We start from the raw sequence: 143,302 nt of genomic DNA on the forward strand, positions 1-143,302 counted from the left end.
ATCCCTTTGTCATGTTCTTTCTAAGCTTAATTTAACTTTGTTTAATTTACTCTGTTTTTATGTGTATTTTCATACCTTTGTTAGCTCTTCTTACTGTTTTACCTAGCAAGGCCTATTTTGAATATGCTCAGTTTAGTTTTGCCATCTGTCGTGTGGTGCTGGTGTGAATGTGTCCTTGGTAAGACCTTCCAGCAGTCCAGCACCTCATTCTGTCCAGTCCCAATTGCCAATTGAGGTTTGTCTATCCTAACTAGAGTTTGAATTATATTTTGAAATTAAGATGGTCAAATGCAGTCTAGATTTCTTTAAAATGGTGAAATAACCCTTTAACCTCTCAACAAATCAGAAGCTGCTAATTAAATGTCAACCTAGTGTTTTTAGATAGCTGTGGCATATAACAATATGTCCTCATAGCACTTGCACAACAGATGGGCACCAGCTCTTCTGACTGGGCAAGCAAAAAAGCAATGGAAAGTCAGGTAATCAACTAAATGATTCGGTTTTTTGCTTTTTGGCAGTGAGCCATATTGCCCATATTATAAACCACCAGTGTTAGTGATCATCACTTTCATATTTGACATATCGTCTTTGTTTTCCATTTGTATTATCTTGGTGTTAAAGGTGGTTTTGGTCCTGCTACACTAGGTCATTTATGTTTACTTGTTTTTAAATTCCCTGCTAAGCTATTCATTCATTTTCACGTTGCCCCCTGAAGACTACACAGTTTCACTGTTATTTTACATTGTAAACACTTGGGGGGGAGGTGTCACATGTCACTATGATCTCTAATTGTATAGCAGTTGCTTTTTGGGATTTACATCTTTTTACAAGTTTTTTACAACTGCGGATTAAAAGGAGTATTTAATAACCAAGCTCAAGTGAGCAACAAGGCAATGCTGAAACCGTCATGCCGTCATGTATCTGTGTTTGTGTTTATTTCCTGGTCTGGTTTATAAGGATTATGATTATTGATTAATTCATATTTATCAAGAATTATAATTTTAAATTATAATTTGGGAAATATTAATTTCTTAATCAAAAATCATCACTTACAAATAGAAATCAGAGATGTCCTATGGTGTTGTGATTATAGGCTCAAAGCTCTTTAGTAATTACAAATTATTAACCAAACCACAAACTGTCACTGTTTATTCAACCACCTTGTTTTGTCAGATAAATCACTCTTGCACGAAATAAACACAAATGCTTCACCTAATTATATATTTGAAGATTTATTGAAGCCAAATAATCCTGATATATCATTATTCTGGTCCAAGACCTTCACCTAACTAACAAGCACTGTTCTACACAAAGGGAATAAAAATGACTACCTAACAATAATAGAAGAAAAATATACATACATTTAGTGTCTATGAAGATCAAACCAGCAGTTTTATGGACAAAAGGTGTAACTTGGGTTAAATGGGAGAGAAATCCTCCTGGTGTCCTGATGTCAAGCTTGCAGCGACAACCAGCTGATCGCTCCACATCTTGAACAAAGAGTCATAAACTCTGAGGCGGGAACTCAGTGGAAAAACTCCAGCAATAAAACTGGAACAAGGAGGGGTCAGACCACGAGGTACAGACCGCAGTTGCTTTGAATGAAAAACTTTTAAAAGTCAGACTTCTAACTCCTGGCTGATTTGAGATCAGCCGGACAAATCAAAACACAGCTCAGCATAAAATACTTCCATCAGTATTGCATGCAACAAGTTAATACCTTAGATTAACTACTGGTGATTATAAATCACCTTCACTATGCCTCATCCTGCCCAGACCTCTAAATGCACCTATCCGGTTTAACATAAAAAGAACGAAATTACTTTGAGCTTGATTTCTTCTCTCCACCGGTCGAGGAGGGATCAGGTCTGAAGAAAAAGGAGGGGAGGCGGGGATCACATTAAGGAGAAAAAAACCCCCCCGTAACTTCTCATCCGTCCAGGAGGGGAAAAGATGACGAACCCTTTAGTCGACTGAATCAACAAGGAGGGAAACTCATCTCCTTGGACATAGAACCTCTGTGGGTTTCACCTGCGCCGAGTGTGGCGTGGTCTTCAATCTGAGTCATCATCTGAAGGTTCACTCCTGCTGCATCCCTTGGGGGTCAGGGCATCACACTTCACACTTGGGGGAGGACCTGGAGGCTGCTCATGGTACAATGGTGGGCCCTGTGCTCCCTGGACTCTGGTCCTGGGCAGCTGTTGAGGGTGATATGAACCACCTGAACCTCTGTGGGTTTCCACCTGCGCCGGATATCGGCGTGGTCTTCGATCGTTAAATAAATTTCCTGATCTTCTCGTATCAGAAAGATTTCCAGCTTTCAAGCTCTTCCGGGAATGGGCTTGTGGAGCAAAGGTTCGCCTGCGAGCTTTTGTTTCTCCAGATATGCGCCTCCGTTACGCTGTCCTGTGAGACAGGCTGGAAATGGCCCCAAAACTTCATCTCCTATGGGTTTTACACTCTTGGTGACGTCAGAGCTGCGACGTCTGTTGAGTTGTGTGTCAAAATGTGTGACCAAAATGGATGGCCCCAACAGGTTTCTGTTTTCCCTCCGTTTATCACACCTGTTCCTAGTTTTCCCTGATTGTGTGGTCTCGTCACTCATTGGTTCTCCCTGCTGTTCTGTTTTGCATATATGCCTTTTTGTTTTCATTGTTGCCGGCTGGATCCTCGTCATAGATGTCCTCGTCTTACCCTCGTCATTTTCCTCGTTCCTATCTACGTCTTGTGGCTCTCTGTTCTGGTCTGGTTTGGTCTTGTAAGTTCCTGGTTTCCCTGCCTGGCTCTGTGAGTGTGGAATTTTTAAATTCAACATCGTCTCTTGGCATCCTTCACTGCACTTTAGTCCTACCTTCAAAATCTACTTCATGACAGTAAGATCCAGCCCTGAAAAGGGCCATGCAGGGAGGATGGTTCAAGGATTCAAGAAGGGGCAAGAACTGTTTGGGCGACTTTCGTGCCTCCTGACTGCCAGCGGCTCTCCCTGGCAAAGACTGGAGACTGTTAATCAACTGTGGGACTGGCTGGAGGTGTGGGGAAACGTTATCCCTCAGAGTCCCCTGATTCCCGGCTTGTTAAGGAGGGAGCGGCAGAGGGCTGTGGAAGAGATTGGCCCCATGTTCAACCTAATCCTGGGAGGTCCGGACGCTGTGGGTCGTCTGCCGCCACTTCTGCTAACTGCTCCTGCTCCGGCACGGCTCGAGGAGGAGCCGCAATCTGCTCCTGTTTTGGAGCGGCTCGTGGAGGAATATCGGATATCCAGGGCTCCGCCGCAGATCTGCACAGCTTCGCCAAGGGCTCCAGCGGTTTTTGGTACCGCTCTCCTGGGACCCAGCGGTTTCTGCACCGATCGCCCGAACTCCACCGTGGTTTAATGCCTTCTGAGCTCCACCGCCTGCTTCCTCATTTGTTGCCTCTGGACCCTCTGCTCCAAGGGTGCTTCTGGTTTCGACGCCGTCTTCCTGGACTCTGTGCCTGCTCAGAACGACTTCCGGGCCATCCGCCTGAACTCTGGGTCTGCAAGGGACGACCTCCGGGTCGCCCGCCCGAACTTTGTTTTGTTTTGGTTCTTTTTTGGTATTCGTTTTTGTTTTCCTGTCACTCTTTTGGGTACATTTTCTTTTCCTCGTCTTACCCTCGTCATTGTCCTCGTTCCTATCTACGTCTTGTGGCTCTCTGTTCTGGTCTGGTTTGGTGTTGTAAGTTCCTGGTTTCCCTGCCTGGCTCTGTGAGTGTGGAATTATTTAATTCATCTTACCTTAATTCATTGTCTCCTGGCATCCTTCACTGCACTTTGGTTCTACCTTCAAGACCTACTTCATGACAGAAACAGTTTCACACATACAGTTAAAAAAATAGCTGTGTATTATATTTTCCTATTACAACAGCTGTATATGTTACAGTAAAAGGATAAAGGATTGTGTGTTTGACTAATTAGGTTAGACTAATTAGGAAGAAAGGACCCTTTTAAAATTAAAGCTGGCTTTTTGAAATAAAAGCTGACGTTTAAAAAATTACATTGTGAAATAAATAAAAACTGCTGGAATAATATAAAAATAGCCTGAACAATAATTTCAATTATTAGGTAAAAATTCTATATGAACATTCTTTTCTATTATAAAGCAGATTTTTTTTAATAGAAAATGATATATATTTTATTATAATGAGCTGAGATTTTAATATGCATTTGATTATTTCACAATTTAATTTTCACATTATATGTTTATCTATTATTTATTGATGTAGATGCTTATTTCATAATGTTTCATTAATTTATTTAATTTTGAGCACTTTGGCATCCCACCGGAAACCTTACAACAAACATAAATGGAGTAAACAAGGAACATGTGATCAAAGAATAGTTTTCAGGAACACGAGTTCTGAAGAAACACAACAGACTAGGGATTAAACAATTATTGGTTTTAATGGTTACCATGTTAAAATTTCTGATGGTTAGTATTATGATTTTCAAACAAAATTACAATTACAAGTGTATTTGATTAGATGTTGAACCTTAAAAAACGGATAAAATCAGAAGCTGCTTTTTACTCCTTTTACTGGCACATACTGTCGAGAAACATTACTGAGAACACATGCATAAAGTCCGTAACATTACCATGACAACCATTTATTGATATACACAACAGCATATAGCACAGAGTATAAATCTGAGTTAAGTCTGACGTCTTTCCATTTGCGACTTACTCCAGTCTCATTCTCAGACTTGAGTAACCCCTTCTCCTTTATGCTTGACAGTCTAGCTAAAATAATTAGCATTAACTCAAGATAAGTTACCACCTTCTTTGTTAAAATCATCAATACAGCAAATTAACTGAGATGTAACTGCAAACCTTAAGCCATAATATGTTGTGTGACTGTTAATTGTCTATGACATCATTAAATAAAGGACATTTGTTAATCTTTCTTAATCAATGCTTGTAAAGATACTAGAAAAGAGGTCTTAGTGTTGCCTGTATTATTTTGCATGCATCATAAGAAAAGAGTTGAACACAAAAAAAAAAAAAAACCAAAACAGGGCGAGGCAATGGAGTCCAAGAAATAAAACCTGACCCAACAGGGGGAGAACCAGCATCCACAAAATAAAACAAAACTGCCACAGGGGCAGACCATCAGTCCAAGTTACAAAGTTCAGAGAACCGGTAACAAAGGAGCAGGTGTCCAGGCGGCCGGCGACGAAGCCAAGAGAACCCATGAGAACACGTCGGGTGACTGGTGGCGAGAATGCCGGCGGCGAAGAGGCAGGCCGTCGGGAGGCCGGCGGCGAAAGTGCCAGCGACGAAGCAGCAGGTGATCCGTCTGCAACGTGGCCAGAGGAGACCACGAAGCGGCTCGTCAGGAGGTCTGCGGCGTGGCCCGGGAGGACCCGTGAAGCTGGGGGCCCAAAACTTTACTGGAACCCTGGAGACTGTGGTCAAAATTGCCGGACCACTTCCGGTTGAACAGTCGACCTGACTATCACGTGAGGCACAAAGTTAAGCTTTATGGTAAAAATTGGAGTCAACATGCAAGATGAAACCTGAAGAGAGAGATGGAGGATGCCTTCCGCAAGATTCTGACAGAAGCAGTGCGCCAGGCATGCACCCAACCTCCGCCATCATTAGAGGCAGCTGACCATCCGGTGAAACCAGATCCAAAATTCCCGCCAGCACGACTAGGCATGGACCCAGTCTCCACAGCCATCGGAGTCTACGTGCACGGATGGGGAGACAATCCTGGGAAACTCCAAGAACCCCTTGGGACCTCTCCAGGAGAAACGCAACAAACCACTTTTCCACGGTTCTTAAGTAAACTGAACCAAAATGAACATACAGGTTACCAATACTATCTCACCAGTATAGGAAGACATGTCAAACTGAGTTTCCATTTTAAAACAGGATCAGATATCAACCTGACGACTCAGTCTTGTTCGAGGAGGTGAGTAGAACCATGTTCTCCCTCAGTAAACCATTTCAGACTGAAGCTTGTGATGTAAGCATCTCCAGCTGGGTGGAGATGGACATCACACTCAAAGACATGACTCTGGTGCACCCGATCTATATGTGCACATTGAACACAGAGCTTTTCCTTGGTGGCCAGGACCTGCTGGACAGGCTGGAACCACTCATTGACTGCCACTAGGACCAACTCTAGGTCCAGGTGGAGGTGCAAGAACCACTGGGTGCAAGCAGCAAACCATCCTTGGTGACAAACCAGGTTGCCAGCTTAGAGGAGCCCAAAGAACCTCTCAGGCCCTCGTCGGTGCCAGACATGGGCACCTCTGGGACACAGCTGCAACCAGCCACCCAGAAAACTCCTCCCAGATGCAGTCATGCATAATTTCTTCACTCTTTAAAGAACCCAGGTGTGAAACCTCACAACCCCAAAGTGGTGGAAGATGTACACCTGGAAACCATGTTCATACCAGAAGGGCTTCTAGCATTCTGGCTAGGGAAATTATCAACTGGTAGAGAGCTGTATGACTGCGTGTGCCAAGAAGATCCCCTTTTAACTGAGGCACAACACAGCCACACACTCCTCTTAGCAGACGGGCTCCGCCCTCTCCTTAAGACAGCCAGAGTGTGCACGTCCAGTGTGCAGATTGGCATCAAACAGCTCTCCTAAGCTTTCAGCATTGTTCCAACAGACCAAACGGGGGTCACATTATCCTACGCCCATTACTCTCCTGTAGGGGGCCATAGGAGCTGCAAAGCCACAGTCCACACCTTTCAACAGATGGTGTACTGGCCTCCAACATCTCACGATACTCAGGTCTACATCCAAGGATGTTTAACCTGCTGCCAGTTTCAACCATCCCAGCCAATCGGTCAACCTCCACTTCAGCGAAGGGGGGTTACATTACTTTGGTTCCACCTTCAGACCAACTGGGTCGAACCAGCTCCAAAATTAGCAAGAGGTAACAAATTCCTCCTAACTCTGACATGCAGCTTCATTAAGTCAGTACCAAATGACACCGTCATCCCAGCTGCTGCTCTTTTGCTGAACCAGATGAAGTTCTACATCGAACTCTGGTCCCCAAGAACAGAGCTTGTCTCCATGTCCGGGAAAGGAGAGACCAGTGCGTAGGACCAGTTTAAATAGGTGCATGTTTCAAAACTCCCACTAACATGCACTAACCACTAACAATTTTCTCCAACAGGAACTGTTAAAAATATAACTCCCTGTCAGGTATGCACAGTGTTAAACTGCAAGTTGCACTCTATTTTTCCATTAACCCTCTGCATGCACTGCAGACCCTCACAGAAGTGATTAAAAATGATTTAATGGACACAAATGCTGCCAGAGATTTCATGCAAAGTCTTAGTAAGAGAAGTTGGTTCATCTGTAGGTGGTCTCACCGAGGCACGGATACCTACTTGCCTAGTTCTGCTGGATTTAGTAGAGAAAATCCTAAAGTCCACCACAGCAGACACCTTGCAACCGCCACAAACACACCTGGCTGATAGCCTAAGTAGTGCAGTTCCATTATTATATTACTTTTCTTTCCTCTCCTTTTTCCGATCTAAAATGTCTCAGTAACAGGAGTTATGTTAAATCCCATCATCATTTGAAAGAGCTAATTTGTTTAAACCTAAACCCATGTTAAACATTGGATTCTGTTAAGATAACACACTGCATAGTTGGTTACATACCAGGATTAACTCCCTCACATTGATTTTCCCTTGGTTCATAGCGCTACCTTTGCCAATGCCACAGGCTGATTCCTGTGCCTGACTGGAATTGGACGACTAAGCTATGACCCCATTATTTGGTTATCTTGTTTTACCTTCTTTCTTTTTATGGTTGTTTCACTTTGTCTCAGGGTTACCAGAGCTGATGACCAAAAGAATGTGATGATGATGTGGATGTATTGTTTTTGTATTTTTCTCATTGAATGACATAGACAGGTATGAGTTAGTCAAAGTTTAGTCCTGCCTTTGAGAAACAAACTGAACTGTGAACTCCCGTTCCTGCCAAGAGGAACACAGGGACAATATTTATATATTTAGGCCCGAGCAGGAAAACTGCAAGGGCCTATTGTAATCGCTCGAATTCTTATTATTATTATTCCGGGGACTTTTGGCGGGGCAATATGGGGACTTGGCCATATCCCAAAACTCACCAAATTTTACCCAAAATTGTCCCCCGCGTGAAATTTTTGTTCTTTAATGTCGTCGTCAGTGGGCGTGGCCAAACCACTTAGCCACGCACCCAAACGTGAGATAGGCCAAACCGTAAGTCGTACAGATCTGAAATTTGGCACAATGCTAGAACTCCTCAAACCAAGAAAAAAAGTCTCCTGGGGGTATGCCATAAAATGCACAGGAAGTCGGCCATTTTGGGTCAAAGGCCGATTTTTGCCCATTTTTTACTTTTACTCACCTCGAACTTTAACAAACTCCTCTTAGGGATTTTGACCTATCGGCTTCATATTTGGTCAATATGCAGTTAAGGCATGGGGGATTAAAAGTTATCAAAATTTTGAGTTTTCGGCCATGTTTGGGGGGGTGGCCGGGGCACGAACTTGCCGTTCGCGCTCAAAGTGAAAAGATGCAATAACTTTCCCAAAGAAACGACAAATCAAACCAAAGTTGGCATGAAGGAGGACCTTTGGGTTCCCGATGATCCTATGGGGTCATATTCTGACATCATCAAAGCCACGCCCCCACTTTTTTTACTTGGAAAGGTGCCTCTCTGACCCTCTTGACCCAATCAACTTGAAAGTGTGTCAGAAGACAGACAACTAGTGGGTCTAACTTCGTTTGAGGCACAGTGACTTTTCATAAAAGGGCGTGGCCATGGCGGCACGGCGAAGTCAGACGTCACGCCATGGCCATACGTTTGCCTCTAATTTCTACATTGATCGTCTGATCTGCAACAAATTCAATGTGATTGATCCTTGTCCAGTCCCCAACAGAGATCTGATGACATATTCGGTGGGCGTGGCCTAATTCGTCCACAGCGCCCCATACAAAATTAGAAAACATCAGCCCAAAGCCATGCTTTGACCGAGGATTCTGAAATTTTGTACACATATGTAACTTGTCAAGACCTACAAAAAACTCTATTAGAGCATTGGTCCAAACCCAACAGGAAGTCGGCCATTTTGGATTGAAGTTGCCATTTTGACCCAGTTTTGACCGTTTCTAGCACGCATATCTGAGCGAACTCCTCCTACAGCTTTTGACTTAGAGACTTGAAAATCACTCAGTATACTCTTAAGGGATTGGGGATTAAAAGTTATCAAAGACATTTTGATACATGAAAGCGTGTGGGCGTGGCCACGCCTCAAAATATGACTTCTCGCTATAAAACACTAAATTGATATAGCTTCTACAAGGAAAGTCACAGACAAATGAAACCTTCTGGGATTGATCTGCCTCTAGGCCTCAACAATATTCACTTGTCAGATGCTGACATCACTGAAGCCCTGCCCCCTGACAACAGAAAGTGTCCCGTTTTCCTTTACAGAATCAGTGTTTGATGTTCTTCACCTAATCAATGTGAAACTGTCCCAAGTAACAGATAACATGATGGTCTTAGACAGTCACCAGTACTTACTGCTTTAGCTGGAGGGTGTGAATATGATGGCGTGGCGAATTCTGATGTCACGCCACGGCCATACGTTTGCCTCTAAATTACACATGCATGGTCCGATTTACTCCAAAATGAATATTCTTGATCTTTGTCAGCCCCCAAACAGCTCTATTGGATTACATTTAAATTTGGATCAATAGCGCCCCCTAGGACACTTCAAGGGCTATATCTCCCTCATACATCATCGGATCCACTTGAAATGTAGTATACATGATCATGACTTAATGATGGACATGTTGACACAGTCAATTGATGATGTCGTTTTAGCCCCACCCACAAACAAACAAGTGAGTGCAGCTTCCATCTGGAAGGTCAGATTTACTCGAAATTTTGAATGCTTTTTGCCAGACTGAAACTCTGCATGACCGAAGATAATATGACATGTTGCTCAAAGTGCCACCTACTGGCGACGTGTTGAAGTGACGCGGTGTCATCGTATGTAGGAGGCGATGCCAGGCTCCTGCGGTCGCTCAACAGCCCGAGTTGCGCTGAGGGGTGCGAGGGCCTTCAAAGCTGCTTGCAGGTTTCTAGTTATATTTGTTTTTTTCTTTATTTCTTTTGCTTCTTCATGGATCATGGATCATTGAGTCTCAGCTCCTATGATGGATGGACCCAGTAGCTTCAAAGACTGCGATTAATCACACCCTTCGAACCTAGGGGGGGATGTTGGGGCCATCCATCTTGGTCGCATATTTTGACATGCGCAGCTCAACAGACGTCGCAGCTCTGACGTCACTGGGAGTATAAACCAGCTGAGATGCAGAGTTCTGACGTCACTGGGAGTATAAACCAGCTGAGATGCAGAGTTTCGTTGCCATTTCCCACCTGTTTCACAGGACAGCGCATTGGAGGCGAATATTTGGAGAGACAAGAGCTCGCAGGCGAACTTTTGCTCCACAAGGCCATTCCCAGAAGAGCTTGAAAGCTGGAAATCTGTCTGATATGAGAAGATCAGGAGATTTATTTACCGATCGAAGACCACGCCGACACCCGGCACAGGTGGAAACCCACAGAGGTTCTATGTCCAAGGAGATGAGTTTTCCTCCTTGTGTATGCAGTCGACTAACGGTTAATCTTTTCCCCTCCTGGACGAATGAGAAATTACCGTTTATTTCTTTAATTTGATCACGGATGCATGATCCCCCTCCCCTCCTTTTTCTTCAGACCTGATCCCTCCTCAACCGGTGGAGAGCAGAAATCAACTTCAAAGTAATTTTGTTCTTTTCATATTAAACCGGATAGGCAGGTCTGGGCAGGATGAGGCAGTTAAGGTGATGTAGGATCACCAGTAGTTAATCTCAGGTATTAACTTGTTGCATGCAATACCGATTGAATTATGTTATGCTGAGCTGTGTTTTGATTTGGTGCGCAAGCGCTGCTGAATCGTGGTTAATGTTTGTCCGGCTTATCCCAAATCAGCCAGGAGTTAGAAGTCGGACTTTTAAAAGTTTTTCATTCAAAGCAACTGCGGTCTGGGCCTCTCCCAACCACTCTTTGTTCCAGTTTTATTGCTGGAGATTTTCCACTGAGTTCCTGCCTCAGAGTTTTATGACCCTTTGACAAGATTTGGAGTGATCAGCTGGTTGTGGCTAAAGAGGCGTGGCCCCACCGTTTTATCAACTGATTGCTGCAATTGAGACATCAGAACACCAGGAGGAGTTCTCTTTCCATTTAACCCAAATTACACATTTTGTCCATAAAACTACTGGTTTGATCTTCATAGACAGTAAATGCGCATATACATATGTTTTTCTTTTATTATTATTGTTATGTAGTCATTGTTATTCCCTTTGTGTAGAATAGTGCTTGTTAGTTAAGTGAAGATTTTTGGACCAGAATAATGGTATATCAGGATTATTTGGCATCAATAAATCTTCATATATATAATTAAGAGAAGCGATTGTGTTTATTTTGCGCAAGAGTGATTTATCTGTCAAAACAAGGTCAAAGTTCCCACACCTTTGGTGACAGTTCGTGGTTTGGTTAATAATTTGTAATTATTAAAGAGCTTTGAGCCCATAATCACAACACCAGAGGACATCTCTGATTTCTATTTGTAAGTAAGGATTTTTGGTTAAGAAATTAATTTTCTTTCAAATTATGATTTAAAATGATAATTCTTGATGAATATTAATTTATCAATAATCATAATCCTTACACCTGCTTTCATCTGTGAAGAGCACAGGGCGCCAGTGGCGAATTTGCCAAACCTGGTGTTCTCTGGCAAATGCCAAGCGTCCTGCACGGTGTTGGGCTGTGAGCACAACCCTTATTTGTGGACATCGGGCCCTCATACCATCCTCATGGAGTCGGTTTCTAACCGTTTGTGCAGACACATGCACATTTGTGGCCTGCTGAAGGTCATTTTGCAGGGCTCTGCCAGTGCTCCTCCTGTTCCTCCTTGCACAAAGGCGGAGGTAGTGGTCCTGTTGCTGGGTTGTTGCCCTCCTACGGCCTCCTCCACGTCTCCTGGTGTACTGGCCTGTCTCCTGGTAGCGCCTCCAGGCTCTGGACACTACGCTGACAGACACAGCAAACCTTCTTGCCACAGCTCGCATTGATGTGCCATCCTGGATGAGCTGCACTACCTGAACCACTTGTGTGGGTTGTAGAGTCCGTCTCATGCTACCACGAGTGTGAAAGCACCACCAACATTCAAAAGTGACCAAAACATCAGCCAGAAAGCATAGGTACTGAGAAGTGGTCTGTGGTCCCCACCTGCAGAACCACTCCTTAATTGAGTGTGTCTTGCTAATCGCCAAAGATTTCCCCCTGTTGTCTATTCCATTTGCACAACAGCATGAGAAACTGATTGTCAATCAGTGTTGCTTCCTAAGTGGACAATTTGATTTCACAGAAGTTTGATTTACTTTGAGTTATATTGTGTTGTTTAAGTGTTCCTTTATTTTTTTGAGCAGTGTATATATAAAAAAATATATTTGTACGTACTGCTGATGGTCCGAATTATTTAGGAGTTTTTCAAACTGTGGTTTTTGTTTGGATTGATGTGGATATGAAACGTGTGATGAAAACCGAAGTCAAATTTCTTGTTTGTGCACACAAACTTGGCCAATAAAGTTAATTCTGATTTTAAGTTGATTTTAAATCTTTTTAATTTGGGCTGTAGGCCAGACACTATTTAGGGTAATGGATGGGTAACAATAAGGAGGCTGGAGAGAGGTGTGTTAAACTACACCTCTACTTCCTGGTTGGACCCTGGGTTGTCACATTTTTGGAGGAATAATACATTTGGCAATACTCGTAGAAAGAAAAACTGCTCCATCCAACTTCCCAGAGGTCCCAGCTGTGCAAGCTTGGCTGGAGGACTGGTATGTGGAGTAATCCTCGGTGGCACCCCACTGGCTAAGCAGGCTGGGCTGTCTTCTGCTTTTTCAACAATACAGGGCTAAAACTACAAAAAAGACTACATTTATTACATGCACCATTATCCTTAAACAGTTAAAACATTCAAACAACAGGTAACATGCTGGCCATCAACAGACCACCCATGACCAAAATGAAAACTTTACATGTCAGATAGGAAGGAAATGGCATCACCAGATAACAAATCCGCCGGAAGCTCCCAGTTGCACTGGAAAACAAAAACAGTTAGTGGTAAAATATTAATCGGCAATAGTCTATATATAGTCCACTAACAAATTATTACCAAAACACTAGTTTGAAATGAACGAAAACAGAATAAAGCACACCCATGCTCAAAGATAGTTCTTCACTCCAACCACTCCTTTGTGCCTCAACTGGTGCCACCGGCTGAATATATTCAGCTCAGTCTTCCAGTCCATTTACTATAGGTCGGTTCAATGTGAATCAGGTCAAAAAATGCCACAATTAGGAGTCACGCAGAATACAAATAACAGCTAGAAGATGTCCATATAGGCAAAACTGTTGTATGATTCAAAAAAGAAAGTAGTGTAAAGGCAAGACAGAAGCAAATCAAAGCCAAAGCAATAGAATTCCTGCAACAGTTTGAAAGTTGCCGGAGGGCAATAGTCTACTGGTACTGTTGGTTAACAGCAAACCAAGCCCATGTTTCTGGTCAGGGGACACATCTCAAATATCAAAGCAAGATGTAGCGTTTGCCTAGCACACCATCATCTGTTTTAACCATCTCTGATCCAGGTGGAGAAGCTGGAGGAAACGTACAACAGGATGACATGCAGATTCAGCCAAGGGTTTCAGGAGCGCTTGGCATAGTAACAATGCTAGCTGTCATTGGCTGTTAATATTAAGCGGACCAAATGATAATTGGCTAATCTACAGCCCAGCAGTAGAGAATGACAATGACAATTTCCCCGCACACGCATGTACCAGAATAACTGAGATGTATCGCAGTACAGACAAAAGTCTAGACGTTTTTCCTTTTTTTTTAGTTTATATTTGTTTCATTTATATGTACAGGTGTGTTGCTGAGAGTCAATAACCTCAACCTGTAAAACATAAGCAGGAATTTCCATATCTAAAATAATATTTCTCTCTTTTACCTAAACATGGATGGGAAGTAGTTTAATAGAAAGAAACGCTTACACAGCTATTCACGCCTCTGAACTTGAAATGTTCCCTCACCAGAGTTTCTGCATCTTTGGTCTATCCACATGACACAGAGCTGATCACATGTCATGTATTATTTAAAAATGTATCCAGCTCCTACTGCTGTGGCATTTTAATTGGTTATCTTTTATAACAGAGTTTAGTTTACACTTGTGTGTTGATGCAGATAGGCAGGGTTAAGCAAAGGACAATAATATTAATTTAACAGAGAGTAGTGTCATGCTTATGGTCTTGTTTTTTTCTTGGGAGCTCTGTCTTGTCTAGTTTTGCTCTCCTGTCACAAGCAAGGAACCCAGTAAAATTGTATTTTTGGTGAAAAATGAGACATTTTCTACTTAACATTTTGGAAAAATGCCAATGGAGGCCGTCAAATCTCAAAAGATCATAGAGATGGGTTCCATGATCAAGTTTTGCACTGAAATAATTTGTGCAACGGCTGATTTATACGGTTAAGTAGTTGGGATTTGTGGCCTAAATTTCAGATTAAAGAGACATAACCATGTTTTTGCCATTTATAACCTTTTTTTGTCCCATTTCAGGTACTTAATACAAACTGTTAGTATGGTTGAAGGGACTTCAAAGATATCATCTAAGAAATCAAACCTGGATCAACTGCATAGTGAGCAGCAAAGTGGACAATTACAACCAACAACAGCCCGTCTTAAGTGAGTCATAATTACAGGGTGAGATTAATTATTTATTCTAAGCTCTTCTTGTGTTATAATAGGTCACTTCCTTGACACGCTGTTTAGGAATGGAAATAGAAATATGATTATCCTACCTCCACTATCAAAAACCATTTCTACATGAAGAAATAAGAGGAACTTCCCAAAATGTGATTTGTAGATTTGTGTCGTAAAAGAGGTCAAGATGTAGATCAGTTTTCTCTTAAATTAGACTGCTTATCATTTAAAACATGAGTTAGTCTAACTATTTCATTGTTAATTAAACAATCTAGTTGTCATTTTGAAATGAATTATTTACCTTTACCATTGAATGATCAATTATTGTACGTTCAAAAAGACCAATTAATTTCTTAGCACTGTAACCTGTTTCTGTCACAGATAAGAACTTGTCACTCATAAGAGAAAAATCACCCAAAGCTTCTGCTTTACTTAATATATAAGTTTATTATTAATTAGACTAATCTGTATTTACAGGTAGTTATTAACAAGAAACATAAACAACTCAGCTAGAAAAGTCTTTTCTATCCAGAAGTCTATGTCACATTAGCAAGAACAAACCAAATCAGCAATCAACACCTACCGGATATGAGTGGAGTATAACAATAATTAAAAGCTATAACTTTTATTGTGATTCCACATTCGGAATTTATCAGCTAGGGGAAAGAAATAATCTGTCTTTTCATGGTCTTAGTCTTTAGAACAATCTAAGTTAAAGACAATGAATGGTACCCAGGGTGAGATCTGCTTATGTGGATTTTTATAGTGAAAGTTAATAATACAATATTTGCATAAAAAGCTGTTCTCAGTGAAGGATATTTGTGTCCAGGTTTGATGAGTCTATAAAATTTGGTTTTCATGCTTGACTCAAAATAAAAGGGTTTTAATGCCAAAAAGACTCAAAATGCTCTTTGTGTTTTTAAAAATCTTAAACTCAATGTCTGTTTAGTGTAAAAATAATCCAGATGGGGTTTGACCAATCTATTTTTTTTAGATTTTAAAGTAATCAAATGCAGTCCGGGGTCCTTAAAAATAAGTGATATAGCGCTTTCACTGATGGTCCAGTGTGATCTGATGTTTTCACTGCCATGGCTCAATGACATAGAAAGGACCAATGTCATGTGATGTTTTATAGATGACACAAGAATGCCTTGTTTTAAACTCTGTGTCCGGTCAATGATAAATGAATGTGCCAGTTTGGTGTAGTTTAACCAGACTGGGCTGCAGCATAAAAACAATCCAACATTTTAAATGTTACAGCATAAAATTAAAAACAGATAAAAATATAAAATAATAATAGTAATTAAAAAAGAGCCTGTAAGTGTGTGTAGGTGCTTATGCTTATGAGTCCACATAACGGAGAGGATGTGTGCATGACTCTGACAGTTCATCTCACAGCTGGGATACCCTGTCCTCTGGAGTGCACCAATAAAGCCAGGGGGGTGGCAGGTTATTTTTGGAACCCCTGAAGAGGAAATGCCCCCACCCCCTTTCATTTAACACCTTCCACCAATTCCACCCTTATGTCTGTCTTCTATCATCTGACAGCTCCCTCGTTTCATTTGCATAACCTTAATTAGACATCAGTGGGGAGAATAAAAGGAAGTGGTCAGGCTATATTCTTAAAAAGGGTCTATTCTTCACAGATGAGGAGAGCGTGTGGGATGGAAGGGGACGAGAGGGTTGCAGATGGGATAAAAATACATCTGAGGCAGAATGTGTTTGATGTTTAGAGCGCACAGCGAAGAGGCGGTGACTGCTCTTTAAAAGAAGCCCTGTAATGTGAAAAAACCACTTTCATTGAAGAAAAAACACTTGACGGCACATTAATCCTCAAATCAACTTATATCAGAGACCATCTATTGCTTGCAGACAAGAAGGATGCCGTTTTACTGGGAATTACACTTAACAAGTGAATGCAGTTAGACAAACCCATTTTCCTCGCATATTTCACCTATTAAGGAGCTGCAGAATGTTTGAGGTGCAGGAGGCTAAAGTATTTTTTCTATCCCTGCTGAGACATAGAGCGCATTTAAAAAAGTATTCAGACTCTATAACTTCTTTTTATTTTGGTACTTTTTAATAATTTACTGCAATGCATGTCATTATGAATATATATTTAACAGACCATTAGAAAGTAAGGTATAATTTTGAAATGACGAATAATCTAACCTGCTGTTCAAATTAAAAAAAGTGTGGTGGGTGCAGATGTAAATCAGGATCCCATTCTGATTGCATAGATAAAGCACAACCAGGGGTTACTTTCTAACAGTATCCCAAGCTTCAAACCTCTTATGGAACACTGTTCCATCCATCTTCTAAAACTGCAGTTTGTCACAACTGCAAGTCTACCAAGACATGGCTGTCCCCTAAAACTAACAGGCTGGCCAAAGAGAGCATCTGCCATCATCTGCTGGGGTAGCAGCATCAGAGCCAGAGACTTGAAAATGCACAACAAGCTAATAAAGAAGGCTGGCTCTGTTCTGGGGACTCCTCATGAGCCTCTGGAGATCATTGTTCAATTTTTATGAAGGATTCTTCATAAATAGAAGAACATTATGGAGAACCCTGAGCATCCTCTTCATGAGACTGTTGTACAACAACAGTATCAGGTTGGCTGAATATAAACCCTCATCAGGATTTTCTGATAAAAAAAAAAAGCATGTATAATTTCTTTTCCACTTCACAATGATGCATGAGTTTGTGTTGGTCTACCACATAAAATCCAGGAAAAATATATTGAATGCAATGAACGTGTTTATGTCATATGAATACTTTTGCAGAGTGAATTTTTCACGCAGATAAATTCCCTGCTGTTGATCTATTAATCCCCGATCTATTCATCTGACACTACTCACTATATTCGGTTTCTCCTATTTCAGTTTCGTCTTTTACTGTATTTATCTTTTCCAACACTCTTGCCCGATTCCTGTCAGATTCTCTTTCTCTGGGGCTTTCCATTTCTCGACAGCTTCTTATCTTTTGTCTTTCTTTTTCATATTTTGCCCTAAAACCATTTTCATAAAGCTTCTGAGAGGACAAGCATAAAAGCCATCTCACCTCTTTTTTCCTCATTCTTCTGCTGTCACCTGTGTCATGAGAAGTGAAAACAGAATGAGTCATAAAGCAATAAATCCTAATAGAATGAAATGCGGAAGAAAAAAAGTTTAGTTGAGTTTCTGCTTAGTTTGGCTCCTTTTGATTCTGTAATAATCCACTTTATTCTGTTATTTGACATAGTGGTTCCCAGGAGTTCTCACGTGAATAAGTTAAGTATTAGCCTAATGTTATCTGTCTTTAACATTAGTAAAATTAAGGCCTTTACATGGAATCTTTATAGATCCAGTGTGTACAAATATAATGTCCATTCATCTGTTGGCTAAACCCGCTTGGCCTTACAAGGAGGGCAGGGAGTGGGATGTAATCGGCAATCTTTGGAAAAGCCATCAGTCCCTCACAAGACAAGGCACCACAAGACATTTTGCTTACATTCACTGTTATAAACTTCTTGTAAATAACAAGGTTTCTACTGAATTTTAAGACATTATACACAACCTTACAGATCTGGAGTTTCTCAACATAAACATAAAAAAATAATAATTTGCATTATCAATGTTTAAGACCAAAGAGGTACACCAATTAGCTGTAACGCAAGGGCCTGTTTGCACACAAAATGTACAGCCAGTGCACCACTGTCAGGGAATATCATGAAAGGATGAACATGGACTGCAACAATGCTATAGGGTATGTCAAAGTAACAACCATGGATGGTAGAATCCAAGGTTTCCCAGTAGAACGCTGCCCTGACCATCACACTGCTTCCCACAGCCTGCTTTCTTCTGATAGTGGATCATCTAGCTGTTGGGACCCACAGCCATGGAAACAACATGAAAGATGCGGTACAAACGTTTCTGGAACTTTCAAAATAAATTGCATTTAACCTACTTCCAACATTTGGAAAAGGGGGCAGACTTCCCATGATGCCACTGGCTGTATAAAAGCACCCCCTTTCCAAGGAATCTTTTTCTTCTACGCGGGTCACACAGGGACCTGGACAGAGAGACCCAGCGCGCTGATATCTCTTTGCTGGCAAACAGACATAAACTCTTCAAACTGGATCCAAGGGTGTCATACGATCATCGATCATATGCACTGAGTTAAGTACGGATGAATTACTGTTTGTGTACCTGGTAGTCATTCATAAAAAGGGGTAATTAAGGTACACGCCTGGCTTTACTTTCTCTCTGAGGCCTGCAGAAGCAAACTGTCCCAAAGAAGTCCCCAGTAGAGACACTGTCTCTATGAAACCAAGTGGAGCGGTTTTCCCAGTCTGGATGGAGGACAACCGAGACCACACCACCGTGGTAACAGTAACTGTGCAGTTTGTTGGCGGGCAGAATGAGCCGCCTTTCACGCACAGCTACGGAGGTTAGCCGAAGCAAACCATTTGTTCACAGTGGATGTTTCTTCAAACCTCGTTGCCCCGGACAACGTTTCCTCATCACAGTTCATGAGGTTAGGTTTTGGGCAGAGAGATAGAAGTGATTTAGAATGAAATAATCTAAAGGTTTTTCATTTTATGAAGTTTGGTTTTGTTTGTGTTGATCTCAGCTATCTTAGTGCCAGCAGGCTATCTCCTCAGCACGTGCTCAGTTTGTGTTCTGTGTTTGTGTGTTTTTAAAGTTAAGACAAACTTTACTTGAAGGGTAATTTTAAACACAGAAGATTAATCATAACGCAGCGTCCGCACTTATGCATTTTAACCCTTTTTATTAATGGTATTTTAAAAGTGTGTGTTTGATTCTGGTGCTAAGCTATCAGCTTCTTTTGTTAGCTTTAACTGCTAACAGCTAATGAAACACCATTAAGCCCCATTTCTCCAGAAAGATTTGGCTCTTTTCTAAAATATTCCCTTAATAATATTTATTTAAATATTATTTTAATAAATAAATTCAGCTAATGAGACACCGTTGAGAATTAGTCATCCAGAAGGTTGGTTTTATTCAGCAGATCATTCTTTAAAACATTATTTTATTAAAATAATGTTTTATCTGATCTTGCATTGTGAAGGGTTGTCTAAACGTTTGCTGATTATTGCTTAAATTAGTTCCAAGACTAACTTAACTTCATTTCCAGATTCTTCAAGATAATCCTTGGTTCTCAAACATAAACATTGCATGGTAATGTTGCATCACTCTTTTGGTCATAATTTTCAATCATCTTTTTAATCAACTTGTTTATATTGTACATAGCCCATTAGTCATCGTTATTCTTTAATTCTGCTTGGTAGTTAGTTGGATTGTTATAGCATAGTAAAGAGTTTGTTGATTGAAATATGTTTGACTTTGAGTTGACTTATTTTTGTTAATACATTCTTGTATTTTAAGAAATTGTGTGAAGAGTTTTGCTGTTCAATAATGTCGGAGCTTGGCTCACCCTTTTGATTTTGTCCTAATGCCACCGCCTTACTGGGCTAGTATTCACAAGACAACCCTTAACAGACTGAAATATTATTTGAAAAAGTATAAAAATATCAATATTAAATATTAAATAATATTCTCAGATTCATGGTCACAACATAGCTAAGTGGTGTACACAAAACCAGGTCAACATTTTCTTTGGATCAGCAGAGCTGTAAAATAATAATAGTAAAAACACAGCTGATGGGAGGGGGATTTTAAAAATAAAGCTCCCACTTTCTTTACTTACATATTTCACACAACTGAATTCAATATAATTTTTAATAAAGGAAAAACAATTCTCTTATGTTAGTGTTTGTACTGTGACAATATGAGCAATATATAATGAGCTGTATATAATGTTGAAAGGTTTTGGTGAGGAGTACCAGCATCACAATTCCTCCTCACTCCCAGTCTGCCTGTGGGTACAAGGTAACACCATGGTGCACTCATGTGGGTGGTGTGTGTTTTTGTGTGGGTGGGTGTGTGAAACTTTCACTACAGCGCACAGACTCACAGCAGGAGAACTCTAAAACAGTGGCTATCTAAGCAAACTAGATTCATTTACAGAAACAAAAACTCTAAATATTCAAGAATTCAATGCTTATAATCCTTGTAAGTAATTAAAATATCATTACAAACTGGAAAAATTTACTATGTCTTATATTTAGTTTTACAACAAAAACTGTTGTACATATCTTTTAAGATTAAAAACATTCTCAGTTTATTATAATCCATTCATGCTTGCAGATATGGTATAATAAAATTAATAAAAAGTTAAATCAATATTGAAGAAAGCCTTGATTTTCTCCTTGTTAGATGATTTGATTCTCTTGGTAAGATGAGATGGTGAAGATACAGGGACTTGTAAAAATGTTTATACCCCTTTAACATTTCCACATATTGTCACATTACAATGACAAACATAAATATATTTTATTAGACTTTTATGTGAAAGACCAACACAAAGTGGTGTACATCTGTGGCAAGATCTGAAAACTGCTGTTTATTAACGCTCTTCATCTTATCTGACTGAGCTTGAGCTGTTTGCAAAGAAAATAGGCAAAAATTTCAGTCACTGTGCAAAGCTGGTAGAGACATACCCTGAAAGATTTGCAGCTGTAATTGCTGCAATAGGTGGTTCCACAAAGTATTGACTCAGGGAAGCTGAATACTTTTGCACAATGCCCTTTTCAGTTTTTTATGTGCATAAAACAAAGAAATCACGTATAATTTTTGTTCCACTTCACAAATGTAAACCACTTTGTGTTGGTGTTTTACAAAAAATTCCAATAAAATATATTCATGTTTGTGGTTGTAACGTGACAATATGTGGAAAAGTTCAAGGGGTATGAATACAGGTCCTTCTCAAAATATTAGCATATTGTGATAAAGTTCATTATTTTCCATAATGCCATGATGAAAATTTAACATTCATATATTTTAGATTCATTGCACACTAACTGAAATATTTCAGGTCTTTTATTGTCTTAATACGGATGATTTTGGCATACAGCTCATAAAAACCCAAAATTCCTATCTCACAAAATTAGCATATCATTAAAAGGGTCTCTAAACGAGCTATGAACCTAATAATCTGAATCAACGAGTTAACTCTAAACACCTGCAAAAGATTCCTGAGGCCTTTAAAACTCCCAGCCTGGTTCATCACTCAAAACCCCAATCATGGGTAAGACTGCCGACCTGACTGCTGTCCAGAAGGCCACTATTGACACCCTCAAGCAAGAGGGTAAGACACAGAAAGAAATTTCTGAACGAACAGGCTGTTCCCAGAGTGCTGTATCAAGGCACCTCAGTGGGAAGTCTGTGGGAAAGAAAAAGTGTGGCAGAAAACCCTACACAACGAGAAGAGGTGACCGGACCCTGAGGAAGATTGCGGAGAAGGGCCGATTCCAGACCTTGGGGGACCTGCGGAAGCAGTGGACTGAGTCTGGAGTAGAAACATCCAGAGCCACCATGCACAGGCGTGTGCAGGAAATGGGCTACAGGTGCCGCATTCCCCAGGTCAAGCCACTTTTGAACCAGAAACAGCGGCAGAAGCACCTGACCTGGGCTACAGAGAAGCAGCACTGGACTGTTGCTCAGTGGTACAAAGTACTTTTTTCGGATGAAAGCAAATTCTGCATGTCATTCTGAAATCAAGGTGCCAGAGTCTGGAGGAAGACTGGGGAGAAGGAAATGCCAAAATGCCAGAAGTCCAGTGTCAAGTACCCACAGTCAGTGATGGTCTGGGGTGCCGTGTCAGCTGCTGGTGTTGGTCCACTGTGTTTTATCAAGGGCAGGGTCAATGCAGCTAGCTATCAGGAGATTTTGGAGCACTTCATGCTTCCATCTGCTGAAAAGCTTTATGGAGATGAAGATTTCATTTTTCAGCACGACCTGGCACCTGCTCACAGTGCCAAAACCACTGGTAAATGGTTTACTGACCATGGTATCACTGTGCTCAATTGGCATGCCAACTCTCCTGACCTGAACCCCATAGAGAATCTGTGGGATATTGTGAAGAGAACATTGAGAGACTCAAGACCCAACACTCTGGATGAGCTAAAGGCCGCTATTGAAGCATCCTGGGCATCCATAAGACCTTAGCAGTGCCACAGGCTGATTGACTCCATGCCACGCCGCATTGAAGCAGTCATTTCTGCCAAAGGATTCCCGACCAAGTATTGAGTGCATAACTGTACATGATTATTTGAAGGTTGACCTGAATGGTTGGCAGCCTCCTGAATTCTTCACTCCCTGGATACCATTCAAGAACCCTGTCCATCCTCCTCCTTCCACTGCACCTACTTATGAAAAACCCTGGACCATCTTATCATCCTGGCACTCCATTATCCACCATCATCTGCCTCACAGGTAAACAACTATTTGGTCTCTCCGCTCCTCACCCTCTGGCGGATCATTCCTTCAACCCAGTAAGGCTGAATTATTATTCTTTAGTTTTGGCCCTGAGTATTCCCTGATTACCAGTCTGTTTATTTTTACAGTTGGTTTCCTGGTTCCGGTTTCCCTGCCCACGTCACTGCACTGTAAATAAACACTTTACCGTAAAACTCTGTCTCCTGAATTACTTTCTGCATATGGGTCAAATCCATTAAAACGATATGTCAAAAATAAGAAATGGTAAGATGGTACAATAATGCTGTTTAATATTAGAAATGTCAGGGGATTGTGTAATAACTTCAATTTACACTAGATAAAGAGTTTGTTCAATTTAGATAATATCAGTCCTTTACCTTCTAAGTCAGAGACATCCAAAGTGGAGCCTACAGGCTATCATTCAACTCAATTCAATTCAGTTTTATTTATATAGCGCCAATTCACAACACATGTCGTCTCAAGGCACTTCACAACAGTCAGGTACGTACATTCCAATTAATCCTAACCATTGAACAGTGCAGTCAAAGGTGGTTATTTATTCAAATTGGATAAAATGTTTTTCTATCTAAGGAAACCCAGTAGATTGCATCGAGTCAGAGACTTGCAGCATTCCCGCCTCCTGGATGAGCATGTAGAGACAGTGGACAGTCACTGGCGTTGACTTGGCAGCAATCCCTCATACTGAGCATGCATGTAGTGACAGTGGAGAGGAAAAACTCCCTTTTTAACAGGAAGAAACCTCCAGCGGAACCAGGCTCCGTGTGAGCGGCTATCTGCCATGACCGACTGGGGGTTTGAGAGAACAGAGCAGAGACACAAAGAGAACAAAGAAGCACTGAGCCAGGAGTCCTTTCTATGGGAAGGAAAAGTAAATGTTAATGGATGTAGCTCCTTTAGTCGTTTCACCAAGAAAGAAAGTACAGATAAACTCTGAGCCAGTTTTCAAGGTTAGAGTCTGAAAGAGAGCACATATAATCAGTTACAGTAAAAGCTCAGTCAATTTCCATGTCTAGGAGAGAGAAAGGGTTAAACACTAAAAGACAGGGCTATGTGGATCATCTGCAGAGGGTGAGCATTAAGTTGTTGCCAGCAGAAGCTCAGACAATTCCCTTCTCCAGAAAGGTGTCACAGGTAGACACAGAGCCAGGCCAGGTGTAGCTTCTAGGAAGAGAAAAGAGAGAACGAAGTTAAAAGCTGAAATAACAGCAAATAATGCAAAATTGGAGAGTAGTGTGAGAATGTAGCAAAGAGAGTGAAAGTAGTCATTATGTCCTCCAGCAGCCTAAGCCTATAGCAGCATAACTACACATATAGTTTCAGTTCAGATTATTTAGTTAAACTGCGCTTATTTACAACAATGTTGTCACAAGGCACCCCACAAAGGGTCCCACTGATGGTCATTGTTATACTAAAAACCACATGGACCTTGGAATGATTTGTTCCCACAATTACAATTCACAATGGTATAAAACTGGGCCTGTCAGCATAGGCGGTTAGGGTAAAATTTCACTGATGTGAGACCTTTCAAAAAGACAGACAAAAGAAAGGCTTTCTTATAACAGAAAAAGTTGAGTAAAACTACATTCACCATTTTATTAAGCTGTTTTTTTCCTCTTTTAATTTTAAATTGACCAAAGAAGTGTTCATAGTCAATACATACAGGTGGTATTTTAGAGTGTTATCTTGTGTATGAGATTTATGTATCTAATAAGGTTATCTCTGTTTCATTGTAATATTTTTCATTTGGTAATTTTCAGTACAGTTGGATTAAAATATTAAACATATGTCACTATAGACCATGATGATGGTGTGTTGCTGTTTCACGCAGTATTTATGAACAGACATTGAAGTCATGAGGACAGATAACTATGGGAAGCTGTTTGTGCATTATTCAATATCACTGATATTGAACACCCAGACCTGGAGATGTTCACGGATAGTGTTCTGTGTTACATTAAGAACTGTACAGATACTGTCACTTTGGAGAAGCACAACTGGATCTACCCAAACCAAAAGCCCTGGATAAACAAGAAGAACTTTGACTTTAAGTCTAGAGACAGGTCTCTGTACAGCAGGAGGTTTGAAGACCACCTGAACAATCATCACAGCATGCAGGTGTGACAGGCGTGGCCAGCACCTAACCAACTTCAGGACCAACCTTGGGACTGCTAAAGGAGGGGCTGTAAAATTAGAAGTATCCTATTCAGGAGTGAGGCTGAAAAACTAGTCCATGCATTTGTTCCTTCAGGGCTGGACTGTTGTAATTCGTTACTATCAGGATGTTCACAAAATGCAGTTAAAAGCATTCAGCTGATTCAAAATGCTGCAGCAAGAGTTCTGATGAAAGTTAAAAAGAGGGATCATATTTCTCCTATTTTAGCTTCCCTTCATTGGCTCCCTGTTGAATCCAGAATAGAATTTAAAATTCTCCTCCTCGCATATAAAGCCCTTAATGATCTAGCTCCATCATATATCAGAGATCTGATTGTTCCATATGTTCCTAACAGAGCACTTCGTTCTCAGACTGCAGGTTTAATGGTGGTTCCTAGTCTCTAGAAGTAGAATGGGAGGCAGATCTTTTAGTTATCAGGCTCCTCTCCTGTGGAACCAGCTCCCAGTTTTAGTCCGTGAGGCAGACACCCTGTCTACTTTTAAGGCTAGGCTTAAAACTTTCCTTTTTGATAAAGCTTATAGTTAGAGTGGCTTAGGTTATCCTAAGCTATCTCTGTAGTTATGCTGCTATAGGCTTAGGCTGCTGGAGGACATAATGACCACTTTCACCCTCTTCACTACATTCTCACACTACTCTCCAATTTTGCATTATTTGCTGTTATTTCAGCTTTTAACGTTATGTTCTCTCTCTTTTATCTTCCTAGAAGCTACACCTGGCCTTACTCTGTCTACCTGTGACACCTTTCTGGAGAGGGGCATTGTCCAAGCTTCTGCTGGCAACAACTTAATGCTCACCCTCTATCGAAGATCCACTTGGCCATGTCTTTTAGTGTTTAACCCTTTCTCTCTCCTAGACATAGCTACTGGCTGAGCCTCTACAGTGACTAACTGTATGTGCTCTCTTTCAGACTCTAACCCTGAAAACTGGCTCAGAGTTTATTTGTTTTTTCTTCCTAGATGAAACCACTAAAGAGCTACATCCATTAACATTTACTTTTCCTTCCCATAGAAAGTACTCCTGGATCAGTACTTCTGTGTTCTTTTTTTGTCTCTGCTCTGTTCTCTCTAATCTCTAGTCGGTCATGGCAGATGGCCACTCACACTGAGCCTGGTTCTGGTTCTTCTGGAGGTTTCTTCCTGTTAAAAGGGAGTTTTTCCTCTCCACTGTCACGCCATGCATGCTCAGTATGAGGGATTGCTGCAAAGTCAATGCAAGCGACTGTCCGCCATCTCTACATGCTCATCCAGAAGGAGTGAATGCTGCAAGTCACTGACTCGATGTAATCTGCTGGATTTACTTAGATACAAAGACTTTTTAACCAATTTGAATAAATAACTGAATCTGACTGCACTGTTTGATAGTTAGGATTAATTCAAATGTTTCTGCCTGACTTGAAATCTGTATGATTAGATTGAATTGACTTTGTGAAGTGCCTTGAGACGACGTGTGTTGTGAATTAGCACTGTGTAAATAACATTCAATTCAATTCAATTCAGTTTTATTTATATAGCGCCAATTCACAACACATGTCGTCTCAAGGCTCTTCACAACAGTCAGGTTCATACATTCCAATTAATCCTAACAATTGAACAGTGCAGTCAGATTCAGTTATTTACTGAAATTGGATAAAAAGTTTTTCTATCTAAGGAAACCCAGCAAATTGCTTCCAGTCAGTGACTTGCAGCATTCCCTCCTCCTGGATGAGCATGTAGAGACAGTGGACAGTCACTGCCGTTGACTTTGCAGCAATCCCTCATACTGAGCATGCATGTAGCGACAGTGGAGAGGAAAACTCCCTTTTAACAGGAAGAAACCTCCAGCAGAACCAGGCTCAGTATGAGTGGCCATCTGCCATGACCGACTGGGGGTTTGAGAGAACAGAGCAGAGACACAAAGAGAACAAAGAAGCACTGATCCAGGAGTACTTTCTATGGGAAGGAAAAGTAAATGTTAATGGATGTAGCTCCTTTAGTCGTTTCACCAAGAAAGAAAGTACAGATAAACTCTGAGCCAGTTTTCAAGGTTAGAGTCTGAAAGAGAGCACATATAATCAGTTACAGTAAAAGCTCAGTCAATTTCCATGTCTAGGAGAGAGAAAGGGTTAAACACTAAAAGACAGGGCTATGTGGATCATCGGTAGAGGGTGAGCATTAAGTTGTTGCCAGCAGAAGCTCGGACGATTCCCCTCTCCAGAAAGGTGTCACAGGCAGACACAGAGCCAGGCCAGGTGTAGCTTCTAGGAAGAGAAAAGAGAGAACAAGGTTAAAAGCTGAAATAACAGCAAACAATGCAAAATTGGAGAGTAGTGTGAGAATGTAGCAAAGAGGGTGAAAGTGGTCGTTATGTCCTCCAGCAGTCTAAGCAGCATAACTACACATATAGTTTCAGTTCAGATTATTTAGTTAAGCTGTGCTTATTTACAACAATGTCGTCTCAAGGAACCCCACAAAGGGTCCCACTGATGGTCATTGTTATACTAAAAACCACAATGATTGGGATACCTCCCTCTGTCAGACTGATTATAACCATTGGAAAAGAGAAGGGGTCATACAGGTAGCAGAAATGGAGGGTGTGTTTGCACCTCAACCATAACTGAGCCGGTTTAGGCTAAACCTGACTCCCCCTTACTCCAACCAACAGGGAGGGAAGAAGACGGAGGTAAAAAATAAGGAAGATAGCTCAGGATAAACTAAGCCACTCTAACTTGATTGAATTGAATTGAATTAAATTAAAGGGGGGCCTCACTGCCATCTGAACCTCTTTCAAGGTAGAGCCACTAGACTCAGAAACACCCATGGCAGACTCACCCTCAAAATGAAGTAGTATGAGGTCAGGCAATGGTCGTAAACCCAAGAAAGGCTGTTGGACCTACTGGTGTCTTTGGACATATGCTGAAGGACCCCGCAGACCAATTGGCTGGAGTCTTCACTAGGATTTTCAGTCAGTCCATCTTCTAGTCCACTGTTCCACCCCATCCGAAATCCTCCATCATAGTTCCTCGGCATAAGAAACCTTATATTATGAGTATCAATGACTACCAGCCAATTGCACTCACCCCGGTGGTAATGAGTGCCTTTAAAACACTGGGACAGGGTTTCCTGCTTTTGACCTACATCAGTTTGCATACAGGGCGAACAGATCCACAGAAAACACAGTAGCCACACCCCTTCATGCTGCTTTGTCACACCGGGAGCAGCAGGGACCTATGTGTGGCTCCTTTTTGTGGACTTCAGCTCTGCATTTAATACCATCCACCACCATAAACTGATTGGCAAAATTATGGACTTGGGTCTTCCACACTCTTCCTGTACAAGGATCCAAAGCTTTCTGTCTGGTCGCAGTCAGAGGGTGAGAAAGGCCCCACATATATCCATGGCCCTGGCTCTCCACAGGGCTGCGTGCTGAGACCTTTACTCTACACCCTGTACACTCACAACTGCACCTCCACCCAACACACCAACATAATCATCGGATACACCTATGACACCACAGTGGTGGGGCTCATCTCTGCAGGGTGGAGACATTGCTTATTGGGAGGAGACGATGCATCTGTCAGTGTGGGGCAGGAAGAACAATCTGTTCCTCAACACCTCCAAAACAAAGAATGACATTTATTCATGTTCCAGTGGGCAAGCTATTTTACAGCAAATCACAATAAAAATATCTGAAAAACAAAGCAACATTTAACTAGAGGACATAACACTAAATAAAACAGCTGCAACCATTGGGGGTTAAAATACCAAAGGCTGTCTATTAAAAGCATATAAAATGCTGATAGGCCTAAGAAGTGAACAATAAATAAATTGATAAACACGTAATAATGAACATGTTAAATTTATCACTTAAAGATAAAAACACCACAGTGGCTAAAAATACTAGAAACACAGTTGCCATCAGTAATGGAAAACAGGATCCTCAACCATACGTCTTCTGTTGCCTAAATAAAGGAAGGACTAGGCATTAATTAATTAATTAATTAATGTTTATACCTGTTGCTCCGAACAGAAGGGAACTTGAACTAGGATCCAGAGGGTAAAGCTGAAACCCAAGGTGGAAGGGGTGAGTACTGACAGACAGGATGGATTTAGCCTTTTCTCAGAGTGCGGAGGTTGTACAGGTCAGTCAGGCTGCTTTGCTGAGCACCTATGATTTTGTACCTGACATTCACATTTTCAATTTAATTTTTGCAGTTTCGTTTCTTTGGCCAAGGTTTCCACACCAGCAAATCAAAGAAAAAGTCAAAATGAATTCAATACAGGATTTATAAAATATGTACGAGATTTCTTTCTACGTCAAATTTCGCCATTTTCAAATGACAGAAAAGACGTAGCTGACCTTTCCTGCAGAGTATTTCTGTATATGAATCAAACTTCAGTCTGTTGAGTTGTCTGTTGTCACAAGGCCCAGATATTATAAGTAGCAACAGTCTCATCCTCTGGTCCATGATGGTTGATATCTGAGGAGCAGGGGGCTTACATCTAAAATCTATGATCCTGTCCTTAGCCGTACACACATTAAGCTGTAAAAAAGACCAAGATAAAAAAAAAAATAACAGTTAAAACAGGACCCTGACAATTTTCCTTTTCATGCAGGAGGCTGAGAATAGCTGAGTCATCTAGAAGTTTTACAATATACCTGTTGTTGATGGCTATGACAGTCTTTAGTCTAAAGGATGTAAAGCAAAGGAGACTAGACACACCACTTGGGTGACCCAGCAGAAGATGACAGCTCCTCTAACAGTGGTCCATTCACTCTCAGTCTCTGATTTATGTCAAACAATCTAGAATCCTGTCTTTCAAGTTAAAATCCAGATTAAAATGATCCTAATGTTTATCAGCTAAAATGTGTGGTTGGATTGTATTAAAAGCAGAGGAGAAATTAACAATTAAAATCATTGCATGTGTTTTGCTGCCCTTAATACGCTTTAGATATCAGCAGTGGCATCTTCTAACTCTCATTTAGCCCCTGTAAGCAAACTGCATAGGATCTGAGGGGGTTGGGGGTGGGAGAACCAGAAGAGCCTAAAACACTAAGGACTGTTTAATTTGCGGAATCTTATTGACAGGAACAATAATCAGAGTATTGGTCTTATCTGAGTTAGGTTGCAAATAGTGGTCATTTAACCGCTGTTTAATATTAGTCCAGCAGTCAATTAAGGACCTTAATTTATAAAAATCCCTTTTATTGAATGAGCAGTACAGCTGGATGTCATCTGCAGGATGCTGAAAATGCAAGTTCCTGAACTGTTGGATTACCTGTCCAAGGGGGAGAATAAATTGGATAAATAAAATAGTTCCTACAACAGAACCCTGAGGTAGACCTCCACCACAAGTCGAATACAGTCACTTCCGTGTCCAAATCTCTCAAAGTCTGTAATCCCTGAATTCATGCTGAAAATGCACTTTTGCTTGCATGTTGTCCATTTTATTTCAAAGAGACTGAGGATTTGACAGGAAGAAGAAAGGTTTCTCTTGCAACTTTATGCTGGACACTGCTCGAGCATGTATCCTGAAGTGATATATGGTGGAAGTGGTAAACTTCTGCTTCCTGGGAGTTTTTCTTGAGGAGAACCTGACCTGGGGCCTGAACACCTCAGAGCTGCTTAAAAAGGCCCAGCAGAGACTGCACTTTTTGAGGGTTCTAAAGAAAAAACATCTCTCAGAGTCTGAAGGTGTCCTTTTATCTGTGCTCCATTAAGAGCATCCTGACAACTTGTATATGAGTATGGTACAGCAGCTGCGTAGCAGTCCTGTCCTCCTGATGGTCATTAAAGCTGCAGAAGGAACTCAACTGCCCTCTCCCCACAATGGAGGAGCTGCACAGTTCCCAGGTGCCCCAAAAAGGCAAAAAACATTTCTCATCCAGGAGACGTAGTCTTTGCACTTTTCGCATCAGGGAGACAGTACAGAATTATAAAAACAACAGTTTTTATCCCACTGTGTGTATGTGTGTGTGTGTGTGTGTGTGTGTGTGTGTGTGTGTGTGTGTGTGTGTGTGTAATTTTTAGGAATTCTTTTCACCAAAGGTGTGTTTTAGCCCAAGGAAGGAAGAATAAATTCTGGAGGGGATCCGGATCATAATCCAGGTCCAGGATGTTTTTTTTCTGTGGCGTTAGTGACCTCACATTGGGTGTTGGAGGTATGCTGTCTCTGATTGTCTTTTCTTGTTTATGTTGTTTTTTTTATTTATTAAATCATTCTCAAAATAAGTATTTTTAATAAATACATTTTATAATATAGAAATGGTATTACTTTCTAGAAAAAGACAAATAACATTTTTCCCTGACAGAGAATTTACCTTTCAGGTTAATCTTTGATAGATTTGAGATAGCCAAGAAAAACAATATATCTAATATGAAAAGCAATATATCTAATATGAAAAGCAATATATTTAATATGAAAAGGATGATAATTCCCAATACCTAAATTAAGTAGCCTTCTCAACTGCTACATTTCATAGTTAAAGGTTTCTGAGTCTTCATAATTTCCGGCATCCATAACACAACCCTGTCGTATACAATGAGCCCAAGCCAGATCAATCCATACTTTACCATGTTATTTTGTTAGTTAGATAACCCAAACTGTGATGTTTTTTTCCTAGTGGTATTTATAATGTAGGCACTGTTCCAATGACTTTCCAGCACTTTCCTTTTTCTGGCAATAAATAATAAAAAAAAAATAATATGCGAAGTACACAGCAGAAATGAACATTTTAACGACACAACCAGCATAGACGAAGTAATAACATATCAGACCACTCTGGTTCATTTTGGAGCAAACAGGGGGACCTCTGAATGACGTAAAAAATCATCTTTAATGTCTCAGAAATAATAATAATTTTATCGGCCCAAACTATCACAAACGAAGCACTAACTGCTCAGCCTGAATTTTTCATGTTGGCTGGGGGTCAGCTTCATTCAGCTTATAATTACATCATCACACCAGAGGTTGTTCTTTCAAGCCTATGTGATCAAGGAATGAAGATAGGACTAATTCAACTTTATATCTCTAGATATTAAACTTTTTGGGTTTTAACACAAAGCCCTGCAATCACAATTATTTAACCAACTCCAAGTTAGGTTTATTTGCAAACACACAAACTAGCAGCTGTTTGTCATGAACAAATCATACCAGAACAATTTAAACAGCTTAACACTATTTATACTTAGAAGTGGTTTCTCCTAATTAAACACAAATGGCCACCTTTAAAGACTGAAAATCATTTTTCCCTTTCATAACAATCACCTTTAGTACTTAGTAGTGCACCCTTTTACTATAATGTGCTTTCAAAAACCTAATTCATAGCCAAACAGCAGCTTCTAGGAATCTTAATCCACTCCTAATGGTTAAATATCTCCAAATAAATGATATCTTAGGTTTAAATGCTGTAGCCTTTTTTTCATATTTCGCTAGAGACTTTCAAAAGCATTCAAATTAGGAGACTTTGATACCTTCTAGGATGTCTTCTGAAACTAAGCCTTGGTAGGCTTTGAAACATGCTTTAGATTTTTGTCCTGTTTGAACCACTGGCTCTCTGAAAGCTTCATGTTTTCTTCATGACTTTCTTGTTTATGGATTGAATTCATCTTTCCCATTACACTCTGCAGGTTTCTAGTGCCAGACGAAGGAAAGCAGCCACAGAGCATCACTGAGCCACTGCCATGCCTCTCTGTAGGCCATGCGTGTCTAAACTCGCACTGGTGTCCTACATGTTTTAGATGGTTCCCTGCTTCAGCACACAGGGACACATCTAAAACATACAGGACACCAGCCCTCACGGACCAACTTTGGAAAGCCATGCTGTACGCAGAGTGTTCTTTCAGCAGTATTGTTGCATATATTGGAGGTCAGGCATGGGGCCCTTAGTATTTGTCTTACTGTGACAACTGAAATATCAGGGTCTGGTACCAACAAGTCTCACTGCAGAACATTTGCAGTCAGTCAAAGTTTTTTGACCACCTCTGTCCACTTTAAATTTGTGAACTTGTGAAATGAAGACAAAGTAGGTCTTAATTGTGAAATGAACGATTAAAGAAAAATGTTTTTTACCTAAATTGTGAAGAGGTGTATACTTGTGTATATCTTGATTCTAGCATAAATGCTAATGTGAAGGCCTCCAAAGTTGCCCTGGGGCAGCCATAGCTGCAATGTAATAAATCTGGTGAAGCTGTAGAAAACCAAAGCTTATCTGTCAAAAGGACAACTATTTGTTGTGCACTCTACAAATTTGTTCTTTATGTAAGAACAAAGAACTAAGACATTTTTCCAAAAAAGCCATAAGAAGTCCTATGTTTGGCACAAGACATGTAGAGGACATAGCAAACATATGGAAAAAGTTGCTCTTAGATGAGACAAAAATGTAACTATTTAATATACATGCAAAATGCTATAACAACGTCTAGCTGTTAGGCTGCATGTGTTAGAATGGCCCAATCAAAGTCTAGCTATAATATAAACTACAATGTACCGAATCAGAGTACTTGAGTATAAATGCACTCCACACTTTCCAGATTTCTATTTGTAATAACTGTTGAGAAACCTGTTGACATTTTTTTCTTTCTTCTTAACAATTATACACTACTTTGTGTGGGTTAGGGTTAAATACATACCATTCAATAAAACAAGTGTATGGTTGAAATGTGATGAAATGTAAAATAGATTTATGATTACTTTGACAATACAGTTGACCAAATTAACTGTTCAGTCGATGCCTCAGTAATTTAACAAATGTATCATGGTTGATTTCTAAAACACTGATTACCTCAGTTTTCCCATTTTACATGATACCTAAAAGCACTTAAACAGAACTAACCTTCAGTCATAATATGACACACATCATGTATGTGTGAGATAATCAGTTACTCAGCCATAAAAAAGTAGGAAAATCAATGCAAAGCTCATACATAATACATCTGACATGCCTCCACTGGTTTTTTAAATGGCATCCTATGAAATTAAAAGCATCTTGAAAATTAAAATGTGGCTGACAATGAAATTCTCTCTTTTAGCATAATGTTTAACAGTTTTACATTTATAAACAATAATGCTTTATATCACAATTACTATCTATAGGTATGTTTATATATACATTTTCACCATGCTTGAACATGGTCTGTACAGTCTGCCTGTAGATATGTTTAGGGTAATAAAAAGCAAATTCAGTATATATGAACTATAAACTGGTTAAATAAATTAAATCAAATCAGATTAAATATCTTGGGAAAGAGGAAACAAATAGACAGGTTCCTGTTTTACCAACCACCTAAGGCTCTTTTACACAGCGAGTTTTACACTACGAGTCATTCACCCAGTCACAATCGCAAACACACACACACCTATATTCATTGATAGGCAGATTGATATGCTACTTGGGGTTAAGTCCTTGCTCAAGAGCTCACCATCACGCTGTGTTGGAAAGCTGGACTTTAGCTTCTAACAAGAAGATTGCCAGATGACCACTCTTTCCCACTGAGCCACAGCCACCATAAAGGAGGGGATATCGTTGCACTACCAAGTAAAGCATTGCCAAAGATACTATTAGCCCATATTATCTAAACTACACTTTCACAATTTGACAGGCTTTTGTGAAAAAAGTCTTTCCCCACAAACATCTGGGCTAACAGCAAACACACCATTCCCACCAAAGCTCTCCATTAATTATGCTAATACTACCTCTCAAAAGCAGTCATTGTGAGGCAGAGCGGCTGCTGAGTTAAGCAGCAGCTTAACGATTATCAACGCAGAACACAGAACTTAAATCATGTTTAACTTGTTCTCCCATTAAAGCGGACATGGCATATAACTTGTGTAAGGGGAAATAATTAAATTAATTCATGAAAAAAAAAGAGAAATTATTTCTTTTTTGCATGTAAAAGGATTTTTTTAAGACACATGTCTTTGCGAAGATTTTGTTTTGACCTATTAACTAAAAATGAGAAGGAAAAGGATGATACATTTGAGATACAATCATTCAAGTGCTTTAGATGTTATTTTTTTTCGAGGTGGACAAATTTATAGAAATATAAAGGGTGCATCAGTGCAAAGAGGATGATGGATGGACAAAACAAGATGTTTTTCTAAGGGATATAATTCAGGAATGTGGAAGTGAGGCTCTGCTATAAAGTATTAAGCACCTAATATCATACCTGCAGTATAGAACTCTCTTTACGTCTCAGTTTACTGTAAATCCAGATGACTTGGTCCTGGAGACTGTGGCTAACATCTAGGTCAAGAGAGGCCAATCTCATAAATCTTCTAGCTGTTTATGCAAACAATACTTAATAAACCTTAAAACATTCATCATATTTAAATTTGACTGTTTACTTAGAGAGAAGCTAATGATTATTTACTCATGAAATGAAAGTAGGAGTTGGTGCGTCATCATCTTCTTCTGTACCTAATTTCTCTAAATTGTGATGGTTCCGGACCAGCAGTCTGACATATAGAGAATCTGTGTCTCACTGAGCAGAAATGGTTTAAAACATGTGGAATTGTCAATATTTACACTTTTAAATGGGATAATATGTTTAGAGTTAAACCTTCATCCTTCAAAGTTTGAGAGGATGACCTGAAGAAATGAAATGTTGATGAACAAAAGTAAAAATATCATTTAGTTTGATATTGACCGGGTTTCATGCTTTTGAATAGCTGAAAGAATATTGACTGTGTGCTTTGTTATTTTTAAGAGTTCTGATGTTCTGTTGAACAATGGAAATGAGGTCAGGGATGGCAAGATTGGATGTTTTGAACTAATAAATTATTACCATTATGAAAGTGAATGAGACTGATTACAGTAGAGCTAAAGTTATGTCATACTGGTCCAAAGGTTTAAAGTCCTTGTATGGAGCAAAGAGTAATCCATGCCCTTCCTCACTTGTTGCTGCACACTCCTACTCAGCTGGCTGAAAGAAGGCTACTACACTGTTCTCTTGCTCACAAGGAAAACACATCTGGCGGTATGGAAATATTTCCAGTTTAATCCCAACCAGATATAATCCTAAAACAGCCTGTATAAACATTTAATCCTTACCAGTATCTGCTGAATGCAATAAATATGACATAACAATGACTCAATGACATATAACAGTTTACTCAAATAACGTTTTCAGTCAATTATAAACAAATTATTCAGGTAGGGTTTTCCTCTTTACAAAATAATATGCTTGATAGAAAATTAATAATTTAATGGCTAAGATTCTGGAAAAAGCGGAGACAGTCACCGCAACTATACTGATATTTACAAGGCTGGAACAGATGTAGTCTACATCGCCATCTAGTGGTGAGGAAAGATATGCAAGCAGGTTTGACTACAAGCTTGCTGTTTTTACATGTTAACCAGTTATAGTTTTATTCCATGTATGCATGCAACTTATGTATGCAAGGGTTATGAATGTAGTAAGATGAGTTTTAATTACAAACTTAAGCCACAAAGTCAGATACTTATGCGTGATTACATCCATTCATGTATGAGAGTTCCTGTGTGTTCCCATGACTCAATGTCACATTCCTGGGGTAGAAATAAATGTACCTGTGAACTTATTTGTTTTTTAAAAAAGGAAAACGCCCATGTTTTATTTATTTTTGTTTTTTCTGCCAGTCGAGTAGTTTGTGTCTGGCTGTGATCAACACTTCCTCATTGCAGGCTCTGAGTAATGTTTAACTTACAGACCGACTCTCTTAGCTCAGATTACCTCCGAGGAAAGAGGTGAGTGTGTCCTTAATAAGCTGCCTGCCGTCTTTGTTGCAATTTCTTCAGCTTTATGCTGTTTTCACTTGCTTTGACAGCAAGGCACGCATATATATTTTACTCAAAACCAGCCTGACAACTTTCAGAAAGGGAAAGGAGAGACAAATGTTTTTCATAAAATGAAAGCAAAACCTTTGGTTTTACCAGAGCTGTCGTCCAAAGGTAAGGCAAAGCATTGTTATATCTTTGTCCTTCAGACAGATTTAGATTTATGCCTTAAAGTAAGCTCAGATTTCATTCAGAAAGATTTGCATGCTTTTCCTTAATCTTATTTTTGATCAACTTGTGAAGTGAAGTGACCTAATAATCATTAAAATGTATGCTATTATAGCATATTTTAATATATTTGCCATATTCATAAACTATATTTATATGATACATTTGAGAAAAAAGCAAGGACCCTTTTATCAACTAAATTAATACAATTGATCTTTTAATGTTCTACATCTCTAGGACATTTTATTGTGGCAATGAGTTGATAATCTCTGCCATATCAATGGGTTGTTTTGTTTATAAACTAACCCTGGGAACAGCTAGTATGATAAATGGCGAACAGGTAGTGTACAAAAATAATTAGAGGTGCACCAATTGGAACTTTGTCTCCTATTAATGATTTTTAAAAGCTCTGACCTAGCAACAATGATTTTAGCTGATTAAGATTTGTCTTTAAGAAGTGAAAAATAAAGGCAAAGTTATTTTTTTGTCATGATCTGTTGGTGTTTGGGTTTTTCTTTTAGGGTGTTTTTAGCATTTCTTTGTTAATAATTGTTTTTTAGGTCTTGCCTTATCCAGTTCATTTCCCTGTGCTCATTAGTGTTCTCTAGGTGGTACTTTGTTTGTTTATTCCTGTCATCTTGTTCTTGCCACTCAGCCATTTCCTTACCCATTTAAGTCCCTGTTTTCTCATTGTTCTTCGCTGAATTGTTCTGTTTCTATTTGGTTCTCATGCCTGTTTTTTTCCATGCTTCATGTCTTGATCCGCTTCATCATTTTCTATAAGTCTTTGCTTTTTGTTAAAAACCTTCTAATTATCATGCTGCTCCGGAGTTTCAGTCTGCATCTCGGTCTAGTCAAAAATCTGCACATTATGAAATTAATGTTAAAAACAGTCTTTCAGTTGAGGTGTTTATAGAAAAACTGAACTTTATAGAGCTGTCTTCATCTCAGACAATCTACAGATACAATAAAACCCCTCTGTTTATTATTGGATGGATGTATCTGTAAAAATAAACATTAGTCCACCTACCTCAGTTTCCCTATTGAGACCTGGTGGCGCTATTGAATTTTGGATTCACTGATCACTTTTTGTGTCAATCAATCAATTTGACTTGATTTAAAAAGCACTTTTCATACAAGTATATCTATCCAACGTAAACTGCTTTTGCAAAAATAAGCAAAGTAAAGAAACTAAGTAAATTACATTAAATTAATTTGCCCAGTAGAATTAAATGACAAAAAATGTAAAACAGAGAAAACGTAATTGCAAACATAATTTAGGAAACACAACAGACAGATACAAAAATATTGACTAATGAACTAAGAACAATTTATTTTTGTGCTATGCTATCTTAAGCATAGCACAAATAAATAAAGATAGAACATGAAATTAAATTTATGTCACAATTAAATGTAAAATAGAGCTAACAACTAAAACGACTAGATTAGAAAAAAAGATTGTGTCAAAAGCATTTGTATAATCTTAAAAATGTCATGTTTGATGGATTGTTGGCTGTACCAAAGTGCAGACAGGAACTCTGGAGTAGCATGGTGAGTAAATTGATGTAACAGCAACTTGCAGGCACAACACAAGGAGAGATGGGACACAGAGCATGGTCAGAGAACCAGGCAATGAAACAGGACAAAGGGCACGAAGCACAGCAAACAGAAGATGCCAGTAATAAGAAAGGAAAAATAGAGAGCTTGAATACAGAGAAGTTAGGAAAGGGCATGGCAAGCAGGTCAGAATAGTCAGGTGAGAAATGAATAACAGCTGAGACCAGCAAACGGAGAGGAAGCTGAGGGAAGAGTGAAAATGAACAGGAGGAATACAGGGAAGATTTCTAACAGAACAATAATACAAACTGAACATAAGAATGAACTACGAACCTTATTTACAATGAATGGACTAAAATGGCATTACTAAGAAAGCATAAATGAGGAAGAAACAGAAAAGATAAAGAAATTACAACTCAACCACCGAACCTGGAGGTTCATGACAAAATGCAAGAGAAAAATGAAATAAAAAGGTCAGAAATAAGACATTATTATTGAAGATAACTTTCAACCAGTTATGTAGCAAATTAACAAATATTGCAATTCCGTTATAGGTTGAATGATCTGTGATTTGATAGATTATTCATTTGTTGCATAACTGACATCAATAATTTACTCTCTGCTGGTGATCCCAAAAACATAATAAACAAAAACGTTTTACGGTCTTGTTTGTAGAGCTGATTGTTGGCCATATGTTTGCTATCTGGTTATGGCAGTTAGAGAGGCCAATCAAGTTTCAGAAGATATCCATCTGGACGGCAACTACTAACTGTGAAAATTAAGGAGGAGTGGAGTCAGGTGAAAATTCTGAAAAGTCTTTCTCTGCAGCCTTTAATTTCTGTTTTGACATTTTTCTCATATTTCAGCTTGTTATCGGAACTGCAAAGACTGGATCCCGTGTTATCTGTAAACAAAGCATGACTGTGACTGCTAACTACAGTCACAGGGCCTATTAACACAGCGTATCCACTGTTTATTCCACTCCACCTAGCTGAGAAGCAGAATGCGGACTGACTTTTTTCTGTTTTTAACATCTTCTCCTGACAATTGTATTTTATATGGCCTGACAGCTCACCAATAATGGATAAGTCCAGCAAAAACCCAGAAGAGGACAGAGTATCCCTCCAGAGCGACGGAAAGGTCCAAACAAATGGGGTGGTGAAAGAGGCTCTGGGCATGCTCCAATCGTTCAAACAGAGCATGAGGCGGCCTACAGAAAAGAGTCCCTGTTTGCCCAAGAGCAAGGATTCAAAGGTCAGAGAAAAGGCACAAGCCAATGGGTCAGAGTCAGTCTCTTCTCCACCACAACCCTCACCCAGTGAGTAACATTCTGTCTGCCATAAACTGTGTTGTGATGTTGTGATTTTAAACACGGCTTAATTAATAGGGTTTGGTGCATTGGGAGATTGTAACTGAAGGGTCAGCCTTTCACCATAGAACAGCAGGTATGATGACATTGTAATGAAGTTTTAACCCACTGAATAGTTGTTAGAATAAATATTTGCAAACACTAGAGGGATTCCGATACCTTCAGCCATGTGTAGGCTCTCACTTTTCAACCTAAACACCAGGTTTAATGAACTTTAACCTCAACGCTGTAATCTTTTACAAATGAAAAAATTCTCAAACAGTTTTTGGTTCTGATTTTTCTGAAAATGTTAAATAAAGCCCAAACTAAACTGAAATTCCTAAAAGAACCCAGTAAAAAAACGTAAACTTGCCTTCCTGATGTTTGCATTTTAAACATGCTGATATGTGGGTACTGGAAAACTAGCACAAAATCTGGCTGTGGCTGTGGCACATAATTGTCAAGTGGAAGGAAAATAGGATAAGTTATGAAACAATATCTCAAACTTTGGACATCACAAAGACTCTGTTCAATCCATCATTCAACAATGGACAGTGTAGCACAATGGCAAGCCTACCAAGACATGGCTCTCCTCCAAACTGACAGGTCGGGCAAGGAGAGCATTAATTAGAGAGGCCGCAAAGAGGCCAACGGTAACTCTGGAGGAGCTGCAAAGATCCTTAACTCCGTTGAAAGGACAACTATTAGTCCTTCACTCCACTAATCTGGCCGTTAGGACCAACAAGAAAAAAACACTCGGTGATCCTGTTTTAAGTTTGCCAAGCCATGTTGGGGACACAGCAATCAGGTGGAATAAGTTGCTTTGGTTAAAGGAAACCAAATTTTAACTGTTTGCAATTGTTATATATGTTAAAAAACTAATATCAACCTGAACGCATCATTCACCAGGTGAAAAATGGTTGTGGCAGCCTGCAGCTGCATGTTCCAAGCAGCAGAGCTGGTTAGAGTTGATTGGAACATGGATGGAGTTAAATACAGTACAATCCTTGAAAAAAAACATGTAAGGGCTGCAAAAGACTTGAGGTGAGGGTGGAGGTTCCCAGCAAACCTAAACGTAAACTCAGAGCTGCAATAAAATGGTTCAGCTTAAAACATATTTATGTGTTAGAATGGCCTAGTCAAAGTCCAGACTTAAATCCAACTTAAAATATGTGGCATGAATGTGAAATTTATGTTCTCCCTCCAGACTGACTGAGGTTGAGCTACAGTATCTTGCAAAGAGTAATGGACAAAATTTTTATTCTCTGCAGCTGTAAATGCTGTGAAAGTTTGAATCAAGGGGAATAAATACAATTGCACGCAAAACCTTTGTAATTTTATCTGAAACAAATTTTAAAAACCATGAATCATTTTCCTTCCACTTCACAATCCTGGACTATGTATGGTTTATTACCTAAAAACTCTAATATACTGGAGAAATATACTGGAAATATACTGGTGTTTGTGGTTGTAAAATGACAAAATTTGCATTCATTCATCTTCTATACCGCTTCTTACGTGCAGGGTCATGGGGGAGCTGGTGCCTATCTCCAGCAGTCTACGGGCGAGAGGCGGGGTAACCCTGGACAGGTCACCAATCCATCACAGGGCAACTGGTCGGCAGCCGGTGGTTATGAATATTTGTGCAAGTAGCTAGCAAAACTGCAGAATCTAAAAGAACTATTTTGGATCTTGTGAATGAACTTCTTTCTTCAAATCAAGCATTAAGCATTTATACATTCAGTATATGGACTGGATGTGTTTGAGTGTAAACTGGTGAACACAGCTTGGAAGAGGTTTAAATAGTCACGTTTTCTCGGCATGGTGTTGGTCTTGAGTAACTCCAGCAAGGACATAGATAAGTGAAATCTCACTGAAAAGGTCAAGCATTGTTGTGTTTGTGCATAAATAGAACAAAGTTTTAACATCAACAGATACGCCCAGACATTAGGGCTGTCATTATGTATTTGAGCTTTGGGAACTTTGTGGACCTTTTGGTACTTCTTGTGTTTCGTTTTTCCTTTATTCTAGCTTAGTAGAATTATTTTTATCTCCGTGCATCAGTTTCCGGTTCTTTCACGATCATAGTCCCCATTATATGTTCTCCTTGGGTCAGTTACTCCTTGTCAGATCCTCTGTTCTTCTCATCCTGTTCTGGGCGTCCATTCTCTTCATTAAAGCATTTTCTTCACTAGGCTCTTGTCATCTTCTTCTTTGCATTTGGGTCCCCAACAAAACCAATACATGACAGAGGGATCTGACCATTGGGACCCAGTAGAAAGATTCTTCAAGGTGGATTTTCAGAGCCTGCAAGAGATGATGAGGACGTACAGTACTGTGCAAATGTTTTAGGCAGGTGTGAAAAAATGCTGTAAACAAAGAATGCTTTCACAAATATAAATAATGATTGTTTATTTTTATCAATTTACTAAATGCTAAGTGAGCGAACCCAAACATACAACCAAAGTCATTAAGAACTATCTTTAGCGTAAAGAGGAACAAGAATTACTGGAAGTGATGGTATGAGCCCTGATCTCAACATTTTGGGTGTGTGAGATGTGAGAAAGCCTCCATCTACAGAAGATCTGTTGTTAGCTCTCCAAGATGTTTGGAACAACCTACCAGTTGAGTTCCTTCAAAAACTGTGTGCAAGTGGACCTAGAAGAATTGATCCTGTTTTGAAGGCAAAGTGTAGTCACAGCAAATATTAAGTTGATTTAGATTTCTCTTTTGTTCATTCACTTAACATTTCCATTTTTGAAAGCATTCTTTGTTACAGCATTTTTTCACACCTGCCTGAAACGTTTGCACAGTCCTGTGGGTTGACACGGTGAGTCAGCCCTGCACTCCATGGAGGCGACTGAGTGTAGCATCTGACTCTGTCTCCTCTGCTGCCCTGCCTCAGTGCAGTAGTTGCTGGAGGAGGCAGAGATGGACCACCAAGACACTCTTCACGAGATTTTCCACCCGCCTCCTCAACTGCAATTTCACCATGCTCTGGAGCTCCAGCCGTAAACCGCTCCACTGCTCAAGCCCCTGCCTGCTTCCTGTCATCCTGAGCCTCTCTTCTCGCCACCCCAGTTGCCGCTTCGCCTTCATCCCCAGCCAACTTCAGCTCTGGTGGGTCCATCCAACGACATCTCTCCAGTCCCTGAGGGTCCGACCAGTGAAGGATGAAACTCGTCCTGTTCATGTTCCCTGAGCTCTCCAGCAAGGGTGTCCCGGGGGGCTCACCTCCGTCTCCTATTTCAGAGCTCCGTTAAGGGTTCTCCTGGCTTCACTGCTGCTCTCCAAATCTAACGCCACTCTCCAGGGCTTCTCTGTGGGTTCTCCATGCTGGCAAATGATTGGCTGGTTGGATACTGGTTGGCCTCCAGACCTTTTGCACTGTCAATAATGGCCTTCTGGACAGCAGTCAGGTCGGCAGTCTTACCCATGATTGGGGTTTTGAGTGATGAACCAGGCTGGGAGTTTTAAAGGCCTCAGGAATCTTTTGCAGGTGTTTAGAGTTAACTCGTTGATTCAGATGATTAGGTTCATAGCTCGTTTAGAGACCCTTTTAATTATATGCTAATTTTGTGAGATAGGAATTTTGGGTTTTCATGAGCTGTATGCCAAAATCATCCGTATTAAGACAATAAAAGACCTGAAATATTTCAGTTAGTGTCCAATGAATCTAAAATATATGAATGTTCAATTTTCATCATGACATTATGGAAAATAATGAACTTTATCACAATATGCTAATATTTTGAGAAGGACCTGTATACAGGGGTTGGACAATGAAACTGAAACACCTGGTTTTAGACCACAATAATTTATTAGTATGGTGTAGGGCCTCCTTTTGCGGCCAATACAGTGTCAATTCGTCTTGGGAATGACATATACAAGTCCTGCACAGTGGTCAGAGGGAGTTTAAGCCATTCTTCTTGCAGGATAGTGGCCAGGTCCCTACGTGATACTGGTGGAGGAAAACGTTTCCTGACTCGCTCTTCCAAAACACCCCAAAGTGGCTCAATAATATTTAGATCTGGTGACTGTGCAGGCCATGGGAGATGTTCAACACAAGTATTGGGCCAAGGGAATGCCATGATATGGCAGCCCAAACCATCACTGATCCACCCCCATGCTTCACTCTGGGCATGCAACAGTCTGGGTGGTACGCTTCTTTGGGGCTTCTCCACATCGTAACTCTCCCGGATGTGGGGAAAACAGTAAAGGTGGACTCATCAGAGAACAATACATGTTTCACATTGTCTACAGCCCAAGATTTGCGCTCCTTGCACCGCACCGTTGAAACCGACGTTTGGCATTGGCATGAGTGACCAAAGGTTTGGCTATAGCAGCCCGGCCGTGTATATTGACCCTGTGGAGCTCCTGACAGACAGTTCTGGTGGAAACAGGAGAGTTGAGGTGCACATTTAATTCTGCCGTGATTTGGACAGCCGTGGTTTTATGTTTTTTGGCTACAATCCAGGTTAGCAGCCGAACATCCCTTTCAGACAGCTTCCTCTTGCATCCACAGTTAATCCTGTTGGATGTGGTTCGTCCTTCTTGGTGGTATGCTGACATTAACCTGGATACCGTGGCTCTTGATACATCACAAAGACTTGCTGTCTTGGTCACAGATGCGCCAGCAAGACGTACACCAACAATGTCCTCTTTTGATCTCTGGCATATCACCCATAATGTTGTGTGCATTTCAATATTTTGAGCAAAACTGTGCCCTTACCCTGCTAATTGAACCTTCACACTCTGCTCTTACTGGTGCAATGTGCAATCAATGAAGACTGGCTACCAGGCTGGTCCAATTTAGCCATGAAACCTCCCACACTAAAATGGCAGGTGTTTCAGTTTCATTGTCCAACTCCTGTATATATACAGCATCTTAGTATATATACATATATATATATATATATATATATATATATATATATATATATATATATATATATATAGATTGTCAGTTGCTGTGTGGTTGCTCTTTTGGATTTCTGAAATTTTAAAAAACGCAAAGCTTATCCAGGCAAGACTTGCTATTGCACCAGCTTATTGTGGCTCAGAATAAGAGCAACCACAACTTCATACATGCACCAGTTACATTAATTGTCAATCATGTGATTTTTCGTAAATAGTGTTTACTGTCAGCTAACATGTTGAGCAATCTACCCTGAAGTAATCTGCTATTGTCCTTTGCATTCATTGTCTGGTAACTGACTCGGCAGCCCGTTCTGGTTTCATTGTACGCAGGCGAACACACACACACACACACACACACACACACACACACACACACAAATAAATAGCTTCAGTAAGGTGAACCTGTTGAAACATGACTTAACAGTGATATTTACTAAACGTTGTGCTGTTGCCCTCTCTCCGATCTTTCCATCAGGTCTTAGTGCTGGCTCTCCAGCTACATCCCCCTTGAAGAACATTGGGGGCTTCTTTCAGAAAAAGGATGAAGATCACACCGACATCACATTGCACAAACACAAGTCTCTGGCTCGCTCAAAGACAGGTAAATTGGTTATTTAAAATAGAACCGGTTTGCTTTCATCTTCTTCATATCACACTTATATCTCCTTTTTTCCTGTTGTTTTAGTACTATTCCGGGGTCAGTAACTATTGCATGATAAGATTTGTGGTACATTGTAATTAGACATGTTTCTGTTGGGGGTGCGACTCCGTGTAAGCAGACAGAGCCTGGGAACCAGATGAGCCCTGCATGAAAGATCTTTTCACAACATGTTTTGAGATAAGAGAAGTTTAGCCGCCTACCTGAGGCACACAAATGAGGTGGAGCTTAAGCCTAATTTCCTTACCATAAATAAATAATACATTTAACCATCATCTGAAAAACAGATTTAAAGAAAGTAAAGGAATTCTCTAAAGCTCATTGTTAGACACCTGCAGCACACAGTGGCTTTAAGGTCACCAAGGCTCCATAGCAATGAGACACTACCTACATCCCAACCCGTTGTTTGTTGCAACATGCTCAGGTTTATAGTCCAAAACCTTGCAGTTGAAGACTCTAAACTGCCCTTAGTTGTGAATGTGTTTGTATCTCTGGGATGGGACAACGATGCACTCTTCCTCTCATTTGCTAGCTGTTGGGATGAAGAGAACAGGAATGAGCAAGTATAGAAAATATATAGATAGTAGCACATCTCTTTGAAAGGATCAGTGGACAAATAATGTGATTTCTTTACATAAACTGTGTCTCTCCACTGTGATCCTTCAGAAAATTGTCCAAAAGAGCAAAAATGAATTGTTAACTTCAGAAGATATTTTAAGTCATGCTATAAAGTGACTTTGTAAGAGCACTCTAACTGTGGAGAGCCAGACTAGTTTTTATTATAAAACATCTTCTCTTGGATTTGACCCTGCTCCCTTGGCAGACAAAGACGTTTAGTTCAGAACCATGTATTATTAACAGAGATGCTTAGCTCAGAATTTTCTGACTGATTTTCAATCTCCGGTTTTTGTAAAGCTTTGATCTGACAACACTAATATACTAATGCTGAATAATTCAATCAATTTAGGAACTGTATTACAGGAAGATATAAAAACATGTCATGACATGGCATAAGCGGTCAGAAATCATATTAAAAACAGGCAAAGTCACATCTCTATTTGAGAGAGCAGTCATTGTATAACAGGTTTTACCAATATTTCAACACAAAGATAAAAGGATTACAGATCTGACATTTTTAAATATTCTTTACCATCTTAGTGTAGCTAAAACACTGAAAATGCAGTATTCCTAAAGAATCAACAACCTAACTTTGACACTGAAATTTCCAAATGGATACCAACATGTCCAAATCGAGTGTGTTCCCTGATGGTCAGAGAGTGAAAGCTGAAAATTATAGATCAGAACAGGTTTGCTTTAATATGTTCAGCCTTCATGTTATTTGCTCGGCACAAATCTCTCTTGCTCTCTTGCATGCTGAATAAACTACAGAAATGTTTCCGCGTGTAATAAAAAATACAGCTTCCTTTCAAATTGCTCCCTACAGCTTGTGTACTTCCTCTGACCTCAGTTTACACACCTTATTGACACTGAAATAGCTGAGTCTTCTTTTCTTTAGTAACAGTATCCACATATGAATGGTGCATTCACTTACATGCATATGACAGATTTTTGCTGCTTTATTGAAACCGTGTACTTTTCATTCTCAGATCCCAACATGTCCAAGTTGAGTGACTCCCTTATCAAGAAAGGAGCCTCCTTACGTAGAAGCCTGAGATTTAGCTCCAAGAAGGGCAACGATAAAGGAGCCATACAGGAATCAATTTTCTCTGAGGCTTTGCCAGAAATTGAGGACAAAGAACCAGAGAAGGAGCAGGAGTTGGTGGAGATTGACGAGTTGTACACGCTACCTGAAATACCTCACACACCATTGTCAGGTACGCACTCTTGCACATTATTTTATGCCTTCTCAATCCATTCATTTGAGTTTTACTCTGTAAATCTTTTCTTCACACAGTTGTAGCAAACAAAAGAACACATTTTCTGTTTTTAAAGGTTTTATCCAGCCTCCACAATGCTACATCTGAACAGGAAATGTGGACTTTTTCATCCTTCTAGAAAATAAAAAGCCCTTTTCACAGCAGACCACTTTAAATGTCAGAGCACTCTGTTAAGGGGCAGGTCATGAAAAGGTGTAGCTGGGGCACTAAAAGGAACTAAAAGCCATTATTGTTGTCATATAATTGAATTTATGTACAGTGAAAAAAAGTGTTTTATGACTTAAATAAATATACATTTACACTTTCAGTGGCCTAAAAGTAAAATATGTACTGCATTTGCACAATGAAATATAAAAGCTGACATTTCAGATTTTATAAAATGCTCATCCATGGGTGGAATGTATGGTGCTGTACAAAAGTATTCAAACCCCGTGAACGTCTTCACGTTTTGTCACATTCCAACAACAAACTTCAATGTATTTTCATTGGATTTTGCGTGGTGGAGAAGCCACAACCGGAAGGTAAAAGAAAAATTTAAAATTTTTCAAAATCTATCACAATAAAATCATGAAAAGTGTGACGTGCATTTGTATTTAGCCTTTTTAATCTGATACCCCTGAAAACCGTAGAAACCAGTTGCCTTCAGAAGTCACATAATTAGTTAATAGAGTTTACCTATGTTTAATTTCATGTCAGGATGAATACAACTGTTTTCTGAAGATTTTAAAGGTTTTAGAGAGAGAGTTGTAGATTCACAACTAAGGTAGGAGAGTCTGTTAAAAGGGCAGCTATTGGTTATGCACTCCAACAATTTGGCCTTGAAAGAAAGCCATAAGAAGCCCTGTTTGTAGCTTGCAGCAAGCATTGTACACAGAATAAACATGTGAAACAACGTGTCCTGGACAGATGACAGCATAATTAAGCCTTTGTTCTACATGCCAGTGTGGAGAAAAATGAACACTACATAACACTCATGGCCATGGCTGTGAAGGCATCTTACTGTGGGGATGGTTTTCTAAGGAAGCAACAGTGAAGGTAGTCGGAGGAGATTGGAGGATAGAGCTGGGCAATCCTGAAAGAAAACTTGTTAGATGCTGACAAGACAATGGGACCAAGGTTTACCTTCCAGCAGAACAACAACCCTTCAAATGGCCCAGTCCAAGACAAGATCTAAACCTAGTTGAGGATCCATGGCAAGAATTCAAAATTGATAGTTACAGACGCTCTCTATCCAGTCTGACTGAACCTGAGATGTTTTGCTAAAAAGGAATGGGCAAACATTTTGATTTGTAGATGTACAAAGCTGGTAAAGACATATGTATGAACTCAGAAGGGCTGAATACACATACAAACACCCCTTTTAAGATTTTATATATATTTTATATTAAGCCTGTTAGGTTAATTGGTCAATCTAAATTGCCCTTAGGTGTATGAATGAGTGTGTGCATGGTTGTATGTGTGTTGCCCTGCGATGGACTGGCGACCTGTCCAGGGTGTACCTGGACAGGTCACACTACAATGCATTGTTCTAACATGACAAAATCTGAAAAAGGCTAAGTAACATGAATGTTTTTGCAAGGCACTGTATTACTGCATATTTATACTTCTGCAGTATTTGATTGTTAACAAAATTGTATTAGGTAGTCAGGAAAAACCCAATAAAATGTGCTTCAACGGTGTACATTTAGTTAAATACGTTTTTTATTTACTTTCTGTGTCTGGAAAATCAGCATATTTAGACATTTTATATTTTAGGTAGCAAAGGTTCAATTCAGTTTACTTATATAGCGCCAATTCACAACACATGTTGTCTCAAGGCACTTCACAAAAGTCAGGGACATACATTCCAATTAATCCTAACTATCAAACAGTGCAGTCAGATTCAGTTATTTATTCAAATTGGATAAAAACATAAAGTTAAAACCTGAAATAACAGCAAATTATGCAAAATTGGAGAGTAGTGTGAGAATTTAGCGAAGAGAGTGAAAGTGGTCATTATGTCCTCCAGCAGCCTAAGCCTATAGCAGCATAACTACAGAGACAGCTCAGAATAATCTAAGCCACTCTAACTATAAGCTTTATCAAAAAGGAAAGTTTTAAGCCTAGCCTTAAAAATAGACAGGGTGTCTGCCTCACGGACTAAAACTGGGAGCTGGTTCCACATGAGAGGAGCCTGATAATTAAAGGATTAAAGGATCTGCCTCCCATTCTACTTCTAGAGACTCTAGGAACCACCAGTAAACCTGCAGTGTGAGAACGAAGTGCTCTGTTAGGAACATATGGAACAATCAGATCTCTGATGTATGATGGAGTTAGATCATTAAGGGTTTTATATGTGAAGAGGAGAATTTTAAATTCTATTCTGGATTTAACAGGGAGCCAATGAAGGGAAGCTAAAGTAGGAGAAATATGATCTCTCTTTTTAATTTTCATCAGAACTCTTGCGGCAGCATTTTGAATCAGCTGAAGGTTTTTAACTGCATTTTGTGAACATCCTGATAGTAAAGAATTACAATAGTCCAGCCTTGAAGTAACAAATACATGGACTAGTTTTTCAGCGTCACTCCTGGATAGGATACTTCTAATTTTGGCAATGTTCCGGAGATGAGAGAAGGAAATCCTAGAAATCTGTTTAATATGGGATTTAAATGACAAATCCTGGTCACAAATAACACCAATTTTTTTTACTCTATTACCGGAGGTCAATTTAATGCCATCCAGGTTAAGTGATTGACTAAGCAGTTTCTTTTTTAAAGACTCCGGTCCAAAGACAACAACTTCTGTCTTGTCTGAATTTAGAAGCAGAACATTTAAGGTAATCCAAGTATTTATGTCTTCAAGACATGCTTGTAGTCTATCTAACTGGTTGGGCTCATCAGGATTTATGGATAAGTAAAGCTGAGTATCATCAATGTAACAGTGAAAATTTATCCTATGCTGCCTGATCATTTGAGCTATTGGAAGCATATATATAGTAAAGAGAATTGGCCCAAGTACTGAACCCTGTGGTACTCCACAATTAACCCTGGAGTTTAAAGATGATTTATCATTTACATGAACAAACTGGAATCTGTCAGACAGATAAGATTTAAACCAGCCTAGCGCTGTTCCCCTGATCCCTACAGCATATTCCAGTCTTTCTAAGAGAATATTATGGTCGACTGTATCAAATGCAGCACTGAGATCTAACAGAACCAGAACAGACACAAGTCCATTATCTGAGGCCATAAGAATATCATTAGCGACTTTCAGCAGAGCTGTTTCAGTGCTATGATGAGCTCTGAAGCCTGACTGAAACTCTTCAAACAGGTCATTGCTGTATAAATGCTCACACATTTGATTAGCAACTATTTTCTCAAGAATTTTAGATAAGAATGGAAGATTGGATATAGGTCTGTAATTTTTCAAGTCATCTCAATCAAGCAAAGGTTTCTTAAGTAAAGGTTTAATGACAGCTACCTTAAAAGCCTGTGTTTACTAAAGATAGATTAATCATATCTAAGGTTGCAATGTCCTGTTGCAACAAGAACTTGAAACAGCAATCTTATGTCATAATGCTCCCTTCATCCTAATGTGTCTGTACATGCAGATATCTTCTTTATCTGTTGTTTTTGCAACAGAAGCAGCTGGGGATAGTACCGTAATCTTGTTTCTGCTGTAAAAACATATTCCAGAAGACATCTGTAGTGTAAAGGTTTGCGTTGGAACATAATCTGGTTTAACTAATAAAAAATGTGGTGGAAGGTTTAGTTTGATTTGATGAATGTAATGTTGAAGGAAGAGTTGAAGCTCCTTTTGCTCTTTCCATTTAGTATATAAAGATTATTACCTGGGTGTACATTGGTCTGAGATACATTGCATGTAAATAATCAACCTATAATGACTAATAATGAATTTGTATTAAAGAGGTACTGAGTTCATTTGTGTTCAATTTTCAATCTCAAGTTTTCCTAAAGCTTTGGATTCTTCTATAAATATAATTTGCACTATACTTAACAACATTTAAAATATTCCTTTGTAAGCTTCCTGCCAAGAGTGAGTGTTAGAGAGCGGGTATTTTAAAACAATGACAAAAATCATTTGGATAAAACATTTTAAACTATCTTTAGCCTTTTATATTAGTGATTAGCTTGTAAAGGATGCCAGCATTGCTAACTGTCTGTATTCCCCAGAGAATAAACACCCCTGCCTTTACTTGGAGAATTTCAAGCTGCCAATTCCAGCCTGTTTCATAACAGAGGAAAAAAGCTCAAAGTTCAGCCTTCATTTTCTATGCCTAAAGGTCAGGAAATGACCAAAACTATAAAAGAGGGAAATGGTGAAGGAGCAAAAATAAAAAGCACCCAACGAGACATGGGTCTTAACCTGAATAAACAGCAGACATGCCTAAAAACAATTTCCTTTCAAAAAGCTTCTTACATTTTTGAGGCGTCTTCTGACTTCATTATTAACAGCTCACTGGAACTGAAAATAGCTAACTATAGCCTGGGTCTTCTTTGTGCAGGAATAATCTCCACTCTGAATAGTGTAGGGGTTTGCATGATTTGGTGTGTCACTGATTGAGTTTTTGAGTTTCCAAATGGCTGGCCATCGGTCAGGAGCGACCAAGCTGAAAATCGGTTGATTCCAGTCACCAGCCAATCTTCTTGTTGCGTCTGTAATTTACACATATAAAATTGCCATGATAGAGTAGTATAAATGTAATGACTAAAGGGACTGTTTTGCAATGTAATTAATTCAATGTAAATTTCTGATTCAGTTTAAAATAGTGCTTTGTAAGGGATGTTTGTACATTGCTGTGCAAAACTCTTCTTTCTTTATACAGTATGTTGCTCCAATGGTCTCTAATCAAGACCATCTTTTTAAATGGTTTTGACTGATGCACTTATTAGAGATTTAACGGCCGTTCTCCAGTTTTTGTACAGCTCATCTGATACCACTTTAAGAAAACTGGGATTTCTCTCAAAGAATTTAAAGAAAGCCTTTGTTTTAATTTCAAATAAAGAAATTATTTTAAGTTGACATTTAAACCTTCTCGATTTAAAACTTTAAAGCCTTCTTGATATCTACTGAAATCAGCTCAGGGCCAGTTTGCTCCTTCTTCTATCCCACAATATGTCCCCAGGGTGGGCTCTGCTCCCTTTCAGGTATGAAACGACCAAAACTGCAAAGGTTCAAACTGCCACTGAAGTTAAATGTCCTGCTGAAATCTAGCTTTGTCATGGCAACCACAATGAACAGCAGACCTATCTACATGTAAAAATGGAATTTCCTATCAAAACGTCTTGCTTCTTTTGTTGTTCGTTTTGACTTAATTTTGGAACATGCTACTGATACTGAAGATGACCAAACATCCTGGCACAACTGTAGCTTTGCACTGAAAAAGGATTGTAGTTAATGTAAAGGTTAATGTAATATTGTCTGAAAGCACTTAGGTCTGGTGCATTCACTGATATGATAAACGTCAGATAATGTAGTTTCCAATTGCTCTGTCCCTTAACAGAAATAGAAACCGTGCAGCCGTGAAGTTCTTGCTGTATTTCTAGTCTCCTCAAGGTTTTTAAAGGTCTGTCAAAGTTGTTCTTTGGACTCATTTTCAGTCTATTACCTGACTATATCCAACTCCTGACTTGTGAGAAATTAAAGCAAATAAAGGCTGCTAATGCAGGGGATTAACCAATGTTAAACATAACCCAGAACCAATTTCAAACAGGGCTGAATTGCTTTTTTGTGAATTTCAGCTGGTCACTAAGACACATTTTGCACAAAACCTAAATGCTGATTTTGGACTCTTTATATGAAAGCTGCAGATCAAAAATGGATTCTGACTCAAAAACGTCCAGGAATTCATGTAACACTAAAAGCATTTGGACATAAATTAATTGGCTTCTAAAATTTTAAGAACTGTGCAAATGTCCGAGTTACTCTGTAGTTTTAATAAAAATGATAAAACTTTCATTTGTTTTGTTTTTACCTTTTAGTTATGCAGATCAACAAGCTGATAGAGATGGAGGTGCTGGAGGAGGCTCATCTAAACCTAATTGCGATGCGACTGGAGTTTCAGAAGGAGCACAAGCAATTTTTTGATGACTCTCCTATGGAACTGGCAAAGAAAGAAAAAGACCTGATCCTCCTCTATAGAGACCTTAGGAAAAAGATTTGCACCATAGTCTGTGATTCCAACTCACTTCCTGCCAGGAATAAGGCACTACTGGTTCACGTGGCTCGCATCATCCAGGAGGAGGATAAGAGGGCTGAGGAACCAGGAGGGCTACCAGACAGCTGGTTGGAGGCCTGGAAGGAGGCAGTGTCTGAAGGTGTGCAGGTCAAGGTAAATAGTGTTCATCTGGACAGGAAGGAACAGAATGTGTCTTGGTTGGCGGTTCATCTTGGACTCCTGGGAAAAACCATTGTAGAGGATTTGGAGAATGTGAAGCAGGATCTACGTTGGTCCTACCCACCCAGCTTTAAGGTCTTCAGCATCTACGTGAAGAGCTACCACAGAAATGTCGGCCAGCACTTGAAGAAGCTGGAGCCAGAGGTGACTGATCGGAAGGATCTGTATGCTCTGCTGGACTGGATCCTCAACAGATACAAAAGGTGAGGGTTGAAGGCATTCTTTATTTACCATATTTCACTTACAGGGTTCCCAATCTGCTGTTATCAAATTTTGCAAAGATGAGGAACCTACAGGGGTTGGACAATGAAACTGAAACACCTGGTTTTAGACCACAATAATTTATTAGTATGGTGTAGGGCCTCCTTTTGTGGCCAATTCAGCATCAATTCGTCTTGGGAATGACATATACAAGTCCTGCACAGTGGTCAGAGGGATTTTAAGCTATTCTTCTTGCAGGATAGTGGCCAGGTCACTACGTGATACTGGTGGAGGAAAACGTTTCCTGATTCGCTCCTCCAAAACACCCCAAAGTGGCTCAATAATATTTAGATCTGGTGACTGTGCAGGCCATGGGAGATGTTCAACACAAGTATTGGGCCAAGGGAATGCCATGATATGGCAGCCCAAACCATCACTGATCCACCCCCATGCTTCACTCTGGGCATGCAACAGTCTGGGTGGTACGCTTCTTTGGGGCTTCTCCACATCGTAACTCTCCCGGATGTGGGGAAAACAGTAAAGGTGGACTCATCAGAGAACAATACATGTTTCACATTGTCTACAGCCCAAGATTTGCGCTCCTTGCACCGCACCGTTGAAACCGACATTTGGCATTGGCATGAGTGACCAAAGGTTTGGCTATAGCAGCCCGGCCGTGTATATTGACCCTGTGGAGCTCCCGACGGACAGTTCTGGTGGAAACAGGAGAGTCGAGGTGCACATTTAATTCTGCCGTGATTTGGACAGCCGTGGTTTTATGTTTTTTGGCTACAATCCAGGTTAGCAGCCGAACATCCCTTTCAGACAGCTTCCTCTTGCATCCACAGTTAATCCTGTTGGATGTGGTTCGTCCTTCTTGGTGGTATGCTGACATTACCCTGGATACCGTGGCTCTTGATACATCACAAAGACTTGCTGTCTTGGTCACAGATGCGCCAGCAACACGTGCACCAACAATTTGTCATCTTTTGAGCTCTGGTATGTCACTCATAATGTTGTGTGCATTTCAATATTTTGAGCAAAACTGTGCTCTTACCCTGCTAATTGAACCTTCACACTCTGCTCTTACTGGTGCAATGTGCAATCAATGAAGACTGGCTACCAGGCTGGTCCAATATAGTCATGAAACCTCCCACACTAAAATGACAAGTGTTTCAGTTTTATTGTCCAACCCCTGTAGATCAGTTGCATCCAGGTGCATCATAAGACCTGGGCCTCCTGGGCTGAAACCCCTAAATGTTTTCAGAATAGCTCAATAGACTTGAAAATTGATACTCACAGACTTTCTCCATTCAATCTGACTGACCTTCGGTGATTTAAGCATATTTCCAAAGATGCTGTGGTTGCAGGAAAGTATTGACTCAAGGGAGCAACCCACACTTCCCAGATTTTGATTTGTTAATATAAAAAAAAATGACAAGCATATCTCATTGTTCTACCACTTCACAATTGCGTGCTACCTTGTGTTGAAAAGTTCAAGTGATTTTGCAAGGCACTGAATGTCAATGAAAGACATCTATAGTTGACTTCAAAAATTACAACTGCATACAGACCTGCTTTGACAGTATAAAACACAAATAGTAAACTGGAGTGCCAGCACGAAGAAGGAGCCATGGAGGAAGTATTACAAGACAAAAATCAGCACTAACAATTTTGCTGATATTTTATTTTTTTACTGTTGAATCAGGCCACACCAAACCAACACTGTGCTTAAAACACAATTTTGGAGTCTAAAAATAAACAGCTAATCACATATAAAAAAGAGGTCTGCTCTCTCTCAAGGCCAGAATGAAATCATTTAAATCAGGTCATATCCACGTTTCTCAGAGATTATGTAGAGCCATAAATCCCACCGTCAAGAACACACAAGCATTCTTTTATTTACTTCAAAATAAATTCTGTCCATGCTATAAACTGTTTTATAAAATCATATTATATTCATTAATTTTCAGACACTGCCAAAGTTGATCATTTTTATGTTATTTCACCATGAGGGAAGAGTGTTGATAAGGTCTGACTCTAAATCAACAGGACTGGTCACATGAGCTCTTCCCTCAGTGGGATGTGGTGTTTGTTGTTTGCTTTAATGCCAGCAGGCCACGACAGTTCCTGACATGTGACTGGTTTTCTATTTCTCTTTGACAGTGAGAAGATCATGGGAAGTTTCTGCTTGCAGCCAGACATGGCAGAGGAAAGTGCTGATCTACAACTAGAGGAAAGCTTTGCTAAGCAGCTTTTAGAGAAGTACTGCTCCAAAGTAAAGGTAAAGTAAAATGTACTTCTTAAAAAAATCACCTTTCAAGATAAAAATCACACAGTGCCACACAATAATACAAGTAGGAACATGTGTAAAAAAGAATACTGAAAAAAGCAGGGGATTTATGTAAAAAAGTCTGAAGAGATGTGAGCTGGCCCCCAGCCACTCAAGGCCCCGGCCCCCAGCCTCAAACCCAACCACATCAGCCGGAAGCAGCAGCAGCCTAAACTCTCCTACACTCAGTATGCAGTACTCACACAGTACTGCATATTCTGGGTCAAATTTTGTCTGATGGTTACACATTCTTGTCCTTTAATTGTTGTAAAAGTTGGTCATAATGTTTTGGTTGTGTTTACCCACCACCTTATAAGTGTGGATTGTAGCTGGAATTCAAGGTTCCAGACACTGCAGAAAGAGTGGAGAGGCAAATTATCCAAGTTGCTTGATGTCTAGTCTGAAGTTTCCACAGTCAGAGATGCTTTTTGGGGATTCTTGTCATCTGTTGAAGTTGGACCACTGAGTTTTATCGAGTCCAGAGTCAGCGCAGCCATCTACTGGGAAGCACTTCATGCTTCAGTCTGCTGACAGGATTTATAGGCCCATTAACTCAGTCAAAATATTTCCACAGTAAAGCATGGCGTTGGTAGTATAATTCAAAAGGGATTTAAGCTGCTGTAACCTAACTTACAAATTATAACGACCTTTGTCCTTTTTTATACCACCCATTCATTGGGTTTTGCTTTCTGGTTTTATGATTGATTTGTTTGTTTAAAACCTTTACACTATGCCCAGCTTCAGGTAGACAACTTTAAATAGTTGTGGGTATTGAATATTATGTTTGTTGTGATCTTTAAGCTTTCTAGTGGCAGGATTGTTACAGTATATGAATATTTCTGATCATATTTTTGTTAACCTGAAAGTTCCTTAAATTTAGTGCAAGTTATTAGATTTGCATTTGTAGAAGTTAAGACCCTTCTTCATGTTGGCTACGCTGTTAATTTTGGACACTGAAAATCTACATGTTTTAAAGCTGAGAAATGATGACAGCCTAAGATTTATTTGTAATTTACAAGCACAAAAACATGATTCAGCTCAAACCTAATTTCCAAGTAATGGTTCCAGCCTAAAACAATCACATTCCTTCCTGTTGAGAGTAATGTTTTTACAGTGCTTGCCTGCTGCTTCTCTGTGTGTGTGCTGCCGCAGGAGGACATGAGTGCTGCTCTGGACAGACTGATCGAACTTGAATATGAGACTGTTTGGAAAGACAAGAGGGAGCCTCAGAAGGAAGACAACATTCTTATCTCTCCATTTCCTATGGACATCTGGACTGTAAGACCCTAATTCATGACTCCCATACTGAAAAATAAAACAGCTTGGATTCAACCAATGAATGAAGAGTAACACTTTAATCAATATTTCTGATCAGAAATTATGGAGATTTAACAGCTAAAAGACATTTAAACAAGTTAGGTTCCAACCAACCTTTAACATCTGCTTACCCTTCAACACAGATAATTATTTATCTACTGAAATAAATTCTTAAAAACTCCCATCTAGTTGATGTTGACTTAAACCACAGACACAACATCCAATTTGTGAATGTATACTTTGTTAATCAAATGAATTACAAAGTATCTGCACCTATCAACTGTTAGCAGGATAACAGCATAAATGTAACATATTCTAATTAACTGAATCCAATTTAGGATCCAGAATGATCGTCTTCAAAATACACTTAAAACCCCCAAGCTTCAATCACATGGCAGAAGCTTAGTTCACAACAGCATCTAGTCATGGTGAAAAAGACTTGCTGTCGTTCAAAAAGATTAAATTATCCAGTGAGCACCAGTTGTGTGGATGAAAACGCCTTGTTGAGGCCGGAGGACAATAGGCAGACTGGTTTAAAATGATAAAATTGCAACACTAACTCAAATACCCATTCGTTAAAACTAAGGTATGCAGATCATTTTTAAACTTATAGTACAGCACGCCAAACTATGAAACAAACGGGCTATGCTGGGAAACTAAGGCTACACTTCACACAGGCTTACTAGAATTGTACAATTACAGATAAAAAAATGTTACCTGGATCAATAAGTCTTCATTTTAGCTGCAAAATTCAGATGATAGGTTAAAAATCCCCCATAAACAACATGAAAGCATGGATCCATCTTGCCACGATTTGTTGATGAACATTGGGTATCCCTTTATGACCACATTGTACCCTCTTCTAATCGTTACTTTCAGCAAGATAATGCATCAAGTTACAACACTTAAACTGTTTTATGAGTTCAGTGTGCTCCAAAGGCCTCCATAATCACCAGATCCCAATCCAACAGAACCCCTTTGGGGATGTGCTGTAATGGGAAATTTATATCATAGATGTGCAACTGACATGACAAAAAAGACCAAAATCTGTGAGGAAAGTTTCCAGCATGTTGTTGAATTTATGCTAAGAAAAATTTATGCAGATCTGAAGACAAAGGGTGGTCCGACCCAGAGCCAGAAAGGTGTATCTTATAAAGTGAGCAGAGAGTGTTTTCATTCATAATATAAAGGTATCAGCCTTACCATTATTCTGCCTACTCTGTTGGACACCGCATAAAAGAGAAAGTAACCCGACCATCTTTGATGTTTGGGTCAGTTCTAAACTGGGCTTATTGAAAAAGAAACATTTTAATTAAACATTTTCACTCATATATATTAAAATAATTCATGAGAATTACACATAAAAGTGTAAATAACATCATCCAATGTGTAATGCAGCGTTGCATCCATTTGATGGCAGCAGAAAGCTTCATATTCCTCCTGCAGTCTTGAACTATTTCTGTTTCTGTCTGCAGAATGTACAGGCAAACGTGGTCAACACCCAAAAACTGGACCCTGAACTGGTGAAGAAAGTGATCGCTTCCAGCCTTGAGGGGTTGAAGAGCTTTCCCAGGAGGTATGATTGGAAAAGTATTCATATCACATTCACTTTTTTAGTTCTATTTCCCCTCTTTTTCTTTTTTCTTATAGTGTAACATAATTTTACATATCTATTTTCATGGAATCCTATGTAAAAACAACACGTAGCCTATAATTATGAAACACAAAGAAAATGACACATAGAAAAGTTATTCACGAATATAAATCTGAAAAGGTTGGCATACATTTGTTTACAGTCTGCTTTCCTCTGATGCTCCTGAGTAAAATCTAATGTAACGAGCTGTCTTCAGATAGAACCAGATTATAACCAATCCTCTCGTGTGTAATTTACTCTCAGGTCTGCTGTTCTGTGAAAGTGTCATAGGTTGGTTAGAGAATATTACTGAACAAACAGCATCATGAAGACCAAGGAACACACAGAAACCTCAGGGAGAAAGTTGTGGAGAGGTTTAAAGCAGGTTTAGATTAAAAAACAACATCCCAAGCTTTGAACATCTCACAGGGCAGAACCTACCAAGTTATGGCTGTTCAGCAAAACCTACCAGCCTGGTGAGGAGAGCATTAATTAAAGAAGCAACCAAGAGGTCCTTAGTAATGCTGGAGAAAATGCAGAGATTCATGGCTTGGAAGAAAGTTCTTGTTTAATCAAATGCCACTAGAAATTGTTCAAACAGGTGTGAAGTATATATACAGTGCCTTGCGAAAGTACTCGGCCCCCTTGAACTGGTCAACCTCTTGCCACATTTCAGACTTCAAACATAAAGATATAAAATTAAGTTTTTTTGTGAAGAATCAACAACAAGTGGGACACAATCGGGAAGTGAAATGAAATTTATTGGATGTGTCAAACTTGTTTAACAAATAAAAAACTGAAAAGTGGGGCGTGCAATATTATTCGGCCCCCTACCAAGACCCGGCCGTCCCTCTAAACCTTCATCTGGAACAAGGAGAAGATCGATCAGAGATGCAGCCAAGAGGCCCATGTTCACTCTGGATGAACATCAGAGATATACAGCTGAGGTGGGAGAGTCTGTCCATAGGACAACAATCAGTCGTACTCTGCACAAATCTGGCCTTTATGGAAGAGTGGCAAGAAGAAAGCCATTTCTCAAGGACATCCATAAAAAGTCTTGTTTAAAGTTTGCCACAAGCCACCTGGGAGACACACCAAACATGTGGAAGAAGGTGCTCTGGTCAGAAGAAACCAAAATCCAACTGTTTGGCCACAATGCAAAACGATATGTTTGGCGTAAAAGCAACACAGCTCATCACCCTGAACACACCATCCCCACTGTCAAACATGGTGGTGGCAGCATCATGGTTTGGGCCTGCTTTTGGTCAGCAGGGACAGGGAAGATGGACAAAATTGATGGGAAGATGGATGGGGCCAAATACAGGAACATTCTGGAAGAAAACCTGTTGGAGTCTGCAAGAGACCTGAGACTGGGACGGAGATTTATCTTCCAACAAGACAATGATCCAAAACATAAAGTCAAATCTACAATGGAATGGTTCACAAATAAACGTATCTAGGTGTTGGAATGGCCAAGTCAAAGTCCAGACCTGAATCCAATCGACAATCTGTGGAAAGAGCTGGAGGCTGCTGTTCACGAAAGCTCTCCATCCAACCTCACTGAGCTCCAGCTGTTTTGCAAGGAAGGATGGGCAAGAATTTCAGTCTCTCGATGTGCAAAACTGATAGAGACAAACCCCAAGTGACTTGCAGCTGTAATTGCAGCAAAGGGTGGCGCTACAAAGTATTAACGCAAGGGGGCAGAATAATATTGCACGCCCCACTTTTCAGTTTTTTATTTGCTAAAAAGGTTTGACACATCCAATAAATTTCATTCCACTTCATGATTGTGTCCCACTTGTTGTTGATTCTTCACAAAAAATTTGAATTTTATATCTTTATGTTTGAAGCCTGAAGTGTGGCAAGAGGTTGAAAAGTTCAAGGAGGCCGAGTACTTTCACAAGACACTGTATATATATATATATATATATATATATAGGATTGGCCATGTAGGGGTGTTCCCAACCTTAGTTTTTCTTTTTATATTGCAACCTCCTCTTCTACAGACATTCAGAGGGAATGTCACTGGATCCCCACATAGTACTGATGCAAAAGTCTACAGTCTATGGTGAAATCAACAATAAACTTTAAAGAAAGCTAAACATAAGTATTCAGGGTTTTGTAAATGAGGCAAACAGAAAATACACACAGCTGATATGATACCACAATGATGATGATGACTAAAATGATATGAAGTTAACTGATCATTTTGTGTTAGGAGAAAAGCACGTGGCTTCTGTCAAATTTTACACTTCTTAAACTAATAAATCTTTTTGCAGTCAACTGATATTGATATACATCTGATTACTACACAATAATTTAAAAACAAGGTAAAATGTCACCTTGAAACCTGAACAGTGCAAAACTGACATGTTTCTTATTCAAGTTACATGTGTGCATTGTAGACACGTTACTTCAGTTTGAGTTCTATGAAGAGGATTTTATGGCCTCATTTAAAACTATTTTGCATTCAACAATTTAAACAAAATAACCTCAAATTACAAAGTGGAATGTGCAAAAATATTGGTATTTGGATGTGCAAAGTTACACGCCACACCTTTAGGATTTTTATTTTTTCCTCCACTTCACAATTAACGGCTACTCTGTGTTGGTTCATGACAAAAATTCTAATAAAAACACGGAAGTCTTTGGTTCGAACTAAACAAAATATGAAAAAGTTCTAGGGATGAGAAATCTCCTGCATTATCTCACAGATCTTTCTATCTCCTCCTCTAAGGTGTCTTCTTTCCTCTCCAGGTTTGAAACACAGTTCAGGAGTCACTGCAGCGCCCTCCAGCCGCAGCCTCTGTGGAAAGAGTATCAGATTACCTACATTAACAGCTTTGCTGCTTTACAGTAAGTCACGTGGTTTCACAGAAATACCCATAATGCATTGCAGAAACCTAAAGGCATCCTGCCATGTGTCAATCCAAAGAAAAAAAATGAAACCAGAGGAGGACATTAAAACTTTAGTCAAAGGAGCGTACTATGTTGTACATTCTGATGTCAATCTGACTCCGACTCTAAAAATGCAGGAACTACCATATAGAGTATTGTGAAATGCAGCATTCGCAAGCTTTAGTGAGAGGGATCCAGGAGCCATGCAAGATGTTTTCACTCTGATATTTGATGCTGGCCTTCTTGTCCAGCCCCATTTTCTGGTAGATATATTTAGACCTACTGTTTAGACTCTACTTTAAATGCCAAGACTTTTCTTCTTCTGTGTTGTAGTAACTGTGTTGTTACAAAATTATCCATTTCAGTCAAGGTAAAGTACAATCATGTTAATAAATCCAGACAACCCAAAGAAAATTCAGAAATACTATTTTATTCCTCTGGAAAACAGACTGATTGAACCTAAATAACAAAAATGTACTCTGTTTTACTCATTAAATAGAAGATATCCACCAAATAGATTTTCTAACTGAGGAAAAGATAGATAACATAATAGCTAGTCTTACCTTTTTTGGCTAAGAATACCAGTGAGATGCTTCTTGCAGTCATCAACAAGTTGATGACTTTCAAACCATGGTCGTTTGCATTGGCCAGTTATTTACACCTAATTATTTAACCCAATCTATCCCTCTGTTCTTCTCTGTCCCTCCTTCCTCATTTTTAATCCCAATTGAGTACACATAAACATTGGTGTTAACCTACCTTTCTGCTCCTAGGGTGCGTACTGCAATATAATCGTTTCTGTCAGGATCTGTGTTAGGTTTGTGTTGGTTTACCTTATCGCCTCTGCCAGGTGCTTTTCTGTTCATTTCTGGTTATTTAGATTCCTTCTGTTAACACCCCATTGTCATACTGTCATCAACCCTGTGTTCTTGCCCTGTTCCAGTCCTGTTTGCCTTCCTGCCTGTTCCTTGATTTTCATGTGGCTTATGTTTTTCACCTGTCTGAGTTCCTGTGCCTGGTCAGCTGTAAGTTTATTATTCATTACCTGTTTATTTTCCAATAAACCTTCTCACCAACTCCACTCATCCTGCATTTGGGTCCCACCTCCAAAACTCAAACATGACAGTTTTCTCTAGGGCCATCCATATCAAACACCAAGCACATACATTGCTTAAAACACACTTAAAATTATCACACTTAAAAGTTACAACAGGCTTAGGCTATAAAAAGATTTCCCAAGCTTTGAACCTCTTACAGAGCACTTTTCAATCCATCATCTGGAAAGAGTACAGCACAACTGTGAACCTACCAAGACAAGGCCGTCCACCTATACTTACAGACCGAACAAGGAGAGCACTGATCAGAGAAGCAGCCAAGAGGCCCATGGTGACTCTGGATGAACTGCAGAGATCCACAGCTCAGGTGGGGAATTCTGTCCACAGGACAACTATTAGCCGTGCCCTGCACATGGTCTTTACAAAAGAGTGGCAAGAAGAAAGCCATTGTTTAAAGAAAACCATAAGAAGTCCAGTTTGCAGTTTGCCAGAAGCCATGTTGGGGACACAGCAAACATGTGGAAGAAGGTGCTTTGGTCAGATGAGACCAAAATTGAGCTTTTTGGCCAAATTGCTAAATCCCATGTGTGATGGAGAAATAACACTGCACATCACTCTGAACACTCCATACCCACTATCAAATATGGTGGTGGCAGCATCATGCTCTGGGGGTGATTCTCTTCAGAAGGAACAGGGAAGGTGGTCAGAGTTGATGGAAGATGGATGGAGCCAAATACAAGGCAATCCTGGAAGAAAACCTGTTGGAGTCTGCAAAAGACTTGAGGCTGGGGCAGAGGTTCACCTTCCAGCAGGACAACGACCCTAAAAATAAAGCCAAGGCTACAATGGAATGGTTTAAAAGAAAACATATCAATGTGTTAGAATGGCTTAGTCAAAGTCCAGACCTAAACCCAATTGAGAATCTGTGGCCAGATCTGAAAACTGCTGTTCACAAATGCTCTCCATCTAATCTCACTGAGCTTGAGCTGTTTTGCAAAGAAGAATGGGCAAAAATGTCAGTCACTAGATGTGCAAAGCTGGTGGAGACAAACCCTAAAAGACCTTTTATATTTTGTCTTTAAATTAACTTTTATTTTGAAATTAGTCTAAAACAACAGAATTTAAGTTTTATACTTGTGTAACAAAAATCATCTTTTAGCAACAAACATCATTTCAGAATTTTTGGCTTGGATAATTGATTATTTGAGCATATTTCATTGCTGGTCTGTGTTGCAGTTGTTGAAAGTCCACGGGGAGAATTCTTTTGAGATGAGTCATCTCAAGATATTTCTCTGCTGGGAGTTCCCCATGATCAGGCTGGATTTCTTCTTGCAATGGGAGAAACTATAGCTGTTCGGGAGTCGGTTTTAAGAGTTGAATACAATAATTAAAGCATTTATATAAAAGGGCTAATATGACCCTTGGAGAGAGAGACAGGTCACGTGATTTCATGGAAATGGAGCAGTGAGTGTGAAATGGCTTTACCACAAGTGTGGGCAGCAGGGAAAGTACTTAGAGCGTGCATGCTTTCTAACCAACCCCCAAAACCGTAAAAGCTACCACTGTCAGCCATTCATGCATTTAGCAACACTTCTATGCTTTAGCAGTGAGTTTTTATGCTGCTGGCCTTATGTTGCTCTGATGTTTAAAGCAACATGTCCATCTGATTCATTTCAGTCACTTGTACTGTTTAAGTGGAGTTGGAAAGAGCCTTGTACAGTGAAGACAAGTATTCACACAAATAAAAGCCTTTAGAAGTTAGCTAATATGGGCATAAATCCAGGTGTTCTGTGAAAGCCTGAGAGGTTTATTAAAAGCATAGTGAACAACAGCACGAGCACCAAGGAACATATTGGGTCAGGGAGGTTGTTGAGCTATATTTAAACCAGGGTTAGGTAACAAAACAATATTTCAAGCTTTAAGCAACTCACTGAACACTATTCAATCCATCATCAGAAAATTGAAAGACTATGGCACAGCTGGTTGAGAGATATTTGTAAAAGCCTGCAGCTGTAATTGCAATGAAGGGTAATTCTACAAAGTATTGAACAAGGGGAGCTGAATATAAATGCCTTTGAAAACCCTATTCTGTCTACCTCACAGTTTTGCAATGCTTTGAGTTGGTGGTGTATTACACTGAATTCTGGCAAAATGCATCAAGGTTTGTGGTTGTCAAAATGTGAAACATTTAAGGGGTAGGAGTATGTTAACTCGTTGCTGTGGCAGAATCACACAAAATCGGATGTTTTCTAAACTTGTTATTGTACATTGTCTACAGGCAACACATGGAAGGGTACCGGGAAAGCTGTCCAAATGAGCTGGAAGGGTTCAAAAGAGAGGTGAAAGGGCTGATTGTCAGGCTAATGGAAAGTCTGGAGGAGCAGTTTAAAGATGATGTTAAGGTAATGGCAATCCAAATACTATACAGGTCCTTCTCAAAAAATTAGCATATTGTGATAAAGTTCATTATTTTCCATAATGTCATGATGAAAATTTAACATTCATATATTTTAGATTCATTGCACACTAACTGAAATATTTCAGGTCTTTTATTGTCTTAATACGGATGATTTTGGCATACAGCTCATGAAAACCCAAAATTCCTATCTCACAAAATTAGCATATCCTTAAAAGGGTCTCTAAACGAGCTATGAACCTAATCATCTGAATCAACAAGTTAACTCTAAACACCTGCAAAAGATTCCTGAGGCCTTTAAAACTCCCAGCCTGGTTCATCACTCAATACCCCAATCATGGGTAAGACTGCCGACCTGACTGCTGTCCAGAAGACCACTATTGACACCCTCAAGCAAGAGGGTAAGACACAGAAAGAAATTTCTGAATGAATAGGATGTTCCTAGAGTGCTGTATCAAGGCACCTAAGTGGGAAGTCTGTGGGAAGGAAAAAGTGTGGCAGAAAACGCTGCACAACGAGAAGAGGTGACCGGACCCTGAGGAAGATTGTGGAGAAGGGCCGATTCCAGACCTTGGGGGACCTGCGGAAGCAGTGGACTGAGTCTGGAGTAGAAACATCCAGAGCCACCGTGCACAGGCGTGTGCAGGAAATGGGCTACAGGTGCCGCATTCCCCAGTCCTGGGCTACAGAGAAGCAGCACTGGACTGTTGCTCAGTGGTCCAAAGTACTTTTTTTGGATGAAAGCAAATTCTGCATGTCATTCGGAAATCAAGGTGCCAGAGTCTGGAGGAAGACTGGGGAGAAGGAAATGCCAAAATGCCAGAAGTCCAGTGTCAAGTACCCACAGTCAGTGATGGTCTGGGGTACCGTGTCAGCTGCTGGTGTTGGTCCACTGTGTTTTATCAAGGGCAGGGTCAATGCAGCTAGCTATCAGGAGATTTTGGAGCACTTCATGCTTCCATCTGCTGAAAAGCTTTATGGAGATGAAGATTTCATTTTTCAGCATGACCTGGCACCTGCTCACAGTGCCAAAACCACTGGTAAATGGTTTACTGACCATGGTATCACTGTGCTCAATTGGCCTGCCAACTCTCCTGACCTGAACCCCATACAGAATCTGTGGGATATTGTGAAGAGAACGTTGAGAGACTCAAGACCCAACACTCTGGATAAGCTAAAGGCCGCTATCGAAGCATCCTGGGCCTCCATAAGACCTTAGTGCCACAGGCTGATTGCCTCCATGCCACGCCGCATATAAGCAGTCATTTCTGCAAAAGGATTCCCGACCAAGTATTGAGTGCATTACTGTACATGATTATTTGAAGGTTGACGTTTTTTGTATTAAAAACACTTTTCTTTTATTGGTCGGATGAAATATGCTAATTTTGTGAGATAGGAATTTGGGGTTTTCATGAGCTGTATGCCAAAATCATCTGTATTAAGACAATAAAAGACCTGAAATATTTCAGTTAGTGTGCATTGAATCTAAAATATATGAATGTTAAATTTTCATCATTACATTATAGAAAATAATGAACTTTATCACAATATGCTAATATTTTGAGAAGGACCTGTAGGAGCTTTATTGGTAAACTCACAGTTCCTGTTTTCAGCCATTCACTTCCTCTTAAAGCCCAGCTGTATCTATTGTGGTCTTTCAGATGAGGAACTGAAAAGGAGGCAATTATCCCCTAAAGATCTTGCCAAAGACACTACTTAGATGTTTAGAAATGAGGCACACGGCAGAAGTGCACAAGTTGAGACATGAGAAAATGTGTACAGTAGGAGCAATCAAAAAATGATAAATCAACATCTTATGATTCACATTTACATTGTTGCACAACCTGCAATCATTATGAACACACCTTAATCATCATTACTGAGGAAATGTATTTTCAATATTCATTAAATAAAGAACACTTTGATTGGCAGTGGTTACTTTATCTGATTCTCCTGTGCTGTCCACAAAATAAATTTGGGAGGTTTTTAATATTACTATTAACCTCTGTTTTGGGAAAGTGAAAAGAAATTTTGATACAAAAACTAATCCTGAACCTTTCTTCTTTTTTTTCTTTTTTTGCTTATTTCCAGGCCTTCCTCAGGAGGATGATGACAAGGAAGTGGCTGACCAACGAGGATGACTTCAAACACCTCTACAACCAGATAATGCTTCTCTCCCAGCACTGTGTCTCCATGACGCCTCCATATGTACAGGTAAGGAAGCAGGAAGGAGCTACGGCCCCTGGTTATGATTTGACAGGTTGTCAGACATTTTCATGGATCTGATCCCAGTATGAGAACAGAAATCCCTTCAAACCAAAAGATGGATTGAAAAAAATTTGGACACATTTTAGGTACTAATATTGCACCAAAACCACTGGTCAAGAAGACAATGTTATAACTAAGTAAATATTATTCAGCATTTTTATTTCCAATGTCTTTCTTGTTCGCTTTGTGTTAAAAATACAGCTGAAACCAGACTTTTAAATACACTTAATAAAAAAACACATAACCCTTTCTCTCACTGTCTGACATTAAATTGCACATAGCCAGAATAATGAGAGGGAAACTGTTTTTGTTATTTTGGATTGAGTAGTTGACATACATTTAATCAGTATTTGGTCAAAATGGCTTTCATACTGTATTACATAGCTCAAATGTTTTAGATAGACTTCCACAAACTTCTCACACTATTATAGTTTGTTGAAATTGTGGCCCATTCTTCCTGACAGAACTGGTGGAACTGAGGCAGGCTGCCTTGTATGGACAAACCTTTTTAGCTCTGCCCACAAACTTTCCGTAGGATTTAGTTTGGAGCTGTGTAATGGACACTACAGCACATTGACTTTGTTTTCCGTAACACTGATGGGTCACTGTTATTTTGGAAGACCCATCTGTGCCCATGCTTTATCTTCCTGGCTGATGTGTTGATATGTTGTATAAAATAGTTCTACACAATGTTCTTTTCCAGTCTCTGTTGCAGCAAAACAGCCACAAAACATGGCATTCCTGTTCCTATACTTCCAAGTTGGAATGGTGTTCTCAGGCTTGCAAGCATCCCATTTTCTTCTGTTAAATATGATGATGGACTGCAGGACATTCCCCAAAGAGATCTTTCTCCCAAATGTTGCTTTTTATTTTGCTTTTGCAAAAATAGTTTCTTCCTCTCTTAGACGTCTGTATTGGGCATGTTTCACTGTGTATGCAGTTTTAAATATCTGCTTTTAGCTGTATTTGTGGTTACCTGTGGTGGCAAGGTTGTATTGTATATGTGATCTTAACTCTCCAAGGCTTATCTGGTGGATAAATTTAGGTACGGATTTTGAAGAGACTTTTCCTGAAAGATGGAAAAGGAAATCCTCAATAAAATTTTCCTTGGCCATCTTGGAAATTCCAGTGAACTCCAGTAGTGTGTTTTGGCCTGATGTATCAACAACATAAAAACACCAGCAGCAGAGCTGCAGCAGGGACGAATGAATTGGTGGAAGTTTAGGTGTAAGGTCATATAATCTAATAGCTAGGGATCATGTAATACAAACACATGCTAACACCCTCCCTTCCTTTTTTTGTCATATCCTGTTGTACGCTGTTGGACAGGAGTTTGCAAGCCGATTGCATTACCATGTGGCCAAGGAATACATTGGGCAGCTGATGAAGAATAACTACTCGTGCAAGAACCGGAAGCACCAGAAGGCTGCAACCAAGATCCATCAACAGTGGAACAAGCTCAGTTGTCTGTTTGATGAGATGGTAAAAAAAATCTTAAAATAAATGTTTTGATAAGAAAAAACTCACACGATTTAGTAACCTAGTTTAACTAAGCAGTGCAAACTAATTTGGAATATGTTCTTATGTACAATTTCACTTAATGTTTTTTCTTCTTTTTTTTAATACCTGATAAGATGTTTGCGTGGCGTCTTGTATCCAAATCTATAAGAAAATAAACGTTTTTTATATAGGATTTGATTGAAGGACTTTTCAAACCGTGTTTGAAATCCATCAAGTGAAACAGCTTTAACGCCCTACAATGAGCCTGTGCCAAAACATTCTGGTTCTAACATTTTCAGATTATTGATTTTAATGTTATCTGCAGCTCTAAGTCCGTGAAGACCATGGGGATCGGTTATCAGAGACCTGAATACAACATAAATTTCCCCTTAAGTCAATTCTGTACCAGTTCTGCTGTTGCCTATAAGTTGATGCTTATGAATCGTGAAATGATTTGGGATGTGATAACACATCATGCTCATTAGATGAAAGCTTAGCAATATTTTGGAGAAAAATCAAACTCTGTATTTCTTACTTTATTTTATTACATAAAGATCAAAGGTTTCACAACTTGGTTTTATAGAAACTTTAAGCATTTTTAATATTGCAGCTTCTATGCTTGTCTAACTAAAAGTTGTCCTAATGCAAAAACGACAAATACAAGAATACAAATAGAATAAAAGTTTACCTGTGAAGAATAAATCTTGTGTTTTAACTGTTTTAGAGAACCTTTGTTGAATTAGTTTAATCCAAGCATTTTAGATGCTGAATAGAGAGATAATTAAATGCACTCGTGGCTTATCAAAAAAACTGAAATAGTTCTTTAGTACTGATAAGAAGCTCAAAGCAGATACCAACTATTGCTTTGTTAGCAGCTAATGGTTAACTCCCAGTGTTTACAAAGCATTCCCAACTTGTCTGTCAACATGTTTTTCTACCAAATGTCCAAAAAGCTGCCCCACAAATGATTTAAATGTAGGTAAGCCTTATTTTGTAACCGAGTGCTGCCAGCCAGCCCTAATAGAAACCTTTATTTATTGTTTTCATCAACACAGCACAGCAACTCAACAACTGTTTCCTTTTTTACTTCAAATTAAGAGCTTCTAACACAGAAACAACATGGTGTCAAGCTTAAAGCACTCGTCTTCATGTCTGGGGCCCATTATATTGGGCTTACACTTAACCTTACCAGAGGTTACGTTGTCTTCTGCGGGGACACATGCTTCGAGTCTTTTTTTGACAGTTTCATCCATATATCAGTGTTCAGTTGCAAAAATACAGTGTTCCATATTTGGCTTGTTGGATCCAAACCATAAGAAATGAGAGGTAGCTCAATATGTTTGGTCAGAACAAAGTATCAATAAAAGGTTTGGACATGCCTATGGTAGCATACAGGCCATATGACAACACAAGCATTACCTGTACCTGTGTTTTCTGTCTTCTGTAGATGTCTTCTCATGAGTGGCTCCACCATGTAGGAGATTATCTGAGCAACATCATTGGAGAAAATAACAAGACAGATATCAAGAACCATCTGCACCCTCTAGTGAAGCATTACCCAGATTTCAGGTATGTTTTAGTCACTCGTGAAGGATTGATGATGTCATCATCGCAACATCATGATATATTATTATTCACTAGCTCAAATAACTTTGCAGGTTGTCATGGAGTTAGTTTTTGCAAAGAGGCGTGATGAATGGGACATAGTGGAGTACATAAACTAATTAAACTGTTGCCAGTGCGTAACGTTTTGCTGATGTGATTCACTGAAAGCCCTTAGCAAGAAATACTCAGTATAGATAGTTGAGGACAGAGTTTAAAGCTCATTATAGGCGCTCTAATTCCACGTCACACCGTTGAGTGTCTACCTTTTGTTTTAATGGCTTAGGAAGCTGTGATGCCTTAGGAAAATAATGCATGACCTCTCTACACATTTGACATTGCACCTTAAATAATTTTATAAGAGAAGCTTCCATTGACTTTTTATTTGGACATGTAAAAATATGCAAGACCACCACAGCTCTTGCACATGGTGTGCACCACACTACAGTCACAGAATTGACATAACCACTTAAATATTGTAAATGTACTGAATTTATATAGAGCTTTTCCAGTCATACTGACCACACAAAGTGCTTTTCACTAGAGACCCATTTACCAAATCACACTCACATTCATACAGTTTAATTCAGTTCAGTTTTATTCTTACAGCACAACACATGTCGTCTCAAGGCACTCAAAGTCAAATCAATCGAATCATACACATTTTCAAGTCAGGTACATACATTCTAATTAATCCTAATTATCAAACAGTGCAGTCAGCTTCAGTTTATTATTCGAATTGGTTAAAAAGTTTTTCTGTTTAAGTTAACTCAGCACACCGATATGCAGATCAGTTGGCAACTTGGAGTTAAGTGGCTTGCTCAGGGACACATTGACATGTGGTAAGAAGAACCTGAAATTGAACCAACAACTTTCAAATTGCAAGACGACTCCTCTTCCCACTGACCCACAGTCGCCCCTCACATGCAGCAATGACTCAATGGTACTATTACTTATTCTCATTCTAGGTTAAGCCCGACCAACCCACCGGCAGGTTTTTTGCTGTTTAATCACAAATAAATCAGACATAGTACTGGTTGCAATAGTGCTTCCAGTTGAAAAATATTGTTTTATATCTTACCTTTACATAGGTACGAAAGGTTTGCATGTAGACTTTATAACTGTGGAGCTATACTTGGTTTATTTCAGGGTGTAATTTCAGGCTAAAATTGCTTCTAAAACCCTTAGGGCTTAACAGGCTCAGTTGGACAAATGCTGCACTCACCTTGAAACTGATGGTGCAACTTACTTTCTGAGTAATTCAGCTAATAAATACCAGACCACTTGATGCAATTTTGAGATGTTGATTTCATTTCTTAAGGGAAAAAGCTATCCAAACCAATTTGGGATTATTTGGAAAAAGTAATTGCCGCAAACCCTAATAACTAGTTATGCCACCACTGGGGCCAATAACTATCCTCAAACATCAAATGTTGAAACATCCATCTTTTACCTTGCTGTAGAAGTGTTTTGGCCAACTCTTTCTTGCAGAAATGTTTTATTTCAGGTGTGTCTCTGTGTTGCCTGTGATGGACCAGTCCATGGTGTACCCCGCCTCCCACCTGTAGACTGCTGGAGATAAGCACACGTTACCCCACAACCCTGTACTGAAGAAGTGGAGATAGATAGAGCATGGTCCTAAAGTCTTATAAAGGACTTCCTGGCTAATAGATTAAATTGATTTTGTTGGTATCTGTTATTGATGTCCTTTGCATCAAGGCACATATTTATTATCTGTGTGATTTTGTTAGCTTTTAAATCTTTAATATTTTAGATATTGTTGTAGAAACAGTAAAATGTTGTTTGACTATAAATTCAAAAGTGGCATTATTAAGATTACAAACCATGCAATCCTATTATACCTACATGAAGTTAAGAGGTCTGTCCTGTTTTAGTCCTAGCATCCAGTACATAATGAGAAGCAATAACCGCATCCCTCGAGCTGAAGCCAGCAGTTGAGATTATTTATATTTCTTCTTGACTGCTTTATATTAACCTTGAAAGTCACACTTTTGGGGAATTATATTAAACAACATTTAACTATTTTAATTTTGCAAAGTGGAAATAAGTATAATTTCGAATTTTGTGTGTTTGGTGACCAAGCTAACTACATCAATCATTAAACTTATTAGAAAATCAAACAAATTAAAAAAAGTACAGCATGATAATATTGTTGTGTTTTCCAAAGGATAAGTATAACATTAAGCTTTGTCAGGTGTTCAGAGATGAGGTTTTCCATGCAGCTGTTTTGAGTAAATCAAGGCCATAGACTGTGCAAGTGATTTCCTACTAGCAAGGTCAGTTTCCAGTAAGCTGAACAGCCTGAATAAAGTGAAACAAAAATAAAGGTTATTTCATCACTACACCATGACTGTTGGAAATCTGAGGTTTTACTTTTAAAAGAAGTGAAAATAGAGAGGAAAAAAACCTGAAAACACAACAGAAATTTTGGAGTTTCCCTTTTTGGTTATTGAAGCACATTGAATAATGTTAAGCGAAAAGAGCAGGCAACGTTTCACGTGCACAGGATGAAATGCATAGACATCATTTGCGTGCAGGCACATACCCATGGGAATACTTGAGCTGTTGAAAGAAGAGTTCCTCTTCAGAAAAGTTGCTTTATAGGAACATCTTCAGTGGTATACCTCTGGCTCATTAGGTGTTTCTGCCATTTACTATTAGACATCCTCTCCTGAGGAAGGCCCTGCGAGGCTGATCAATGTGTTTTTTTTAGGATTGATTTTATCAGTGAACAATTACAGTGCTCCTATTCAGTCCTAAATGCTAATAGATCTCAGTCATGAATATTCAAAGGGTGAGATTTTTGCTTTCTTTGAATATTATATTTATGTGCACATTTATTGTTGGTGTGCAGAATTATGCAACAACATAAAAAAACTACATTTTACTATTGCACTTGTTTATTTATTTCTTTTTAATGGGAATAAAAAAGGACTCCAGATTTAAAAATAAACATTTCAGAAGCAAAGAAATCAAAATCAGTGACCAATTTAGCCACCAGTCACAAGCTTTCCATTCATGGAGTCAGTCAGTTTGTTGATCTGTAGCAGCAACCTCAGCCTCAGAGAGGTGTACTGTTTACATTTACCATGAATCTCATTTGACAAGGGTCAACAAGCTCTCCACAGGGTTTTGGTCAGGTGAGGAAGGGAGCCATGTCATTATTCTTTCATCTTTAGGACCTTCACTGGCTAGCCACACAGTGGAGTATGTAGATGCATGGGATGTAGCACTGCCCTGTATAAACATCATGTTCTTTTTGAAAGATGAAGACCTTTTCTGACACCACTGCTTGAAGAAAGTGTCATCCAAAATCTAGCAGTAGTTAGTGGGCCCACTCACTTGGTCTGTGAAGAGTCGCTCTTATCTCATCAATCCTAAAGCTTTTGAAAGATTTGTCTTCAGATATTTTTTGACTCAGTCGTGACATTTCAGCATACTGTATCTGTCTTGTTCATTGTTCTGGTCTCAACCTTTCTTACCATATCTCAGAGCACTGAATACTTTGTACTTCTGGGCATTCCAGGTAGCTTGTAGTTATGTAATATGTCAGAATTAGAGGAGAGTGGGTTCCTGGTAGCTTTACATTTGATTCTTCTCAGATTTCTGTCATCTTTTTCTTTTTTGGTTATTTACAACAAAATGGTTGATGGTTCTGTGATCACACCTCAATATCATGGTGTGTTCAAGAGCACTGCCAACTTCTGAAAAATGTTTTACAATTTAGTTAAATCTCCTTTGACCCATGTTCCCTGATGAATAGAAGCTGATTAATAATTATGCACATGTTGGTATGAGTTGTTAGTCTCTTGAGGCTACACCCTCCCTCATCACACAAACATCACCTGATATACTAAATTCAAGAAGCATTCAAGCTTAAACAGCTTAGAATTGGCAAACAGAGTACTGTGCAAATGTTTTGGGCATGTGTGAAAAAAATGCTGTAAACAAAGAATGCTTTCAGAAAAATAAATGATGACTGTTTATTTTTATCAATTTACAAAATGCTAAGTGAGCGAACCCAAACATACAGCCAAAGTCATTAAGAACTATCTTCAGTGTAAAGAAGAACAAGACTTACTGGAAGTGGTGGTATGACCCCCACAGAGCTCTGATCTCAACATCATGGAGTGTGTCTGGGATTACATAAAGAGACAGGAGGATGTGAGGAAGCCGACATCCACAGAAGATCTGTGGTTAGTTCTCCAAGATGTTTGGAACAACCTACCAGTCGAGTTCCTTCAAAAACTGTGTGCAAGTGGACTTAGTGGAATTGATGCTGTTTTGAAAGGAAAAGGGTGGCCACACCAAACATTGATTTGATTCAGATTTCTCTTTTGTTCATTCACTGCATTTTGTTGATTGATGAAAACAAATGATTAACACTTCCATTTTGTAAAGCATTCTTTGTTTACAGCATTTTTTCACACCTGCCTAAAACTTTTGCACAGTACTGTATGTGTGAAAATTATGATTTGATCAGAAAGCTCTCCTGCCTAATAATGCTTTTGTGTCCTGTTTAGATTCCCCTTGTTTATTAGTCATTTTCCTCAGCTTCCTGTTCATATTTTCACCAATGTGCACTACATTCCACTGATTGGCCTCACCTGGTTCTCATGTTGCTCTCTCACTTCCTCGGTCGGTTATTTTACCACTATGTCGGATCCTTCCGTTGTCCGTAATTTTCCATGCCTCTCCATCCTTTCGTTGCTTTGTTGTTCCTGTGAGAAGCTTTTCAGTTCTCAAACTGCTCCTAAGTTTAGTTTCATTTCACCATATTGGTACCAACCTGAGGCCACCATTCTGTCTGAATTTTGGTCTGACTTTAAAAATCCATCCAAGTGTTTGTGTTTCAGTCTTAAATAAAGCAGTTAGATGTTATACATGTTCTACATTTTTATATATATTTATATATTTATCATTCAGTTTTTTAAAATGTTAAGATGTGCTTGCATGCAAATCTCAACACCAATCTCTTAGTCGATCTGTGTTTCTGGTCTGTACCACTACCCTCGCTGTCTTCGGAGTATCTGTCCCACTTTCGTTTGACATAATATTATGATTGCAGTCTGTCCTGGCACGTGATCCGCCAAATGTTGTTTACTTTAAAGATATCTAAATCTAAGCTTCTGAGGGAAACTGGACATAGACTCTCCACAAACATCTTGCTCTGAAATAATGAGCCTATTGTTGTGTTGACAGTGAGAGAAAATATTTTCCCTTTGACATCACCCAATCACCTTCTTCCAGCTGTGTCTGAGGCTACTAAATATGTTTATCAGCCTTTAAAAGTGTTTCCTTCACTATTGCCTCTTTAGCTCCATCCATTGTTCCGAGTTTTAAAACATCCCACCAGAACACCCTCTTTTACAGCTTTACTGTGTCCTGTACATGACAAACAGCAAATGTCCCTTCTTATTAGTCTTTCAAAAGTCTTTTTCCCACTCTACCATAATGGCTGGGTTTATAGGGTGCGTTACTAGTAGTTGTTCTGTTAACAGATTCTCTAACCTGAGCAGTGGGTCTCTGTCCATTTTACCATGGGCCTCTTTGCTGCTTCTTTGATTAATGCACTCTTTGTCTGACCTGTCCAGTTTAGGTTGTCATGGCAGTACATTACAGATGTACTCTTGTCATTTTAAAATGATAGAAAACCTTCTCCATGACCAGTATATATATACATTGTACATATGTGTGTACATATAGTATATGTATATGTGTGTGTATATGTGTATATATATGAATGTGTATATTGTATGTATGGTTTTTGATTTATTAATGTATTTGTATCTATGGTTTGTATCTCCGCCTGCAGCAGGAAACATCTGGTTGCAGTTCTTTACTTCAGGGGCCTTCAAAGGGGTCGCGAGCACCACCTAATCCTCCAGCAATTCACCACCCTTAAAAAGGAAGTGTGCAGCAGCAGCACTGACAGCAGACAGGTTTTTTTTGAGGACATGCAGGTCACAACCAACACTAGCTTCCTGTCCAAACTGCCTTTCTGCAGATGAAATGTCGTGTACAAGTTCAAAATGTGGACCTGTCACAGAAAATGCAATGTTGCACTTTTTCACTTAGGTTATGTGATTTTGAATCAGACCAGCCTGACTGTATTATAAGTGACTTGTGTCTGTATTTGTCCAACATAACTGATATCTTGCTCCTCTGCCTCACAGAGTTCATTCATTGTTCAATAACAAACTTGTAAACAGTCATTTTCAGTGTGGTGACAATGCCTAGAGATTCACTAAAGCACAACATTTGAATTTTGTTTCACATGCTATACAACTAGACTGTAGCTTTGTGTCTCTAACATAATTGAAGAAAAAATTTTCATTTCCACTTAATAAGATATACAATAAGAATGAATCCATATTAAATAAAAATTATTTCAAAAATATATTGAGAATACAGGAGATTTCATGCATTGTGGAAAAGCATCCAGTAACACCAGACCATTCAGGCATGAAGGTCTCAGCTGGACCAAGGAACTGGACTGAACAGATTATGTACAATTTAACTAGAACTTTTAAAGCGTAATGTAATGTATATATTTCTTCCCACCTGTTTATGTCTTATTTGAATTCTTTCAATTATGCTATTTGTTTGTGTTTTGTGTTTAGGTGTCAAACATAAGATCTTGGGAGTGTTTTATTCTGGGGTATTTATCTGTTTCTAATCAGTAACAGTTATTATCTGCTGTAGGTTCTTTTGAAAAACATTAAATTGGTAAATGGACCTAATTTTTAGAGCATTTGTCTTGCCATATTCACCAAGTCGCACTCACAAAACACACACATACAGAAATATTCAATAAATAAAAAAATGGAGTAAAGAGGAAAATTCAATCTGGGAGACTCACCCCTCCTCCAGCTTCACCCAATGGCTTCTCCGTGCGTCTTCTTAAATATAAGGAAATAATTCAAGTTAATTTATAGATTGTTTAATATTTTTAGCTTGTACAGGGATGTTTAGGAGTGATTTTTCAAACCTACATTCTGTCAGTGACTCAAAAACTACCATGTCAGTTTCACAACATCACACATCTAAAGCTACATGTAGATGCTCTGCGTGACAACACTCGTACTTGTACTTGTATTCGTCATCTTCCGCTATATCCGGGACTGTGTCGCGGGGGCAGCAGACTCAGCAGAGACACCCAGACGTCCCTCTCCCCAGACACCTCCTCCAGCTCCTCCAGGGGGAGCCCAAGGCGTTCCCAGACCAGTCGAGAGACATAGTCCCTCCAGCATGTCCTGGGCCGTCCTCTGGGCCTCCTCCCGGTGGGACGTACCTGGAACACCTCCCAGGGAGGCGTCCAGGAGGCATCCGGTATAGATGCCCGAGCCACCTCAACTGGCTCTTCTCGATGTGGAGGAGCAGCATCTCTACTCCAAGCCCCTCCCGGATGGCTGAGCTCCTCACCCTATCTCTAAGGGAGTGCCCGGCCTCCCTACGGAGGAAGCTCATTTCAGCCGCTTATATCCGAGATCTCGTTCTTTTGGTCATGACCCAAAGTTCATGGCCATAGGTGAGGATAGGAACGTAGACCGACCAGTAAATCGAGAGCTTCGCTTTTTGGCTCAGCTCTCTCTTCACCACAATGGACCGACACAGCGACCCCATTACTGTGGCAGCCGCACCGATCTGTCTGTCGATCTCCCACTCCATTTGAGGCAGGAACTCTCCTCCAACCTAAGGAAGAGTAGCCACCCTTTTCTGGTCGAGAACCATGGCCTCAGACGGAGGAGCTGATCTTCATCCCAGCCACTTCACACCCGGATGCGAACCGCCCCAGGGTATGTTGTAGGTCATCTGCAAAAAGAAGAGACGAAATCCACTGATGTTTAAACCAGACCCCTCCAGCCCTTGGCTGCGCCTAGAAACGGTGACAAAGGGCAGCTCTGCCGAAGTCCAACATGCACCAGGAACAGGTTTGACTTGGTGCCGGTAATGCGGACCAAACTCCTGCTCCGCTTGTGCAGAGACCGGATGGCCCCTAATAAAGGGCCCCCAACGTCATACTCCTTGAGCACCCCCCACAGGGCACCACGATGGACACAGTCAAATGCCTTCTCCAGGTCCACAAAACACATGTGTAGGGCAAACTCCCATGCAGAGGGTGTAGAGCTGGTCATCTTTTCCACGGCCTGGACGAAAACCACACTGCTCCTCCTGAAGCCGAGGTTCGACTATCGGCCGGACTTTCCTCTCCAATACCCTGACGTAGGCCTTACCAGGGAGGCTGAGGGTCGGGACTCGTCGGAGAGCACCTGGTGGCTGGGTTGCTCCTCGCGGGACCTGGCCGGGCCAATCCCGATCAAGAGACGTGAGGCCATGTCCCAGTGGGCCCACCACCTGCAGGGGGAACCATGAGGGACCGGTGCAAAGAGGATCGGGCAGCGGACGAAGGTGGAGACCCTGGCAGCCCAATATCCAGATGTTTAGGCTGGCTTTAAGACGCCCAAGACACCTTGCGCCGTGGTTTTTATGAACCAACTCTCAAATCTACCTTTTGTCTTTCTGTATTTCACCCTCTGAGCAACATTCAAAATATCAATGTTGCTACAGAGTGCAAATTATCATGGGGAAAGGAGTGTTTCTGGGAAATGTCATTTGTGTTCTAAAACATTTTGTTTTCACAAATTAAAACTAAGACCATCCAAAAGTCAATGGTCTTCCAGCAGTAAGACAGAAATGCGTGTCTCATCCGTTGCTTTTATGTTCTACCCTTTTTTGCAGGCTTGACTAAGCTTCTTTTCAGTCATGGTTAAATACCAGAGGTCGGATCAAGTCGCTGTTTTGTCAGTCATAAGTAAGTCTCAAGTCTTTTACCTAAGTCTTGAGTCAAGTCCCAAGTTGAGTCCAAAGATAAGACAGCAATTCCTAAGTTTAGTCCAAGTCCTAAAGTTTAAATTGCCAGTCGTAAACAAGTCCTTTGAGCAAATATGTCCTTTGATCAAAGAGTAATAATTAACAATTTCTCGTTTTCTAAAATATGTTTAAAAGGTGTTTCTGTTTGTCAGAACAACATGCAAGAGGAACTGCACATCAAAACATTAGAAACTCAGTGCTGATGTTGCTTTTTACTGTAAATATTAACCAAAACAAATTAAACCAGTAAATTGAGCAAATAATGAGTAGTCACCAATAATGAAATAAACAAAAAATAATATTTTTCAGATACATGTTAACTAATTGCTACAGGACAAACCTGCTTTTACAATATGGGTAACATCAGGTAATTAAAATAAGAAATCTAATTATTTATTGAGCTGTATGGAAACAAACTTTGTGATGAAGATGATTTTTTTAGACACAATAATGGGGCTACTATCAGACAGCGTGGCTGCAAGGACTTTGTTTAGGTTCAAGCCCAAAGCTCAGTGACTTGCACACATAATAATCAGAGGAAATCATTCTATTTGAGTAAAGTAACACTGGTAATGTTACCAAGTAACTTTAGTATTGTAATGCTAACCATGTAGAGATAAAGATTTGGTCTGTACATTCTCTGTACATCTCGCAGCCAGTTCTAAAGGACCTAAACGACATTTTAAGACGTGCAAGAAGTAAAAATCAAATCATTTCCAGTTTGTGTAGAGATAAGAACACTTTCCAGGTAGTAAATATACCTGTCAATAAATGCCATTACATTTTTTAAATGCTATATCACAAAGAAATGTATGTTGCCTAAGAATTCTTTTTAACCTGGGTTGGTAGCTCTGGCACTGTGTTCAGAAAGTAAGCCTCCTTTCACAGCTCTTTATTTTCATGTGGTTTCAATCAGTCATATGTTGTGACATGATAGAAAAGGGATTCTCTCAAAATATTTTTTTCTTACAAATGTTTTGTGTTACAAAAATAAAAAGAGAACTGACACTTCCTACTTTTTTTGTAAGAAAGAGACACGAAGGTCGTGCTACCTGAGGTAAACACAACTATTTCACGTGTGTAGATTTATTTACATGTAAAGATGCCAAATGGTTAGATTATTTTTGACATGAGGAAAAACACCATTCTAATTTCCATATTTGATTTGGTTTTGAAGCCGTTTTGTTAAAATAAAAATAATAAAAATAGGAGTGTGATAAAGAAGTGTAGAGGTAACATAAAGATGTCTATTGTTCAAATCCTGACTTTCAGTCTACACAGAAAGGTTGTGTGGAGTGTAGCACCTACGCACACATCGAATTTGACCGTTCAGCTACAAGAGCTCTCTTCTCCCAGATAACTTCAAATGGCTTCATGGGACTTTAGACCTAGAAAGCAAACTTCTACCCACAGTTTCCTGGTCAAGCATGTTAAATAATCTTAGTTTGATGATTTAGAAATCAAGAAAGCTTATAATAATTCATGACTAGTCATAACTTTAAACTTTGAGGTTCTGATTGTGTCAAGAGATTGAATGCTGTGTTGGTTTAGGGATATGATTATTATTTGAGATCATGGAATAACGACATAATGTAAAAACCATCTCAGTCAAGATAAGTCAGTGACCAAAGTAATAGATGGCAAATTTTTATTTCACTGTGATGTCAAAAGGACAAATTTCAAAAAATACATATGTTTAGAGGAAAAATAGTTTGAAAAAATTGTGGAATCTATTCATCACTTGCTTTTAACATGACAGTGGTCACATTTCCCTAACTGTGCCTCAGAGCCAGAGGAATACTTGGGATATATTGAGGTGAGAAGCAGCAGTTTTACTATCTTAGCATTAGTTAATCTGTCATCAGCCTCATGGTATTTTTGAAGTACCCTTGAAGATGGTTTAACTTAGTTGCTCCAAGTCAGCCTGATTTGACATTAATGAAACTACTAGGATGCTCGAAAGAGGCTATGTCTTAACCAAGTTTGTTGCTGGATTACTGTGTGTGCTTTGGGTATCCGTGTTCCATTCTACGTTTTTAGTTTATAACTCTCTTTTTTGCACACACATATCTAGAGGCTGTAGAGCAGTCCCGCGAACAATAAATAGGGTGTTTATAGTCTTCCACTATCTGTTGACATTCATGATGAGGTGATTGTTCCCACACCACTTTACAAAGCAATCCACCCACTCTCTTCACACAGTGTCTTGTCTACCTCTGATACATCCGAGTCATCTGAGGTTTTCCACAGATAACAGGACCTGTACTTAATGTCTAAGGAGTACAGGCTAAAAAGGAATAATAAGAATACAGTCCCCTGTAGTGCTCCAGTGCTGCCGACCACCAGGTCAGACAAACAGTCAGGGAGTCATCAACAAGGCGCTTGTTGAAGCATCCACTCCTTCTGGAGTTTCTGACGTAGTAAATGAGGCTGAATAGTGAGAAATGCACTGGAGAATCCAAAGAACATGATTCTTAAAGTCCTGCCTGCTTTGTCCATATGTAAGTGGGTTTGTTTGATGGGATCTGCAACTCTAACTCCACAGTAAGAAGCAAACAGTAGAAGGTTCTGAAAGGTGCATGTTTGATCTCTCAGTTGGCCAATAAAAGTCTTTCCAGGATCTCCATGATGCATTCTGTAGTTCTTAATAATATTCTGTAGTTCTTAATAATGGATAAGATCTCTTAGGTAGACAAACAAGGCAGGATGTTCTAAGCAGCACTCGGAGGCCCGATTGGAAGAGCAAACAAATGTATGTCGTCTTGGGCAGTTGGTTAGCTTGTCTTGATTTTGTCTTCATATTCAGCAGTTGGAGAACAAAACTTTTTGTTTTCTTCTTCTTCAACCATTGTCAAACATACTTTAACTTGTGTCACATTGCGGTTTGTGAGTGGACCGAAACACAGACAAGAGCTTGGCAGCAGCATTCTGATAGATCCAGAGTTTTATTCAAAGTTCACAAAACGTAACAAACACTGCAGGTACTGACCAGAGTCGAGATCCAAACACTTACAAAACAGACTCTGCAGGAACATGGAAACTCATGGCATGGACGAGGGTAGAGGATCAAGTTGTAACGAGAGGAACCAGCAAAGGACAATGAAACAAAACCAACTAATATACTGAGGGAGAACAAAGGCAGGTAATCAAAGGAACAAAGAACAGGTGTGACAAGGAGGCAGAAGGAACAGGTGAAATAGATAAGGATAAACAAGAACATGAGGAGCCTGACGAGACAAACAGTAAACAAACTCAAGAGAGCAGAACACCGGGAGACAACAGATCTAATAATACAATCAAAACAGTCAAACAGAACAGGACCTAGGAAACAAAACACACGAAACGAGGACTCAAGGACTAACCAAACTAATAGCAGAAAAACAGCAGACAAAACGTAAACAATTACAGAATCAGATGGACCACACGATAAACAGAACAGAACCTAGAAAATAAGACACCAGAAACGGGAACTCAAAAACTAACCATACCAGAACAGCAAGAGACCAAACTAAACATAAACAAATACCAAACCATAAATAACACAGAGATACTAGACGGGAAATTAAACTAAAGAACCCAAGGAAAACAGAGCACAATAATTATAATAATAAAAATAACAACAACAAAGAGAAAACCATACAAAGTCATAAGAAAAAACAACTAAAGGAGCTAAGAACGAGGAGGGAGAAACACAACCTATCACTCAAAATAACTGAGGAAAAAACAAAACCCTAAAACCCACACAGAGTCCAAAAGAGTCACACCTTGACAACTTGTTTTCTTTTTCCATGGTTGGCAAAACAAACCCTAAAATCTCATGTTTTTATGTGGAGGTAGGCAAACCAACCTAAACTAGTTGTCTTTGTTTTCTTTTTTGGATTAGGAAGGGTACATTTTTCATTGAACTCCTTTTGGATGTCATTTGGCAGTTTATTTCAGACCTGGATGATTGCTCCTGGGGAACATTTCAAGCAAAAATAACCATGCTCTAACCAAAGCATGACATAATGGGCTCTGGCTGTAGTGGTGCGCAGCTCTAAATGGTGAAAACTGAAAACACCCGAATGAAAGCTAAGTTTAGAAAATAAATGGATTGACTGTATATTTCTTTGCTTATAAACTGTATACATTTTTAAAGAATTTGCTTGTTTATCTTTATGCAATTAAAGTTTTTAGGAAAGGAATGTAAAATGTCAGCCTTGTGAGTTTAAGTGCAACTCCAATAAAAGTGATCAAGCTTTTATTTTCAAAGTTTTATATTTCAGTTCATCAACATCTTTACGCATTATTTGGGGCCACAGTCTTCTTAGACACATTTCACTCCAAGAAGCTTCATAATATCCTTTTCATTTCCAGTTTAATTTCTGAAATTTTATTTTGATTTCAGATCTTTATACAGTAGTCTGGTAATTTTATAAGTGACACAGTTAAAGACCACTCTTTGTTCCGAAAGTAACATTCACTACTCTTTCATTTTCATTTGGTTTCAGAAAACCATATGTTTTGACATTTTGGAAATTATTTCTTTCAAAAACCCCTTTTTTCTTACAAATATTTGGGTTACAAAACCACAAAGGGAAACGCCATTTCCTACTTTTTTTGTAAAAAAGTGAAACGAAACTTGTGCTACCTAATGTCAAAATTACAAAAATACAATGAGTGATGATTATTTTATATATATATAGGTGACAAATGATCCAATTATTTTTGACAGACTGAGTAAAAGTTTACAAATAAACCTGTTTTTTTATTGGTTTGGTTTTTACATAACGATTTTTCGTTGGGGAAAATGATGAAACAAATGTCAAATTGTGTGTCAAAGAGATGTAGTGGTCCATACATCCTTCTAACCTATAAGAGGCCTTTTTGTCAAACCTGACCAGAGACAACTTAAGGCCATTTTTAGGGGTGCCCGGCCCCCATTAATTTAACGCTGTGCCCCTAAAAAAAAAACAATCCTGATTTTGTCAGGTAGCTTTATTCTAAAACTTTTGATTTTAACAAAATGTTTTCGAAGGTGGAAGGAGTGATGACAAAAAAATATCTTCCAATATTTTAATTGTAAGGCATTAATGTAGCGTAACAGATCAAAATTGAATTACTGCCTTTAACATTCCATAAACATATATAAAACAAAGCAAAAACTGTGATAAGGGCAATAACGGGAAAATGCAACCCCCTCTCCCCACTGACTATCCCATCTAATAGGTGCTACCTAGATATAGTAAAACTATCCCTCGTTTTACATTCTAACTGTCCTTCTCTCCCATAAATGAGATCACTGGTTTCCAATTTCCTTTTAAATCCTCTAGTCTATGAAAAAAACAAAATTAACATTTATATTTAGGATTCTTTGCATGGGTCAGTTCCTCATTTTATTAGTCGTTTAAAATCAAAGTAGATTCACACTTGTCGGGTTATAGTTTGAAAGCAACCACTGTTGTCTTTTTGGTAGTGTTGTCCCAAGTGATTGTGATCTGAGTTTAAGAAACATGTAAGTTACCCCCTACTATAGGTCACTGCTAAAGAATTAAGGATTCATTTACTGAAGTCAAAGGCTGGAGAACAGATTGGGTTTTTAAGCATTAAAACAAAAATAATATTGTGGTTGAGGTACAGCTTCTCCCTAGAGGCTATACTTTTAAAAGTACCCAAGAAAACATTGCATAATATGTAAAACATCAGCATTTTTCACATATTACTGCTATGATTCTGCTAAATTTACATTACATATAAAGTTTCAGGGTACAAGATGATTGTGTTTTTTTGTAGTAGTTTTTTTGTAAATGTCAGTTAATCACATTAGGTCTTCCTCTGATAGAATCCCTTGTTTACTGATTTATGTTGGTGGTTTTATTAGATTTTTATGTTCAAATAATAACAGTAATTAGTATTAGAAACCAAAAGTCTTAAAAGAAATCTGAAACGTTAATGTTGAAGCTTAATTTTCTGACCCTTGCAATTCAGGAAACAGTTAAGGTAAGACTTTAAGTGATTTTTACAAGGTTTGATCCAATATTTAATAAGACCAGTTTCTTGTGTCCATGAACTGAGGGGACTGGAGTATCAGTACAAATACAAGTATGATTAAAGTAACTTGAAAGATTCCTAGTGTTTTTTGCCAAAATAGGTCTGTTTGTGAAGGAAAAATGTTATAGATCTAATATCTGAGCTACATTAAACTGTTTCTATGTTCGTTAGTTCGTCGTCTTCCGCTTATCCAGGACCGGGTCGCGTGGGCAGCAGACTCAGCAGAGACGCCCAGACGTCCCTCTCTCCAGACACCTCCTCCAGCTCCTCCAGGGGGAGCCCAAGGCGTTCCCAGGCCAGCCGAGAGACATAGTCCCTCCAGCGTGTCCTGGGCCGTCCCCTGGGCCTCCTCCCGGTGGGACGTGCCTGGAACACCTCCCGAGGAAGGCGTCCAGGAGGCATCCGGTATAGATGCCCGAGCCACCTCAACTGGCTCCTCTCGATGTGGAGGAGCAGCGGCTCTACTCCGAGCTCCTCCTGGATGGCCGAGCTCCTCAACCTATCTCTAAGGGAGTGCCCGGCCACCCTACGGAGGAAGCTCATTTCAGCCGCTTGTATCCGTGATCTCGTTCTTTCGGTCATGACCCAAAGTTCATGGCCATAGGTGAGGGTAGGAACGTAGACCGACCAGTAAATTGAGAGCTTTGCTTTTCGGCTCAGCTCTCTCTTCACCACAATGGACCGGCACAGCGCCCCCATTACTGTGGCAGCCGCACCGATCCGTCTGTCGATCTCCCGCTCCATTCTTCCCTCACTCGTGAACAAGACCCCGAGATACTTAAACTCCTCCACTTGAGGCAGGAACTCCCCTCCAACCTGAAGAGGACAAGCCACCCTTTTCCGGTCGAGTACCATGGCCTCGGACTTGGAGGAGCTGATCCTCATCCCAGCCGCTTCACACTAGGCTGCGGACCGCCACAGCGCATGCTGTAGGTCTTGGCTAGAGGGGGCCAGCAGGACCACGTCATCCGCAAAAAGAAGAGACGAAATCCACTGGTCCCCAAACCAGACCCCCTCCGGCCCTTGGCTGCGTCTAGAAATCCTGTCCATAAAAGTTATGAACAGGACCGGCGACAAAGGGCAGCCCTGCCGGAGTCCAACATGCACTGGAAACAGGTCCGACTTAGTGCCGGCAATGCGGACCAAACTCCTGCTCCGCTCGTACAGGGACCGGATGGCCCCTAATAAAGGGCCCCCGATTCCATACTCCTGGAGCACCCCCCACAGAGCATCACGAGGGACACAGTCGAATGCCTTCTCCAGGTCCACAAAACACATGTGAACCGGTTGGGCAAACTCCCATGAACCCTCGAGCCCCCTGTAGAGGGTATAGAGCTGGTCCAGTGTTCCACGGCTGGGACGAAAACCACACTGTTCCTCCTGAAGCCGAGGTTCGACTATCGGTCGGACTCTCCTCTCCAATACCCTGGTGTAGGCCTTACCAGGGAGGCTGAGGAGTGTGATCCCCCTGTAGTTGGAACACACCCTCCGGTCCCCCTTCTTATGAAGGGGGACCACCACCCCAGTCTGCCAGTCCAGAGGCACTGTCCCCGACCGCCACACAATGTTGAAGAGGCGTGTCAACCATGACAGCCCTACAACATCCAGACACTTGAGGTACTCAGGGCGGATCTCAGGGCAGCAGCATCGACAATAGATGCAGAGAACATGGTCCACTCGGACTCTATGTCTCCAACATCCCCCGGGATCTGGTCGAAGCTCTCCCGGAGGTGGGAGTTGAATACATCCCTGGCCGAGGGCTCCGCCAGGCGTTCCCAGCAGACCCTCACTATGCGCTTGGGCCTGCCAAGTCTGTCTGGCTTTCTCCTCCTCCAGCGGATCCAACTCACCACCAGGTGATGATCAGTGGACAGCTCAGCCCCTCTCTTCACCCGAGTGTCTAAAACATGCGGCCGAAGGTCTGATGATACGACAACAAAGTCGATCATCGACCTCCTGCCTAGGGTGTCCTGGTGCCAGGTGCACTGATGGACACCCTTATGTTTGAACATGGTGTTCGTTATGGACAATCCGTGACTAGCACAGAAGTCCAATAACAAAACACCACTCGGATTCAGATTGGGGATGCCATTCCTCCCGATCACGCCTCTCCAGGTGTCACTGTCGTTCCCCACGTGGGCGTTGAAGTCCCCCAGCAGAATAATGGAGTCCCCGGGAGGGGCACTATCCAGCACCCCCGACAGGGATGCCAAGAAGGCAGGGTACTCTGCACTACCACTCGGCCCGTAGGCTGAAATGATAGTCAGAGACCTCTCCCCAACCCGAAGGCGCAGGGATACAACCCTCTCATCCACTGGGGTAAACCCCAACACGAGACGGCTGAGCTAGGGGGCAACAAGCAAACCCACACCAGCCCGCCGCCTCTCCCCGTGGGCCACTCCAGAGTAGAAGAGAGTCCAACCCCTCTCAAGGAGATGGGTTCCAGAGCCCACGCTGTGCGTGGAGGCGAGCCCGACTATTTCTAGTCGATATCTGTCGACCTCCCGCACAAGCTCAGGCTCCTTCCCCCCCAGCGAGGTGACATTCCACGTCCCTAGAGCCAGCCTAAGCATCCGGGGATTGGGCCGCTGAGGTCTCCACCTTCGTCCGCCACCCAATCCTCTTTGCACCGGTCCCTCACGGTTCCCCCTGCAGGTGGTGGGCCCACTGGGGGATGGCCTCGCGTGTCTCGTTCGGGCTTGGCCCGGCCGGGTCCCGCGAGGAGCAACCCGGCCACCAGGCGCTCTCCGACGAGTCCCGACCCCAGGCCTGGCTCCAGGGTGGGACCCCGGCTCCGCCGTACCGGGCGACGTCACGTGCCTCGATATTTTGTTCTTCATGAGGGATTCTTGAACCACTCTTTGTCTGACCCATCACCTAGAGCCTGTTTGCCATGGGAGACCCTACCAGGGGCATCTAGGCCCCAGACAACATAGCCTCTAGGATCATTTGAGCACTCAAACCCCTCCACCACGTTAAGGTGACGGTTCAAGGAGGGGTGATTCTATGTTTTCCTTCTAAAATATCCTTGCAGTAGTGGGGAAGAACCCCTCTGACACAACTTCTGACTTGTTTTCTTCTAGTTACTGAATTATGTTGTCATAATTGGCTGAGGTTGTGCACGACTACGTGTAATGGATCAATAAATAACTGACAGGTCAAGGAACACAGGCATGTAACTGACATGGAGCAGGGAAAACCATGGTGACATGGAGTGGGCATTTAACATAAGGAACCAGCAGAGAACAATGAAAACCAGAGGGTATAAATACAGAGGTAGGGTGGAGAATGGACCAATGAACAATGGGAGCTAATAAGTAGAAATCAAGAGCAGCTAGTGAGAAAGAGAGAATGTAGGGCAACTGAAGGAGGAAGGCTAATTGATATAGAAGAGCGGTGATATTTGGTTTTAACTGGTAATACAGACATTGAAATAGCATTAAAATTCTGAAAATCTAAAACATGCATTTTAACAAAATGGAAATTGGAATGAAAGAAATAAAATATTAAAGCAAATAAATCTACTTCTCACAGTTTTTATAGTCACAAGTCAGTCTCTTAACTGTAAAATATATATTTCTGAAAAAAAAAAAACTTCCTCATGGTAAGACATGGTGGTGGCAGTATCATGCTGTGCTGATGCTTTTCTTCAGCAGGGACAGTGAAGCTGGTCAGAGCTGTTTAGAAGTTGGATGGAGCTAAACACAGGGCAGTCCTGAAAGGAAACCTATTAGAGGCTGCAAGGGTTCACCTTCCAGTGAAAAGTATTTTTCTGAAATGAAACAGCACTGATGTGTTTGCCAGCTGCCATTCAGACTTAGTTCTCGTGACTAGAGACAAAACCACAATCACATGATGCATGACAGGAAAGTTAAGACCAAACTTTCTGTTGCAACTTTAACCAAACTATTAAATATTCATATTAAAAAATTTCTGTCCGATGAAAAAAGGAAAAGTAGTGCCCTCACAAAAGAAAGGATCCAAGAGAAAGTTGCTGTTCATGAGTTTAATGCCAAAGCTGAACTTCCACCCCTCCGTGGGAAATCAGGGGGTACCTGATAGCTGAGAGCACATTCTAAACCACACTTTCAGTTTTGTATTTTAATCCAAACCACAAAACAGATGCCTCTGACTGATTCTAAAGGAAGGGTTGCAAAAGTGTCTGATTTTTTTTTAGCCAATAAAAGTTGAAGGTACTGCTGACGTACTGGTGAGTTGACCAGATGTGCCTAGTTTATAGTTCCACTTTTTGCCACACTGCCACATCCCTACAGTTGTGTACCATTTCAAAGGATCCCTGTGTTACTCATTGCATGGGATGTATGATAAAATACTATATTCTTAACTAAAGGAAGTTTTGGCAGTGACCACTGTGAAATAGCAGTTGTTGTATTTTGTGCTACATATTGCGCCACACATTTTCAATGGGAGACAGGTCTGGACTATGGGCAGGCCCGTCTAGTACCTGCATTCGTGTTGCAATTTCAAATTCAAAATCAATGAATATTTGCAAGTAAAAAAACAATAGTTTTTCTCAGTTTGAACATTAAATATCTGGTCTTTATAGTGTATTGTACAGGTTGAACAGGATTTTTTTTAATGTTTTACACAACATCTCAACTTCAGCGGAATTGGGGTTTTATACAGTTTTTTGAAGTACCAGGACATTTTTAAAGAAAAATCAGGCTGACTTCACCAGTAGTTGAGAATGTGTCTTTCAGCACAAAAATAACAGATAATATGTTTTGATGTATTCATTTCAAGCCACTTTTTAGTAATTCTCAGAATCCCCACATATAACACACTACAGAAAAATGATATATAATTTAATTTGCTTGCACAGGTGACAAGATAACCAAAAATAAATACATCTTATTTAGGAAGCCATGTAGGCTGAAGAGAGGCAACATCTAACTTCCTTTGCTTCCTTGTACTTTCAACTGTTGAAACATTGGAAGTATAGCAGAGAGTGAAGCATGGTTAAAATCACCAGATATTGCCACAAAAAACTTTATAAAAATCTATTTACAAGATGTAAACGTCTTTTCCATTAACCCATTTTTAATGTATTCAGATGTCAACAACTGTTGTGACCTCAGCTTGACAACAGTTTGATAAGATATTTTATTCATTTTTTACCTCTGAAGTGGGCTGAACATTCTTTACATTTTTAAACCATAAAAACACAAGATGAACTGGTTCTGTTAGATTCTTAAAACTTAAACAATATTGTTGTTGTTGCATAATATTTTTGAATAATAAGGATGTCTTGGCTGCTGGATTACAAAATCTTAACTGCAGGCCTTTACATCCACATATTTTCCTTCAAAATTATTTTAGTCTATTGCATCACTTACAATCTATGCATTACAGAACTAATTAACAGGCCTGAGAGGCCTGTTTCTAAACAATATAAAAAATTGCGAAAAAAAGAAATCCACCATTCACCTAGGCAAAACAATGCATTTATACCTTGTCCCCCACCACTGTTGGTCCAATGGTTTGTTCCATTGTACCAACAGTTAACACCCAGGGCCATCTAAGGCGCAGAGGGGCAGTGTCTATAGAGCACAAATAACTGACCTCCAGGAAGTAGCTACTTAAATATACAGTGCCTTGCGAAAGTATTCAGCCCCCTTGAACTTTTCAACCTCTTGCCACATTTCAGGCTTCAAACATAAAGATATAAAATTCGAATTTTTTGTGAAGAATCAACAAGTGGGACACAATCGTGAAATGGAGTGAAATTTATTGGATGTGTCAAACTTGTTTAACAAATAAAAAACTGAAAAGTGGGGCATGCAATATTTTTCGGCTACTTTACTTTCAGTGCAGCAAACTCACTCCAGAGGTTCAGTGAGGATCTCTGAATGATCCAATGTTGTCTATACAGTGGTGTGGAAGTGTTTGCCCCCTTCCTGATATTTCTTACAAGAGTTTCAGATCATCAAACATATAAAAATGTTAGTCAAAGACATCACAAGTAAACACAAAATTCAGTTTTTAAATGAAGGTTTTTATTATTAAGGGAGAAAGAAAGTCTAAACCTATATGGACCTTTGTGAAAAAGTGATTGCCCCCCATTAAAACATACCTTAACTGTGGTTTATCACACATGCGTTCACTTTCTGCCTGACAAAGCGAAGTAGACCAAAAGATCCTCAAGAAATTCAGGAACAAATGAGAAAGAAAAGGACATAAAGCTATTTCTAAAGCTTTGGGACTCCTGCGAACCACAATGAGAGCCTTTATCTTCAAATGGTGAAAACATGGAACAGTGGTGAACCTTTCCAGGAGTGGCTGACCAACCAAAATTACCCCACATAGGTCAAAGAACACCACAACAACATCCAAAGAACTGCAGGTATCACTTGCCTCAGTTAAGGTCAGAGGTCATGCCTCCACCATAAGAAAGAGACTGGGCAAAATGTATACGGTAGATATTTCAAAACGTCCGAGTTTGTATTTTGGATGTGAACGTTTGTGAATTATGATGTGAGCAGTTGCAAAAAAATGGAACTTAAAAACTAAATATTTACCTGTACCAAAAACTCACACACATGCAAAAACAATTTGAAGTTGTGTGTAAACTTTTCACCTGCAGAAAATTTTTACACAAACAAAAATGTTTTACGTCATTGTATTTTCTTTAACTTGTGTAAAATTTCCCACTACAACTACAAGTCAGTGAACATAACCACTAGAATCTGCCTCTGCGCACGCGCAACTTCTTGCTTTCAGATGCACAACTCCCTCCCTGCACGTGTGACTTTTAAAAAAAAACAGCTGTGTCTAGAGAGCAGAGTGGGGGAGGGAGGAGAATGATTGGTCTCTCGGGTTGTCAGGGCAACGGAGTCAATCAGTCACAGTGAGAGGTCCGGTTTTCGCTAGGTTTTTCGTATCTGCAGTTAGATACGGTGCCACAAGCTGGGGTAAGTTCATTTTGTGACACTTTTTAAAAGTATTATTGCATTGATATAAGATTATAGTACAAATGCATGATCTGACTAACGTTGAAATACACGACCTGCTTTTTTAGACTGAAAGTTTCCGAAAGAGCCTCACCTACTATACAGAGAGCAGAGACAAAATGCTATCGGCGTCCCCTAGCATGATGGCAAACATTGAGGCGAATCTCGTTTTTTAGAGGTGTGCAACCGGCCTATGTGATTCTGTTTATAAAATTTATTTAATCTGGCAAAGCCTTGTCTGACCATAAAAAAGTTACTAAGCACAACTAAACAGCTCTCTCCTGGTTCATAATTTCCATATCCAGTCATGAATGTAGCTGTTTCCCAACAGACAGCAACAGCAAAGAAACGTTACTGAGCTCAGACAGCTGAAAACTAATCCAGCCACTTGGCTCCTCTTTGGGATGGTAGTTAGAAAGGCCAAATGGCTGTGCTTTGGGCCTTCTAATGTCAAGAACAGCATCAAGAGGAAAGCTGCTTCATCCACCACCTTCATCTTCCTCAGTAGAGAAGGACATGAGAAGGTTTTATATAATCCACTGAGCAGTCAGTTGTGATCAGTACAAACCTTAAGCAGTGGACTCACAAAGTCTCTCCTTGTTTAATGTGGTTGTTAGTGATGCATATATGTTCAATAAAATCTATGTAACTTCTAGACAGTTGTTTCATTTTATTGCATAGATCCATCATCCTCCATCAGTGCTAAGATTAGGGAGAGCCTGCAGCAGCATGGCCACTTTGACCTGATGAACCAAAACCAGTTACCTGCCAGTTTCTCTGTGTAACACCCTGAAGAACACATTTTGGAGAAAGACTTGTCTAAGTGACTATATATTCTGATACAAAAAGTATCATTAAGGATGAAAAAACATTGTCTCTTATTTTAACATTGGTCAGTTTGGTTTTGGATTTTCAACTATTTTAATGTTGGTGTGTTCATGGCAAAAAGTATGACTAGAGGTTATTCGAGAGGTTGTGTTTACTGACTTGTAGTTGTAGTGCGAATATTTACACATGTTAAAGAAAATACACCCACGTAAAACATTTTTTGTTGGTGTAAAAATTTTCTTCAGGTGAAAATTTTACACACAACTTCAAATTGAGTTTTTGGTACAGGTAAATATTTTGTTGTACAAGTAAAATATTTTTGCCGTGCAACTTCTCACATTGTAATTCACAGACGTTCACATCCAAAACACAAATATAAGCTCGGAGCTTACCTCCTACTCTTTACGTCTTTTCCAATAGTCGTCTTTAACAATTTGTAGTGATGGTCTCTTTTACCCTTTCTTCCTTTTCTCACTCAGAAATGCGCCATCCTGTCCAATAAGTGGGCGTGCAGCGCTCTAACGACTCCATCTGCAACGCTGTGGCATATTAGTTTGTTTCTGTGCCAGAGCATATCACATTACGAAATTATTATTTCTTCAGCCCACGGGCCATAACAGGCATGGGCGGTTTTACAAAGGGGCCAGTGCCCCTGCAGAACTGGCCCTGGCCCCTGTTGGCCGCTTCGTAAAACCGCCCATGTCTCCAGAGTTACTATGGGCTTCTTGGCTACTTCCCTCACCCTACATGTGAGTTAGGGGGGACTGTCAGTTTACAAAATGTGCCATAATCTCACAATGGATTTAATGGTGCTCCACTCTTTTAAAACCCATCCCTGCTTTGAATTCCTCCAAAACCCTATGACTGTCAGATGTGTTCCTTCTAAATGACTCTGGTTGTATACTAGCAGAACGTTGTAGCCTTTGAAGAAGAGCTGATTTTATGGTGTGATTAAATGGAGTTTTGACGAAAATTCAAACTGAAAGACTCACCTCCACCCCTCAGCCGTCCTATGACTCCACCGTGCGTCTCTCCTCCATCCAATCAGTGTCAGATCCACATGTGTCTTCAATGAATCATCCTCCGAAGCTTCGCTTTTAGGAACCTCCAGTAATGGATTCCCAGCTCTTCAGCTGAGCTTCGACCCTCCTCCACCCCACCTCCACCATCTCCCTTCCATACTCCTCCCGGCTCCCTCATCTTCTTAGGCCTTCACTCCACCACCAGTATTGGATCCCAAGGGGGAAAACGTATCTAATTCTAAGCCTAAGACATTAATTGAAGCTCATGTCATTCTCAGCATTCATGTCTTCCTCCGAGGTCCGAGCGCCAAAGATATTCACTTTTATCAATAAACTTCTCTAATTGCCATTTTGTTTCTTATTGTAAGTCTTTTCAGGTTGAAATTACACACATGTTGACTCTTTTTACTAGTTAGGTGATTTCTAAACACAGTTGGTTGCACCGTATTTTTTTCCAAGGCACATCACAGTAAAGGAGGATGGTCAGAAGTCCATGCCATTTAGTTCAGACTTCGATTTTCATATAATTGTTGAAGGCCATTGATCATATCCACTTCACAATTATGCACTACTAGTGGTGTGTACAGTGATCTCAGAGAGTATGTAGAATTAGAAGTCGATCAATTGCTTCACATTTAAATTAACATGCCCTGGCATGCTTGACTCTGTTGCTCCATTCGGGTTTAAACGGACCAAATCCGCACCTGAGCCATGGTTCAATGAAACCATCAGTGTGCTCAGACCCCAGTGTTGGAGAGGAAGCGGAATGGCATTATTTGTGTTATTAATCCATGTGACACTGTTCCTATGGAGGCTTCAACTCGGCTGCTTTCAAACATGCTGGTGTGCAACCTGTTATTAACAAGAGGAATCTTGCCAAAAATAGTATAGGCCCATATCTAAACTGCATTTTATTTCTAAAATCTTGAAAAGGGTTGTCTTCAATCAACTAAGCGTTTTTAGATACTCATTTTCTTTGTGAAGAGTTTCAGTCAGTGGTTTTGAGGACCGCCAGTGCACTAAAACAGCACTTTTGGGAGTTTTTATTGATGTTCTTTTAAATGTTGACTCAAGGTGCTCTGTTTTAGTTCTTTTTCATTTATCTGCAGCCATTGACATGGTGGATCCCAATGCTTTTTTTCATAAACTTGAACATGTCAAAGACCAACACGTATTGTATTATTGGTCTATTAAATACAATAATTTGTACACTGAAGCCTTTGGTTGTAATGCCCAGAAAATATTAAATAGTTAAAGGCCAAGTACTTTTGCAAATGAATGTAGCTGGTCATACTTATAGACTTGAAATATTTAGTGGTTCACACTAATTTGCAGAAACCTTCATGATCAAGTAGTGAAAATAAATTAATGTATTTCCAAGTCTACTCTTTATAGACAGCAACACCTGCAGCTGTTACATGCTCCCCACATTTCTGCTTTAGTTTTGTCTTCTCCTTATACAAAATAATATTTTTGTCTGAATGTTTTGTTTGTGGGTTTTTTTCTGTAGTAACACTCATTGTCTGGAAGCAGTTGATACTTTCTTTAACTATGTGCTATATATGTTGATGTTTAATGCACTGGAGCTTGATGTTTCAGTGAATAACTGAGGTGAAGAGAATGTTGAGCTGAAACATATGTTCCCAAGTGAACAGAAAAAATCTGTTTCTAATTTCCCAATTTGGATTGCATAAGCATTGAGCAAAGTGACGGGTAGGTTGTGTGAAACCGAACTTTAACTCTGGAGAAAGAGATTCATTTAGATTGTTTTCTGTTCTCTCTTTTGGTGGTATTAACAGTTGTGTGCTGAATAATAAAGTCTACAGCTGGTTTAGACAACAGTTCACATTCTCATTTAACTTGGTTTTCTCTTCCAAGTTCTGTCATCTCTTGGCCCTTTCTCTCTCATCTGAAAGGATTTTAGGCCTTGACTTCACAGCTGCTCTGAATGCCTAGGCAGGTTACTTAAGGGCACAAGGGGACATATCATCCAAAATCCACTTTTTTAGCCTTTAAATACATTTTATTGTGTACTTGGAGTCTGTTGGAGAGCAGAAAAGTTGAATTTAGTCTCTCCAGGTGTTGCAACGTTTTATTCGGTTTGGGTCGTATTTTTCCGTGCATTCAATTTCTGTATCAACTGTTACATCACAGTATTTGCTGCGGAACAGCTAAATAAGGTCATGGACTTCTGCAGTTTTTAAATGCATGGACATCTGGTTAAATTTTATTTTTCATGGAAATGTTCCCACATCAGTGGGGAAATTTCTATTTCTCCACTTCAAGAAGATGCCTTAAGCAACCCCTGCCAGTATCAAAAAGGATTTGCTGAAAGACTTCATCTAATGAAGGGGTCAGTTCCTTCTCTCTATGGAAACGACGGACACAGCAAGGCGGTAAACTGCAAATAACGCTAAATTGACGACAAACTTTATTTTAGACATGAATTTATTGTGTGTTGATATGACGTCCTGGTCATTGTTCTGATAGCAGTAGCATCGTGCATTCTGCTTACCTTAGTGCTGTGTGCTGCTTTTAGCTCCTTGAGGACAGAACTGTACTGCGTGTTTTGAATATTACTATAACATAAACAGTTTTTTGTCTTGTGTCTGCAGCATTAGATAATTGTTATCAAACTACATTAATGGGTGAATGGGCTGAAGTGGAGCGCTCTTTGACCTGGAGGGGGGCAGGGTGTGAAGTGCCTCAGTAGCATTTAAAGAGACAGCACCAAAACAAGTTGCTCTCAAACGCACCTCAGAACAGGTAAAAGAGGAGCCTGTGGAGCTACAGTAAGGAGTTTAGATCAAAGCATTGCAGTTCGACTTTATATAGACCACAACTTCAAGGGGGAAAAGGAGGGATTTAGAAGTATGATATGTCCCCTTTATGCTGGGAGGCTGTTGTTTCTGTGGGGCAGTCAGGACATTTCAGTGGTCTATCAATATTGATCCAGAACCTAATTGTGATCCTGTTGGATAAGCTGGACTCTGGTCTATCTGATGCATAACGGTTTAAAAAACACTGCTAGTATCAATTGCACATAAAAACAAAAAGTGACAATGAATAAAAACTTAACAAAAAAAGTTTAACCAGTGAGATCTGGATCAGTCTTGTCCTCCGGTTGGGCACAATTTCTTGGTTGTGGGTCTGGGTTACTCTAAGCATCAGTCTAACCCATCACTGTCTCTTTTCCCTCCTTCGTCTATTGCACTGGCTCAGCAGTAGCACACAGAATTCACCTCTTATTGGGTTTCTCCACCAAAGTGGTTTAGTTCCTTAACCAGAACTGGTGTTAGATAAAGTTCTTAACTGGTTCTGTAAAAGAACCGATTTGCTTTTCTACATACTGAGAGCCAAGTCAGAGCCACCTCATTACCTACGTCATCATAAACTTCTCATGTAATTCATCTCTTTCCTCCCCATTTTTTCCTGTGTTTTTTGTATGTTGGATCTTATTGCATGTAGAGTTTACCTACACCGATCATATTTTTTATTCCAGTAATCCTGAAAATAGATGCTATAATATAACCAGCTTAATAGATAAATGCTGTTTTAACCAACAAGCAGTGCTTCTTGTATCAGCTGATCTCTCATCTACTCCAGCAGCATGGGAAAACAGCAGTTAAAGAAAACTTTCATAGTGCAAAAATTGCAGTTCACTAATCTCTGCCAACATCACGGTTAGGCAACATGTTTTCATCAATATGACGTTGAATCTCATCCAAAGCAACAAGCTGGGGAAAACCACTTAGTGTTGGGTCCACCCCGGCAATCTTCAGCTGTGATGTCCCTCAAGCCAGAACCCATAACATTGATGAGGAATGGCGGGTCACGTGGCTAATGATCATAGATTTTCTACCTCACCGCAGAAAAGTACTGCATAATGGGACAGAGGACAGGCAAGCAAGGTGGGGGTTGAGTTGCCTTTCTTGGAAGGGCTTATAATTGTTCTTATGTTCCCTCTAGTCTTTATGTTTTTTGTATGTTTTTATTATCAAGTGTTGACTCTTGCGTACAAACACAAGAACGTCAGCAGTATTTTAGGGCCAAACCTTGGCTCTATCAAAGACCGATCCATTGCTTGAAACTGCAGCACACATTCTGATTGTTGGCCCTCACTGACCTGAGCTCACTCCTGTTCGAACTTCCCCTGCTCCTCTCTTTAGACCTGCTCCTCTCCAAAGTCAACCTTACCTTCCCTTGTCTAACTCTTCTTCATTAACACATTAAACGTCTTCATCTCTTTTCTGATTCTACACCATACAACACCAGTGCCAAAAGTCCACTTCATGTTTGTCTATCTGTAATTGAAAACAACACTTTTTGTTGTTAAGTCTAGAATCAGGTGATTGGCCCAATTTGCCTAAAATAAATCCGCCATGTGTCAATGGTTCAATGATTGGTTCATTATCAGCTGTTTGTCGGTTTTTAAACAGATGTCCCTGCAGAAGTAGATGTTTTTACACTGTATGGGATTTTCTATCATACAATGCTGTGCAAAAACATTTGTAAATAAGACGAAAAACAATTTATAGTTTTAGGATTTGGGTGTAACTTCCTAATGGCTGTTAGTGAAAAGAGAAAAAAGACCCATGTTGTGCTATTTGAGTTTAGAGTTTAAAAATGTGTCAAGTAGGACAAATGGATGTTAGTGATTGTAAAAAACTAATTATCTCAATTCTTATGGCTGAAGTCAGGGGAGGAACATGGGTACTACTTAGATGTCCAATAAAAGATTTAAAAGCAAACATGAAACTGAACGTTTAGTCCTTCAAGCTGCTTTTAATGCTTCTTTTCATAGTTTTCAGTCACTTGACTGGTTTGCTACCATGGAGGGCAAAACAGCTGCCTACAGTTCAGTGATCTGTGTCTAATAGATACAATGTCAATGTCACCAGCATTAATGTTTTCAAACATCCTGACAGTCGCATGTATTTGATCTGGATGGGTAAATAATGCCACAATGTCAGAGGTTGAAAACAAGAAAATGTTAACTGTAACAGACAGCAAGAGGTAATTCTTACGTTTTTTTACCTGGGGCATTTACAGTAACAACTTGAAACATTAAAATCTATAAAGTTGAATTTTATTCAATCATTGTTTGGTAAACCATTGCTGGAGTTTAATTGAGGCTCCCCTGGAAGTCTGGGTTGCTGTGGAGAAGCATGTTTATTAGCGGGTTTATATATTATCTTATTTTTATATTTACTGTAACGTAGTACTCAGGCTTGATGTCAAAAAGCCCTTATTTTAGTGCCAAATAAAAACTTAATGCTACCTAATCAAATTTTGAATACTACCATTCTTTATCATGACCAGGTAGATAAAAAATAAAATCTGTATTTTAATTTATGTATTTAGTTCTGTTACAACTGGCACCAATAAACATTTAATTGTTTTTAAATAATTCTGGTGTAATTACTGACAAAAAAAACTCAGATGTAAAACCATTGTGTTGTTCAATTACATGTGCCGTTATACTAAAAGTAAAAGGGAATGTCCAGTTTTAACAGCCGTAGCTTAAAACCTGTACAGAATTTCATAAGAGCCCATGAAGCAATACGGACATGCTTCACTCTCCAACAGAAACCCACACTGCTTGAGCACTTGTGTTTACAAAAAAGCCTGGCTTGCATGTTTCTGTGCGTGTTGGTGGGGGGACGGGGTGGGAATTTCTGTTGCACATAATGTTTAAGTAGGAGGAGTTTTCTGAGCTAAAAGGGACCAGCTGAACTGTTAGAGTCAGAGCAGCAACTGCAGGATCAGGGTGAGTACCATCCTCTCAGGAATGTTTCTAAGACTCTTTCTACGTGTTAAAGTTTTACTCTGACATCTAACTATGTCTTGTTTCCTGAAGTGTTTAAGATTTATTCATGTACCAGTGTTAACATGTGGTCTTATTTATCTATTTTCCCTGTTGGGATGTTGTCTTTCTGCCGCAATTCGATTTCATTTGAGTAGCTTCATAGTTTGTTGAGGAAAATGTTGCACCTTGAAAATTATTTAATGTGTGTTATAATAAATATTTAAAAAAAAACTGTTAGACATTTGAAAGTGCCAAAGACTGACCAAACAAGAACTCATGTCAAATTTAGTGTAATAGTTGTTAACTTCGGAGCCCGCGAGGGGACATGGAGGAATGCTTTTTCTTTTGTGTCCCCACGCAATACTTTTGCGTTTGCTCGCAATACTTTTGCGTTCACTCGCAAAAGTTGTTAATTACCTTGAGAAAGCTGTGCATTTTGGAACAACAGCACAGATGACAAACTGCTCACAAAACAAACAGCACTGATATGGCATTGATATGGTTTATTTGTCATATGCATGTTAACACGCAGTCAACAATGCGATTAAATGCTTAGGATAAGAAGAACCGTTCAAATCACAATAAAAACAAAAATATCATGGTGTGCAAACAAAAAAAGTACACATCATGCAGCAGTAATTAGCAAAAAAGTGTCAGATGTGGTTTCGTGCAGTATTATTGTCTAGAGTTCAGCAGTTTGACAGCATGTGGATAATAACTGTCTTTAAGTCTAATTGAAGATCCTTTTATTTAAGGCTGATTTCAAAGTAAAACTCAATAAATCTCAAAAACGGGTCTCCCACAAAGTATTGCGAGATAACGCTAAGACTATTGCGTGAGAACACAAAAAGTATTGCGAATAAACGCAAAAGTATTGCGTTGGGACGTAAAAGTTTTGCGAGCGATCGCAAAAGTGTTGCATGGGGACGCAAAAGAAAAAAATTCCCCCATGTCCCCTTGCGGGCTCCGTAGTCAACAACTACAGTTTAGGACTGATGGAAGGTTTTTCATTTACACTGACTAACATTTAGCTTTTTGTAATACTTAGATTTTTCAACTTTTTAGGTTGTTCGGTCCCAGAAAATGCGAGTTCACTCAGACTCAGAAGGCCTCAGGCTAAATAATAACCTGAAACAAGGAGGCATATCTGTGGGCAGATGGTTTAGGGGAAAACTCAAGAAGATGAAAAGACCCTCCAACCCTCAGGATGGCAGTTCTTCCTTAACAGATGGACCCCAGTCAGCTGTGGATGAAGATTCTCCTGTTGGTGAGAGACAGTACAAGCATACAGTGGACTTTGACTTCACAATAATAAAAAAAATCTTTATTTGTCTATTATATCCTGCCTCTCAATGATCAAAAGACACAAAAGGCTAAAAAAAGGCTTCTTTTTTCTTTATCCTCTTCAGCCAATCAAACCTTTGAGCAACTTCTTGAGGAACAGTGCTTATATAAAGCCAGCCTTTTGCTGATAGACAGAGAGAAGGAATTGTTTGGCAAGATAACAGAGGAAGAAGTGCTTCAACATCATGCAGAAGAGATAGAAAAGCTTTCTACAGAACGCAGAGCCCTGGAAAAACAAATACAACACACCTTACAGCAGAGTCTGTCTCTGAGACTCGAAGAGGTGGCAGACGAGGCTGCAGTCTCGGCTCTGACGATGGCCTTAACTTCTGCTGTGAAGGCCATCTACAAGGAAGAGGAGCAAGATCTGCTGAGGAAACCGGTGAGGAGTCGAACACCAAGCAATTGGAAGAAGCTCCATGACTCAATTCTTTTTAGTTTGGTTGAGGCCCGAATGGACAACCCCTCAGTAGCCCCTGCAGGCCTTGCCGAACAGTCGTCTATCCAGTTGGACATCCAGTGCATGGGAAGGCAGTTAAAGGAGGACCTGATCTTGGTGGTCAATGTGCTGAAGATCTGCTACCCAGAAGAAGCAAACATCTGCCAGTTTTACGCAAAACTGTATCATCAAAACCTGAGCGCCAAACTCAAGAAGATTGTGGACTTTGTTCTGGATGACAAAGACTGTGTTTTCATCCTGCGATGGGTCAACGAGTATTATCCAGGGTAAGGCATGATTCAACAGAACATTCGTTTTCTTCTTGACATGAAGGGTGCTTCAGTACTTCTTTGGGACCAGTTTATGGAGTATTTGGGCTTATGTGTTCATAAACAGCATGTTTTAATGTTTCAAAACAGACCAACATTTGTAGTCAGTGCTGTTGAACATCATTTTGGATTCCTGTTTTTTTGGGAGTATGACTATATGGCAGTTATGAAAACTTTACAAGTATAGATTATTATTATAGATAAGTTCTTTTATTTCAGTAACTCAATTCATGAAGTGAGACACTTTACATAGATAAATTACATACAGAATAATGTTTTCAAGCCTTTATTTCTGTTAATTATAACTCTCCGCTTACAGCTAATGAAAATGCAACATTTCAAATTAGAATATTACATCATGTCATGATTTGTGGGTGTTTTTGGGTTCTTATTATTATTATTATTATTATTATTGATAGGTTTTGAATCATGCTTCTGTTATTTTCCTGGTCATGTTTTAGTTTTTGTCTTCTAGTTCATGTTTTGTCAAGTTAGGTTTTTTGGATCTGGTTATGCTTTAGTTTCATGGTTTAATAGTTGTGTTTAAGTTTGTATTCAAGAGTCTCTGTTTTGCTTCAGCCGCTTTCCTGTATGTCAATTAACTTTATTCGGTTCACCTGCACCTTTCAGTTTCAGCTTTCAGTCTCCTCGTTTCATCTGGTTCTTGTTCTATATATACACATCTATTCTGTTCATTCCTCGCAGAAACATTTTGGATCACTCTCTCTGTTCATGTCTTGACCTTTGATCATGCCAAGCCTGTCTTGCCAGCCTGCTCATGTCTGTTTTTGCTTTCACCGTCTAGTAAGTTTTATTAAATAAATTATTTCACTTACCGTCATGCTGCCTGCTTGTCTGCATTCCAGGGTCCTCCGCTACACAAACTTTGACACATCAGACCAATAAAAAAAACATTTTTAAAACAGAAATGTGGAATTAATGGAAAGTATGTTTAATACCTGCTCGATTTGGGTATTTTAAAAAAGGTCCTTAAATAAAAGAGTCTCATAGGAATGCACATTCTTTTTTAATGAATATGCCTGTAAAACTCAGATTCCTAAATGATACTTGAAGGAGCATTTTCATTTTTCTAGTTCACATGTTATCGTTCAACTGAGCTAATCATGTAACCACATTTTTAAATGTCAATTAAATGTTATTTTACAGTTAATTTCCATAAATGCCCTGAGATTGCATTAAATTCAAACTAAGCAACATTTATCAAATACCCAAGTGTAATTAATCAATTGGTTAAATGTAAGTGGATGTTTGTTCCTGTTTCTGAAACTCGGGTTAACAAAACTGTAGAACATGGTAAATGAAACGAGACATTTTTGCTTTTCAAATGTAGGTCAGTTAATTTAATCAGCACAGGATTTTTATGGATTCAAAAAGTCTTGCCTGTCTTTTGTTACACAAATTTCATAACTTATTTCTTCATCGTTTCAGAATCCTTAAAAAGCCTGAACTTGCCAGTGAAATTGATTCAGCAGCACTGGGAAAACTATTGCCTACAGATTTACTGGATTGCCTGGAGAAGCAGTACCTAGAAACACAACAGGTAACTTATTAGTGCAAGTCAAATAAATATATTTCCCTAAAAATTAGAACCAGGTTGTCTTTAAGCATCTGCTAAATTATCACTAATGAATTATTTAGGGCTGGAACAATTAATCAAATTAATCGATTATTGAAACAACTAATTTAACTAACTAATTTAGTGATTGAATAATTGTTTTTGTTTTTACTTGCGGCAATAGTGGCCTTTATTTTTCCCCAGAGTTTTTTGGCAGTAGATAGACAGGAAACAGGGGCTGAGAGAGTGGGGAAGACATGCGGCAAATGTCACCGGGGCCGGGACTCAAACCCGGGACGGCCTCTTGTACATAGGTCGCATGGTTAAACCCCTACACCACCAGCGCTGTGCCAGAGATCAAATAATTGTTAACCGAAGTATACAGACTCTAAAACATGCTATTTGTTGAAAGAACAACACGCTCAGAGCAATACTTAGGCAAAAATTGCACAACAAATATATACCTTTTGCATTTAAGATCTTCTTTGTCTGTAAATATGCTCTATCCAGAACTCCTCAAGTGGCATAGCCTTAGCTTCACCTGGTTCAAATTCTGTAAAACAATTATTCTTTGAAGTACCTGTTGCTATCAGATTATTAATCAATTAATTGAAGAAAATAGTCAACAGATTAATCGATTAGCGAAATAGTAGTTAGTTGCAGCCCTGAACATGACTATCAAGTCTCAATAAATTATTTAAAAGTTGAAAACATCACCTTTTGCATGTAAAATAAAAAAGGTCAGCTCTTTAATCATTGTAAACATATAACATGTTTGTGTATGTCCAGAATGAGCTGTCAACTTACATGAATCGAGCTCTGGAGGAAGAGATAAAAACATGGACCAGAAGGGAGCAGCCGCCAAGAGAGGACGGCTGCTACACCAGTCCTCTGGCCTACGACATCATTCAGGTATGGAAGCAAAGCAAAGCAAAGCAAGCACACATGCATGTGCAGCTACAATCTGCACATGTCTAAGAATAGATCATAGGTAGATGAAATTGTGTTAATTAAGGCGTATGCTGAGGTTCAGTTTGGTTTTAGCAGCTTCAGGAATAGTTTTCAGATTCAATTGCTATTTGATGTTCAAAGATGTTGCCATACCATTGTACACACATATAGTTAAGCAGTTTCACATTAACTCGAGGCAAACACGGAAACAAAATGCTCAAATTATTGAGAAAACATTAACCTACATTAACCTACAAGGAAGAAGACAGAACACTTTTACTTATTAATCGTGACTCACGTGGCATTTCCGTAGAATATTCCTGTATTCGTACAACTAAGGCCTTCCTTAAACAGAGGCTCTGCCATGTGAATAGTGTTTTCTGATTAGGATAACACAAGTGAGACAGTTTTCAGAATATGCCGTTTGTTGTATCCACCTTCACTGTGACACAATTAGCTGCTTTATGCCCTAACCCCTGGCTCCATCAGGGTCAGAGTGCAGTGCAAGACAGCTGTACTAAATTAAGTAAAAAGTAAGAAGGCGCTGTAACAGCAGCGTAGTGTTAAAATTCAGGCAGTATACTATATTATACAAAGCTTGTGCACTGGGTAAAGTGTGTGTGTTCATGTATAGTTCAGTTAGTGGGGGGAGGGGGGTTCAGGTGCAGAGATTGTGTGGGCAGGAGATAGTAAGGGGAGCATGCGCAGAGCAGGGAGAGAACTCAGCATCCTGACAGCCTGGTGGAAGAAGCTGTCCTTCACTCTGCTGATCCTGGCTCAGTCTAATTCCTGATTGCAGCAGACTGAAGAGGCTGTGTGACAGGTGGGTGGGGTCACCAGTGATGCAGAGGGCCTTGAGGGTGAGGTAGGTTCTGTATATGTTGTGGAGGGAGCGGAAAGAGGCACCGACGATCTTCTCCGCTGCTCTCACGCTACGTTCAAGGGTCTTCCATGATAGAGCTGGACAAGATGCTATCCACAGCGCCTCTGTAGAAGGTGTGCATGATGGCTGTTAGCTCTTCTCAGCTTGCAGACGAAGTGGGCTTTGATAGGCTTTCTTTGCCAGTAAGGTGGTGTTGTTGGTCCAGGATAGGTCCTCTGTGATCTGTACACCCAGGAACTTGGTGCTGCTCACCAACTCCACAGCTGCACTCCTGTGGTCAGAGGAGCATGTTAGGTGTGGTCTTTCCTAAATTCCACTACAATCTCCTTTGTCTTCTCAACATTCAGAACGAGATTGTTGTATCTGCACCACAAGGCCAAGCGGTTCACCTCACTCCTGTAGTTTGTCTCATCATCGTTTTCACCTGTATGAAAATAAAATAAAGATTGCGATGAGAAAAAATCCGAGTAATCTGCTGTGAAGGGTTTTAATGGGTGTAAGCTTTAGAGTACCAAAGAGATATTGTGCATGGTGTGGGCATATGTCATTCATAAGACTATTTGCTCAGCAATTAAAATAGAATGACACAAGGACATTTTTAATGCAAATAGTGTTACTGGATTACTACTGAGCTCCATGGTCTCCATCAGTTACGGCCACTCTCAGATTTGTTGATCTGCAGCTTGATGACTGAGTAAAGCACCACAAATTATTTTGGAGTTTTTGAGAGTATGATTGCCTTTTTAAAGATGGGTTTGAGTTTAAGGATGGCTGATTGGCTACAAGAAATGTTTCGGATACTTATTTACTGTCACTGAGAAATGTCTTCTATCTGTTTTCAGCTCATCAGTGGCATGGTAACAGCAGCAGAAAAAGTCACAGGAAGCCAGCAGAAAGCCCAAAGCATAACATGTGAACTCACAGATCTGTTGCAGAGGTAACAGAGCTAATATTTAATTGTCCCCGTTGTAATTTTAAACTGCCAAACAAACTCATCCAAATAAATTCCTGCAGGTTTAAGGCTTTTCAAGAAGAAATCATCAAACAGAACAAATTTAACAGCAATGCATACATCAAAGCTCATTTGGGCTGCATCGAACAGTTCAGGTATGTTTCAGATCCACCAAAACGCGAGATGATCTATTGGATAAATCATCATACCAGCAGATCACTCAGCTATGAGTTACTTTTTGTGGGCTCTCTACAGGGACATTTTCCAGAGGAAAGGACATTTGTTCCCAAATGATGTGCAGGAAGACTGTTTGGCTGTTCTGACCAACATGAAACAATCAGCCTATACCTTTTTATTAAGCTCCGTGCATGCGAACCTCAAGGTAAATAAACACTGAAATGGCCTTTTCTTTTTGTCAGTATCTGCATGCATTTAAAGCCATATTGTTATACCCAATCAGCCACAATACCAGAAGCTGGGAACCAGTGACTGGCTAGGGAATGAGACTCTGTTTGAGAAGCTACTGAGCAGCATGGAAAATGAGCTCCAAGACCTTGAAGGTTTGCCTCAGTCTTGTCACCAGGTAAAAAGAGACCAAACACCTTCTGAATTCTAACCATTTAATAATAATTTATACTTTTCCTATGTGTGTTACTTTTTTGAATGTTCTATGGTAACTGATGTGACACTTAAATGTTTTTAGGGGGTGATTAGCGAGTTTCACCAGCAAGTGACACAAGAATACGTGAAGAGGCTCCTGAGAAGAGAAATCAAACTAAGGGACAGAGAGCATCAACAGAAGGCCTTTATCACTGTGACGGATAATGCAGAAACTCTGCACAAGCTTTTCAAAAAAATGGTGAGATTTGGTCAACATTACAACATTTAGCACAAGTGCCTTGCGACTTTTGCACGTTTACATTGAATACAGATGTGCCATGGCATCAAACTGGGTTTCTTAACCAGGCCCCAGAGGAAGTAGGGCCAAAGCCTGGAATGAAATTCACCTTGGCCAAAAAAATGGTTTAGAAGATGAATTTTGAGTTGATAACAAAGATTGATGTGTGTATCATAAAACCTTTTACACACTGCTTAGGAGCATCATATAAATGTAAAATAATAGGGAAAAGACTTATGACAATGCAATTAACCTTCAACAAGTATGAAACCTGCCATTTAACTTGGGAGCATAAATAAAAAACAAATGGTGGGATAAATATGAGATGCTTTACATAAATGCAGTGTATAAACTAAATAGTGTTTTTCTGTCTTTAAAGGGGTCCCAGGAGGACTGGTTAAAGGAAATCCTGACAAACATCGCTGAAATGCTAAAACTCCAACATATTCCTGCCCTGCAAATGCAAATAGTTTCACTGGGACACGCTTATCCTGACCTGAGGTAATCTTTAAGTTCTGTGTCCAGAATTAGTTAAAAAAATAGCACAGTATCTACTTTAGACTTCCTATTTTTTTTTTTTTTTGTAGTCTGACCCAAGAAATAAAGAATGATCAAATGTTGCTTAGATAAAAAAAGTCTATTTTCAGAAGAAAAGGAAATGACCTTCTAACATCTTTCCTGATAGCAGCAACATCAGGAAATAGCGCTGTTTTCTGACTCCTGAGCATAGACATTATTTTTAGGTGGAATATTTTGCCACAATTTAGGAAGAACAGTAACATCTAGCTTGTATCAATAATACAAGTATGAAAAGGAAGTGATCGGTTTAACTGAAGATTTTCAGAATTTCTGGAAGCAGAAATCAACAATATATTTATATACAGCATTCATTTTTTGTCTATGATTCCGTTTTCTCATTTGCAGTGAAAGACATGTTTCAGCATTGCTCAAGCTCAAGACAAACCTCTCCAAAGAAGACAGACACAAGATCAAGGCAACTCTTTCAGACACTCGCAAAGAAGCCTACGAAGGTGTCAAGTTTCAGCCTTTTTTCTCCAAAGTAGTACTTAAATAAGCTGCACAGCATCCATTAGTTAAGTATTAAATGTTGGTTGAAAATGCAAAGAAGTAAATCACTTTGTTGGCAATATGTACATTGAACCAAAACATTGTCAGTTTGTTACAGCTGCCATTGCATCAGTTGTTTCCTTTCTGAGGGATGTCATGAAGGGTTTTTCATTAGAGTATAAAATGCAAGCATCTGTAAATAATAGGGAAAAATCAATGTGTATGTTTGTTTTTTGTAAATAAATAAACAGGTATATATCAAACTAGAGATACATTTTTTTCTTTTTTGTAATGAAATGAGTTGTGTTTATTGTGTTACGATCAAAAATCTTATTTTTTCCCTGTTTAAATCTGCAATGACGTGCCTCAGATTTTCTCTAAACGTACTACGCACGGTCAAATGTAGCACAGCTCACCATTCATAGTCAATGTCAAAAGTCTACACACCGCTTTTAAAAGTGCAAGGATTTTGTGGTACAAAAATTAGTGACCAAAATTAATATTCTCTGTTTTTTTCTACCTTTATTGAGAATTCAAATTTTTCCAAATTCAAATAAACCTTTCCTGATGTAGGTCAGTTGGGATTACCAAAATTATTTCTCAATGCTAAATGCTAGAATAATAAGAGGTGACTTGTTTCTGATTTCTTTAACTCTGAAGTTCACATACAAGAAAATTATTAAGCTTTACAAAAATATTGGAGAAAAGATATGGTGAATGATGACATAAAGGCTTTGTAATCTTCTGATTAATTCACAACATTTGAGTTAACTGGTGACACACCTGTAGGTGTATTTTAAGGCAACACCTCAAACACATTGCTTCCTTGTGTAACATCAAGATTCTGAAGGTACCAAGTTGATCTGTTCAAACAATTACTGGCCAGGATGAACAGCATGGGAATGACCAGTCAGCATATTGTTCAGGAAGGAGACAGGTTCTGTGCCCCAGAGATTAACTTCCTTTGGAACAAAATGTCTACCCCAGAACCAAAGCAAGATGTAAAGCTGATGCCTAAAGCCAGTAAGATGTGTCATTTTCAACAGTGAAAAAAGTCCTCTATCAACAACAGCAACATTAAAAGCTAGCTGAAGCAAAATACATTTGGGGACAAAGACCCTGTCAGGTTTTATTTTGGCAGTGGACCCCAGAATGCAAAACATCTAGTTCCACCTGAAGAAAATTTACTCCACAGGATGATCTTGCCACTATTTCCCCACAGGTGTGGTGTTCTCTTTATGATGTGCCAAACATACCTTTTAAAATTGTAGTCAAAAGATCACGTTTTTTTCATAAATCCAATCATAAAAAAACGTTTAAAAGGTTTTGGGAGTTTTTTCAATAGAAATTCCTGCAGTTGGTTAGTGTTGCTGTCAACCTCTTCCCAGTGTCCCTGACTTGTTTTCTTCATTTTGGAAGAATATCTAGTTTTTCTAGTCTCATCGTTGTGCCATTTTTCAGTCTCATTTGTTTCTGATCTAATTATTGATGACTGCATTTTTTGTACTTTGGTAAAAATATAATACTGTGGACTTTTGTTACCCTTCTCCTGACTGATTTTACACAGCGGGATCCCCTCAATTCTCTCGAACCTCTAAATGATGCAAATAAGCAAATATCAGAGTAATCCTCTAGGGCAGCTGAATTTATTTCAGATTAATCGGATTGTTCATAGCTAAGGCAGGTGTGAACTCCAGAAAAATTTAAACTGAATCAAAAAGTGTATTAGATTAGATTAAGTTGTGGACCTTCAAACAACCGTGTTATTGCAGTTCATTTTTTTTCTCCTGCAACATCACTTGTTTCTTAATTGAATTGAACTGGATGTTATGTGTGAAAATATTAATAATTAATCAGACATCATTTTGCTTGAAAAAACCTTTGAATTTTAACGGGGCTGTGTAGACCTCTGAGGGTCACTCTCTGGTCAGCATCAGTTCAATTTTCAGATCTGTTCCAACAAACACACTAAATGAAATTTGGGGACCGTAATCTGGTCATAAATGGATCATTGCCAAATTTTCAGTTGTTTTTCAAAATGCTACATAAAAGGCCAGAACAGTGACGCACATTTAATTGTTGGGAGCCATTGACGTACGTCACTGACCTATATGCTGATTAAAACAGCAGAGCAATGGAACTGTTATGGTTTGTGAGATATTGGACCCCAGAATGCAGATGAGCAGGCATCGTGATTGTAAGTGAAAAAAGGTTTAATTACAAAAACTCACACTCAGCAGGAGGCAGGAACAAAACAAATGGGCAGGCGAGACAGGCATGGCATGACCAAAAAGACAAAACTTGGTTTGCGAGCAAGACATGAGAATGAGAGCAAGACATGAGAATGAGAACAAGACATGAGAAATGTTTCCACCCCGACTAACTGAACAGGTGTGTATATATGGAGCATGGTACAGGTGGAGCAAGGAGACAGATTAACTTGGACAGGTGAACCGAATAAACTTAATTGACAGAGAACACAACGTGACAGGAGCAAAACATGGCTTGAACAGAACGCAAATCCAAGGAAACAAACTAACAGAAATATAACTAGAAAAACAAGAAACAAAAGCATAAACAGTAAAATAATAACAAAAGAACGAGTCAAAACCTTAACTGTGAAAAACATAAGAAAAAACCAGAAACCAAAAACCAAACAACCCCAAATCATAACAGGAACAGCAAAATCAAAGAGTTATGTTGCTTCTATAAGAGTCACTCTGCTTGCTTATCTAATAACAATAAGGTGGCAGAACTCCAGGTTTCCGACGGTCCCAGGTCACAAAACCTGAGGATGCTGATTTTACTGGAAAATTATTTGGCCATTATTCTTCTAGGTCCTACATTTTCATAGATCAAGCTGCAAGCAGGCGAAATCTGTTGAACAATTGTGGGAAATCATTGACCCATTAGTGTGGGAATTTTGGCGGCCCCTTACCGCTGTCTGGAGTTTTCTGCTGATTTATGCCGCAGTGTTTCAAAACCTGGGAATGATATGACTGTACAGAGGGTGATGCAGCAGATTACTGTGCTCAGGAAGAGGTGGTGGAAATGTATACTCGAGGTCAAGCTTTTTAATGAGGCAAATCAGGAAGGAAGGATGATGAGCTCATTATAGAGCCATAGGAAACCCTAACCCCCTACCAGTAAGTTAGATCACTGATAACACTGGAAATTCCACATTTCATATTATTAAAGGCAGAGGGTAGAGCTGAAAACTTTGTTTTTCATGAGATTTAACAAACAGTCAAGTTTACATTGTTGCAGATTCCTGAAAGTACCAAGTGTTTCCCCACTGATAAGCTACTGATAAGTAGCTATGGGAAGATTACATCCTAAAAATATAAATCCAGTTTAAAAATGAATCATGTTATACAATTCACAGAGTTTACAGATGTGTGTGAACACAAACCCAACAAGGATAGGAATGAGCAATAACCTTAGAGATGTTAATTCTATTAATCTGAGAGGGATGATAAGGACATTACCAAATTATTTAATTTATCAATCATTTTGCAGTGAGAAAAATTACTGACAAGTTGAAAAAATTAGTTGCCATAGATCATATGGCTTGATGTTTCAAAAAAACTAGGTGACAGCATACAAAGCAACAAAAGAACTACACCTCAGACTCAGCTGAAACACTAAATGTTAAAGTTCATGACAGTAAAACTAGAAACAAAATAATAACATGAGTACAAAATGTTTGGAATGGTTGCCAAGACAGACCATTCTTTCCATGAAAATTACGATAATGGCAACTGAACTTAGTTTTGCATAGTAGCATCTGAAGAAACTACAAGATGTTGTAGAGATGTTTTTTTGGCTTTAAATCACACCTTGGGAAAAACCAAACACAGCATAGCAGCACAAACCTCCCATACCTACTGTCAAGTACATAAGAGGAGGGACAATGATTTAGGCTTGTTTTGATGAACAAGTATCTTCGTACCTTGTTGTCATTAAGCTGACCAAAGTATTAAAGCATTAAATGTAAGGTAATTTGTCCGACAGCTGAAGGTGGGCCCAAACTGAGCCATGCAACAGGACAGTGATCCCAAATAAAGCAGCACATCAAACAGTAGCAAATCTACAACAGAACTGCTAATAAAGTAAATCAATTAGGTTGTTGCCAATGCCCAGTCAGGGGCACGACAGTGGTACAGGGGTAGAGCGTGTGATTGATGTACAGTGGCCTTAGTCCTTGATGCAGCCGTTACGGGTTCGAGTCAGAGTTGCCAGATCTGCCAGTTTCCAGCTCAAACACCACAAAAAACCCGCCCACCTAAAAAAAAAAACAGCACAAATCTGTCAGGATGTGACATTTTGGACTTTGTTTGTGGTTTTGTGTTTTGTTTTGCTAGATGTTTCTTGTTTGAGGGTTTGTATTCATGTTTATTGCTTTCTGTGTTCTGACAGTTCTGGTTTCCTTTTGCCTCCCAGTGTGTTCTCCTCTCGTCATTAGTTTTCCTCTTTTAGTTGTTAATTACTCAGTTTTTGTTCCCTTTACATTCATTGTCCCTCTTAGCTCTGTTTCCTCTAATTTATCTTTATTCTCCAGTCCCTCCTTTTATAGATTAGCTTTAGTTACTGTTTAGTTTTATTCTAGTCCTCATTTCCTCTGCTTCATTCTCAGTTTGTTCTATCAGTGTTTACTTTTGTAGTCAGGGTTTCTTTATGGTCTCCTTTTGCTTAGGCTTTAGGTTCTTGTTATTCTTCTGTTCCTTCCAGTTCCTCTGTTTCCTTTACCTCTTGGTTATTCTAGATTTCTTATGTTTTGGTTATTTTATCTTAGTCTATTGTTCTGCTTAGGTCTATGTTTCTCTTTATTGGTTAATCAGTTCCACCTGTCCCTTCAGCCTCCCTGTCTCCTTGCCACACCTGTTCTGTGTCTTTTTGATTATCTGTCCTTTGTTCTCCTCTCACGTCTCCCTGTATATTAGTTGGTCTGTGCTCTTTGTTCCCTGCTGGTTCCTCTGTTTGTTCACACTCTGTTCTGCCTGCTCGTTGCACAACTCGGGTCTGCCCCGCTACTGCCATGTCTACCATGTTCCTGCAGATGTAAGATTTGGATCTCTGGTTTACCTGCAGTGATTTTGTTACGCTTGTACCCTTGAATAAAGCTGAAGATTATTCGGATTATGCTGCTACTAAGCTCTTGTCTGCGCTTTGGTCCAACCCAAAACCACACCATGACAAAATCTCAACCCCTCTTGAACCTTCTGTTGAAAGTGGGAAACTATGAAATGCATAAAAAAGAAGGCGGCACCTAGTTCTTTTCATGAAGTTACATGAGTTACATGAGTAACATAAAGTTGCGCTTGGATTTCTGTATTGCAATACTTGCATCATCCTCTAGGACAGCGACAATCTGCGATTTTAGCTCCGGATCAGACTCCCATTCTTTTCTGTATACTTTTTGGTATTTTCCCCCTTCAGCATGATGCTGTCGCTCAACGTCAAGTCAAAGCATAAAAGTGAAGAGCTTCAGGCAAAAGCACCTCAGTCTGGCTTAGTTGAACTCTTAACCCCATTTGTGCAGTTTACAATTGACATTGACCAATTTCATTTCACACTGACACTTGATTAACCAATGACTGTTACTGATTGATGATGTAAACTTTGACAGATTCTCCACATTTAAAAACAAATTAACAAATACAAAACTAACGATATGAGTGCAAGGGCACAACATTTTTCCTATTAGTATTTTCTAAAAACACGCAAAATTCTGTTAAAAGCAGCCCAAATTTTAAAGCTGTTTTTTTCCACCCAACATGTTCAGAAGAAGCCCATTTGCCCAATGTGGCAACCCTGGTTTGAGTCCAGGTGTTGTGCGAAATTCTGTTCCCCTGAAATATTCTGTTCCCTCTGTGTCGGGAGCGCACACTGCAGCCAGAGAGGCGGATCCAACCGTCTTCACAGCTTTTCTAATCGATTTGTCGATAAAACGACGAAACGTATTCATGTCAATGTTGTTACTTAGGTTTTAATCAACAGCTCCTAGAAAAATAAATAAATACAAAATGAACCTGGTCTTGTGAGGTTGTTTTTGCACAGTTTCGTGTTGTTTCGCCGAAAGAATCCATGTCTTTTCCAACTTGTGTCATGTTCACTTTAACCTGACAGACATCAGTCAGCCACCAACACGTCGTGTTTATTTATACTTTTTTATTACTGACATAAAACAATGGATGCTCACTCTGTTGGCTTCCTGAACTGTTGGCTTCCTGAATAGATGAGAGTGTAGCTTATTTTTCTGGTAAATCGCGTTCTAATGTAAAATATGACAAAATACTGGATTCATAAAAGACATTTTACTGCTTTGATAATGGTAATGTCTGATGTTTTGTTTAAAATAATCCGCTCTAGTATTATTTAAGTACTTTACATATTCCTATATTAAACATACGGTCCCTGTCATGTATGAGAACATATTTCCTCTCTTTTAAAAAGAGGGGAAAATATTTATAGGAACATCATAGGGGAACACAGTATTCCAGCCTGATGCTCACACCTCGTAATGTTTTGTTGCCCCATGGGACAGGGATTAACCAATCACCATATATTTTGGGTGGGTCATTCCTCACATCATACACAACTATTCTTGTGAATTTGGAAACATTTACTCTTTATATGCCAGAGTAAAATAAACGCAGATCACCTTAAACTCTGCATAACCGAAAGTCCCCGACTGCCACGTTGTTTAAAAAAACAAGGAAACCAAACATTTTCTGCTCAACCCATGTCTGCTCCAGCATCACCTCCCTCTGAATCAGTTCCACCACCCTCTTGTTTTATATCAGTCATAAAAAAGTATAAATAAACACAACGTGTTGGAAAACAGTGTTTGGTTGCTGACTGATGTCCGTCAGGTTAAAGTGAACATGACACAAGTTGGAAAAGACATGGATTCTTTCGGCGAAACAACACGAAACTGTGCAAAAACAACCACACAAGACCAGGTTCATTTTGTATTTATTTATTTTTCTAGGAGCTGTTGATTAAAACCTAAGTAACAACATTGACATGGATACGTATGGAAGCAAATCGTTACCGTATTTCAAATGAAAAAGCATTTCCAGAAATGCTTTTTCATTTTAAGAATGTGGCTGCATTATTTGACCCATAAATAAAATTAGTAATCAATCATCCTATTTGCATTTGCATTTTCTTCTTCATGACTGCACATTTTATGCCATCATCAAAAAGAAAACAAAGCAGACATTGCTTTTTCGTTTTCGTGGTCTGCCCGCAAAGTACTGCCCAGGACTCGAAAACGAAAAAGCATTCCGAGCGGCGGGCGCAGCAGAGTGACGTCAGCAGCCGCTCTTCCTCAGCTCCCTGCTGACCGAGCTACCCATCTTGTTCGGTAGGGGGCGCTGTGCACGTCTGCATTGCATTACATTGCAAACGTGCCAAGAAATTGATTGAATTGCAGCAGGGCCGAGCTCAATTTGTGGCAGTGGCAGGCAGAACTGGCAGTTCCGGTGGCAGGCTGTGGCATCCACGTGGCACCATTATGGCCTGGGACATCCAGCGTGTTTTTAAGCATTTATTTATAATTTTCTGTGAGTGACAATTCAGAATAGCCACTGGTGCTGTATAATAAACCGGCTGTTTGTGCAATAAATCTTCGTCATCCTTTCAACACGTCACACATACAGATAGTGCTATTTATTTTCCAAGTCAAGTAAATACAATCACCTTATGTTATGGGTCTAAAGCTGTTTATTAAATAACAATCAATAATGAAATCATTATTTAAAGATAACAGGCTATAACAACAATGACATCTCGTTTGCCGATAATCAGCATCAGCTTCCACAAAAACAGCGGCAACCGCATTGGCAAGCTTTTATGGCTGGTCTGGCACCTTCTGGCATCCTCGCGGAATCCCCTGCCACCCTGCGGCAGGCTGTGGTAGTTCCGGTGGCAGCTTCGGTGGCAGGCTGTGGCGGAACTGCCACAGCCTGCCACCGGAACTACCAGTTCTGCCTGCCACTGCCACAAATTGAGCTCAGCCCTGCTGCAATTCAATCAATTTCTCGGCACGTTTGCAATGTAATGCAATGCAGACGTGCACAGCGCCCCCTACCGAACAAGATGGGTAGCTCGGTCAGCAGGGAGCTGAGGAAGAGCGGCTGCTGACGTCACTCTGCTGCGCCCGCCGCTCGGAATGCTTTTTCGTTTTCGAGTCCTGGGCAGTACTTTGCGGGCAGACCACGAAAACGAAAAAGCAATGTCTGCTTTGTTTTCTTTTTGATGATGGCATAAAATGTGCAGTCATGAAGAAGAAAATGCAAATGCAAATAGGATGATTGATTACTAATTTCATTTATGAGTCAAACAATGCAGCCACATTCTTAAAATGAAAAAGCATTTCTGAAAATGCTTTTTGAAATATTTGAAATATGGTAACGATTTGCTTCCATAGATACGTTTCGTCGTTTTACTGACATATCGATCAGAAAAGCTGTGAAGACGGTTGGATCCGCCTCTCTGGCTGCAGTGCGCGCTCCCGACACAGGGGGAACAGAATATTTCAGGGGAACAGAATTTCGCACAACACCGGCCCTCTGACCTTTGCTGCATGTCTTTCCTCACTCTATCTCTCTATTTCCTGTCACCTTATTTACAGAAAAATAAGACAAATTCAGAGAGTTGTGCAGAAACAAATGCTAACAATCATTAAGCTAAAGTAATATTGTAAATAATAGTTTGTCAAAATGACTGCAAATTACCCAAGCTAAAAAAACAAAGGGTGTACTTAGTTTCTTCCATGAAAAGAAAAACATTTCAAATTTATTTTCCAAGTAATTTTATTCCTTAAAGCTATTAACTTGTACAATTTGTGAACTAATTTAAATTGGGAAGATCAATACCAACAATCTTACTAACAACAATGAAGATGAGGTTCCATTTCTAATGATGTTAGCATGCACTTTATGTCTTCAACGTTTATTTAAACTTAGTAGTATTTCATTAACCATCAGGTGAAAATTGCTTTCTCAATGTCCGCATAAAGCGTTAAACTAGCAGAGTTTAAAAGAAAGAAAGACACATATCTAATGCATTAGGAAAAAATCAAATGCTAAATTAGTACAAAGAGAGGAGTTTCCTGTTAGGTTCAGAGTTCCTCGTACTCGTACTCGTACTCGTCGTCTTCCACTTATCCGGGACCGGGTTGCGGGGGCAGCATACTCAGCAGAGACGCCCAGACGTCCCTCTCCCCAGACACCTCCTCCAGCTCCTCTGGGGGGAGCCCAAGGCGTTCCCAGGCCAGCCGAGAGACATAGTCCCTCCAGCGTGTCCTGGGCCGTCCCCTGGGCCTCCTCCCGGTGGGACGTGCCTGGAACACCTCCCGAGGAAGGCGTCCAGGAGGCATCCGGTATAGATGCCCGAGCCACCTCAATTGGCTCCTCTCAATGTGGAGGAGCAGCGGCTCTACTCCGAGCCCCTCCCGGAGGGCCGAGCTCCTCACCCTATCTCTAAGGGAGTGCCCGGCCACCCTACGGAGGAAGCTCATTTCAGCCGCTTGTATCTGGGATCTCGTTCTTTCGGTCATGACCCAACGTTCATGGCCATAGGTGAGGGTAGGAACGTAGACCGACCGGTAAATCGAGAGCTTCGCTTTTCGGCTCAGCTCTCTCTTCACCACAACGGACCGACACAGTGCCCCCATTACTGCGGCAGCCGCACCGATCCGATTGGAGGAACTGATCTTCATCCCAGCCGCTTCACACTCGGCTGCGAACCGCCACAGCGCATGCTGTAGGTCTTGGCTAGAGGGGGCCGGCAGGACCACGTCATCTCCAAAAAGAAGAGACGAAATCCACTGGTCCCCAAACCAGACCCCTTCCGGCCCTTGGCTGCATCTAGAAATCCTGTCCATAAAAGTTATGAACAGGACCAGTGACATAGGGCAGCCCTGCCGGAGTCCAACATGCACCGGGAACAGGTCCGACTTAGTGCCGGCAATGCGGACCAAATTCCTGCTCCGCTTGTACAGAGACCGGATGGCCCCTATAAAGGGCCCCCGATTCTATACTCCTGGAGCACCCCCCACAGGGCATCACGAGGGACACAGTCGAAGGCCTTCTCCAGGTCCACAAAACACATGTGAACCGGTTGGGCAAACTCCCATGAACCCTCGAGCACCCTGTAGAAGGTATAGAGCTGGTCCAGTGTTCCACGGCCGGGATGAAAACCTCACTGCTCCTCCTGAAGCCGAGGTTCAACTATTGGCCGGACTCTCGTCTCCAATACCCTGGCGTAGGCCTTTCCAGGGAGGCTGAGGAGTGGGATCCCCCTGTAGTTGGAACCCACCCTCCGCTCACCCTTCTTATGAAGGGGGACCACCACCACAGTCTGCCAGTCCAGAGGCACTGTCCCCGACCGCCACGCAATGTTGAAGAGGCGTGTCAACCATGACAGCCCTACAACATCCAGAGACTTGAGGTACTGAGGGCGGATCTCATCCACCCCCGAAGCCCTGCCACCGCGGAGCTTTTTAACCACCTCGGTGACTTCAGCCTGGGTGATGAAAGAGTCCAACCCCGAGTCCCCAGCCTCTATTTCCACCACGGAATGCGTGATGGCAGGATTGAGGAGATCCTCGAGGTACTCCTTCCACCGCCCGATAATGTCCCCAGTCGAGGTCAGCAGCCTCCCACCCCCACTATAAACAGTGTTGGCGAAGCACTGCTGCCCTCTCCTGAAGCGCCAGACGGTTTGCCAGAATTGCTTCGAAGCCAACCGGTAGTCCTTCTCCATGGCCTCACCGAACTCCTCCCAGGCCCAAGTTTTTGCCTCTGCCACAGCCCGGGCCGCAGCGCGCTTGGCCTCACAGTACCCGTCAGCCTCCTCAGGAGTCCCACAAGCCAGCTATTTGTGGAATGAATCTGTTGCTAACATTGTTCAGAAAGCTTCCAGTACATTGTATTTTTTAACTTGTCAATGGGAATACATTGACCAAAGTTAATTATTCCAGTGGTTTCCTTCTGCACTATTGAGCTGTCAGATCGAGCAGGTCTCATACTGATGAAGTGTTAACTCCTGTGGTATTTCTCAATGAATATATCACAAACTGATCATTTCAAGTTCATTTCATTGACATTGTGTCATTTCAAGAACAGTCATTTCTGATACTCTGTAAACACGAAAAAGAAGAAAGAATATCCCTTAAAACAGTAAATTCCCTTAAAGAAACCGAGGTAAAGAAAAGGAGAAATCACTAAAGGAAAACATTTAGTAGTGTTGCATTTATTCATTTAGCAAAGAAAATACGGTGGATTTATTATTTCCCTTGTTTAGTGTAAATTTGATTAATATGTTAAAATGTTTAAAGCATTACCAGAATCAGGAGTTTAAATAGAGTCCTCACAGATAAATTCAGAAAATTGAGCAAATTGAAGTATTGAGCATCATAAATTACAGGCAAAAGATTTAATCTTTAATAAATACAATTTTACAATTATAATAAAATAAAAATATTAGGAATAAAATTGATCTAAAACAGCTTTTTTTGTTTTTTTTGTTTGTTTTTTTTCATTCTTTGTACAATACAGAGAGCACTTTTTAAAAACATATGATATGATCTGTATGTAAAAGAGTTTTCTTTGTTACTGTTGAACCATTCTGAACACTCTAGAATATCTTAGGTACCTCATTTAATGTGACATATCACCGAACAAAATGTGACACCTGAAGAATCTAGGCCTATTTAACAGTGAAATACTGACATAAAAAAGTCTTTTCTACATTCTATAGCAGAACATGTGAAGAAGAGCACAAAACAAGAAAACCTAACTTCAACAAATTAATTATGATTAAGTTGAAGGAATCAAACATTGAAAAGCATTTTCAGACTGAGTTTTAACGACATATTTAAGAATCCCAAAAAAGTCACATTTGTGCAGTTAATTCCAGTTCAGCCACAACAACATGAAAACAAGGATCCGGAGCTGGGCATGGGTGGACTATCAGGTAAAGCTTCCAGAACCTCTCTGACCTCACGTTTCGAAAGACCCTTCCACTGCACCAGATTAGGAAGGAGCTTCAGGTCCTCACTGTAAACAGTGGAAAAACATGTTAGGACATCTACGACTTATAAGTTCTCTTATTATGTTCCACAACTCTACACGACACAGAACAGACCAATAGTGAGATTAAAGAAACATCTGGGTTCAAATAACTAGCTGCTGTGAAGGAACAATGGATTTTTCAAACATTTATTTAAAAAAGAAAGAAATGTGTATCACTGCAACTAGCAAATACAGTAGCTCATGCTCCTATTGAAGCCTTCAAACCACTGGTGACAAGATGAAGTTCTAGGATTGTTGGCTTTGTGTCAAGTATGCAAAGTAATTCGAAGGTCTGACACACACAGTGCACCACTGACTGTAGGACATGCAGTATTTGTATAGCTTTGACAGACACTGTGCGCCACTAATGATCACCCTGTTCGAGACACACATTTCCGGTTAGATTAACAGTGCTCACTGCACCCTCTCGCCCCTCTCTGGGCGAGGGACGGGTGAGTCTGAGCACTTAACAAAACATTGTGACTCAATGAAAGTGGGGACTATGGTTGAGGCCCATGGCTGTCCTGATGTGCAAATTGAAAATAGAAAAGTAAGGCTTTGAAAGATACAAAAATGTTCTGGGAGGTCAAAACTATTTTATTGCTTTTTATACCGTTTTACTCTTATGTCAGTTACTCTAACTGAAAAGTCTTCACGTTCTATCCTCAGTATGTTTTCCACAGGAAGATCTTCAGTGGTACACCACCCCTTACCTCCAATCCCAGTCTAATTAATCATTTCCTTCTGAGTAAATAACCACCCAATGCAAATGTAACATCTTCTACTATGGGTAAGAAAAGTTACTCATAACCTTTTAAAAAGCCTCACTTGAAAGGTCAAGGTCAAGTCAGGTCAATACATTTAAGACCAAAATTAGGATTAAAAAGATATTAAAGCAATGTAAAAGGAGTGTCAGTTTAAAAAAATAAAAGTTATCTGTTTTTATTTACCTTTTATTTAAAAATGGTATGCGGAAAATTGTTTACACCCATTTAAATAGTTGAAGAAAAATCTTTTTTGCAATTAAATCTTTTTGCATGTATTCATCAGTATTTTAAGAATTTTTCTGACTCCAAGCTTTTTAAGTTGGAAAGCCTCCTTATCATTACCCTAATCTTTAGCTTCATCCACCGTTTCTCTGTGAGAGTCAAGCCTAGACTCAATCTGGGCCACTCTGAAACACTCTGAATTAATGCTACTTCCAGGCAGAAGAAACACGTCGTTTTTATAATAAATTATGTTATCTTTTAACCGTTATTTGCGAGGAATATGATGAATTTAGGGTTTTTGCAATTGCATTCGGTAAATGCTTTTAAACAAACCGACAAATGAGGATATAACAATGCAGTTGATATCAAAGCTAACAATAAGCTACTTAGAAGAAAGACCACTAGGCAGGTTCTGTCAGAGGTGATAGGCTAACATCAGTGACTTGAATTTGGTGCAGAACAGCCAGTGGAGCTCAATGAACAGAGGGGTGGAATGGGCTCTTTTGAGGCTGAATGAAGACCAAATGCTCAGCCACCTTCTGCATCTGCAGAGGTTTCTTAGCACAGGCTGGGAGACCAGTTGGGAGGGTGTTGCAGTAGTTTAGGCAGGACATGACCATAGACTGCACCAGGAGCTGAGTGGCATACTGGGTTAGGTATGACCTAATTTTTCTTTTGTTAAGCAATATATTGTTAGTATTAATTGGAATGTATGTACCTGACTGTTGTGAAGTGCCTTGAGACAACATGTGTTGTGAATTGGCGCTATATAAATAAAACTGAATTGAATTTAATTCAATATGAAGTGGCACAATCAAGTGATGGACACAACATGATCTTTGAAGGTAAGCTGGTCAATAATCATCAGACCCAAGTTTTTATCTACCTTTGATGGAACAAGAGATAGAGATTCAGTTTTAATGCAGATGTTGTGTACAGTTGGTTTGGCTGGGGAGGACAAGCCATTCATTTTAAGAGAGGTTTAGTTGGAGATGATGGACTTTTATCTAGACGTGAATCAAAATAATGGTACAATCTATTCAGTGAAAACTGCAGACATGAATTCACACATAAAAGTCAGTGACTTGCAGTCAGAAAAAAAAATTAAGTCTAATTAAACTGGCTCTACAGAGGACCAATCCAGGAAAAGGTTCATTGCCCTTACCAGCCACATAAGTCTACAATAATAGTACTTAGGTACTATAGTACTTGAAATTATACTTTTCTAAAGATCAAACAAAACAAATTCTACCAATAGCTGTGTTTTTGTGTTTGTCTTACTGAATCACTTTTAGATTCCACCACCTTGTCCTGAAGGAGAAACAGAGAAGGTTTGGTGCTGGAAGGGTTTTCCCCAGGGGTGCATTCTGGGGCGGATCTACAGGGTGGCAAGGGGGCGCAACTGCCCCCCTACTGTAGAGCCCACCCCCCCAGCTGCCCCCCTACTTTTATGTCCTTAAATTACTTGTAATTACTAATCGCTTGTATGTCCAAATGCCTCTAACAGCTTTCAAATTAAACATTCATCTACCCAAAGGTATATAATTGTAGATATAATTGGAGGTCCCTTAAAAATTTGGTTATGGCCTGCATCAATCACGGTCTGCCTACCGCAGCACGATGTACAGGTCCTTCTCAAAAAATTAGCATATTGTGATAAAGTTCATTATTTTCCATAATGTCATGATGAAAATTTAACATTCATATATTTTAGATTCATTGCACACTAACGGAAATATTTCAGGTCTTTTATTGTCTTAATACGGATGATTTTGGCACACAGCTCATGAAAACCCAAAATTCCTATCTCACAAAATTAGCATATCATTAAAAGGGTCTCTAAACGAGCTATGAACCTAATCATCTGAATCAACGAGTTAACTCTAAACACCTGCAAAAGATTCCTGAGGCCTTTAAAACTCCCAGCCTGGTTCATCACTCAAAACCCCAATCATGGGTAAGACTGCCGACCTGACTGCTGTCCAGAAGGCTACTATTGACACCCTCAAGCAAGAGGGTAAGACACAGAAAGAAATTTCTGAACGAATAGGATGTTCCCAGAGTGCTGTATCAAGGCACCTCAGTGGGAAGTCTGTGGGAAGGAAAAAGTGTGGCAGAAAACGCTGCACAACGAGAAGAGGTGACCGGACCCTGAGGAAGATTGTGGAGAAGGGCCGATTCCAGACCTTGGGGGACCTGCGGAAGCAGTGGACTGAGTCTGGAGTAGAAACATCCAGAGCCACCGTGCACAGGCGTGTGCAGGAAATGGGCTACAGGTGCCGCATTCCCCAGTCCTGGGCTACAGAGAAGCAGCACTGGACTGTTGCTCAGTGGTCCAAAGTACTTTTTTTGGATGAAAGCAAATTCTGCATGTCATTCGGAAATCAAGGTGCCAGAGTCTGGAGGAAGACTGGGGAGAAGGAAATGCCAAAATGCCAGAAGTCCAGTGTCAAGTACCCACAGTCAGTGATGGTCTGGGGTGCCGTGTCAGCTGCTGGTGTTGGTCCACTGTGTTTTATCAAGGGCAGGGTCAATGCAGCTAGCTATCAGGAGATTTTGGAGCACTTCATGCTTCCATCTGCTGAAAAGCTTTATGGAGATGAAGATTTCATTTTTCAGCATGACCTGGCACCTGCTCACAGTGCCAAAACCACTGGTAAATGGTTTACTGACCATGGTATCACTGTGCTCAATTGGCCTGCCAACTCTCCTGACCTGAACCCCATACAGAATCTGTGGGATATTGTGAAGAGAACGTTGAGAGACTCAAGACCCAACACTCTGGATGAGCTAAAGGCCGCTATCGAAGCATCCTGGGCCTCCATAAGACCTTAGTGCCACAGGCTGATTGCCTCCATGCCACGCCGCATATAAGCAGTCATTTCTGCAAAAGGATTCCCGACCAAGTATTGAGTGCATAACTGTACATGATTATTTGAAGGTTGACGTTTTTTGTATTAAAAACACTTTTCTTTTATTGGTCGGATGAAATATACTAATTTTGTGAGATAGGAATTTTGGGTTTTCATGAGCTGTATGCCAAAATCATCTGTATTAAGACAATAAAAGACCTGAAATATTTCAGTTAGTGTGCATTGAATCTAAAATATATGAATGTTAAATTTTCATCATTACATTATAGAAAATAATGAACTTTATCACAATATGCTAATTTTTTGAGAAGGACCTGTATCTCTGGCACATTAACGAGGCATTCTGTCTGCAGCCCAGCAGAGTGGAGCAACTGAGCTTTTCCATTTTCTGCAATCCCGACCCCAGGCCTGGCTCCAGGGTGGGACCCTGTCTCCGCCATACTGGACGACATCACATGCCTCGTTTTAGGGGTCCTCATGAAGGACTCTACTGTACAAGTAGAGCAGGAGTTTGGTCCAGCACCAACTCGGACCGGTTTCCGGTGCATGTTAGACTCCGGCAGGGAGTCTAACATGCACCGGAAAGGAAAGGATGTCTGGGGAGAGGGACTTCTGGGTGTCTCTGCTGAGTCTGCTGCTCCTGCGACCCGGTTCCTGATGAAGCGGAAGACGACGAGTACGAGTACGAGTTTAGCTTACAATAAGCACGATAACAGTTAACAAAGTTAAGCTATGAAAAAAAAATTCGGGTTTGCTTTTTTTAGGGGCTGCAGTTTCACTGACGGCTATATATGATCAATATCACGGCAATGAGGCACAATTAAACTTCGCCACATCTGGTATGACCTGTGTCAATGTGATCATTTCTGGTTTCATATTGTTGTAGACTTGTGGTAATAAATGGGCAAATGTTTCCAATTCTTGATGCTTGTACATTGCAGATCACAATGAACAGGAAATTTTAAAATGGAGACATTTCCAGTTTCTTTGGCAAAAAAGTGAGGGATGAGAAGGAAGGAGAGACTGTTGACATAAGCAGTGAAGATGAGAAGATTTCAGAGAGAGAGAAAGAAGACGGCACAGAGGAAACTGAGTCAGGAGATCCAGCCCAACTGGGCCACCTGGCATGGATTTATTCTCGGTAAAAATTCCAATTCAGAGATATACAATGTTTCAATGAATAACATATCTGCACAAGTCTACAGATGTGTTATGAAGTTAGATAGTCCAGGCTTTATAGATCAGTCAATTTATGTTATAATTTTATGTCTTAATAAAAGCAAATTTTATGACGCAGAAACACAGTAAAAACTGCACTCTCTCTCTCTCTCTCTCTCTCTCTCTCTCTCTCTCGCTCTCGCGCTCTCTCTATATATATATATATTAGATATATTAAGAAGCAAAGATGATACCTAAACTATTCCCAAAATTATTCTTGTTCATCTGCATTTTATTTAATTTTTCCATTGTAGAAAATATTGAAAACTGCACTCTCTCTCTCTCGCTCTCGCTCTCGCTCTCGCTCTCTCTCTCTCTCTCTCTATATATATATATATATATATATTAGATATATTAAGAAGCAAAGATGATACCTAAACTATTCCCAAAATTATTCTTGTTCATCTGCATTTTATTTAATTTTTCTATTGTAGAAAATATTGAAAAAAGAGAATGTCTAATCAAACATTGATGTACAAATGAACAATGTGCATTAAACCAGTATAATCAGAAAGTAGTTTACCTCTGTTTTTCAAAGTCTTTCTGTATGCCAGCAATGATGAGCTTGAGTGTGTCGATGCTTTTGCAGTCTAACACCTCTTGAATCTTCTGTAGCATGCCGTTCCACTGCTGGACACCAGGAGCCTGATACAAATCGTAAATGTTAGGAATTTATGATAAGATTCAGAAGAAGCTGGGGCTGGTTCTGAAATGATGGTCTCACCAGGTCTGAGATGGTGGTGTGAAGCTGATCGGCATCATCCCAGACTGCTTGGCCCACATCAGGACTCCAGTGCTTTTTCAGTTTGCGCTTACTTTGTTGGATGAGATGTTTGAGGTAAGAGTGAGCAACGACCTTATAAACTTCATCCATCACAATCTGGGGGGCAGAAGGGGACAATCAGAAACATCTTTTACTGAACATTTAGACACAAATCTATTCAAAACGGACCTATTGCAAGGCATGATTCAGTATTGTTGCTGCAGGAGGAACTTGACAAAAAAGATGACTTACCCTTTGTTCATCTGAAGCATAAGAAAGCTTGGGAAAATAGGTCTTCAAGGCAGCAAACAAGTCACACTCCCTTTTACAGGATTTGTGTAGAGGGAAGAACGCACAGACACCGCTGGTCAATTTGAAGTAATCCTTAAGGGAGGTCTGCAAGACAGAACATTTGTTTTTAAACATAAAAAATGGATGCAGAATGTTTTCCATGCTCACATTTTGTTTTTGTGAGAAATAAATGTAGTTAATGAAAAGGGATACCTCAGCAAGTTCAGTTACAACTTTCTTTAGAAGTTGCAAAGTTTTAGCCTCCATGTTTTCAAGTGTTCCCTTAATTTCTTTGAGAAGGACTGGTTTGATAGCATTTCCATTAGTCTGGATGTGCTGTCTATAACCAAACAAAATAAATCATGTCAAAATTATGCCATCCACCTTATCAAGTGACCTTGACAAATACAATTGAACCCATACACACACACACACACACACACACACACACACACACACATACATACATACATACATACATACATGAATTTCATGTATCCTTGCTGGAGTTTTGGCCCATTCCCCCAGACAGAAGTAGTGTAACTGAGTCAGGCTTGCAGGTTGCCTTGCTTGTACACACCTAATTTTCTAAGGGATTGAGATCATCTCTTTGTACTACTTCAAAACATTGACTTTGTTTTCTTTCAGCAGCTAATTTTGTGGTATGCTAAGGGTCATTGTCCATTTAGAAGAGCCATTTGTCCACAAACTTTGACTTCCACTGTTCACCAGCCCCTCCTGCAGTAAGAAATGGCTTCTTCCATTCTCAATCGCCCCTCAACTCATGTCAGTCCAGGACTCATTTTGTTGTGCAAAATGAAATGAATTTTTCCAGCTCAGCCAGCATCTTCATGAGATCTTTTGGTTTTGTTCTGGTGTTGATGCTCACATTTCATACCAAAACACATTCATCTTTGAGACACATAATCCTTTCCCTTGCTGAACGGTAAAATGGCTCAACATCCGCATGTGTTCTATATTTAGATATAATTATGAACGAGTTTGGGGACCCCAAAAATACATCCACAGAAAAACCTACATTTAACTCAGATGTTATGAAGCTTCCAAAGCCATAACTTAATCTGGCTTTTCCAAATTCTTTAAAGACAAGGTAAAGCTTTCTTAGAAAAATATCTCTCTTTTATTATTCTAGTGTTTAACAAATAGAAAACAAATTGTAATTTTAACAGACCAAAAACAGAAAAAGTTTTGTTTGATTTAATGTCAGACAGTAAGAAAAAACAATTTTGTGTCTGTATCAAGTCCTGAAACACCCACCTTAGTTCTTTACATGTTCTCAAAGTCTTAAGGAAGTGTATCATTTCTGGTTTGTCCATCATTTCCCTCCAAGTCTGAGTTTTTTTATCGAGTATCTCAGCCTGCTCAGAAGTGTACCTACAACAAAGAAAACATTGACAATTGACATGCTTTTCAAGTGGTAATATAGGCATTCTGATTTCAATGTAAATTCATAGAATTCATATTTCAAAGCAAACTGTTTTATTTCTAAATCTGGATCAATAATTAATCTGTTTTCAAATTCAAAATTTTTCACCTTTTCACAAAATTTAGCAGCTCTTGAAAGCAAACCTCTTGCACCCGATAAAACAGCGTTGCGCTTTGTGCTAATTTGGGCATGGCATCGATACACTGAAAGAGAGAGAAAAAGGAAGCCCAATTATTTGAAAAATAAAATGGCACACAAATTACATTTACTTAGTACCTTGCAAAAGTATTCATAACCTCTAAACATTTGCAATGTTGCAGTCACAAACTCCATCCATCCATCCATCCATTCAGTATTATCCTCTTAACGGAGATCGGATTGTTGGGGTAACAGGTCCAAGAGGGAAACCTATCTCTCTCCCCAGTGACACCCTTCAGCTCATTGTGGGGGATTGCAAGGTGTTCCCAGACCAGACAAGACATATATATTCCCTCCAGCAAGTTCTGGGTCTTTTCTTTGGACTCCAGGCTGGAAAACCTTCAAAGGCAGCTAGCATGATCAGATGCCAGCCAAACGAACTGATTTTGATGTGGAGAAGCACCAGCTCTACTTTGAGCTCCCTCAGAAGATGACATTCCTCACCCAATCTCTAATAGTGCATTCAGACCGAACGCAATTACAGCGCATGCTGTCACTGACCTGATATTTTGCCAGCAATTCGCGTGGCCAACAGGCAAAACAATGCTCCACTCGCTTCAACGCGTCATCAAAAAGGAGGTGCTTCTATCTGCTGCTTGCCAGTTTCAATTCAACATGGAGCGAGTGACGGTGCTTTATTAATGGATAAAGCACCGTCACTGCAATGGAACAATGCCACCGATGTCAACGACCCTGGGGTCACCAGATTCTCCAGAGATGGAACCAGTTGGTTCCAGAGATGGAAAGTGCCAACACCTACTTCAGGAGCAGCGACTGTCTATCAAGGACCCAGTTTGAGGACCTGCTGCCCCACGTTGGGGGACGAATCAGTCTCCGGGACACCAACTACAGGCGCTGTATCCCAGCTGCAGAACACCAGTCCATCTGTTTTCGGTGAGTAAATAAATCTCAGCTCAATAGTAAAAGAGCCAAATTGTACTGTTCACATCCTTTACATTTTTGTTCCCAAACATATGGACTAGGAACGCCAAAATGCACCAGACAAGAGCTGATATGACAACAGAATGTAGCAACGTAGCCAGAAGTATTGAATTATTATGTAGTTTAAATAATGGCCGATGGGCGACCTAGAAATCAGGCTTGCTGACATATGCATTTGAAAATTAAATACTTATGAATAAAATATCATTTCCTACATGAACATAGATGTACCCTGAGCAACTGCCGTGAGTCTCATACTTGTATGACAACTTTTGTGCTAAAAAGAGGGCTATAGATGCAACGCGAATTAACAGAAAAGTTCAGATTTTTCAACTCTAGCAAAATTCGCTTCACGCCCATCGTAGGTTTCGCTTTGCTCTATTCGCCCTAACTGCGCCGATTGATCTATTAGTCATGACAATATGTGAAGATTGTAATGTAGACAGACTAGAAAATCGACAGCTTCCATTTTTGTCTCAGCTCTTTCATCACCACAACAGACCTGAGCTGCCCATGCATTATTGCAGAAAAAGCCCCAATGGCCTCTCATCCCAGCTACCTCACACACAACTTTAAACTGCTGTACTGCAGCTGTAGGTCATGGCCTGGAGAAACAAACAAAACCACATCCACAAAAAAGCAAAGATGAAACTGGTGGTTCACGAATCAGACACCCCCCTCTCCACAACTATGCAATGAGATTTTCTCCATAAACACCATGAACAGGATCATGACAAGGAGCAGCCCTGGTGTCCAACTAACACTGGGAACAAGCTCAACTTTCTGCTAAGAACGTGGCACAGCACTTGCTTTCAGCATACAAGAATTGGATAGACCTTAAAAGCCATCCAGATACCCCATACTCCCCCAGCATCATTACTGGGCGCTGCAACTAGGCCAAAGGCAACAGTCATCAATGAATCAGGCTCAGATAAAGATTGGGACATTGAACTACTAATGAATGGCAGCCGAATGAATTCTAAAATTTATACTGTGGTCAATACCACCGTTATGAGAGAAATTTATTCCACCATGTTACAGTAGAGACATCTGTGTGGGTAAAAAGTGCATTAGAGGACAACAAACCTTTTGTTTTTGGTTGAGCTAATACAGTCGTATCTACAGTAAGGACAGAAATACCACTACTGTATTACAGTAATGAATATGCAAGCAATCTGCTAAGCGAAACTGTGGCAAAGTGCATGGGATTAGTCACTAGAGTAAATGAGATTAACAGCACAGGATGTGTTTCGGAAAATAGGACTACCCAACTGTAAATCTTTAAAAATAAAGCTAACAGCGGGAGCACACCATGCAGAGTCCCTTTCCCTCTACTCCCAAAAAAAAAAAGAAAAAGAAAATACTCAATCCACTCATCATTGAGAAAGTTACCGAGCCAACCAACTGGTGTGCGCCATTGATGCTCACTCCAAAGAACAACAAGGACAAGGTCAGAGTGTGTGTGGGTTTTAAATGCCCGATAAAGGGGGTTCTAGCAAATTCCACTGGACCCCAGATGCCAGAAACTAACCACATTCATAACTTTGATGGGTAGGCTTTACTTTAGGCGCCTGTCATTTGTCATTACATCAGCTCCTCAAGAAGTGTCTGACATCTGTTTGAGCCTGCGACCAATGTGCCCGCTACATTTAAGGTACAGGCCAGGTATGTCTACAAACTGATCAAAAGCCTTTGTTTCATGCAACCTCGTGCAACCTTGACAAAAACCCCACTGAGATGTCAGAGACTGCTAATGCCTAATGCTGAGCACGTTCCCAGTAAACAGTTAGTGTTGGCAGATGCACTCTCAAATGTCCATTACAGGAAAACTGACAGTCAGAGAGTCAAGTAAAGTGTATAACAATGGATGAACAATGTGGTAACCAACTAACCTATAAAGTTTCAGAAGTTGGGGGGAATCCATAGGTCCACTCAGACGGACACAGAACTTAAACAAGGGATCACCTTTGTGAAAAAAGGGTGGCCTCAGAGAATGCAAAGAGCTCACCACTGCATGAGGCCAACAGAAAGTATATGTAAGAGAGTGGTTAGTTGCCCCCTAGAGGCCTAAATAAATGTCTGTTACAGGGATAGTTTACGGTTGGCCAACATATTAATTATTATATTAATTGTTCTATTTAATAGTCTTCTGCCCACTACTCTGCCAGATTATGGAACACGTTCTTGTCTAGTGGATGTCAAACATTCTACCATGCAATTACCTAATCTCCTCGTTTCGCACTCAGTTCTGTGCTTTGGATTGCCCTGCCTTTCCTTGCCCTTGTCTGACTTCTACTGAGCTTCTGATCTCTGGTCAACAACCCTGCTTCTGTACCCTGACCTCTGGGTTTTGGCCAATTCCTGGATTTGTAAACTGACTCCTGCCTTCTGCCTTCATGTATGATCCAGCCTGTCCCCTGGATTTAGGATTGATTCCTGATGATCTGTCAGAGGCCCTTGCAGCAAGTGAGGCCAATACTGATCTCTGCTTCATTGCTGCCAGCTGTGACATCATCACTGCATCTGCTATTTTAAATTTTTTTTCTGGAGAATTAAGAAACAAACTAAAATGATCTGGTTCTTCTATCTGATCTGAGAAAACAAAACGTGTTCTCTCTTTCTCAAGAGGTTCCTGTTTGCACTAGCCAAGGTTTTCTGATTCTCAAAAGTTTTATTGCTAAAATAAATCTTTTAAAACTGTGTTTGGTGGAAATTCAGGGTCCGCCGTCTGGTTCATTAAATTGATGAAACATGCATGCAATGTTGGTTGAAACAGCTATAATGTGAGTTACATTCCTACCATTCGCAAGTAAACATGTCAGCGTTCTACCTGTTTGATTGTTTCTGCGAGTCCAACACAGAATATCACAGTCAATAGCCACTGCAAATTCCTCTCACATTCAAGTTTTTGCTTCCACAACTACAAAAGCAGCAGTTCCTCTGGCCATGAGGCACCTGCTACCTGCTTCAGGAGTACCAAAGGATAACCAAGCCCTAAAGGCCTCCTTCTTAAGTTTAATAACTTCCATTTCCACTGGTACCTACCAGAGGGTCCTGTGGATGCCCTGGCGACATCCTCTGGACCCTCTGGTATCCACCATTGTGTGTGATTTTGCTGCAAATCTGTCAAAAAATTTTTACCTATTGTTTAACTAATTTTATTGACATGATAAAGGCAGATAAAGTAAATAAAATATGTTAAAAATGTGTCTTTTGTAACTACGTAAGTAGCTACGTGTAAGTAGCTACTCCCTGGAGGTCAGTTATTTATGCTTTAAAGACAAAGCTCCTCTGCTCTTCAGATGCACTGGGCGTTAGCTGTTGGTAGAATGGTTTGGTCGATTGTACAGCAATGCTCGGGGACAAGGTGTAAATGCATAGATTTCTCAAGACAAATGGTGGATTCTTTTTTTATATTTTTACTTTTTATATTGTTCAAAAATATAGGTTTCTCCAAGGATTTGTTTTTTTTTTGTGTAAAATATTGAAAACCAAGTTTCATTTTCTTTCACTTTAAATCCTAATAAAATACACTGAAGTTTGTGGTAACATCATAAGAAAATGTGAAAAAAGCTCAAGGAATGTGAATCATTTTGCAAGGTACTATAACCATGCTATTGAATGAAAAGCTTTTTGGCAGTTAAATACAAATACATACCCTTAAATACACAGGCCTGTCTTACCTGAATAAGGTCCACGTAAAGTTGAACATAGGTTTCATCATTGTGACATGTCTGGCTTTGGTCAACTTTCAGGATTTTCTCCAGGGAATCGCTGACTTCCTCCTGCAGACAGGCACAATTTTTCATTTGAATATGTCTGCCATTTTGAAAGTATGGATGTCATGATGAAAAAATTTAGTTTTGACATGAGCTTGGGCCCAAGACATACATGTTTCCTAAAAGATTGATGTTCAAGGTTTTATTTGCTTGTAATTGTTTTAGTTAGCATCACAAACAATAAGAAATGTACTTCTTGAAATCTTCTGATGTGCATAAACTCCCTTAAAGTGGTCAAAATTCACAGTTTTCAGTTATTTTTAGCAAGAGCTACAGGCTTGTAGAGCATAATTACAGAAAACCTTGTTACTCTAACTAACCTCTTTGGGGCCTCAACTAGGGCACCATTTATGCAAGAACTGCCAGTGCCTTAATCACGTGTTTGGTCATGAACAAGCTTCTGCCACAATTCTGGCAGGAAACGTCATCGCTCTTCTTGCAAGACAAGAATTGGTAGCCCTGTTTTGCCCTGACTAAAAAGATCAGCGTGTACCTGCTCTTTATCATGGACAGGCAGGCTGGTGTTCCAACACCAGAGACACTGTTGTTCTAAAACTTTACAGTTTATGGTAGGGTTGAGCCTATATAGTTCCTGCATTTTTCTAAATGTAAGCAAATTGGGTGAGATGTTTGAATCTTCAGTAGAACTAGGAGTTACAACAGAACAATGATCGCAAACACATCAAAATTGGTTTTGAATTTATCATTATGGGCATAGCATATGACATGGTGATAGAGCACGCGACCCATTTATGGAGGCTTCGGTTCTCAAAGCTGCTGTCCCAGGTTTGAGTCCCGGGGATCTTTCAATTTAAACAGGGATCTTGCTGCATTGCATTGACAGTGCAAGTCAGTCAACACTTGGATGCTTGTCATAAAAACAACTCAATTTATGAAGGTTTTCAGGCACATAATTAGACTTGTACTTACCTGTACTCTTTTCAGCAGTTTGGTCTGTGTTTTTGTTTCCCAATCATCCAGCAGTTCAAGATCAGGATTATCAAGTAGATTCTTCCTGGAAAAGTACCAAAAGAAATGGGTAGTAACATGTTTCACTTTTATATCTAAGAAATACTTTGGAAACAAATAAACAGTGATTCATAAATGCCTTCATTGAAAGTATCTATATGTTCTGTTTACACAGTTATTTCACAACAATCAGGTCAGGGTCCTGATGAGCTTACAGCCGGCACATCTTTTTTCTATTCATACCAGTCGAATTTAAAGTCTGAGAAACCCACACTGGGTAGAACAAGGAAAGAAAACAGTAAAATTTGAAACCTGCAGTAATCTTTGCAAATAGTTTTGGTAACACGTTGCTTTGTGCACTAATTAAATAAACTCTTTTTCCCTGCAGATTTCTGTCTAATAGTTAACAAAGAGGCCAGGGTGTGGCCTGAAAAGTGTGGGCTGCGTCTCACCCTAGGGCTGGGTCATGACAAGCAACCAGATATTTCATATTTTGAAAACTGTTTTCATTTGTTGCAAGCGGAACTAATGTGTAAACTTCTGATATTGTAAATCGGACTTCTTTCAGAGTTACACATTCAAGAAATCGTTTTCATGGCGATAGGAAGAGGCATCACGTTGAACTGGCAGCAACTGCCTCTAATTGCCGCATTTTCACCAAAAGTGGAGGAGCTCAGGAGGAGTTTCTTTCTCACCAGTTTTAGAGCAAAAAGTGCTTTCTCAGATGAAAATGCACAGACACAGGAACTGTCTGAGTTATAATGATGATATGTTGTTGTTTGATGCTGTATAAATATTGTGGACAGACTACGAGAGAGGACAAAAAGATAAAGAGAGAAGAACTGTTGTAAACACCTGTTGTAAAGCACTGCCCTGCTATTTCTGAAGAACTGCACTGAACTCTGACCTGAACTCTGTTCCTTAGATTGGTAGAAAAGGTATTTTATAAACATACACAGTAACAGTTATCTCCATGTAGTCTTTGATTACTGTGAAATAATGAGTTTGTAATAAAGGGTTTGTTTAGGTTTTTTTGTGTTTGGTGGGGGGGGGGTGGCACATTTTTATTTACCTCTATTTTTGAAAAGTGTAAAAGCTGATGGAACAGTCAAAATATTTATTCTTTTTTAATGTTCAAAAAAGTTCTTGTACAAAAGAACATAAGAACTAGTTCACACGTTTCTCAAAACAAAAATGAAGAAAGGTAGGAAATTCTTTTGTTGGTTAACTTATGTAAAACCTAATCCATATTTTTTCCAGGCCAGTGGCGCTATTTAAAGAGGAGGCACATTTTAATCATTTTGGAACTCCTTTTTAACTTGTATTTTGGGTTTAAACCTTTTAAATACAGGTAAATAGACACAAGGTCTAATTTTCCAGATAAAGCTGTTTAAAACAAATAGTCAAAAACAGATGTAATGTCATATAATACAGAATACATTCAATGTGTGTTGGTAGTAGTAATAATAAGAACAATTGAGTTATAGTAATCAATACAAAATACTGACATTGATTTATCAATTAATTCCTTGCACAAGGGGCTGAAAAATGCTGTTCCTCTAAAGCAGTGATTCCCATACTCTGGGGTTGGGGACGGATGACTCTTAATCTTTGACCTTTTTTATCTGCTGCCTGGTCCAGTGACTCACTGAATAAATTTAAATTGTTGTTTTTCTGATTCTAGCATGATGGATTTGAGCTTTATCATATTCAAACAATAAAAGTTTATGTTATTTTACTGATGTCACAGGTTGAAAGACATATGTATGATTTACTGGGTAAAGGTGGATTAGCTGTCTGATACATACCTCTGTAAGACCCAGGTCATCAGGAGTGAGCAGTTTTTGGAGGTGCTGATGTTCTGGAGCAGATTATTTAGGTGAGTACATGTCTCACAGTGGAAGTGTTTTTTAAGGCGGGTACGATCCTCTTCAGACATTGAATGACTGAGCTTCTTAAGCTCATTTTCTACTATTTCTTCTATGGTTTTCAGATGCTGATCTAGATGTCGGTCAAGATCTGCAGGAGGGTCTGGGAAGGTTAGGGGCTCTGATGTCTGTGTGCTGTGATCATTACTCTGCACTGAATTAGGCTCAGAGCGATCAGAGGAATCGTGCTCATCATCTGAAGCTTCACCAGAACACAGTGGAAGAAGCTCCCGTGAGCTCTGTCCGTTGATAGACATGTTAGGCCCTCTGTGTCTCTCAAATTCATGACCTGTATGTTCACAAGAAGACCAGAAAATTGAAAATTGTTATTGTCAACATAACATCCCTCTCTGTTCTTTTGTCTTTTGAATTAGTTTCAGTCCAAACACCGTAGATTTATAATCCCTAAAATAATGGAATTACAGTGCCTTGTAAAAGTATTCACACTGATTTAACTTTTCCCTGCAGCTGTATACCTGACATGTCTGCAGTGTTCCTTGGTCTTTATTCTGATGTTTTTTCACTAATGTTCTCTAACAAATCTAGACAAACCATCTGTCCGTTTCCTTCCACCAAATAAATTCTGTGCTTCTTTGTGTTGTTCTGTCACATAAAATCCATGTGGAATACACCAAGGTTTGTGGTTGCAATGTGACAGAATGTGAACAAATTCAAGGGATAACAGGATCTCCAACTGTGTTAAGTTGTGCTGGAGGGTTTCAGTCTGATTAAACGTTTACGTTTCAATAGATTTATGTGCATTAAAGATGGATTATGTGTCCAGACAGGTCATTAAAGAATCAGAGTTTCTTGCAGACACAGTTAAGCCCTACATAATTCATACCCCCGGTAGATTTAGGTATAAAGCAATCTCTTAATTTAACCAACATGTTTCTTCTGACTGAAAATTTGGTTTTTTTACATTTTGCAGTGGCCCAACCAGAGTCCCAACTCTGGTTGGAGATGATTAATGATCTGTGGAAGGAGCTAAAGATAAAGACGATAAGAGGGCCATCCAACTCAAAAACCTAAGAGCTCATCATCAATGATTAATGATCAAATATACCAGGAGAACCATGCCAAAAGATTAACAGCAATTATATGACATGTTTGATTGAGGTAAAGCCAATAATCTTATCTTTGGGAGATCCCCAAGTCATTTCCTAGAAACAAACCTCTTTGCTGGGTGTCATTTATTTTAAATCTAAACCTGACAGGGGTATGACTAGTTTCAGGTTTAACTGTAGTAAAATACAGATGTATTAAAAGGTAGAACCAACAGGATAAAAATGTTTGTGGTTTTAAGCTTTTAAAACCTGATCTGGTATCCCAGTTATACGAGTCTACCAGGTTTAAAGCAGAAGTCTTGTAGAGTCATGTTGAAGGAATTTTATCATGCCTGCTGCTTCTCTGCCGCCAGTCTGCACACGCTTTGTAAAAGATGTAATCATTTCAAACCTTTTGCACATAACATGCGATCTTTATCCTGCTCAATTCAGGAGAAATGTTCCTTCATTAATTTCACCTTACAGTGTAGCACCTTTGTCCAACTAGCAGGTTGTTAAATGTGTTTTTTAAATAAACTGATAGCGACAGTGGCATTGACCTTCAACTAAAAAACGGGGGGAAGCTGCGATGACATGATTGCAAAGGTGTGCAAACCCTTAAACTAATACATTGTTGAAATTAATTTCAGCATTCAGTCTTCTTTTGCAGTTCATCAGCATCTAACATATTGACTTGTTAATATTTGCCTTTTCTATTTGGCAAAATGTCTTCAAATCTCTCAGATTGTGAGGACATATCTTGGTATCTATCTGCTGTATCTTTGTGCATATCTACCTCTGTGTGATAAGATCATTCTGATCCATGGTATCATCTCTGCAAACTATGACTTTAGCTGAAGGATTCAAGAAAATCCTACAAAAACAACTTTGTCGTTTCACTTTTACAGGATAAATATCTCATTGTACGTAGAAAAGGTTTTGAAATTATTTGTCAAAGTCTTGTTTTATATCACAAACAGTTGCTAAAAAAGTAGGGTGTGTACACAGCCACTGTGGGTGAAGAATGTTACAAATCTGTGCTATGTACCTATTTTAAAAAATAAATAGTTTTTTTAATAAATTTTTAAAGCCATTTGTTTCTTTGTTTTTGTTCTTCGTTAGTAGATTTCGGTGTTTCGGCTACATAGTAGAAACATGTCTCCCAATCAAACTGTGCAAACCAACCAAACTTGTAAGTCTACAATAGCTTACATATTGCGCAATGCTTCTTAATGGTGCTGGAAAAATTTATCCAGAAACACCGATAGTATTGATAATGGTTACTCACCACCCTGAAGGTCTTTATTGTTCTCCATTAAAGGTCTGGTGCTGTCCATTCTTTTTAGCTTTTTAAATGTTTCTTGAAACTTTTTCATTTTTGGTCTTAAATGATCTCAGTTGACCGATGATCTCTTCTGCTCTGACAGCTCTTGATACTCTCTCCTTCCCTGGCTTGTTGCAAAGCTGTTTGGCTTTATAACACACTGGATGGGGTTTTCCAGAACACAATCCAACTCAACATTTTACTTTCACTATCTTTATCCTTTGATTAAAGATATCGCAACAAGGAAACAGATCCCAGTGATGCAAAGTAGCTGAAAGGAATCTTTTCTGCCGCTATCACTGCTTTAAATATTGTTGACGAAATTGTTTTTCTACAATAATTATATTTTAGCAATATTTGCAGTATTAGCACTCTTTAATAGACAGGCGAGCTGTCCAGGGTCTACCCTGGACCAATAACTGCTGGATATAGGCACCAGTCCCCCTGCACCCCCCTGGGTGGAAACAGACTCCATAAGTTTGACCCTGCAATAATTTCTGGCAAGGTCAGCCTGACATTTTTAGTATCCCCTGCTAACTTCACTGTACAAAGAGAAAGAGCTAACAGCTCTTTGTACAGTGTGTGTGTGTGTGTGTGTGTGAAAGAGAGAGGTCAGTCATACATTTTTAACCAACAAAAAGGTCATTTTTTGGAAAGTGAAGATATTTCCTTTTTTCATGCGGTTTTGGGGTTAGGTTTAGGAACATGGTTATGGGTTTCACATAGACAATGAATGGGCCATTCCACGGTTCCATTTTCAATGTATTTTGACATTTCGGAATTCAATCAGTTATATGGGACTTGGAGGTGAGCTTCCAGGTGTCATTTGGAGTATTTAGAAATCCTGTAGATGGCGATATAGGACCAAAAATGACTTCCAGTTTAGATTCTACCAATATTATCCAAATTAGAATCTAGTAAAGGGAAATTTGGAAGATATGGTACTACACCTAGGTGGCGCTAAAATATAAAATATTAGCAATTTGGAGGTAATTTCAAAATAAAATACAGGCATTAAGTGGTGATTAAAAAAACATTTTAAAACATTAAAATTTGATATTTTTTGATAAAATTTTCTCAAATTTACGGTCCAACTTGAAAATTATTAATACATCTAGGGGGCGCTAAAAAATGAAAAATTAGCAATTTTGAGGTACTTTCAAAATAAAATACAGGCATTTAGTGGTGATTAAAAAACACATTTTAAAACATTAAAATTTGATATTTTTTGATAAAATTTTCTCAAATTTACGGTCCAACTTGAAAATTATTAATACACCTAGGGGGCGCTACAAAATGAAAAATTAGCAATTTTGAGGTACTTTCAAAATAAAATACAGGCATTTAGTGGGGATCCAAAAAACATTTTAAAACATAAAAAAATTTTCTTTTTTCACCAAATCTTCTCAAATTTACGGTCCAACTTGAAAATTATGAAATTACTATGAAAGACCATAATAAGTTAAACTTACATATTAAACAGTTTTAAGTGTATTTCTTTCATTCTTTTCGGTCAACTAACTGTTTTACATTGATTTCAGTGTGTTGCAGGGCTCATTTTGCCTTCTCAGCTGGCCGGATGGCAGAGCGGGGGATGGGCAGATTAGTGGCTTCCTTATAGGTGGTAGTAGAGACTTGACCAAGGTGTCATAGAAAGCTCTCAGTAACCCGATTGCAGACATCCAAGAATGGTGGCTGTGTGCCCTTTTAGGGCACCACTAGGGGGCACCAAAAGTTGGAATTTCCCAATTTGGAGGGCTTATATCTCTTGAAGGGAGGATGTGAGAGAAATGAAACAAAGGGCATCTGGAAGCATCTGAAAGGTTCCTTTACATATTTGGAGTTCAGCTTTGTAGCTCTTATTAAAAAAATATATCAACAGCTACAGGTTTGTGAATGGTGTCTTCAGAAACATCTCTCTGCCCTGATCAATGATATATTTGAATGGCAGCTCTGTGATGCTCCTATCCACCACAAGGGGGTGACAAAAGTGTCACATTTTCACCTTTTGGAGGGGCATAACTCCATGATGGAAAATCACAGAGATGTGGTTCAAAGACTGTTGGAAAGCCTTCACCGTGGGCTACAACATATCCCAGACTGAAGTATGTCCAAGCAGGTTTGGGACAAAATGTGGCTCAACCGACACAAGAATTTGAGCACTTGTAGAGCTCAAAGAACCTATCACAACTATGTTGAAACGTACTGTGTAGATTTAGGGGTCGCAGAGAAATAAACAACTGAAAATTGTCACATTTTTCTTGTAAAGATTAAAATTTGGAATTCTGGGAGCAACTTTGGGGTCTCGTAACGGGAATATTGGAAGGTTAAGGGCCCTATAACTTTGACCTTGGAAAGAGTCCATTGTGTGTGCCAATATACATCAAGCACACTTCAATAGCTCAAAGTATAAATTTTCATGATTTTTGCCCCCAGTGGGGCTCATTTTGGCCTCTCAGCCGGTCGGACGGCAGAGCGGGGGATGGGCAGATTAGTGGCTCCCTTATAGGTCGTATTAGAGACTTGAACAAGGTGTCGTTAGAAAGGTCTCAGTAACCTGAGTGCAGACATCCAAGAATGGTGGCTGTGTGACCTTCCAGGGCACCACCAGGGGGCACCAAAAGTTGGAATTTCCCAATTTTGAGGGCTTATATCTCTTGAAGGGAGGATGTGAGAGAAATGAAACAAAGGGCATCTGGAAGCGTCTGAAAGTGTCTGTTTTATATTTGGAGTTCAGCTTTGTAGCTGTTATGGGAAAAAAAACTAACATCTGCAGGTGTGTGTAGGGTGTCTTCAGAAACGTTTCTCTGGCCTGATCAATGATATATTTGAATGGCAGCTCTGTAAGGCTCCTATCCACCACAAGAGGGTGGCAAAAGTGTCACATTTTCACCTTTTGGAGGGGCATATCTCCATGATGGAAAATCACAGAGATGTGGTTCAAAGACTGTTGGAAAGCCTTCACCGTGGGCTACAACATATCCCAGACTGAAGTATGTCCAAGCAGGTTTGGGACAAAAGGTGGCTCAACCGACACAAGAAGTTGAGCAGTTGTAGAGCTCAAAGAACCTATCACAACTATGTTGAAACGAACCGTGTAGATTTAGGGGTTGCAGAGAAATAAACAACTGAAAATTGTCACAATTTCTTTGTAAAGATTGAAATTTGGAATTCTGGGAGCAACTTTGGGGTCTCGTAACGGGAATATTGGAAGGTTAAGGGCCCTATAACTTTGACCTTGGAAAGAGTCCATTGTGTGTGCCAATATACATCAAGCACACTTCAATAGCTCAAAGTATAAATTTTCATGATTTTTGCCCCCAGCCTCCTGTGGGGCTCATTTTGGCCTCTCAGCCGGTCGGACGGCAGAGTGGGGGATGGGCAGATTAGTGGCTTCCTTATAGGTGGTAGTAGAGACTTGAACAAGGTGTCGTTAGAAAGGTCTCAGTAACCCGAGTGCAGACATCCAAGAATGGTGGCTGTGTAACCTTTCAGGGCACCACTAGGGGGCACCAAAAGTTGGAATTTCCCAATTTTGAGAGCTTATATCTCTTGAAGGGAGGATGTGAGAGAAATGAAACAAAGGGCATCTCGAAGCGTCTGAAAGGTTCCTTTACATATTTGGAGTTCAGCTTTGTAGCTCTTATTAAAAATATATATCAACAGCTACAGGTTTGTGAATGGTGTCTTCAGAAACATCTCTCTGCCCTGATCAATGATATATTTGAATGGCAGCTCTGTGATGCTCCTATCCACCACAAGGGGGTGACAAAAGTGTCACATTTTCACCTTTTGGAGGGGCATAACTCCATGATGGAAAATCACAGAGATGTGGTTCAAAGATTGTTGAAAAGCCTTCACAGAGGGCTACAACATATCCGAGACTGAAGTATGTCCAAGCAGGTTTGGGACAAAAGGTGGCTCAACCGACACAAGAATTTGAGCAGTTATAGAGCTCAAAGAACCTATCACAACTATGTTGAAACGAACCGCGTAGATTTAGGGGTCGCAGAGAAATAAACAACTGAAAATTGTCACATGGGTAATGGAATAGATTAAAAATTGGAATTTAGGAAACGTCTTTTGGGTCTCTTAGCAGAGATCTCTCAAGGTA

General features: G+C 39.9%; 3 protein-coding genes across 4 annotated transcripts; 2 read left to right on the top strand and 1 right to left on the bottom strand.

The window, feature by feature from the left end:
- The first annotated feature begins 37,005 nt into the window (after positions 1–37,005).
- Positions 37,006–78,104, top strand: exoc3l4 (exocyst complex component 3-like 4). Of its 2 annotated transcripts, none has more exons than XM_047346203.1 (14): positions 37,006–37,082; positions 39,968–40,215; positions 45,641–45,766; positions 47,431–47,658; positions 53,703–54,321; positions 56,486–56,603; positions 57,804–57,929; positions 59,444–59,544; positions 62,359–62,457; positions 65,833–65,956; positions 68,062–68,184; positions 69,568–69,720; positions 71,186–71,307; positions 77,177–78,104. In XM_047346203.1, the coding sequence occupies exons 1-14, from the start codon at positions 37,030–37,032 to the stop codon at positions 77,370–77,372; spliced, it is 2,436 nt and encodes an 811-aa protein (XP_047202159.1). In that variant the 5' UTR covers positions 37,006–37,029; the 3' UTR covers positions 77,373–78,104. The 2 variants fall into 2 exon arrangements, with proteins under 2 accessions (XP_047202159.1, XP_047202160.1); XM_047346204.1 differs by lacking the exon at positions 37,006–37,082 and adding an exon at positions 37,097–37,286.
- Positions 78,105–100,737: 22,633 nt separating this feature from the next.
- On the top strand, positions 100,738–109,603 carry LOC124855964 (tumor necrosis factor alpha-induced protein 2-like). Its single transcript, XM_047346124.1, has 12 exons — positions 100,738–100,856; positions 101,944–102,162; positions 102,305–102,965; positions 104,457–104,568; positions 105,373–105,495; positions 107,260–107,354; positions 107,432–107,524; positions 107,625–107,751; positions 107,830–107,952; positions 108,073–108,228; positions 108,647–108,768; positions 109,192–109,603. The coding sequence occupies exons 2-12, from the start codon at positions 101,979–101,981 to the stop codon at positions 109,340–109,342; spliced, it is 1,947 nt and encodes a 648-aa protein (XP_047202080.1). The 5' UTR covers positions 100,738–100,856; positions 101,944–101,978; the 3' UTR covers positions 109,343–109,603.
- Positions 109,604–120,580: 10,977 nt separating this feature from the next.
- On the bottom strand, positions 120,581–139,367 carry LOC124855758. Its single transcript, XM_047345818.1, has 11 exons — positions 139,153–139,367; positions 136,699–137,107; positions 134,852–134,936; positions 133,826–133,927; positions 129,111–129,205; positions 128,834–128,950; positions 127,769–127,895; positions 127,517–127,660; positions 127,226–127,381; positions 127,025–127,146; positions 120,581–121,406 (listed from the first exon to the last, which is right to left on the bottom strand). The coding sequence occupies exons 1-11, from the start codon at positions 139,238–139,240 to the stop codon at positions 121,268–121,270; spliced, it is 1,584 nt and encodes a 527-aa protein (XP_047201774.1). The 5' UTR covers positions 139,241–139,367; the 3' UTR covers positions 120,581–121,267.
- Positions 139,368–143,302: the final 3,935 nt, after the last annotated feature.

The sequence above is a fragment of the Girardinichthys multiradiatus genome, chromosome 19 (assembly GCF_021462225.1).
Source record: "Girardinichthys multiradiatus isolate DD_20200921_A chromosome 19, DD_fGirMul_XY1, whole genome shotgun sequence".
Taxonomy (NCBI): domain Eukaryota; kingdom Metazoa; phylum Chordata; class Actinopteri; order Cyprinodontiformes; family Goodeidae; genus Girardinichthys; species Girardinichthys multiradiatus.

What these genes read in the sequence shown, in the direction of transcription:
- LOC124855758 (XM_047345818.1), bottom strand. Translation starts at nt 139,240, where the DNA reads ATGAAAAAGTTTCAAGAAACATTTAAAAAGCTAAAAAGAATGGACAGC. An exon ending in TTGTAACTGAACTTGCTGAG is followed by an intron (nt 127,661 to 127,768) that starts GTATCCCTTTTC and finishes TCTGTCTTGCAG; the next exon opens with ACCTCCCTTAAGGATTACTT. An exon ending in AAAGACTTTGAAAAACAGAG is followed by an intron (nt 121,407 to 127,024) that starts GTAAACTACTTT and finishes CACTGTTTACAG; the next exon opens with TGAGGACCTGAAGCTCCTTC.
- LOC124855964 (XM_047346124.1), top strand. Translation starts at nt 101,979, where the DNA reads ATGCGAGTTCACTCAGACTCAGAAGGCCTCAGGCTAAATAATAACCTG. An exon ending in GTCAACGAGTATTATCCAGG is followed by an intron (nt 102,966 to 104,456) that starts GTAAGGCATGAT and finishes TCATCGTTTCAG; the next exon opens with AATCCTTAAAAAGCCTGAAC. An exon ending in CACGCTTATCCTGACCTGAG is followed by an intron (nt 108,769 to 109,191) that starts GTAATCTTTAAG and finishes TCTCATTTGCAG; the next exon opens with TGAAAGACATGTTTCAGCAT.
- exoc3l4 (XM_047346203.1), top strand. Translation starts at nt 37,030, where the DNA reads ATGTTTAACTTACAGACCGACTCTCTTAGCTCAGATTACCTCCGAGGA. An exon ending in GATTACCTCCGAGGAAAGAG is followed by an intron (nt 37,083 to 39,967) that starts GTGAGTGTGTCC and finishes ATGGCCTGACAG; the next exon opens with CTCACCAATAATGGATAAGT. An exon ending in AAGCATTACCCAGATTTCAG is followed by an intron (nt 71,308 to 77,176) that starts GTATGTTTTAGT and finishes CTCCGCCTGCAG; the next exon opens with CAGGAAACATCTGGTTGCAG.